Consider the following 143,108-nt stretch of genomic DNA (forward strand, 5'->3'; position numbering starts at 1 on the left):
AACGAGCGGCAGCATGGGGGAGAAATGCACCTTTATGATGTGAAGCAACCGAGATTGTGATGTTATTATAGCTGTTACTCCACACAGACACAGTGCTGTAATTTGAATCAAGGCCAGTTTGACTCCAAGCCTGTGGTCCCAAAGGGCACAGAAGCATGACTGATAACAGATCCTACCTCCTACTCCAGATTGCCCAAATTACACCTGGCTGGATAGGAAGCTGTCCCTAAAACCCCATCACACACGATGCCGTCAGTAGTACTAGACTCCAGGAAAAATAGCTGTGGAGCTTTTGCTACAAAACAAACCACTTCAAAACCAAGTGGCTTACAACAACAATGAAAAGAAAAAAGCAAAGAAAAACATTATTTTAGCTCACGGTTTGGAGAGCCTGCAGTTTGGGCCTCCCACAACTGAGTGGTTCTTCCAGCCTGGACCAGACTCTGCTAATATCAGCTGGGCATTCATACAGCTGTGCTCAGCTGTAGAGCCGCCTGGGAGCCGGCTAATCCATGATGGCTTGGCTGCAATGGCTTACCTCTGCTCCGCACGATGTCTCTTCCTCCAGCAGGCTAACCTGAGCTTGATGGTTTGGTGGCAGCAGCAGAGGTTAAAAGAGCAGCGAGAGGAGAAACTTCAGTGCGCAGGCACTTTTCAAAGTGCTCCCTTTAGCCAAATTAAGACACGTGGCTATGCCAACAGTGGGGTGGGAGGGTACTACCAAATGCCTGGATACAGGAAGTGGGAGCAAATGTGGTCATCACCACAATCAATCTACCCCAATATCCAAAGATCACTGTTTGGAGACCTGAGCACACAAAAAAAGGTGTGCTGTTGACTTTCCAGCTCTGACCTCCAAACCCCCAGCAATCCAATAGCAATACAATCTGTGGGGCAACAGCATCGGTTGGCTTTTTTTGGAGTTTATTGGAAACCAAGCTTGGGAGGAAATGACCGATTCATTGTTCCTGTGGCTGGTTTGGCAGAACTCTGGAGGCAGAGAGTCGTCTCCATCTGACAGAAGGATGGTTCCGCTGGGTGTGAGAAATCTTCTTCCTGTAAAAAGTGAGTCATGATAAGAATAGAGTGCCAGACCTCCCTCGTACTCGTCAGTGGCAAGGAGAATGTGACCAAATCCCTGATGAGTGCACTCCCTTTCCTGAGAAGGAACGGCTGAAAGAGTCTAGAAGGAGAAAGAAGAGTGCTCCTGGAGCAGCCGCCCAGTCTGCTCTCTGCAAACGTTTCCTTTTGTCTTGATTTCTATGTTCAAAATCTCCTTGTGGCTTGCTGTTGTTTCTATAAAAATGTCTTTTACTTGGCAACATCCTAGCCAAGAGAGGCAAAATATCTAACAAGAAAAAACACAGCTTGTCTGTCTTCTCAGTGACTTAACGCCGGAACAATAACTTGTTATTGAGTTATGGGTTGCATTGTGTCCCCTCAAAATTCATATGTTAAAATTCTAACTCTCCAGGACCACAGAATGTGACCTATTTGCAAATCGCGTCATTGCAGATGTAATTAGTTGAGATGGGGTCTGCACAGAGAAAGAACGGACTTGTGATGACAAAGCAGAGGTCGTGGTGAATCAGCGGAATCCTAAAGATTGCCATCCAGCCACTGGAAACTAGGAGCAAGGCATGGAACAGCCTTCAGAGAGAACCAACTCCACCAACACCTTGATCTCAGACTTCTGGTCTCCAGAGCTAAGATGATACATCTGTGTTGTTTAAGACCCTCAGGCTGTGGTACTTTGTGTTACTGTAGCCCTAGCAAAACAATACTGGAGTGAGCAATGTTAGAAATAAGCCCACCGACACAATCAAAGGAGGGAACAGTGAAGCGAGGCTTTAATCAATCTTGCAAGAGCTGGTGTCTGATAAACAGGCACACTCGGGGCAGTTACAGCAGACAGTTTATCTCCTAGCGTGCAAGTCCCTCCCCTGGTTCCTCATTGGTTGAGTAGTACAGAGGCAAGTCCCTCCCCTGGTTCCTCATTGGCTGAGCACTACAGAGGTTGCAGCCTGACGTGGAAGTCCCCTATGCCCACATAAGGCAAAAAGTAGTCTGATTGGAATAAATGTACATTCCCTGAGGTGACCCAGAGACTTTCAGTCCCTCCTCCCTTTGTTCTTTGGTGCATGCTCATTGCAAAGCCTGGGGAAACAAGCCCGGAAAACGGAGGGGGGGGGGGGGGTGTGGAGAAGAACCAGGAAGTGAAGTGTCTAAGGGTTTGGGATACCTCTGTGGGGGTGAAGGGTTGTACATATTTCCAATAGGTTGTAAACTTACTGTTAACCAGACAGCACAGCTTTTATTTGGTATTTCTGAAAATGAGTCATCTCCCTTACTTCTCACAGCAACTCCCTATATCATGGGCCATTTCCAGTCATTTTCTCTTCCACTCCTTGACCCCAAGAGTGTTGGCCCCGGTTGCAAATGAGAACACTGAGGCTGAGTTAGCATGGTCAGAAGCCAGGCTCAAGCCCAGGTGGCCTGAACCCATCTGTGCATTTCCTTTACACAATGTTGCTGCCTCCTGGTTGCTGACAAAGGCTGACGGCAAGGCAAAGGTTGGGGCAGCAATTCTAAAGGCAGCTACACCCACCCCCATTGTGCAACAGAATGGTTTAGGAAAGAATTTGTTCTTAATTGATTCTTTATAAACTCAATGATGTTTTAAGTGTTTCCAGGAGTTCCCTATTAAAAGGAGCCCTGTGGGAGACCCTTTTGTGTAACAAAGGGTCTTTCTGGGTTGTGAATGATAACCTTACCTCCCTCTAAATTCATTTGCTTTGCAAGTGTAATTTGTTCTCATAGGAGAGGTTTTTGAGAAAGTGGGCCTGCCTTCAGCCCTACACCTCTGCCTTGGCTGGCGGGGGCTCGGTAAATGCTCGCACTTGCCATTGTGGTTGATGGCACTGAAGGACGCCCACAAATTGCACTGCCTTTTAAATACACGTGGTGTCTGGAATGATTTCCTCCCATTTCAAGCCATTTTCAGCATCCTCAACTTAAAATCACTGCTTGGGTAGAAAAAGGGAAAAACATCATTTTGCTAAATGCCAACATTTAGCTATTAATTACTGCCTAACTATTAGTGAGCTTTGTGTTAATTACTATTCCGAATACCTAGGTACTTGTAAATTAGCAGGTGCTTCACTTACTTTCCTCGGTCTGTCTTTAGGCTGCCTGTGCAGAAGGATTCCCCTTGGGAGATGCATATAGCCCTCTGGAGAGGCAATGGTGGTGGCCGGAGTCACTAGACTCTTATGACTTGAATAACAACCTCTATTTGAGAATACAGGTTGCCAATGTTTTAGATAATTTTCAATGTTCTTTCCTGCAATAGCTTTATTTTAGTTAGTTAGTTAGTCAGTTCACAAGCTCAACTGAGTAGCTACTAAGTGCCAGGCACTGTCCTTGGCCTGAAGAGGCAGAGATGAACAGAGGACTCCAGCCCTACCCGTCACTCCTCACCATTTAGTGGGAGGATACACATGTAAGTCAATAACCACAGCAATGTGGTAAGCGCTGTATCAGGAGGCTGGAGAAGGCAATTGGGGAGCACAAAAAAAGAAGCGCTACACTTTGCTGGAAATGGCAAAAACCATTTCCCAAAGTTGGTGGCATTCTCACTAAATCTTGAAGGATGAGTAGGAGTATGACAAATGCATAATGTGACAAAGGACATTTCAAGAAGAGAGAGTAGTGCATGGGAGATGCAGTTATGAGCACCTGGTGTTTGGAGACTGGTGGGTGGCTAGACATAGGAGGTGACGAGAGAGTAGCAGAAAGTGAGTTTAAAAGCAGTTTTCTGGGGGCAAGATCACAGGAGAGCTTGGGCATTAGTCGACCAGTCATAGGGAGCCATTGAGGGGTTTTACCCTAGAGAGGAGGATTGACTTGATTAAATGTGGTCTGAAAGGTGAAGGGGCTGGAGGCAGGGAACTGAACGGGGAGACAATAATAGTGGATGAAGATCCAAGCTGGGAAAGCAGCGGTGGAGACGGAGAGAGGCACAGCGATTTAAGCAATAACAGCAAGGTCAGATTCTAAAAGTTTGTCACTGGGAGATGAGACAGAGGAAGGGTCTGGGACAACCACACATCTCCAGCTTGTACATCCAGCTATACTAACCCAAAGTGGGTGATGCGGGCAGAAGGGCTTCGTTCCCAGTATTGTTTTTTGGTTTTTGTTTTTTGGGTTTTTTTAACGTTTATTTATTTTTGAGACAGAGAGAGACAGAGCATGAAGGGGGGAGGGGCAGAGAGAGAAGGAGACACAGAATCAGAAGCAGGCTCCAGGCTCTGAGCCATCAGCCCAGAGCCCGACGCGGGGCTCGAACTCACGGACCGCAAGATCGTGACCTGAGCTGAAGTCGGACGCTTAACCGACTGCGCCACCCAGGCGCCCCTGTTTGTTTGTTTTTTTTTTTAAAAAAAAGAGGGGCGCCTGGGTGGCTCAGTCGGCTGAGCATCCGACTTCAGCTCAGGTCATGATCTCACGGTTCATGGGTTCCAGCCCCGTGTTGGACTCTGTGGTGACGCCTTGGAGGCTGGAGCCTGCTTTGGATTCTGTGTCTCCCTCTCTCTACCCCTCCCCTGCTTGCACTCTGTGTCTCTCTCTCTCAATATTTTAATGTTCATTAAAAAATATTCAAAATAAATTAATTAATTAAATAATTTTTAAAAAGAGAAAGAAAGAAAGAAAGAAACCAGCCCAGAATAGCGTCATTTGCCCCAACAGAAGCAAACCAAGACTTAATTACAGTTTTGACCTCCCCAGGGATGTGACCTTTTAAAAGTTAATCAGAAAATTTCTGATTAGCCCTAGTGAGGTAACCTGCATGAAAAAATAAAATAAAAAATCTTGCTGCTGTATGTCAACCAAACTTCAATTTAAAAAAATATTTTTAATTGTATTTTTATCCATAGCCAAAAAAAAAAGAAAAAAAGAAAAGAAGAAGAAGAAAGAAAAAAGAAATTCTGATGTTTCCTTACCTCCAAAAAGAAGATGTCAGGGCCTGAAACAATCCTTCTCCCCTCTCTCTCTCTCTCTCTCTCTCTCCCTCTCTCTCTCTCTTTAGCTGATAACTTCCTGCCCCACCCTCCTGCCTGTAAAGACCTTCTATTTTGTACACCTGCTCAGAGCATCTTTCTACTTGCTGGATGGGACGCTGCCCACTTCATGAATTGCTTAATAAAGCCAATTAGATCTTCTAATTTACTCAGCTGAATTTCGTTTTTAACAGTATCTTTGGGGTGCAGACATTGCAAGGAAGCTTCCAGAGGTGAGATTTGTGCTCACTCCTTCAAGGGTAGTTTAGGACCCGCTCGCTCACTCTGCCCCAGCTACTGTTAGGACCGTAGTCCCTGAGCCACAGAACAGGTGAGTCCTGTTTGCATTCTCGTGAGCAGGAAATGCTGGCTCCAGGTTTTTCAGCCAGGGTTCCAGGGACACACAAGAGAAACCCCCCTTCGGCTGCCGTAAGTAGGAAAAGAACTTATTAAAAGATACTGAGCAGCTCAGAAAAATCTCCAGGAGGGCTGGAAGGGCAGGTCTGGTGGCCCCACGACTGAAGTCAACACGAGGACCACACTGTGGGTGGCTTTCTGAGGAGATCTCACGGGGCGGGGGGTGGGGTGGGGCCGTGACAGCACACAGTTCACACCCTTGACCTTGGGCGCTGGAAGCCCCGAGCTCTGCTGCCCCCAGGAGCCAAGTGCCCCATAGCCTCCCTCAACAGAAAGCAGTTTCCAGCGCCTGCTTCCTCAGTCCCCTGTTTTCCTAACTGAAGTCTCCGGGCAGGGTATCTGATCGTCAGAACTTGCATCTATGAACGAAGCCCGGCCGCAAGGCAGTCTGGGAAAGCCAGGGCCAGGCTCTTCCCTTGGGGAGGGGCGGCTTGTGTTGCAGAAAATACCCCAAACGTAAGAGGGATTTTAAAACATGTGAGTAGGAAGCAGACAAACATTAGCTCCAGAGGGCTACCGTTGGAAGAAGAAGCTGGAATTAAGTGATCTCTTCCTCCTGGGGCTTGTGAATCACTGCTTTGGTAGACTTCTACTTTGTACTATAGTTTTTCTTCTCCCCCACCCCCACCTCCCCAGACTGGAAAACTCCCTGTGGCACGTGAAGTGTCATTTTCTGTTTTGTGTGCCGCGTTGTTGGTGCCGCGAACCCAGGACGGGCTCACAAATGTGTCTGTGTCCAAGCCCATAACAACGACAGAACTCTCTGTGCTTCCTCATTCGGTGAGTACGTCTAGGCACCTACTGTGTGTCCTGACCGTGTTGTGCACCCCAGCTGCTTTAGCAGACGTACTGGACACACGTATGCTCACGCCCTGTAGTCACAGGGCCTTCTATGCAAAGTGCACAGAGATGACATCTGACGTTTGTCATCACTGTGGTAACCTGTCATCCTTATGGGAACAATCGCAGTTTGTCCTGGGAAAGAGGCCTTCGTTCGTCATTCCAGGAGGTAAGAGCCTTCTTGGGCAGGGCCACCCTGGCTGTACCTACTTGACATTGGTTTCTATGGACACTGCCTCAAAAAAAAAAAAAAAAAAAAATGAAACCAGAAGGAAAAAGTACTGAGTTCCAAGGAGACGTAAGAAAAGGACCTTCTAGGCCATTTAGTCTTTGAAATGAGGATTCTAAGCCTGTGGGAGAGGCTTAACCTACTGATAACTCTGTTTCAATCTGTCTTTTCCAAGAGGAACGCTCAGGGACACTCAACCATCCAAGCTGCCAGTTCCCCTGCAGCCCAGGGGGCTGCCCGACTCATTCCTTACCCCAGCAGGGCCGCTCCACCCAGAGAGCTGAATTACGGGAAGGAGAGAAAGTCATTTATCACAACTCTGCCACAGAGTTAGTCAGGATCCCAAGGGGCAGAAGTGAGGCCCTGGGCGGATGGCTTCACTTCTCAGTCTTGAGTTTCAGTGTTGTGGTGTTAGGAGGCCCTATGGGGTTATGGCCTGTTTCCCTGGAAACACAGGCAGGAATGGTCTTCAAGAAAGCCAGGCAAATCCACTGTGACCAGGGGCCCAGGCCCGACACTGCCTGCTGCCTTCAGCAACTTCCAGCTGATTAGGGCAAGTGAGTTCACTAGAATTAAGGGTAAGGTCAATGCGCCAGCCCCCAGAGATAATGGGGGCTTCTGTATCTTGCTCCAGTAGAGCTTTAAGAAGGGTAGAGAGGGGCGCCTGCGTGGCTCAGTCAGCTAAGCGTCCAACTTCGGCTCAGGTCACGATCTCACGGTCCGTGAGTTTGAGCCCTGCATCGGGCTCTGGGCTGATGGCTCAGAGCCCGGAGCTTGCTATCGATTCTGTGTCTCCCTCTCTCTCTGCCCTTCCCCTGTTCATACCCTGTCTCTGTTTCAAAAATAAATAAATGTCAAAAAAAATTTTTAAAAAAGGGTAGAGAGTGGACTTCTGATCTGAGGCAGAGAGGAACCAATCATGCAGACTTTCGGCATATTGAGATTGGTCCCTTGCTCCTTATCACACTGCAGGTGTCCACGCACCAGGTTTTCATGACCATGTGCCAATCTTTGGGATCTGAGTCTTCTTCAAAGCCAAGTCTTTAAGCAATCTCATTTTAAGTTATTTTATATCTACTTTCCCTTCCAAATAAGATGAAATAAACAGCTAAAAAAAACCTGGATTAAGTGTATGGAATGACAGGTTTCGGGCATTGGACAACAGGCAGTAAAGGACAGGGTTCCCTGGGAAAGAAGGAATAAACAAAAGAAGCCCTATGGTGTCCCAGATTCATGTCTGAGTTTCCAGAACACAGAACAGAGAGAGGAGACCCAGGCAAAGAGTGTTCCTGAGTTGGGAGGTGGAGTTGGGAGTCTGGGGAACCCAAGGCACCTAGAGTTCATGTGCACCCTAGCAAAGCATTAGTGAAAACAGACCTGCACAGACAGAAAACTGCAGAGATCTGCAGAAGGTTCCTTTGGAATATTCGGGTGAATACTGATTAGTGCTTACATGTGAGGAAACTAGCTGAGGCAGAAGAAAGACCCACCAGAAAAGACCAGGAGAAACGATTCCCAAAGCTCACACAGAGCTGGGAGTCATTTGCAACAATTAGAGTGGAGAAACCTGAAATATTTGAGGTATCAGAAAGCGTATTCAAAAGAGAATTGCCAGGTTACCTTCAAACAAAAGATTTGCTGGTATCGCTCAGCAAAGTTCAAAGCAAGCCTCAAAAGGACCACATTGTTTTGTTTGGTTTTTCTTAACTGCATCCCAAACAACGCACAAAAGCCTGTAAGGGAGTACCAAAAATTCAGCACCCAAAAGCATAAAATGCAAAGTGCTTAACATCCAATGAAAAGTTATTAGACATGCAAATAAGAAAATACGTATGATCTTTCATGAGGAAAAAAAAATCAACCAATAGAAACAGGTCCACAAATGGTACAGATGAAAGAATCATTAAGGAAAGACACTGTAAATATACTGTATATACTCAAGAAGATAGTGGAAAATGGGGCGCCTGGGTGGCTCAGTTGGTTAAGCAACTGACTTCGGCTCAGGTAATGATCTCACGGTTTGTGGGTTCGAGCCCCGCATCAGGCTCTGTGCAGACAGCTTGGAGCCTGGAGCCTGCTTCGGATTCTGTGTCTCCCTCTCTCTGCCCCTCCCCCACTTGTGTTCTCTCTCTCTCTCTCTCTCTCTCTCTCTCTCTCTCTCTCAAATAAATAAAATGTAAGAAACAAAAAGAAGATAGTGGAAATCATAAGCATGATAAAGAGAGATGTGAAAGATATTTTTAAAAGATCCAAATCGAACTTTTACAGATGGGAAAAACATCTAAGATGGAAAAATACAATGGAAGGTATTAGCATTAAGAGCAGATTAGACACAGTAGAAGATAAGATTAGTGAGTAGCAATAGCAATAATCCTAGAAATATTCAAAACAAGCTGTATGGTGAAAAAACATTAGAAAAAGTGCACAAAATATGAATAACTTCAAGCAGCCTAACATATATGTTATTGGTGGCCCTAAAAGAGAGGAAAAGGAAAGAGGAAAAGGATGTAGAGAAAAATATTTGAGGAGGTAGCAAAGAGATCTTTTTTCCATATTTGGTGAAAACTATAGACACAGACCCAAGAAATTCAAAAGAGCAAACATTATCAAAAAAGTATACCAAGGTATATCATAATCAGATTGCTTAAAACCCATGATAAAAGTCTTAAAAACAGACAGATTTTTGGGGCGCCTGGGTGGCTCAGTTCCTCTCAGAGGAACAAAGACAATAACAAGAAATATGTCTTTGGAAACAACACGAACCAGAAGAAAGTAGAGCAACATCTTTAAAGTACTGAAAGAAAAACCCATCAACCTAGAACTCCCTATTTGTAAATTAAACAACACACCTGTAAGTAAACCATGGGTCAAAGAAGAAATCACGAGGGACAATATAAAGTATTTTGAATGGAAATAAGACAAATCCCAACATATCAAAGTTTATGAGATACAGTGAAAACAGTACTAAGAGAAAAATGGATAGCATTAAACACATGTTAGAAAAGAAGAAAGGCCTCAAATCAATAACCTTAAGAAGTTAGAAACAATTAAATTAAACCTCATGTAAGAAGAAAGGAAATCATTATAACAGTCTAAATCAGTAAAATTTTAAAAAGAATAACAGTAGACAAAATCAAGGAAACCAAAAGCCAATTCTTTGTGAATGTCAATAAAATTTATAAACCTCTACACACATTGATCATGAATTAAAAAAAAAGAGAAGGCCCAAATGACCAATATCAGAATGAAAGAGTAGATATCACAACAGATCCTATAGAATTAAAAAAAAATAGAGGCAAACCAGGAAACAGACTATTAACTACAGAGACCAAAGTGGGGGTTGCTGGAGGGGAGGGGGGCAGGGTGATGGGTTAAGGAGGGCACTTGTGATGAGCACTGGGTGTTGTGTGGAAGTGATGAATTACTAAATTGTACACCTGAAACTAATATTACAGTGTATGTTCACTAACAGGAATTTAAATAAAATCTTGAGAAAAAAAGATAACAAGGAGTATTATAAACGACTTTGTGCCAACAAATTCAGCAACTTAGATGACATGTTGCAAATTTCTTAAAGTGCATAATCTACCAAAGCTCTACCAAAGAGAAGTAGATAACCTGAACTGTCTTAAAGCTACGAAAGATGGATTTTGTAACCAAAAATCTTTCCACGAAGAAACTCCAGGCCCCGAAAACTTCTCTGGAAAATTCTACCAAACATTTAAGGAAGAAATAATACCAATTCTACACAAACTGTTCCAAAAAATTAAAGAAGAGTATGGTAAGCAGAATAATGGTTTCCACAGATGCCCATGTCCTAATCCCTGAAACCAATAGATGTGTCACCTCACATGGCAAAAGGAACTTTGTAGATGTGACGAAACTGCGAATCTTGAGATGGAGAGATTACCCTGCATTATCCTAGTGGGCCCAATGTAATCACAAGAGTCTTTGCAAGTGAAAGAGAGAGGCAGGAGAGTTGAAATAAGGGATTGAAAGATGCTATACTGATGGCTTTGGAGAAGGAAGGGGGGGGGGGTGCTGTGAGCCAAAGAATGCAGCATAAAAGGCAAGGAAACTGACTCTCCCTAGAGCCCCCAGAAGGAAGTCAGCCCTGCCAACATGTTGATTTTAGCCCAGTAAGATTCACTGTAGACTTCTGACCTCCAGAATTGAAAGATTCACAAATTTTCCTTGTTTTAAGCCAATAAAACTGTGCTTATTAGTTCAGCAGCAATAGAAAAGTCGTACAAACAGAGAATGCTTCCGATGCATCCTATGAAGCCCGTGTTATCTTGATATCAAAACTAGACAATGCCATTACAGTAAACCACAGAGTATCAGCACTAGACGTCCTTAGCAAAGTTAAGCAAATCTACTCTAACAACATATAAAGAAGATAAGTCCTCATGACCAGATACGGCTTAACCCAGGAAAGCTATTACGGTTCCATGTTCCATTGCTTTTCCAACCTGCTCCCAATCCCTTTGATAGACTTGGTCTCCAGCATCCCATCCTATGCCATCTTCCACCCCATTTCACTCTTCACTCAGAATTTGTCTGCATCGGACTTCTCTCCATTTCCTAAATATATAAAGTACCTCCATGTGCTCATGCCTTTGCTCATGCCATTCCTCTGTGAACACTGTCTTCTCTAGCCTTCTTCCTGGGGACACTTATTCACCCTTCACATCCTAGAGCAGATCTCTGCTTGTGCTCTGAGAAACCTTTCCCTCCAGCCTCAGGCTCTTCTTCCCCATCTCCCTATCTCTCTCTGCAGCACTCCAATGGGACCTGTCTTACAGGATTTCACCTTCTCTTATAATTCTTACTTTCCTCCCAGACTATGAGTTCCATCAGGGCAAGAAATGGTGTCCAATTCTTCTTTGAATCTTCAATGCCTAGCACAGCGCCTGCCATGTGGGAGACCCTTCATAAATTACTGATCAATTGGCACTTTAATAGAGAGTAGTTGATAGTCACTTGAGATACAGTCTAGTGTTCTGCGGGACAGAGGGAACTAATCTACAAGGAAGAAATGAGCCTCAGAGATTGGAAGCGGTCCAAAAAGAAACACATCATCTTTCCACTCAAAATTACATCATCTAATTGGCATGCTGAAGCATTTACACATACGATATTCTTTTTGAGGGCAATAAGGAAGATGGGATTAATCCTACTTTTCCATGAGGAAACTGACGCTGAGGAGAAATAAATAGTTACCCAACATTATGGTGTGAGACAGTGGCAGAGCAGTGAGATCCATTCCCAGGTGGCTCACGATACCCCATATGCCACAGTTGCCCACCCCTGCCTGAAGGAAGTGAAAATCAACTGGGTCTTTGTGCTGGACTGCAGGCATCCCATCTGGAGTTCTGAACTGCCTGCCCTCCGGATAACTTCCACTGCAGGCTAAGGTTTCCCCAGCCTAGTAGCAACCCTGGCTGCCCCTTGACCTCTAGACCTTCTAGGCATTGCCCTCACCTCTACCAAAGCACTCAGTCAGAACACTAACAAAAATGGGAAAGAGAATATGTTTGTTGAAAATAGGGATGCCTACGTAGCTCGGTCAGTTAAGTGTCCACTCTTGATTTTGACTCAGGTCATGATCTCACAGTTCATGGGATCGAGCCCTGCATTGGGCTTGGTCTGCTTAGGACTCTAGCTCTCTCCCTCTCTCTCTGCTCTGCCCCCCGGTAACCCCGTCCCCTCTCTCCCTCTTTCTCTCTCTCAAAATAAATGAATAAACTAAAAAAAAAAAAAAAAAAAAAAAAAGAATTGAACGTAAGTAGGTACAGCCAATAGCCCAGTGAGCTTCCCCATTTTACATCTTAGGAATCACCTAATAACCAGACACAGTCCACTGGCTCCACGGCCGTGGCATCTTCCATCTTGGAAGTGTTGGGGGTGGGGGGTCTCTGGCCAGTCTAATGTGCCCGAGAGTGACCCCTCTATTTACGTGGGACACATACCTCCTCACGCTGATCCCCCAGTCTGTTTTTTGGTTTCTACCACGTCTGCTCATATACCTTCAACCTTACGTATTCTGCTCAGTTGTGTACACATCCCCGTGCAACTTGGGTAATGTACATAAAATCTCTTGTGCTTTTACCTCTACTCCTTACCTTGAGAATTTCCTTCATATCCCCCCTTTCCAGGTCCCATTACTCTCTGTCTAAAAGAGGAGCTGAATTCCTTCCGACCGATCATTTTTTCATCTGTTTCATGTGGTATTTTAATTTCTTCCTCTTTGAGGAAACAACTGTGTAATCTCCTTATACTTCTGCAGAATTATTCAGTTTTACATTCGTCTTTGTTACCACCATAGCATGCTTACAAAGGTGCTCTCCTGAGGGATGGCTCTCGATCTTCAACGACCAAGAAGAACAAACAATAATCTTTGTGTCGTGCTTTGCAGATCGGAAATTGAGTCACAAAGTCTAGGGACACACGCAGAGAGGGCTGAAAGCCTCTAAGATAGTATTAGTGATAATGATATCAGGCACTGGCAAAGCTTTTCACACTCTCTGACTGATGAGACTCTTCAACCCTTAACAACCACCTAAGATTAGTAGGGCAGCGGTTTCCAGCAAGAATAGGAGCACTGGCTTATTCCAATGGTAAGTGCTCTCAAAGATTTCTGCCCTTGTGTCGCATTTATTGGCACCATTTTGCATTTGACCTGGCATACTCAGGTTTCCCTTCTCCTTGAGAAGGAAGGACTGCATTGGCTCAAATGCGTAACCCATGCCCTCAGAGAATCCATTCACTTTTCCAAGATTTCTGCCGTTCTAGGAGGCTTGTGCCCTCGAAGCCTCCTCTGTCGCTGCCTTCACGACACTTCTCAACTCTTGCTCTCCACAATAACTCATACAGTTGTCTGCCCTGTAATCACCCCAGACGTGGAACTCAGCCTTACTCTTTAATTTACGTGCGCGCACACACAGACACACACACACAGAGTCTTCGTAAATAAAGAAGACTTTGTTAAAGATTTGGGGACACAGAAGAGAGGGTCTTTTACATGAAAAATTAATACAAAGCTTTTGAAAACTGGATATTAGATTTCCCTGTTCTCCCTTCCCCGCTTGGTAGGCCATCCACCCTCTCCTCCCTGTCTTCTCTTCCCATCCCCCCAATTCACTTTCATTTCTGTGGGAGAACCACCTAACATCTTTTTACCAGGTCTCAAGCTCCTTGTCGTGGAATTCTCATCTTCCGCCGCAAGCAGTTTATCAAGGTATTTCCCAGAACAAAACCAGGACAAAATCTGGAGAGAGCCATGAAGATTGTCTCTTTGAATTACAAATACAAACAAGGAAACTGAGGCTCAAAGGCTTTCTGTGACCTGCCCAAGGTTAGCGAGTTGATATCACTTCCAATCTTCCATTACCTGAAAGACACAAAGCCTCAGAGACATAACTTTCCAATAAAGCTCCCCGTGCCAGGCCATGGGCCTATTTTAAGACACAATCAATTGTACTTCGAACATTTTAGGGAAACAGTGTGGTCCTCTCCACCCAGCTCCGTGGCGGGGGATGGGGGTGGGGGTGGGGGTGGGGGGTTGTGAAATGAAATTGTGATGTGTGGCCTGCTGGATGCCTGTGTCTGTTGCTACAGGATTGTGGGTGTTGCCAACTGCCTCAGGAAGTGTAAACACTAATGTTATTTTGCTTCCACTGTGTGTGGTACTTACTGGGTGATACAGATAGAATTAGTTTCTATTCCTGTAAACATAATACCCAATTTAAAGGGATTCTCAGGCTTTCTCTTTCCTTTTGGTATTGTTTTCTTCCTAAACTGCTCATTCCCTTTATTATAATGTGATTTGGACTTGCTTTCCATTCATAAATCAATAGTTTCCAGCAGTAATAAATATAAGTACTCATTCCGATGGTAAATGCTCACAAAGATTTGTGCCCTCGTGTTGCATTTATTTAGCCTGGACTGAGGCCCAGGTTGAATTTTCTGAGTAAATACAGCACACACTAGAGCTCCTTTTGTAATCAGTCCCCGGGGATCCACACATAAGCTCCTCACAACCTCCTGCTGTATCTCCAGACACATGTCCACACCACAAACTGGTCGGTGCAATCCAGGAGGGGTGGGACTTGGAGCTTAACATGAAAATCCCAAAGCAGGTGCTCAGAGAAATGTGTCTGGTCCCACAGGTACAGCTCGGTGTCAGGAAAGCCTGGCCTCCGCACCAGAGTGATGGATGCATCCCAGCAGGGGGTGGAGCCAGGCCAGTTCCAGGAGCAGTGACAAGGCAGGCCGCTTGATGGAAGTCTGCGAGCAAGGGACAGGATTCGGAAACCAAGGCAGAGTTCGGGGATCTCTCTCCCACCCCAAACAGCAAAAAGTTCCCACACTAATGGAGCTTATAATCTAGCAAGGAACAGCGATCATAATTAAATGATCACAGAAATGATTAATTAATGGCTATCGTGATAAGGGCTGTGAGGAAGAGGTCCAGGGGCCTGACGGATGCATGATATCGAGACTTCCCTGGGCCTGGGAGGCCAAAAGCACTGCTGAAGGGGTTGAGCATTTAGGTTGAGCGCTGAGGGATGAGTTGGCTGTGTGAGCGGCACCTGCACAAGAGAAAAGGCAAGTGCGTTTGATAAATATTTATTAGGTGCCTACCGTAGTCCAGGTACCATGCTAAGCATTTGGGATCCATCAGTGAACAAAAAGGCAAAGAGCCCTGCCTCATGGAGCTGGCCTGTTTGTGGGACGTGACAGTGAAAAGAACATGGGATGGAAACCGTGTGGGCCTCAATGTGGCTCTGTGTGAGGGGGGAGCTGGAAGGTTATGCGGTGGGGTGGGAAGGGGCCAGACTTCAAAGTCTTCTTCGTCTCGCAGAGAAGCATAACATCATGGCACCTTTATAGCTCCCGCATACGATGCCTGTCAGATGGCATTTGCTCAGCACATGAGTGAATGCATAAATGAATGAATGAAACAATAAATGAATGAATGAATGGCTTCAGACAGGCCAGTAAACAGTGACCAGAGTGTTTCAGAAAGATAATTCTCAGTGTAATGTAAAAGAAGGGATTGAGACCAGGAAGCCAGCTAGAATAAGTTGCAATGGTCTCGATCAATCGTTGCCAAGTAGGCTTGCTTGTTTACTTGTTTATAAATAACTTACGTGAGCACCAAATACTGATACATTCTTTAATACAACATACACAAAAATAGAGGTTTTAACAGGAAAAGCAGAAAACAGAAATGCTATTATTTTCTTTCTCTGCTCCAGTGGAGATGAGTTTGGAGACCAGTGCTCTAGACGATGCAGATTGGATGGTGGTGGTGGAGACAGACAAAGGGCAGCAGTGAACTTGCAGACAAGCGGTGGCTCTGTCCTCCACACCGCGCGAGAGCCAGAGAGCAGCCAGCCCTGGTGCGAAAGAGCACCTGTGCATACACACTGGCGTTGAAACGTCGCCCCTGCTCCCTAGATCGCAACCCCACTCTCTCACCCACGCAGAGGAATCGCAATGAAACACACCTCATTCAAGATGAGCGGGTGCCTTGGCAGGATAACCCGGTGGTGAGGTAAGAAGGGAGAAGAAGGAAAGGCGTCTAGAAGAAAGGTGACTGAGGCCAAAGCAAATCCAGAGGTGACTGCCTTTTGCTGAGAGTGTTCACTGACCTGGGTCTACCTGCAAGTGGCAATCCCGCCTGAGGCCTCAAGCTGTGTAACCAGTTTACAGCCCATCGCCTCCAGTTGTAAAACCAAAACAGAACATGGAGAGGCTATAGCCAGGAGACCCATCCACACTGATGATCGTCTTGCCTGGAAGTTCCTACAGGCAGGGACTGTGTTTTATCTGTCTGCCCCGGTTGACTCTGGCATCCTCTATAACGGTGGTGATGCTCACTGCCATTTGCTGAACACCTACCATGCCCTGGGCATGGCATTAAGGAGATTTACATTTTTTAATTTTTAAAAATGTTTATTTATTTATATTCAGAGAGAGAGAGGGGGGCAGACAGAGAGGGATACCAAGAATCCCAAGCAGGGTCCAGACCGTCTGTGCAGATCCCGATGCAGGGTTCGAACTCACGAACTGTGAGATCGTGAGCTGAGCCGAAACCAAGAGTCAGATGCTTCACCAACTGAGCCACCCAAGCACCCCAGGAGATTTACATTTAATTAATGTTCACAGCAGCCCTATGAAGTAGACATTGTCTTCTGCTTATTCTCATTTGAAAGACACAGAAAATGAAGCTAAGGGACATTGAAACTACACACCTAGTTCTCGTCCAAACTGAGGTTAGAACCCAGGTATGTCTGACTCGACTGCATTAGCTTTTCACTGCACCTCTCCTGGCCTCATGTAGACCCTGGGAGCTGCACACCCTGGTCCCAGCTTCCCTTTCTGACTTCCTCAACGCCCATACCCACATCCCCATGTGCTACGTCCTGCCACGCTAAACTTTGCTCTGCCCCCTACACACCATCCTCTCTATCATGCTCATGCTTTGTGAACTTGGATGCCAGTGCAGCTAGTCCTCAGACCACAGTTCAAGTAACGAGAACTTAGAAACTCACCACGGGTGCGGTGTCTCAGGCCCACCCAGATCTACTGAATCAGAATCTGCATTTCATCAAGATCCTCAGGTGGTCTGTATGTATAATTTGAGAGGCACTGGTCTCAACCTGAAACGTCTTTTCTCTTCCTCCTCACCAGACTACCTGTTACCCAGCATCACTTGAGCATTTACAATGTACCAAGCACTGTGCTTACAACTGAGGACACCAAGTCGAATTAAATGTGAGACACAAACTCAAGATGATGAAAATGTATTCATGGAATAGGATGGAGTATCTCATATGCCTCACTGTCTCCAAGCAGCATCGTAATACCAAGAAAAGGCTCGATGATATTTCTGGAAGAAAGTAAAGGCAGAAAGGGAAGGGAGAAAAAGGGAAGGAGGGTGAAATGAGAGAAAGAAGGAATTTCACTAAAGCTATACTTTCTAAAATGGCAACTCAAACAAGATGGTTCAAGTGACTTCCCTACTTGAATACATGGATATCCTGTCGAGAGCCCCCAACCCACCAAACTCTCTTCCTCTTTTCATGTGATTCACTTAGAAAATGGTATTATCATTCTAAGTGATTAGCCTAAAAATCTTACATTTATCCTCAACTCTTCCTTCTCCTTTGCTCTTTCTATGAAGCCATTATAAAATGCTGTTATTCCACTCATTCATGTGTCACTTACTCAGTGTCCAGTGTATGTTGTGAGTAGGAGTTCAGGAGTGAAAAGGATCATTTCTGACTGAAGTGCTCACAGTTGTTATGAGTCAGAGGGGTCACAGTGCATGGGCAGACGGAGATCTGAGTGTTGGCCCAGCCACTTACCAACGTGACCTTGAGCTAGTCCCTCATTCTCTTTGTACCACCATTGGCAAAGGAGGTAAGAGTATCACCTCACAGACTCATGTAAGGAACCATTACACATACATGGTTGCCATCATCATCATTGTCATGGGGGGGGCGGATTTGGACTGAGCTTAAACAAAAACAGAGAAGTGGAGAGGGTGGAGGCCTGTGGAGGGAATGGTGAGTTGTCCGCTCAGGCCAAGGCCTAGGGTCTGTTGGAAGCAGAGGGAAAGACAGCTAGAAAGGCTGCCTGAGGTGCCCTCCTGGAGCACTTCAACACCAACTGGTGAGATTTGTGGTGAATCTGATGGTAACAAGAAGACGCTGAAAGTTTCTACGATAGGGAGAGTCATGAGGGTTGTTTTTCAAGTTTATTTTTTTTAAGATTATTTATTTATTTTGAGAGAGCGAGAAAGCACCAGTGAGGGAGGGCCGGAGAGAGAGGAGGGAGCGAGAAGCCCAGTGTGGAGTCCAATGCGGGTTCAAACCCATGAACCACCAGATCATGACCTGAGCCAAAGCGGGGCACTCAACTGACTGAGCCACCCAGGCTCCCCAGAATTTGTTCCCCCTTGGTGTGTGAATAAGGAGTGGCAAAGACAGAGGAACCTTCAGGCAGAAATGGGGTAGTCAGGAAGAGACACTGGCTTGCAGGGAGAAAGGTGTCAATTCGCTGAGATGAAGAAGATGGCAGTACTTCTGAATGGAAACATCTAGTGGTCAGATGGATGTGCTGGCCTTGAATTGAGGAAATGCTGAGGCTGGAGGCACCAACTTGGGAGACACCCATGGAAAATAATACAACCAATAGCATGGGTAAATGACCTGAGGGAGTTCAGGTAGGGTGAGGAGAGACACTTGGGGTGGTGGGGTGGTGGGGAACCGAGAGGAGTCAGAGAAGCTGGGAGGGCAATCATGATTGCAGAATTGTGGGATTAAAAGAAGGGGAGAGAGTTAAACCCTACAGGCAAGAATTGGGAAAAGGACCCTGCACGTGACAGAGACAGGCATGAGTGCCCTTCAACAGGACAGCTGGGGAACTAGAGCATCCTTCTTCACAGTCTTTGTAGCCCAAGGTAATGTGAGGCTGGTAGGAAAGGCTTGACAGCTACCGGCCACGTGAAGCAGTTGCCATATCTTGGGGCCGAATGCCTTCTGCAAAGAGTCTATGGCCACGGTCCACTTCATGCTGAGCCTAGCGTGGCCTGGAAGAGAAATCGATTACTCTGACTTGAACTGGTGGTAGGAGGTTGCTCACAGCCAAAGAGCAGAGTCGTCTCTTTAACCCTGGACTCTTAGGGCTTGAGGATTCATTTGCCCTCTTGCCTGTCTTCAGGGCATCGAAGCTAGGTAGAAATCCACGTCCGTTTTTACCGGCTCCAGAGGCAACTCCTCAACAATATGTGGTAGTCTGTTCTACAGTTTCTGAAAACCCTTGCCAAGGTCAAATAGAAGATAGGCCCTTGTAACCCAGAGTTTCTAAAAAGCACACTTGACCACCAATAGGAAAAAAGAAAGTCAGAGATCGCCCTGCCTCTGGAAAGCCTGAGCGTGGGGTCAGCAGAGGCTGAGGGAATGGACTGCAAAGGAGGTGCAGAGGCCAGCATCCTGGGGAGTGTGCTCTGGGACTTGAACTTGGCGAACTGAGGGTCTCTGTCATGCACGAGACCATCAAAAGCAGGACGTACAAAGGAGCATTTGTGCTGTGCCCTGAGAATAAACTTGAATGAGGTTATTCACAAGGAATGATTGTCATCAAGGTCTCGTCATTGAGGTTTTTCCCTTTCTTGGTGCCTAGGATGGAATGGATACCCCTGGAGATGGTGTACTTCTCAGAGACAAGGGCATCACTGAACACCAAGGAGGCACGTTGGGAGGAATGAGCGGGATGGCAAAGAAGGACCGTGCAGAAAGAATTAGGGTCAAAATTTATGCTTGCTGGAGGTAGGGAGACAAAGCTCATAGGTTATGGGAAACAATGTTTTATCATCCTAAAAAGATAATTTTAAACATTCTAACATTTACTGAGCAGCTCCTGGGCGGCAGGCACAAGGCTGGGCCACTGGGCATGATGGTACATTCTCTAGAGGGGTGAAGAGCTTATTGAAGGAGATGGGTGCGAGTGATCCACCTTCCGGAACAGCGCGGAAGGTGCTAAGAGAGGCAGGGAGCTGATGCTAAAGGGGCGGGGACACTCACTGTGCCAAGGGAGAAAGAGGAACTCGGAAGAACAGCACAGAGACATTTGAAGACTGAATATTTGTGGATGAAAATATTCTCCGCTGAGTGATCCGAAAGGTCCCTGTCATGAGGCAGTTGTTGGGCCACAAACTTGAATGGCCTGGTACAAGGCCAGAGAGGACTTGCCAGCCACTTAGCTTGTGAATGGACCACGCCCAACACCTGGCACTCATGTCCTGGCACAACTTAGCCCTTCTCTTCTCCTTGACATCTGTGTAGTAATTCTATTGTGACTTTTTTTTTTTTCCTTTGCAGAGCCAGGGAAATATGGAGTTAATATATGGAGTTAATAAGGTACAGAGCTAATGAAGTAAGGAGTTTATTTTAATGGCAAAATTTATTTAAGTCGCTTTAGAAATTACCTTGGTCCCATATTTATAGAACCATTAAGAGTCTAAAAGGATCCCTTACATTTTTCACACGTTGCTGCTTTTTGTAGTGGAAATGATAAGTCATGGTGACATTCATGATTTTGGAGACTCGTGAAGGTCATGGATGAACTCTTTGAGAATGTCAGGGGTCCAGGTCTGTGAATAATGAGTTGTATTTTACTGGCACTCTGCTGGATATCACGAGGCCTCATTTGTAGTTTGGAAAGAAGGTATACTCTCCTTTACATGCCTTCCCTAGACTTTGGAGAAGGGTACCACTGCTCTTCCCTGTTTATGAAGGTTTAGCTTGTGCTACCAGAAGATGGTATTATCCACAAAACTGCAGCCTGACAAGTAACTCAAGCCAACAAAGATTAACTAAATTCCCCCCAATTGAGTGCTTTTCTCTTGGTCTATTTCCTGGAACCTAATAACCATGGAAACTCAAACTCTGGCCCCTTCCCCAAAATACCCTCCAAGTACCTCAAACTTAGCATGACGATATACAACCTCAGTCTGCTTTCAATTCTGTCTTCTTGGTCTGACTATTAGGATCTAATGTATTTATTGCTGAAGCCAGGAAATTCGGAGTTGGCCAGACTCTCTCTCCAACATCTAATCAGTTACCAAGTAAATCGATTTTACCTCTTAAATGACTCTCAAATGCAGCCAGGCCTCTTCTGGCCCCATGGCACGGCCCTAGCTCAGGGCCAAATCATCTGTCATCACAATACCCTGACACCCTGCCTCTAAACTGTCCTTGCCCTATCCTCCAAAAGGATAGAGTAATTTTTCTCAAAATGCAAATTTTGCACTCAATGGCTTCCACTTAAGATCAAGATAGGGTCCTGTCAATAAGCAGTTCCTGGCCAGTGACTCAGATGCCCATGGTCTGCACATAACCCTGAAAAACGCTTTGCCTGGGAGCTGTTTATCTCCCTGAACATGCTGGGTTCTTTCATACCTCAACGCATTTTGGATTTGCCCAAGTCTTGCCCTACGCTGCCTGAAAACTCCCCCTCTCGGAGAGCTCTATCACTATCTTCAGGATCCGATTCAAATGCCACTACTCCAAGAGAGCCTCCTGTACATCTCTCAGTGGCCATCCTATCTGGGCTCCCCCCGGCACAGGACACACGCCACTATTAAAAGCACGTGTCACAGTTCGCACTAACAACTTGCTAGCAGGTTTATCTTCGGTGATCCATGGGCTCCCGCTCATCTTTGAATCCTAGCACTTAGCACAATGCTTGGCTCCTGCCAGGAAGTCCGTCAGTGTTTCCTGAATGAAAGGACCAGTGGTTGAGATCCGTAGCTATGTGGGAAAATGACAGAAGCACGTCACCAAAGGGCGAAAACCGCTCTTTTGGTAACCATCAAGTGAATCAAGGCGCCAGAAAAGTTAAAACAAGGATGAAGAATGCTTTTGGATCTCAACTGACTTTTACTCATCACATCTGTCCTAGCTAATAAAGACCATCATCCCAGGTGAGTGTTTCACACTTGGGCACCGGATCCTGCCAATGTTCAATGGTCACAGAAGAACTAGGTAAAGGGAAGCTATTGGCTTTTAAATGTAAAAAAAAGATGCCCCGTAAGAGCAACAGCATTTTCTAACTATTGTTTTCCGTTTGGCACACGAGACCACAATGTCAGATGCACGACTTGGGTCCGACTGCACACGGTGTCCAATATCCGTGGCGGGGGTTTCCACAGGACAATTAGGGTGAGGCTGTTCTTTGTTTACGCCTTCATTCATTCACAGACAACAGTCAGGTCAGCCCGTTCGTGCTGGGCTCTGGAGAAGCAAAGACAAGAACGGGCCCCTGAGATTCCAGGCTTTCCATCAGGTGGATGGCTTAGTACACACCGGTGTCCCGGACTTGTATCATTAAGCAGTTACTATTTAAATCCAGCCTGGTTCCAAAACCGTTCCCAAGTTCCCCTCCTACTTAGCAGGTCACAGGTTACCTTGGGTAACCTCGGGAAGGCCGCTAAGCACTCTAATCCAGCTAGATGGTCGTGCTAGGCACAACCTGTCTCTAGGATGCAGCTACATTCAAAACGCGGTGTTTAGTTAGGGTAAGCCCACCACTGCTCTAATTCCCCAGTGTGTGGGATTTTGTTGAAAGAGCATTTTCTAGGAAGGAAAAGATTTGGACGAAGGCAGGCGATGAGTAAAAAGCTCAGCTCGCGCTACAACCGAAAACTCCTGGCATTTTGGTGACGTGCTGTTGGGGCACGGAAGGTTTCTCTGGGCGCCCTCCCTACACAGGGTGGTGGAAAGAAAAGCTTCCAGAGCAAACCCAGTCGGGCAAAGCCGTAGTAAATCCACCGCCTTTCGAGCCACTCCGGGAGGCCTCCTCAAGGTAGGGTCCTCGGGGAGCTCCAGCCCAACTCCGATCTAACAGACCGCGTTACAAATACCCCACCAGCCCGGGATACAGCTGCTCCCCTGCCCCTCGGCTGCCCGAGACCGTCACCGCCGGCTTCCCAGCAGGCTCGGGAGCGCGGCGCCCTCCTCGGCCCCACCCGGGCCCGGCCCGACCCCCAGCCCCCACGCCCACCCGCGCGCCACCTCCCGCAGCCCCGCCCCGCGCCGGCCCCACGTGCAGGGCCCCACCCCGGCGCCCGCGGCCCTTTAAACACCCCCCACCCTACACATCACCGCCGCCCCCCCCCCCCCCCCGCCACCCGGACGGCAGCCGGAGAGGGACAAAACTCATGGCGTACAGCCAGTCTCCTCCGCGGATCACGTCCCGGGCCGCCCCGCGCGAGGCGCCCTCCACCCGCGGTCGCAGCCCCCTGGCGCCCCCCAGCCCCCAGCGGCCGGGCAGGGGAGTGCGGGGCGGGGCCGGCGGCCGCGCGGGTCTCCGCTGCCGCTGCCGCCGCCGCCGCCGCCGCCGCCGCCTCCGCCTGCCGCTCGGGCCGCCCGCTCGCCCGCCGCTGGGTGCGCTGCACGCGGGGGGCAGCCGCGGTGCAGAGGTTCATGCAGCGGCGGCGGCGGCGGCGGCTGCTGCTGCTGCTGCTGCTGCTGCCGCCGCCGCGGAGGCAGACAGACCGGGCGCTGCCGCCGCCGCCGCCGCCGCCGCCGCCGCCGCCGCCCTCCCCCGGCTCCATGCCGCCGCCGCCGCCGCCGCCTCCTCCTCCTCTCCGGCGAGGGGCGGGGGGCTCCGGCCCCGGGTGGGCACCGCTCCGCGCAGCGCCGCTCCCCCCCCTGCCCTCGGCGGGGGCGCCCGCCGCCTCCTAGGAGCGCACGCTCCGCGCGCCCTGCCGGAGAGAGGGGGCGGGCGTGGGCGGGGGCCGGCGGGCGGGCGTCGGGGCGGCGGGGACCCCGCGCGGCGGCCGGAGGAGGGGGCTTCCCCGGAGGATGCCCGGCGGCGGCTCCCCGCTCCCAGGCGCGAGCTGAGCCGGACCGGGAGCGGGCGGCGCGTCGCCATGCCGGCGTGACGGGCGCCCCCGGCTGCCCGCGCGGGCCCCCGCGCTGCCCCACGCCGCGCCGCGCCGGCGCCGGGCGGCAGGATGGGCTGTATCCAAAGCATCACCTGCAAGGCGCGGATCCGGCGCGAGAACATCGTGGTGTACGATGTGTGCGCCACCATCGACCAGTGCCCCACGCGCATCGAGGAGACCTCGCCCATCGTCCTGCGCTACAAGACCCCCTACTTCAAAGCCTCGGCCCGCGTGGTCATGCCCCCCATCCCCCGCCACGAGACCTGGGTGGTGGGCTGGATCCAGGCGTGCAACCAGATGGAGTTCTTCAACACCTACAGCGACCTGGGCATGTAAGCGACCGGCGGCGCGGTGCCGGAGCCGGGTCCCTGGCCCCGTCTCTCCTCCCCACCCCGACCCTCCCGCTCAGCTTCTTCTTAGCGCTCTCCCCATCCTCTTTCTAAACCTTCCTCCCGCCTCCTCTTCCACCTCCCTCCTCCCTGCGCTTTTGTTTCAGTGACAGGGCGGGTGTAGGGAGGCTCCTCGCGAAGGCATTTTCTGGTGGTTTGCTTCTGACTCTCCGTGAACGCGAGGAGGACGGTGCGGGGCGGCGAGAACACGACGAGGAGGGTTCGAGAGACGGGCGTCGGGGTGGCTGGCGAGTGCCCTGGGAGTTTCGGGGCGCCGTCTGGGCTTGGTGGGCGCTTCCCGGGAAGAGTTTGGGGGGACCTGTGGAGAGAGGAGCGGAGTGGAGTGCCGGGGGCGCACGGGCTGTGCCGCGCGTCCTTTGGAAAAGCCCGAGCGGGCTTGGAGGAGAAGGTCCCGGGCGTCCGAGCGGGACTCGCTGGTTCTGCCCTTGGTTCCCTCGACCGTTGGCTTTGAAACCTTGTGCCCCAGGCCGGGGAGCCTGCCGGCGTTAACATTCGGAGCCTCAGACCCGGCCGAGCCGCCTCTCCGGCTCGGCGCCCTCTGGACGAGGTGTGCGGCGGTGAGGAGCACCTTGTGCGAGCAGCCTGGGGCTGGCGTGGCGCGGTGTTTTCCCTGTGCTCCTGCGAAGCGCAGGTCCCTTGGCTGTCCAGGGTCCTTACTTACTCCACTCACTAACTGCGGCGCTGGAAGGGATTCCCCGGCGCCCACCGGCGAATCCTGCCGGCGAGCTGGGAGCTCTCCAACTTCCTTCAGCAGCGCCGCTCGGTGCGCGCGGGGCTGGGCGGCTGCGGGGAGACCCAGCGCCGCGGCGACGCCGCGGCCGCGGCCAGGAGCCCACAGCCTGCCCCAGCAGCGCAGGCTGCGGGCCCTCGCGTCCAAGACTTTTTAGTTACTCGGTTTTCTCAACCTCCCTGCCAGCTCCCTTGCAGGAGCAGAGTCTGAGCAGTGGGCGGCTGCAGCGGCTAACGGTTTGGGGGCCTGCCTTCTACCTGTGTTGCGGTGTTGGTCCAGAGCACCCTACCTGCAGGCTGTGGAGAAACCCTTTCCTGGAAATTCGGCCTCGTGCCATTTATCACCCGAAGACTCTAGAACTTCCAGGGTCCATCTCCTGAATGTTGATATGGGGCGAGCGTGTTTCTATTTCGAAAGGTCAAACTATCCTTTCAGTGGCAGTTGGCAGGCTTTTTCTTGCATTCCGAGAGCATGTAAATTAACACTAGTCGTGGGTGCTAAAAGAAATTTTGACAGGTCGTTTTGTTCCCCTCACCTTCGCCTCAAAGAGTTTGAACTTTTTCCTTTAAGCACGGGATCTCATTGCTGGAGAGAGCTCATTCCTAGTGATGATGGGTGAGAGCCTAGTTTCTTCCTGTAATGCCTCTGCTCAGTGTGTGTTCTTATCTTTCTGGAAGACAGCTGGATGTAAGAAATGGGGGTGGGGGCCATATTATTTTAGGTGGATCGTGCCGTTTAAAACCAGACACAGCCTCAAAAGGATGATTATATCTGAACACACGGGTCTCTTAAAGTGGCTTTTGTAGAAACTGTTGCCAGCAAAGTCAGACAGAGCAAGCCCCAGACCAAGCAGAGGCTTTCCCTTTTGTCTCCCTGGCCCAGCTCTGATGGCAGTGTGCTCCTTGGCGGGGGTCGGGGCAGGGGGCAGTCATTGCAGTCTGGGGCCTCTGTAGAGGAGGCTGGGAGGGACTGAACAGAAACAGCCTCACTTTTCCCCAGACCACACAGCCAAACCTCTCTGTTGCTCATATCTCTCGTGAATCAGTATATCAAAAGCCAACAAACAAATAATTTCTTTCCATAAAAGAAAATATAGTCTGCCTCAGGAAGAGCCAAGTTGAGCTATAAACAGATATAGTAGTTGAACTTCCTTGGATCAGTGGGAGGGTGTGCCCACCACGGAACCAACTGTGATGGAGATGAGCTGGGGTTGGGTCTGAGGGACACATATTCCCCGACCTTACCTGACCGAATTCTTGCCTTTGGGGCTTGGGGAAAAGTTTTGCTTTTAAACTGCCACTATCAGTATTTTAAGATTCTTGTGGTCATCTTGCTGCAGGGGAGCAGGAGTGTCCCCAAGAAATCATGAAGCCTGTTATTGTAGATCTGTGCCCAGAGTCTACCTGTCTTTGTGGTCGCAGCAATTGCTGTGTATTTAAGGATACTTTGGAGCCCAGATTTGATTGAATTGATCTCCACAAAATGTTTATGACCTGAAAACTTAGCCAGTGCAGACTTTTTAATGGGACCTCATGTTGCATGAATGTCATCACAGCCTATTAGTTATCTGCTTTAGCCAGTGTCTTGAGTTGGGGGCGGGGGGGAGTGGAGAACACCGCAGGCTGAATTTTCACCCTGTGCAATGCTGTTGTTCCATGAAGCATGATATGATCAGAGGGTTTAGCTTAGAAAGCTGCCTTTTCGACATTATAAAAGGGACTGCCAGAGGAAATCCACAATTGAAAATGGCAAGAAACTTCTAGTGACAGGCTTAAAAAGCAAACATGGGCTTTTGTGGTTTAGGGTTTCAACATTTCCAGGAAGGAGTCGGTTTCTGAAGGAGCATTTGAAATCGTTGATGATACTGATGGCCAGAGCATCGTTTGAACTTGAACTCATGTAACTTGGAACGTCCTCCCACGACCACATAGAACCCAGGCTGGGGAATACTTATGTCCCCTATTTATGTCTCCTGGGCCCTGGTGAATGCTGCCGATGCAGCCCTGGGGAGACAGCTGCAAGCCTTCCTCTTTTGGGGATGAAAGGCCTCTGGCTTTTCTCAATCGTCCCATCAGTAAACAAATATTTACCAAGCGCCTCCCAGGTAAGGGCGCCAGCAAAGAAAGCAGAGGACCAGCAGGCAACCTCACTGTTCCTCAGTAGGAGGGAGTGTTCCCCAGGGTGTCGGAGAAATGCTGGAGACGGGGTTGGGAAAGCAGGCAGCGTGTTCTGGAGGCAGCGTGTACTGGAGCTGGATGTGAGGAATGGATCAGGTTCACCTGGGGGGGTGGGGGGGCTAATTCTTAAGGGGGACGAACAGCAAATACATGGAGTCAGGAAAAAAGAAGTTGTTCTAAGGGGACATAAGTAGGCTGGGGGAAGGGGAGCTGTCAGGTAGGAGAGCAGTGGGAGACGAGGTCCGAAAGCAGGCTGGGGTCTGTCCGGGAAGGCCTAGAACAGCGTGACCCGGAAGAGAAGGTTGAGGTCAGGTCATAGGAGCCAAGACAGAGTGTCGGGAGGCTCTTCCCACCTCCTTCAGACCATGTGGGAGCTTTTCGAGAGGGACACAAAAATCTTTGTGATGGAACAGCTTTGAATGCTAGAGCGCGACACCCAAGAGGTTTCCTGAGTGAGGTTTGAACAAAGAATGGGGTTCATGTGTCAAGGACGGACGAGGTGAAGCTGGAGCGCAGGGCGAGAGCCAGCAGCAGCCCTCCCCACTCTCTCGGAGCCCCATGGGAGGCATCTTCCGAGCTGTAAGGGAGCTCTGGTCAGCCCGGCTGAAACTTTTTTAGGAGATCGTAGCTCACTCCTGCCTGTCTCTCTACTCTACTCTTTCTTCAGAGCCAACGTTAATGAGAATCTGACTCCACTAACCCACCTTGGTCGTCTGTTCATTTCAACCCAAGCTGGTTTCTATCCATCGCAGAATCGTTCTTGCTCAGTTTGTGACATCCGTGTGACCAATCCAGGAGACATCGTTGAGAAACACTTGCTTTTTCAGCAATGACAGCTTCCTCCATCTTGAATCACCCCCATCTTTTAGCTTTATGCCGTTTTTCTAGCTGTTTCTCTGTCTTACCTCGAAGTACCGTTCATCAGGACGTTACTCATCTGATCCTCTCCCTGGTAATTTTATCCATCCCAACGGCAGCCTCTGTGTGATATGCAGTCACCTGTGGTACAGGTGTGTGTGTCTATGTAGTTTCCACTCGGCCGTCTCAAAGACATCTCAAATTGAATGGCTCCAAACTGGAACTCTTTTTTTTTTTTTTAATGTTTATTTCTTTTGAGAGAGGGAGACAGAGAATCTCAAGCAGGCTCCACACTCAGCACAGAGCCCAACGTGGGTCTCGGTCCCACAATGGCGAGATCACGACCTGAGCCAGTGTCTAGAGTTGGGCGCTCAACCAGCTAAGCCACCCAGGCACCCCCAAACCAGGCCTCTTGATTGCCACTATAGCTCCCTCCTCCCCAAATCTGCACCTCCACAGTCTTTCCCCCATCATGGTAAAGACCAGCCCCTGAGCTGCTCAGGCTGAAACATCTGTGTGTCACCCTAGATATCCTCCCACATGTCCAGTCCATCATCAAACCCTGCTGGCCCCATCTCCGAGATAGCTCTGTAATCCGGCCACCTATCTGCATCCACGCATACCCTCATAGGACAGGTCACTGTCAACGATCATCTGCCCCAACAGAGGATTTCTAGACAAACTTGCCACCTCCATTCTTGCCCCCACCCCCCACCTCCAGTCTCTTCCCCACCCAGGAGCCAAGTGATACTTTTGAAACGTAAGTGTTACCGCTTTCCTGCTTAAACTTTTTTACTGATAAATTCATTGCAGTCAGAATACAGTTTGAATTTGTATCCAAATTCAAGGGACAGCCTCTTCCCTGGTCTCTGAATGTCTGTCCTCAAGCCGCGTTGGCCTGTTTCCATTTCTTCAAAAAACCCAGCTTCACCCCAATTCAGAACTTTGCCTGTGCCGCTCTGTGTCTGACGTCCTCTGCTTGCTCACCCTTCTCTAGAAGATTCCTACTTCTCAGTCACGTCTAAGCTGGTACCTCCTCAGAAGCCACTCTGATTTCACAGTTTAAATTCAGGTTCTTCTGGTCTCTTTGAGACACTATTCTTTTACTTGTTACAGTTAGCGAGAATGTAATTGTATACTTATCTAACACCTGACCCTTCTGCCCCATGAAAGCAGATACTGTATCCATTCTCTTCCGGTGAAGAGTGCACAGCTCCTAGCAGATACTCCATAAACATTTGAAAAAAATAAATGAGCCATTTTTTTCTGACCTCAGTGAGGCTATGTCACCTTCAACAAATCCTGTCTCTCTTCAAAGTCAGCTGTTCATAGTAAACCCAAGGCTAACCCTATCAAGCTCTTGAACTCTAGACATACGCGCCGTCACTTAGCACGGACACGGTTTAATGCCACTTTGCTTTTGTGTCATTTCGTCCTGCCTTTGCCCCAGCAGATCCACTGCGTCTCAGAGCAGGGCTTCTGTCTGTCGCTTCCTCTGTCTCTGTGCAGTAATCTGTGCACCACGAGTCACGCTCAGCAAACGCGGAAGCCTCGCTTTCCTGTCACCTGTGATAAAGTGGCATCCAGGGCCTGCCCGAGGAGAGGTAACATAGAGACCTTGTCATAGCACGTCACCTGCATCGCTGACTCGTGGCCTGACTCTCAGGACCTGGGTGCTTTAGCATTTAGCGTCATTTCCCCCAAAGCTAGCACGCCCCTTCTTGTTCATAGCTACGTGCTGCCTGCGTGTGCAGTATGGCTTTGTGGGTGGCTCTCACTGGTCGTAGAGGTGCCTCCTTTGGGCATCTGATAAGTCCCCAGGCCATTGCACCAACAACCATCCCCCATTCCTGTTTCATCACTGGATGGGGGTGGGGGGGGCATGATCTGGAAGTAGCTGGAGCTTCTCCCCACCGGAAATGTTGGGGACTCCCAGTCTAGAGCATCAGATGGGAAACAGGATGCACTTCCCTTCTTAGAGTCCTGAGTGCCCTTGGAGGGGGCGGTGGCCTAACCCTTTGCCTCTAATCTTCCCCATCTGGGAGAAAGGGAGCTGCAGCAGATTAGCAGGCCTTATCAGGAAGCACTAAGCTCACTGGAGATAAAGCACAACCCCGGGGCTGGAGGGAGTGGGAGGAACCAGAGGAGATTTCAGGAAGAGGGTTCGAAAGGGAGTTAAAAACGTGGCTGGTGGAACCCAGGATGCTAAAATACAACCGGGCACTGGGTGGACGGGACGGCAGGGTGTCAGTGACCTTGCACAGGGCAGCAGAGGCAGATGCTGTCTTTGGGGCCCGGTCTGCAGGCACTTCATGTTCCAGGTTAAGAGAGAAGGGGCGTCTGGGTGGCTCAGTCGGTGAAGCACCCGTCTCTTGGTTTCAGCTCAGGTCATGATCTCACAGTTCGTGAGTTCGAGCCCCACATTGGGGTCCTCTCTACCCCTCCCGCACTCACTTTCTCTCTCTCTCTCTCAAAATAAATAAGTAAACTTTAAAAAAGAGAGAGAGAGAAAGAGAGAAGGCTGGCCGCTGCTGCGGCCTAGGGCCTCGCTTCTCCCCCAGCGCTCCTTGAGGAGAGGCACAGTGTTGCCAAAGGCCCCAAGTAGGTGATTCTGTAGCTCCCTTCTTGTTCAGCCACTTGGGTCACAGATAACAGAGGGCTGCCCTTTCTGATGTGTTCACGCTGAACAGGTCGCAGGAAGTGGCCGCGATTCATAAATGGCTATCATGAGAAAAGAAATGATGTCAAGTTCGCCGTAACAGAGCATTCTGGTGAGCACTCCCAGAGAGGCAGGGCCCGTGGAGGGCCGGGGTCCCTGGCAGGGGTCAGGGCCTGCACGGCAACCACAGAGAAGTGCCCACACTGACAGTCCTGCACAAGCTGCCCGTCTTTCTCGCCGGCCCTCCCCTGTCACTGAGGCACCCTGGAGGTTTTGCCGAGGGTTGTAGACGGAGGGGCCGGTGTGTTGAGGTGGGAGAACCATTCCCATCAGGGAAAGCCTCCTGAGTCTGGGAGATGCTGCTACCGAAGGGCCACGGGGGGGAGGGCCACGAAGGCAGGGGACAAGATGACACGGAAGGTCTCTGAGCCGAGTGCTTTCCACACACGGCCTCCGGGAATCTCAGCAGCCAGGGGGGTGCTTCTGTGGCCGGGAGGGTCAGTAGCGGGCCCAGGGCCTCAGGGGCAAGCGGCCCTGCCAGGAGGCCTGGCTGGGGCTGCCATCAGCCCATCACTGTGTCTGGTCCACGGCCTTAACTCCTAGGAAGGAGGCGCTCTGAACTCGCTCTGTGGAATATTGCTGTCCCCCGACGGTTCGCTGGTCCTTTCCGAAGCGGACCTAGTTGTAGTGTCTGCTCAGATCTGTCTTATTTCCTCACTCCTCGGAAACGGAGAAAGTTGCCCTGAGGTCACGGATGTGGGCGTCTCAGAGCTCCCGCTGAGGGCAGACGTTAGCAGGATCTTTGGGGCGAGGGGTGCAGAAGGCAGGGAACCAGCTCTGTCCTCGCCCAGTATCTCGTTCCCTGGGAACAAGGGGACGCCTCCTTGCCTCACAGGGACCCCACGCCGGCCAGTCTGGGCTGCAGGTTTTAGGCCCGTGGCTCCTCCAGGAGCTTCCTTGAGGGTCCCGTGTCAGCCCTCATGGGCAGCATGACAGTCACCCAGACCCCTCAGTTAGCTGGACTTCAGAGTCTGTTTGTCCCTCAGCCCTCAGACTCTCCAGACAGTTGCCGTCTGGATGGACGATCAAGAACAGAAGGCAGATCACTTGTGGTGGTGGAAGGACCCTGGGCTTGTGCGTCGGCTCAGCGGACATACTCCTTGAACTGTCACTCCTTTCCCAGCCCATGCTGTTCCAGCTCAGGAAGGAGCTGCGGACTTTCCAGCCCCGGGTGGGCAGATGAGGACCGATACCTGAAGTGATTTGCACCCAGATGACGGCTGATGTGTCCGCTGTCGTTCATGTACTTGGTTCTTTCCATACAGACAGATCCTGTCTCTATACAGAGGAGACTTCACACAGGCACCCTGACAATGATCACAAACACGTTGAGGACAACCGTTATTCCCATTCTAGATGAGTAAGCAGAGGCCCGAAGAAAGAGACTACGAAGTGTGCTCAAGGTCACCCTGGCAGGCACTGGTTGGGTCAGGCCTGGTGCCCAGGCCTCCCAACTCCTGCCCTAGAGCCTTTGTGTGCCAAGTGCACAGTCAGCCAGCCCTGGACAGGAGCCGGGGACAAGAGAGGTCATCCTGAGAGCCGCGCACACTGAGCACCCCTGGGTCAGTCAGCATTTGTGGCCTGTGAAGACCAGAGAGGGGCAGAGAGGAACATCGAAATGCATTCAGCAAAAGCAAAGAGAAATTTTCGGGCTGTCAGATTAAACTGGAATAAATAAGACCTTGGCGTCTGATGGCACCCCAGCGGGGTCTCTGTGACAGGCCTGCCTCAGAAAGCCTCTGGCTGGCCTCCTCTCTTGGGGCCTGACCTTTCCAAGCTGGCTTTGGGCCCGCATCAGGCCCGGGCGCTCCGAGGCTGTCAGAGGTCTGGCTAATGGGAAGCGATAAACCGGTCAGCATCCTCGCTCAGCAGGCCCTGCGGCATCTTGAAGAGGCAGGCAGGCTGAGGAGATCGGGGCTTCTGGGCATGAGGGGTGGCCTCGACAGGCTTTGGCAAATTGGAAACGGCCAGAAACGGGCCAATGAGATGTTGCTTTGCTCTAGAAATGAGAGTAGGGGGCCAGCGTCAGGGGCTGGGGTATGTGGGGACTGAAAGGCATGAAGGGGACTTAGATGGGCTGGTTGTGGGCGAGCAGGGTGCCACCCTCTTGTCCTCCTACTGAGAGCCCCCCGCTGAGCCTCCAACCCCAGGGGGTGGCCTCCACCTACGGCTGACTCAATCCAAGACCAAATTTTTCTTTTTTTCCAGTGACTCAAATAATGGAGAATCTGTTTCAAACCTTCCTGAATAAGCTTCCCAATTTTTAAGAAAGATAAGAAATTTGTGGGGCGCCTAGGTGGCTCAGTCGGTTAAGCGTCCAACCTCGGCTCAGGTCACGACCTCACGGTTCGTGGGTTCGAGCCCTGTGTCGGGCTCTGTGCTGACAGCTCGGAGCTGGGAGCCTGCTTCAGATTCTGTGTCTCCTCCTCTCTCTGCCCCTCCCCTGCTCACGCTCTGCCTCTAAATAAATAAACGGACAAACATTAAAAATAAATTTGTGCCATAAAACTAAACCCACACTCCCAAGATTTCTTTGTGGCCTTTGATGCTGGGGAGGCTGTCTTATGCTGGGCCACACGTGCACTTCAAGGAAGGGGTGGGTATTGGCCTATTCTGTTGTCTGTCTGCCCTTGAGGCCATAAGCAGCTTACTCAATGATAGTGAGCCATTTGTTGAACATGCGTCTAGTGCTAAATGCCTCATGTGCCCGTCTGCGAAGCAGGGCCGTTCCTTTCCCCATAGTAGAGGTGAAGAAACTGAGGCCCGAAGGGGTTGAGTAACTTGCCTGGCATTGCCCAGCTAATCAGAGACAGAGCCAGGATTGGAAGCCAGATTTCCAGAGACTCTGTGATGTTACAAGCCTCATTAAGGGTTGAGTGAATGAATGAACAAACGAGGAAATACAGGGTGTTCAGGAGATGGCCTGAGTGCTTGCTTTTGTCCTTACTGAGCAGACCCGGGGAACAAAGGGTTTAATCAAATTGGAAATCACCGGCCTCGTCGCCTCCCAGCTGGTTTGCTCAGCTGGTCGTGACATGACGTTAATGAGACCGGGGTCTTGGGGTCGGACCCAGGGGACCCTCTTGGCACCCGAGTCAGTGTTCTTTACCCTTCCGGCTACCAGTCACAGCAGAATCTAAAGAGAAACACCCAGAAAAAGGCAGGTAGTGGGTCAGCAGAATCATCTGTGAGTCACGGAGTGTTAGGGCAGCATGGGAGCTCATCTTGCAGACAGGGACACCAAAGCCCAGAGAGGGGCTGTGACACAGCCAGTGAGTGGCACCACCAGGCCTCAGACCCACGTCCTTCCGACTCCCCGCAGCCCTAGTCTGTAAAGTAGTAATTGGGTCACCACGTCTGACGTTTTCATCCCTGCCCCCACCACCCTGCACGCCGTTTGCTGAAGGTCCAGGTTTCTGGACAGAGATGGCCACCCGCCCAAGAGAGGAAGCCATACAGAGGACAGGAAGAACCCGGCCCTCGGCAGCACAGAGGGGAGCTCGGATCAGCCCAAGGGATGTCTACACAGCTGCCAGGAACAGAGAGACCAGCCTATTCCCAGTGTCCACAGACAGTGATTAGCAAGCAAGAAAGGAGAGGGTCTCCCCAGAGAGGCGCATCACAGATGGCAGGAAATGGGAGGGTTTGGCAGCCCACGGGGGGGGGGGGGGGTGGCGGGGGGAGAGATGTATGGAGAAATTGGGATTCTGCCTGGGTGCCCAGCAGCCCAGAATCCCTCTCCCCCACCTCGTGCTCCCCTCCCACCCAGGTGCTGATGCTGTACGTGGGCCCCCTGGCTCGCTGCCCACACACAGGCAGGGTGGCTTCAGGGCCCCTGGCAGCTCCAGAAGAGACAAGATCCAAGTGGTGTCAAAGATGACAGATTGTGAGGGGCCGGGGGCCCTCCCCTGATAGCAGGGCTCAGCTGGGAGGCCCCCGTGGAGCAGAACAGATGGGGAGAGTCTGAGAGGGATATCCTAGCAGCCTGGAGACTCTGTTTCTGTTGTGGCTTTTAGTTGGGTTTCTCTCCATTTTTTGGGGGGGGAGGGGGGTCTTATTTTTTGTTAACTTGAGGCACTTTAGCAGGGGGCATGATCGAAGTGGGCTGTCTGCTCAGTGTAAAGAAGGGGGGGGGGGGACGGGAACAGAAACGAGCCGGTCAGGGCCAACGCACCGTTTGCCCATTGTGGGATTTAAGGAGGGTCTAGAGGAAGGACTGCAGAGGGGGCCATGTGTGCCTCTCAGCAGCCTGTCACTTCTGCCCGTCTGGTGACTCCAAAACTGTGTCTTTGTACCACTCCAGGCTGCCCGTCAGTCGTGATGACTAGAAAGAGCAATGTCACGTGGTCTGTCCCCCTCTTACACGGTCCTGTTCCAGCCTGGGCCTCCCTCTCAAAACTTGGCACTAGAACCTACCTCTGGACCTCCCTGGAGGAGGACACCCCTTCAGATCTCCTGGCCTAGTTGGGCCCCTCGGCAGTGTCCCCTTGGCCCGCGGGGCCTTTTCTTTTTTATAAATTTTTTTTCAACGTTTTTATTTTATTTTTGGGACAGAGAGAGACAGAGCATGAACGGGGGAGGGGCAGAGAGAGAGGGAGACACAGAATCGGAAACAGGCTCCGGGCTCTGAGCCATCAGCCCAGAGCCCGACGCGGGGCTCGAACTCACGGACCGCGAGATCGTGACCTGGCTGAAGTCGGACGCTTTCACCGACTGTGCCACCCAGGCGCCTCTGCGCAGGGCCTTTTCAAGTCCCTGTCCATCACGTGCAGCATCTCTTGAGTCCGTGTCGACATTTCCCTGCCTGGTTTCTGGCCCTCTGCTTTATCTCGGGTCAGTCTCTCTTACTCTGCCAAGCTGCTGGGCCTTAGCCAGATGCCTGCCCCAGCCCCGTGTCCTCCTGGGTCCTCCCTGTCGGGCTCCCTCTTTCCATCTGAGGTGGGAGGGAGAAATGCAGAGGGGGTCCTGGCCGGAGGAGCAATGCTGTCCTTTGCCCCAAAAGCCCGTGAGCCACCCTACACTCCTCATACCCTCTAAACCTGCCCTGGGCTACCGTCGTCTCGTGGTGGGGGCGGGGAGGGTTTCAAAAGCCATGGAAAGAGCCTTATTTTTTTTAAGTTTATTTATTTAGTTAGAGAGAGAGCGCGAGCACAGGAGGGGCAGAGACAGAGAAGAATCCCATGCAGATCCTGCTCTGTCAGTGCAGAGCCTGATGTGAGGATTGAACTCGTGAACTGTGAGATCATGACCCGAGCCATAATCAAGAATTGGACGCTTAACCGACTGAGCCACCCAGGTGCCCCCATGGAACGTTCTTTATAAGGAAAATCGTTTGGGACTGAAAGGGGCAACCAAACTAGAGTTCTGGAAGACTGGCAAGGCAGCTGAAACTCAGACAAGACCAGAGGACTGGGGACATCCCCAGAGTGGGTGGGGCTGGGAGGGGGCCGGTCCACTCACAGAAGTCTGTACCAGAGGGATGGGGTATGAAAGAAGTTTGAGAACATGGTTCACTGCCCTTGTCCTCTTGGTGGCCATCAGAAAGGCCTGGGTGTCAAGAGCAGACCCTAAGATGTGGGAAAGAGGACAGTTGATGAGGTGTAGATGGGGCCCAGGGAAGCCACAGTCAGCCTGGTTCCTGCCCAGCAAGGCCAGACAAACTCTTGACCTTCTGTGCTGCCCTGCCTGCTGGGTGTGAACTTGGGAGACCCGGGCAGGGCTGGTGCTGATCTCACTCCCGCCCCAAAGCCAAGAACAGCTACCCGTGGTCTTCTTTGCTGAAAAGCCCCTAGGGTAACAGTCTCTGGTCAGGTAGCTGAGCTGAGTGGCCCCAACTAAGGGATGCCAGAGACAGAAGGGAGGGTTGGGGCCGGGAACCCCGAGGTGGCCCCTCTGCGGCCAAGATGGCGTCCTCCTGCTCCGGCCACTGTCTCATCTCGTCTCAGGTGTCTCTGAGAGAGGTCACCTTTTCCGAGCCCAAGTCCCACAGGGAATCTCACCACCTGGGTGTACCTGTGGGGTCCCTTAATCACTATTGAAAAGACTTTTCAGAAGTGGAATTATTGCATAATTAGACAAAAGGTTGGACCTGAAGGTTGCCTGAAAGGGGTCACTGTGCAGATTTGGAGCCAAAAGGGCCCCTTTCTCCTGCAGGAACTCCCAGGCCCTTGGCGTAGCATGGAAGGGGGGAGAGGTGGCTCTGTCTACCTGGTAAGGTTTTCACGGAAACTTTATCTGTCAGCCTTTAACCTCCAGATCTGTGCATACTTTTCCATGAAGCAGCCAATTCTCTTTTAGCCACATGGCTGAAGGGTGGCGTGCATCCAGGACTTGAAGTCGGGGCACCTGGGCGCAGCAGCCCCCGCTGGGGGTTGTTTGTGAACACTTGGAGCTTCAGATGGTTTTTTCTCTACTCACATGGCGCCACAGTCTCTGCGGCTTGTGTCGGTGGCGACAGACTCAGGATGGAGGAGTCCTAGGCCAGGTACCCCCACAACTGGACGAACAGCCACCACTGAGCCAAGAAGAGTAGAGATGCTTCTGGGTCAGCAGATAGGTGTGTTTAGCTTTGCTCCAGGGGAGAAATCCATCCTTACTTGAATGCCGAGAGTGGTTTTTCTAAGATTTACCCTCAGCATCTGGTGCTTCTTGAAATGTCTGGGCAATCAGAATTAGGATCTAGAGTTTCACTGTCGTATTTATGACTTGCCACAAAAAAGGAAAAACATTTCGGAATGGGTTTTCATGCTATTCCAAAAGAGCAAAGACGTTGAAAAAAATGTTCCATTAGAAACCTCTCTGGTTAAATGGAAGTGGAGTAGCTAGAGAGACAGAAGCGGGTAGATGGTGAGGCTGCCTTCACGGGGACGGGTCAAGGGCTAAGTATATCCAGAGTCCAAGAACACAGACTATTTACAGGCTAGCATCAAACTCTTGAGCTGTTATGGCTCTCCCTCCAATCATTTCCAGTCTCCAGGATTCAATTTCTTCTGTGATGCCTCCCCTGTCAGTCAACATTTTGATCCGTGCATGCATGACCCAGGACGGAACTGGGATGGAGCTCCCTGGCCTGTAGCTCCTTGGTGACAATCAACTTCCGTACAAACTCAGAACGTTGGTTCTGGGTCCCTCCATCCAACTTCTGGTTAGTCACTATTTATGTCCATACGGCCCAACTTGTTACTTGTGTTGTGCAAACGTTCTGTGTTCTTGCCAAGCTTTATCTGCTTGATCTATTAGTTAGTGAGAAGGTCTGTTGAAATTTCTCTCCATGCCGGGGTGTTCATCACTCTTCCTGCAGGGTTCTCGAGTTTGCCTTATACATTTTGGGGCTGAGCCTGCTTGCTTCTTTGGTTTCGCTTCCTCTTCATTTTTGACCTCTGGGGAACGTGTTTTTGCAAGCTCAACTGTGGATCCCATAAGAGATTTGTAACAGAGGGTCTTCCAAGATATTTATTTCACTACATTATGATTTCCTTACTAGGTTCTTCTGTTCCTTAACTGTAAAGCAAAAGTAAGGCAAGAAGTAAGCTTTTTGTGGCTACCTTTTCTGGTTGGAAGGAACACATTTCAGAGCAAGCTGCTTGTCCAGGCGAGGCCCTTTGGTAAAAAGAACTGAGGTTTCTCAGCAGCCCACCATTGGGGGTGGAGAGAGGATCCAAGGCACTGGGAGGGTCTTGGATTGGGGGGGGGGGGGTCTGGGAAGACCCCTGCCATGCACTGGACACAGCCGACTGAGGCGTGCTGTTGTCTCGGTGACTCCATTTCTCTGCATTGTTGTAAGTGCTCTCTGGTCAACCACTATGGCATTTGTCCCCATCCGTGCACACTTCAGGGCCCCAGCTCTTCCTGGACAAGCCAGGATGTTCTGGAGAGGAGAGCTGCATTCCTAGGAAGCCTCGAGGCCCTGCCTGAGCACAGCCACCCTCCATGTCTCTCTGTAGCATCAGAGACTCAGAAGGAGTTGGCTCCAGATTTCCCCGCTCTTCTTCCCTGGGCTGACCCCTGAGGCTCATTTTGCGCTGGCATTTGGCTTTTGGCAGGTGGTGAGCTGGTTTGCCTCCTTCTCTTCCAGATGGCTCTGAGAAGGACCGACAGGAGGAGGAAGGGGGCGGGGAGGCAAAGCTGTCTGCTGTTTGTCAGGCAGAACCAGGGACCCCAGAGAGGGCACACACACACACACACACACACACACACACACACGCCCAGCATTGCCCTGGCACTCCTCGGGCTGACTCTCTCCACATGTGGGGATGGGGGTGGGGACGCCCTGCGTCGAGCTACCCTGGGGTGTGCAGATCTCAAGGTAGTCGGAGTCACGTAAAACTTGAATCTGGTGACAAAAGGCGAGGCTGGAGCTTCCGCATTTACAAAAGCGCCTTTCTGTAGTTACTTCTGCTGAAGCTCTGATTCATTCTTTGAGGTGGTGGTGTTGTCCACATGACGCTGGAGAAAACCAAAGCTCAGGAAGCTTAAGCGATTTGGCAGGTTTACACGGTTAGGAAGTGGCCACGCTTGCCATCTGATTCCAGATTGATTGCTCCCTTTAGGTAGCTGATGCCAGAAAAGAGGGACGCAATGGAACTTTAGACGCCGAAAAAACCATGGAGCCCCCCAACCCGACGGCTTTGCTTTGCAGGTTAAGCAACGACACAGATGTGAAAGGAGGTGAAGGGAACTGTCCAAGGTCATACCAACAGCTAAGTGGCAGACCAGCTGAGATCCCCCCAGGATTGAGTTTATTTTAAAATATGTCTGGGTTTTTTATAACAATTCAGTGAGTTTAATTTTTTTATACAAGCTTATCACTTCTCTGAGAAACACACTCTGTAACGCAGTAACGGTCTACAGGAATGACCTTGCCTGGACAGACGCTTTATTGGGGGCACAGTGTCTCTGCTGTCAGCTGGCCTTCCTGGCTCTGAGGGGCAGAATGACTTATCTCCTCCCTCACATCCATGTAGTGCCCGTCAGAGATCTGGGTTCTACTTCACTCAGGTGATTGTCAGGTAAGTCCCTTCCTAACCCACGTAGTCAACAGTGATTCACTGATTCATCACCTGATAGGCACAGGACGATCATGAGATACAAGATGTTTTACAAAAATGTACCTCATTAATATTGGTTTAAATTCCTATTGTCTACAGCCGCCTGGGTGGTTCATTAGGTTGAGCATCCGACTCCTGATTTTGGCTTGGGTCACAGTCCCACGGTTCATGAGATCAAGCCTGGCATCGGGCTCTGTGCTGACAGCACAACACAGAGCCTGCTTGTGATTCTCTCTCTCTCTCTCTCTCTCTTTCTCTCTCTCTCTGTCTCTCTGCGCCTTCCCCACTTGTGTGTGCTCTCTCTCTCTCTCAAATAAATAAACTTTAGAAAAAGTCTTTTTAAATAAATAAATGGGGGCCCCTGGGTGGCTCAGTCAGTTAAGCGTCTCACTTCAGCTCAGGTCATGGTCTCACTGGTTGGTGGGTTCAAGCCCCACGCCGGGCTCTGTGCTGACAGCTCAGAGCCTGGAGCCTGCTTCCGGTTCTGTATCTCCCTCTCTCTCTGCCCCTCCCCCACTTGCACTCTGTCTCTCTCTGTCTCTTGAAAATAAATAAATATTTTTAAAAATTTTTAAATAAATAAGTAAATAAATAAATTCATATTCTCTCTATTGCACACATAAGGAAACTGAGGCCCTTCAGAGATCATGTGATTTGCCCAACCTTGCAGTGCTAGAACCAGAATCGAAGAGCAGGTTCAAAGGACTCCTGGGCTCTGCTCCTGATCACCGAGATCAGTGCAGCATTTCTCATACTGTTGATTCACCTACAAGAGAAAAGTTAACCTTACGATTCCAAGCAGGGCTGGAGAAGGCTGGGAACAGCAAGTAATGTGAACACCCATTGACAGGACTATTGCACACACTCTTACAAGCTGTAAGTACAGGAGAGGTATTTCAGGATTCTTCTGAGGGCCAACACAACACTCTTTAAGAAAAAAAAAAAAAAAGATACAAAGGTTTGTGCTCTTTGTGTTACCAGCTCTTTAGACCCCTCATGGCTTTACTTGCATTCAGGTGAGGTCTCCACGCGGCGGAATTGGGTGGAGCTAGAGATTCCTTGTCATTGGTGTCCTTGTTGGAGACGGAGTATTAGACTCCCAGGAGATTAGATTAGTGCACCACGGTGGAGAAGGGCATGGGGTTCAGAGCCGCCCACCTCCTGGAACTCACTGTCCTTGACTCCTCTTTGGCTGAAGCCCACATAGCATGAAAGAGCATGGACTTGGAGCCTCCAGACGGAGGCTGTGTACATAGGTCCATACGCAGCTGTTACTAGCTGTGTGACTTCAGACATCTCGGGTACCTCTCTGTGCCTCTGCTTCCCCACCCATAAAAGGCGGTGCCTCCTGCAGAACGTTGTTCGGAAGATTTCATGAGTTGACGTTTGTGAAGTGCCTACGGCAGTGCCTGATGTATCACAGGTGCTCTGTGGTTCTGTTAATTTTTTTTTTTTAATGAGCGAACAAATAACTGAATGGACAAGGCTTTATGGAATACCTGGGACATGCCAGGAACTAGGATCGGAAATCTTTCATACCGTGAAGAAACACTGGGTAAAAGCCCTTCCTCCAGCTAAATCAGCCAGCCCGGTATTAAGCACTTGGGTGCTCGGTACTGTGCGGGGTCCACCGTGAACTTTCTAGGGAGGCCCACCCAGAGGCGGCAGAACCTGATAGGCCAGTAGAGACCGCCTAAAGACCACCGTCAGTTGCGTTTTCCCAGGCAGAATTATACCTGTTCCCTAAAGTGTCCTTACGGGTTCAGACCTGCTCATCCTTGGGGCCCTATTCCCAGAGAAGGTCTAGCACGAGCGGGCAGCAGCCATGAAGGACTTCCATCTGGGCGTTGTCATCCCGGCATCGTGCCTGCTTTGAGCCTCCAGAACCACAGCGTTCCAGCAAAAGAGGGCGGCTGTTACCTTCAGCAGCCTCGAGGACTTTTCTGGCCATCCTCACCTCCTGCACGTCCCTGTTCTAGATGTTAGCACACTCCCCTGCCCCGTGTCCCTTGCTGCACTTACTTGGCTTTCCTTGTTTTCCTTCCTGACCACCACTCCCAGGACAGATTTCTCTCTGCTCCTCTCCTCCTGGATTTGGTGTCTCCTGAACCGCAGACCCAGAGCTCAAAGCTCTTGGATTAGATTATAAGCTCAGGATTTCTAGGAATCCTGATGGCTTTGTGTGTGTGTGTGCTTGGCTGGGGGTGGGACCTGCAAAGAAAGATTACAAGGTCATTATCACAAAGTCATCAACCTAGCCTGAGCACTGATACTGAGGAAGGCAGAGGACCCAGAGCATCCAAGACAAAGCTCAGGATAACGGCAGGTAGTAGAAGCCAAAGTGAAACGCACGCTAATGCTCAGGGGGCTGTTTACCTGCACCGAGAGGTTGACAGAGATGTCCCCTGAGACCCATTCCCCACGATTTGTCCACTTTACCATCCTATTGGTTTTCTGGGTTCTGAATTTGAACACCAGCTTAATGTGCCACCCTCTGACCCTGTAATCAATAAGTTTAATTCAGAGGGATTCAGACAGGATCCTAAATAAACATAATGCTTTGTGGTCCCAGATGTCATAAAACCCTGCATGGAGAAGGTAGAAATTGGCCCTTGAGGCCGAAAGCCTTTTCAACAAAATGGCCATGGCAGTAACTCTGAAAGATCAGTCCATTGAACTAAAGGCCCAGCGCATTCCCATGAATTGTCCTCAGGGAAGTTTCTGGACCTCCAGGCCATGTTAATAATAACCATTCTTCATCTTGGTAATAGAAACTTACAAAGTGCTTCTGTTCATAACGTTTCCTTTGCTCCTGGCAATGGTCATAAAAGGAAGGTAGAGAAGGTATCATCTCTTTTTTGCAAATGAAGAAGGCAAGACTCAGCGAAGTTATGTGACGTGTCCAAGGCCAGAAGGCACAGGCATAGGACTAAACAAGCTTCTAACTCGTGATCCACGATTTGTCCACTTTGCCATCCTGCTGGCCCCGGGTTCTGAGCATCAGCTTGATGGGCAGCTAACCATGAAGAGCCAGTCACCTTTCATTTGGGAAACTTGCATAGATGGGCTCCACTTGGTGCCAAAAATGTGTCCGAGTTGAGCTTATCTTTGAGAATATACGGATCCAAGATGGGCATTTTGCTGACTTTTGCTGAAATTATGCTTTTGGGCTCTCTTAAAGTCACAAAACAGCGGAAAAGGAATTGGGGAAAACATCTGACCCATCCCTCACTCTCCCCAGGAAACCCAGAAGCAGGTGGGTGTCCTGTATGATGCGGCCCCTTCTGCAACCACCCCCCTCCCCCGCCACCTTTACCCATTGGAAAGCCTCCTTGCCCTTTGAAACCCCAAGCAAAGTGCTGATGCCATGATGGCATCTGGACCCAACCTCCAGGATGCCCCGGAAGGCAGGACACCAGATGCGCTCTGGGACAATTTTTTGCCATTCAGACAGGTTGGGCAGGGGCAGCGAGACAGGTGCAAACACTTCCAAAATGTAAAGTCTTGCCTTGGTTGTATTCTGAGAAGGCAGCTTTGATTTGGAAAAACAAACATGCTGGAACCAGTCTTGATGGAAAAGATGAGAGTCTGAGGCAGGAATGGTGATTCCTACAGTCCTTGGGCCTTCTGAGTCTGTGGATATCAGACAGAGATCACCTTCTTTGTCCCAGGGCCTCCCAGGGAGCACAGCCTTTACCTTGACTAAAGCAGATTCAACCCCTTCAGGTGCCCTACCACCTGTCTTTTTTGGCATAGTTTGAGAATCAAAGCACTAGAAGTCTGATGTGGGTCTAACATTTCAATGTTAGTTAAGCCTAGAAGGTGGTGTTGGGTCCCCCCTCCCACCCACCCCCATCTGAGGCTTTAAAAAAAAAAAATGCAAAATGTCTCCTTTCCATAGGCAGGAGAAAGTTTGGAAGACTTTCTTTGGAAGAGAGGGTTGCGTTTTTAGTGGGAAGATGAGTGGTGTCTTAGAGAAATCTCTAGGTGAGGTCCCAGGGGGAGAAGAGAGTGGGGTTTCTCCCACAAAGAAATGGCAAGTCTCCCCTTCCCCTGTGGGCTACCTTTGATGTACTCTTTCCCCCTTGAAACTGAAGAGTCTGCCCTGAGGAAAGTTAGTTTACACCTTGTTACTGAAGAAAAAAGCTGAGGTTGGAGAGAGAAACAGCCACCCACTCCCTGTCTGTCAAGAGCCAGTACAGCTTGAGATGAATGGGAGACCTCTCTCTGCTCCCCTCTCCGCCCGCCCCATTACACTCTGATGCTTCCTGCTTCATCGTGAGGACAGCCAGCTGCCTCCTCCCCATCCCTGCCTCCCACCTTTTGGAATTGAGCTAATGCTTTAGGAAATATTTAATGTTCCTATGCCTCCCTTGCATAGAACCAGTTTCAGGGTTCTTGTGATCCTGGATTTACATCCGTCTCTTTCATTTCCTACAAATTTATTACCATCTGTTGGTTTCATTCCTATGACACCCACATCGAGATCATTCATAAGGAGGGTCAGAACCATTCCTAGACCCTTCACTTACGCAGCCCTTTCCGCCATCCAAATGTCTGAGCCTGTGTGGGTCTGTGAAGGCGTAATCTCCCTCCTTTCCCCTTCCTCTCCCCACTCTCGCTTCTCTCTGTCTCTCTGTCTCTGTCTCTCCAAACACACACGCAGGTGCGCGTATTTGACAGGCCGTCAGGCAATTTAGAGTTTTGGCATTTGTTTCCTGAATGATGAGAAGTAGGCACTCACCGATCCCTTTATCCCTTGGGAACCCTGGTTGCTGGACCCACTAATTTGGGTTCAGGATTTCTTTGCTGCCTTTCCTCGGCTCTTTGGCCTCGTCGTTACTTGCTCCCACATAAAATCCCCTTCCTTCTTTATTCTCATCAAAGGTAAGTTAGCAGATTGTGCCTCATCTGTCCCTCAGCCCCTGAGGGCACCCAGTCCCTCTCATCCTGCCACCCCACCTGCTCAGGGATTGGAGGGCTTGAGGAAGGACTGAAAGAGATGGCCCATCAGCCATCAGCACAGAGCTTGAGTCGCAGTGAAGGGCTCCATACGCATTGCTGGTGGTGGTGTTGAAGCAGTCCTGTGTCTTATCCTAACCTTCTCAGATCTGCCCACCCTTTTCTCTCCATCCCCACCCCCTAGTGCAAGCCTCAGCTCCTCTCAGCTCTGCCACTGCCTCCGTGGCCTCCCAGCCGGCCCCCCTGCCTCCCGTCTTCATGCCCTTCCCTCTGCCACGCAGCCTCTGCATCTCTGCGTATACATCTGATCATCTCACCCGTTCTACTTAAAAACCTCCTAAGATTCTCCGTGCCCTCCGAGATAAAATTGAAACTCCTTACCAAATAATGCCAACGTCCGGAGACCTGGTCCTCCCTGCCAGGGAAGCCCAGGCCATCTAACCTGCCTCAGCCAGAGCCATAGTACCCTGCATGCCGCCCACAGCCAGGGTTCCCCTCCCTTCTGTAATACACCTGCGAGTCTCCCCAGAGAGCCCCCCTGGCATCCACCCCACCCCAAGTCTGGATTAGGTCTCCCTCCCTCCCACTGCCCAGCCTCCACCATACATTAATAGCCAGCACTTACACATTCCGAAGTATTTCATAACATCTTAACTCAATTCTCACACCAGTCCTGTGAGCTGGGCACTGTTATTATGGACACCTATACATGCGGAAATTGAGACATAGATGAATTAAACGATTTGCTCAGGACCACACAGCTCTTCAAAGCTAGGATTGGGACCCAATGATCTGGCTCCAGAGTCTGCGTTCAGAGCCACCAGGCTCTGTGGTCTCCTGTACTGTTGATCAAACTATGTCCTTTACTGGACTCCTTGCCTGAGAGGCCATGTGCTCTGCGTGCTTGAATCCTGGAGCCGGCCACACTGCCTCCAGGTAGGGGCACATCTCCTTCCAATTAACCCTTCAGCCAATCCAGCCTTCTAGGCCCATGGGGCTCAGTAGATTGAAGACTAACCCACCTTATGCAGCCAGTTGCCCACCCATCATTCCATAATAGGCCTAGAATGCCTTCTATGTGTTAGAAGCGTGGGGTCAGAGACTTAGAACACAACCCTTCCCCCTTGGGGAACTTGTGATTTGGTTGAGGAAATAAACAAGATTATACACAAATCTAGAGCCATGGTAATAATGCCTCAAAGCACAAACAAAGCCAATTTCTTTGATTTATGGTCTATCCTGATACAGAGTCTCCATGTTGTCCCAGCTGGAGTCCAGGTCCCTTGAAGGACCATGTGCCCAGTGCTCACCAAGTGCCTCTTTGTGGGCTCAAGGCTCCTGCTGCTGTGCTGTGCCTTGGCCTGAGTGACACAGTCTTCCCAGGCCTGGATGGTAGAGGTCGCTCAAAGGAATCGGGCATCTGGGAGATCCTAGGTTGGAAGCGGACTTCTGAGGGCAGAGCCCAACGGCAATAGACCTGAGTTGTTGAGGACACCAGAACCTCCTTTAAGGTGTAGTCTGACTGCCCGCCCCCCATCCCCAACAATCACATTCCATTGCACAGTGTCCCCTAGTGACCTACCTCAGTATAGATCTCTACAAGGCAGCGATCCCCTTCCATGTCAACATGCCCCAGGACAGGGCTGGCTGCTACCGTGCCACTCACCCTCACAACCAGTCTGATCACAGGGGATCTGTGCCCAGGGCAAGGAAACCAGGATCTCTGACAGCATGCCATGCCAGGGTGCAGGGAGACCACAGCTCTGCAGGACCCACCCAGGCCCTAGAGCCCGCCTCCTCCCAGGTCTCCACACAATCCAGCCCAGGGCGGTCTCCTTCCTATAGAGTCCAGATCAGTTGCAGACTGTGCTTGGTATGCACAGCTTTGCATCCACCAGGGCATGCAAAAGGCAGTGCCAGCTGTCATGGGTGGTGCATCTAGCACCTGGTCACCACCCTTTGCCAGGCCCCACGTAGATCTATACTTCTCATCACCTCCAATAAACTAGATCACCACCACCTCTTCTATAAGATGGGAATAAGCATGCTTACCTTGTAGAGTTTTTGTGAAGATCCTGCATGTACTTGGCTAACAAATAGTTGTTGAGTACCTGTTGTGGGCCCAGCTCCCAACACGTAGTAATCACTCACAACAGCTTTAAGAAAATCTGTCTTCGATGGGGGTTCAAAATAATGCGGAAGATGTACAGGTAGAAATACTCCACTGTCTCCCTTCAGTTGTTCAACGCTCTTAGGATGTTCAAAGAGAGGAATGTCTTGCCCAATCACCAGAGTAAAACCCGGAGAGATTTGCATGTCCCCAAACCACTGGTGTGCTCATGATGGGACACCTGCCCCATCAGCCATTTGACTCGCTATGATGTAACTGCGCGTTGACTTATCTGCCCCGCTAGAGACCCTGAGGGCAGAGACCATCTTCATGCGTCTTACATGTCCTTCCTCCAGAAGGCACTTGTTGGACCACCACAGGTTAGCCCTGTGTGAGTGTTCCACCTGTTCAATGGCCTGACCTTCACTTTCAGGGGAGCACGGCCCCCACATGAAGAGGGCGTGAATGCTGTAAACCCTTCATGCCCCTCTAGCACAGCTACTTTTTGCTTGCGAGGCAGCGAGGCAGCCTGGGCTTTGGTGTCTGAAGACCAGAGAGCGGTCTGTAAAATGAGAGCATGGGCTAGCTCGGGAAATTTCAGGTGTCCTTCTTGCTTTGTGATTCTGGAACACATTCAGAGAACATCCTGAGGGTGGTAAAGGGTCTGGATATTCTTCCCGTAATGTTCATGGGACTGTAAGTGCTTAGGTAAGGAGAAGATATGACAGCTGTCTTGAATTATTTGAGGCACTGTCATATAGAAGGCAAAGAAGTTGCAACTCTTTTGAAAGACCCCAAAGGCTAGAAACAAAACCAATTATTAATTAATTCAACAAATATTTATTGAGCACCGGCCGTATGCCAAGCGCTATTCTAGGCAACAGGGATGCAGTAATGAATAAAAACAGACAAAAAAGCCTCACCCTGATGTCATTTACATTCTAGTGAGTGCAGACAATAAAAAAATAAACGTAATGGGTAGGAGCTTCTTGGAACCCCAAAATGGGCTGCCTGGGAGCTCTGCAGGACCTTGTGTTCAAGGATACTTGTAGGACTTCTATGACTGGTTAGACAAGATGACCTTGTTACAAGTTCCTTTCAGCCCTACAATCCTGTGAGTCTCAGGCTAGTTTAGATGAGTGATCTCTCTTTATTTGGACACCTCTGGGTGAAATCATGACCTCCACTCTATGGCAACTCCCACTCCCCGAGAAGAGATGAGGTGGATACGGCAGCTATTTAATGGATGGCACCAAAAACTGGTATTGGAACGTGTGCAGGGCAAGAGGAAGAGAGGCCTTTCCTTGAGGTCGCTGTGATGTAGAGGCTGAAGAGAGGACTACAGAGGATGGACAATGTGGTTGGACCAATGAGGGTGTCAGGAGGATGGAGAGAAAGAGCAGTGGAAGTGTGGATGGAGCCTTTGACGAGGAGGGAGCAGAAGTAGGAAACAAAGGGGACCCCCCTAATTGAGACCCAGCGCCCCCAGCCTCACCCCCTCCTAGGCCCTACTGCCATCATCATCTTTTCTGAGCTGCAGTGTCCCAGGTTCTAGTCACATCACTCACGTGCAGTGATGAGGTCTGGGACAGCCACTCTGGAGAGCAGGATGCGGGGGATGAGGGCTACGAGAGAACACAGCTTCTACCTCTGGCCACATGCTCCCTTCTACGACATACTTGGAACCAGCTGCCCCCAGGGGTCTGGAGACTGCCGCTGTTAGCCTTGGCTTTTTCCCATTCCCATTCTTCCTGAGCTCCTGCACCTGGGGCTATAGAGAGAGAGCATCTGGATACGGCTGTCCCTGTTACCCTCATGACTGATCCGCTCTCAGGGGCCACCACACCGCGAGAAGTCTGCTTCCCTAACCCCCCACTCTGCAGGTGTGGAGCGTATTCAACGGAAGCTGAATCTAGGGCTCCAGACTCCTCCCTTCCCATCTTGCTACTCTGCCTCTGCCTTCCAGTGTTTTCACGTCTATTGATGGCATCATGGCGCAGCAGTAAGAGCACGGGCCTGGGAGCTCGGAGTGCTAGGATTCTGGCCTTTCATTTGAGTCAGTAATTCTGTGAAATAGATAAAACAGGAATTATCTCTTGCAGTCTACAAGTGAAGAAAAGGAGTGGGGAGGGGGGCGGGGTGGAGAACTCATTCATCCATATTTATGGAGCTGGACCTGGTCTTAGGCCCAGGATGGCCTGACGTAGTGAAAAAAGGACTGGACTTATAGGTGAGAGTCCTGGGTTCAGATTCCATCTCTGCTGCTGTCCAGCCGTGTCATGTAGAACACGTGAGTTTTCTGGTACACTTTATTAGCTACAAAATAAATAGGTGTGCTAGAAAGAGGCAATAGGGGCATCTGGGTGGCTCAGTTGGTTCAGGGTCCGACTCTTGATCTCAGCTCGGGCCTTGATCTCTGGGTTGTGACTTCAAGCCCCACATTGGGCTCTGCACTTTAAAAAAAAGAAAAGAAAAAGAAAATACGGCCATTAGGTGACATTGGGGTCCCGTTAGCCCTTTCCATGCTTGAGGCAGACATGGCTAATCGATCACAGCACACTGTCCGTCCCCCCCCCCTCCCCCCCGCCACCTCTGGGCAGCCCCAGGATCCTCCTGGCCCAGGAGCCAGCAGCTGATGCCGAAAATCGGAGTCACCCATAAAATGAAATTGCTTGCCTTCCCTCCACTAGATCTCCAGGTTCTTTTCTAGTCGTGCTGGGCATAGAAACCCATTTTCCTCCCTGCCAGCCCATGCACTTTCCACCAGGTCAGCCTGGAACCTTCCTTTTCTATAGACCATTAGAAAGAGTAACAGAATGAGAAAATCTGGGTTCTGGTCCGTTCCCTCCCTTAGTTTCCTGATGTTTAACTAGAGTGTAATGGCAGACCGTGCAGTAGTTATGAGGCGTGAGGGGTGGGGAGGAAGCACCTTTCGAAACTGTAGGAAGCCATACAAGAGCATTCACGTAGCACGCGCTCAGAGCACCTGCTTTGTGGCAGGCACTGAACTAACATGTGGGGTAGCGCCTTATTCGTATTTGGTCATGGCAGCAACTTGAACACATCACCAGGCATCTAAACCCTTTTCCCCATGAAGAGGCTGAGCAGGGACCAGGCCTCTTGATCCGGAGCAGACACACCGCCCCAATTATGGGCAAGGTGGCCCCGGGCCTGGGACAGAAGGTGGGAAGCTCATACTCCGTGAGCTCATTGCTTTTTTTTTCTTTTGGCAAATCTTCCTGTTGCCCCTTTACTCTCTTAGCTGCACTCTTGAGTCTTTTATTTTGGATTATTGCTTATCGGTGAAGCTATACTGCTGTACAGAGGGAAGGAAGGGTCACGGTCCGCAGTGACACTGGCAGAGAGGAAGGCAGCAGTCTGGGCAGAAGGACGAGGCATCCAGATCTGGCCGTCCTGTTCCCCACATCACTGATCCGCTCCCGGGGGACCAGCACACAGCGAGAAGTCTGCTTCCCCAGCCCCACACCCTGCCCCTCAAGCCTCAGGCTTTCCATTACCCGGGGCTCTGGGAAGATTAACGTGTCATCTGTAAAGCACTTCGCGCTTCTTGGAAAAAGCCATGCTGTGAATTCTGACATTGGTAGAAGATTGAACTCTTATCACATCTCTGACTCGCTCCATGCACTAGGATTCTTACAGCCTTGTTCTGTTACCATCCTCTGTGTCCTTTCCTAGTTCTCAGCTGTCCCCACAGACAAGACATTACTGGCAGAGTTTGGTTAAGACACTGTACTTAGCCTACCTAAAAATACTGGTGAGTGGCAAATCTCCCTCAAAGGGGCTCATTGAAAAAAGATTTAGTGCTGAGGCTTGCCATGTTTCTTCGCTTTTTCTGCTCCATCTTGCAAATGCAGGAACCCCTGGGGATATCTGTGGTCTTGGGAGACTAGATCTCTTCTTAATATATCAAAACCAACTTTTAGAAAATGGGTTTGGTCTGTACTGATTCTAAAATACCTTAGATTATTAACCTTTGCACTATCTTGGCAGAATACACACAGAATGTGACTATTTGGAGAAGGAGAAACTCATTTAGGCCCCAACCTCCCCTCCCCACTTGACAGATGCCGTTATATTGAGTTAAGCGCTATGTCTGGGCCTGCATGGGAGCTGGTGACCCAGAACCCTGGGACCACGATGGAAATTGTTCCACTTGGAATTCTCTCTGGCTTGGGTACCTCTCCGTCTCTTTCCTCACCTGGCCACAGAAGGAGACGCAGACGGTGCCATCCGGCTGCCCTTTCTTTGAATCTTCAAGGAGAATATCCTCACCCAGCGTGTCTCATACTATTGGATTGAAAAGAAAAGCAATGAAAGCTTATCCCTTGTTGATAGTGAACCAGACACGGGGTGATGCTTTCATTCTAAATGGTAATCAAGAAGATTCAGGTAATGCAACCCGAATCCTCATCAACATGGTGTTCCCTGCTATCCCATCTCCCAGCCTTGGATATTGGAGTCATTCCCAATATACCCTTTGTTCAGAAAGGAATTGCTCTCAGAATTTTGGGCTTTGAAAACAAAAGAATATGTTTTGAAGATTCCATTGCCATTATAGATTATTTCACTGTGGTTATAGATTATATGTTCCTGCCCCTCAGCTCCCTTTTACCACTTTTCTTCTGGGGCAGACATAAATCATGTCCTCACAGGTGTCTAAAGAAAATTCCTCCTGGGGTGTCTGGATGGCTCAGTCAGTTACATGTTCGACTTTGGCTCAGGTCATGATCTCATGGTTGGTGGTTCATGGGTTCGAGCCCCAGGTCAGGCTCTGTGCCAACAGCTCAGAGCCTGGAACCTGCTTCGGATTCTGTGTCTCCCTCTCTCTGTCCCTCCCCTGCTAACTCTCTCTCTCTCTCTCTCTCTCTCTCAAAAAATAAACATTAAAAAAAAATTCCTACTAAAGTGGGTTCCACCTGGAAGTCATCTGGAGAAGGTAAACTGTTGGTGAACTGAACTCTTTTCAGGGCACTTGTAGGAACTTCAAAATTGGCCTAATTAATGTTTTTGCATAGTAATATACCTGTTTGCATTGTAGACTTAATTAGCTTCTTTAAAAATAATTCTTCAGGTGAAAGATGTTAATGGCTTCTCGTCCTGCCCTGCTGAGCAGAGCCAGAGAGCTTGATAGTTTTAGGCCAAATAAAAGAAAGTAGTACTTTACGCTGTAGGTAGTAAATGTGCAAAAATCATTACTCTGAGAAACAGTATGGACTGAAATTATAAATAGATTCCAGGAATGAACTTTTAGAGAGTCGTGGATGACAGATATAAATGGGGTTATTAAATGGAAGTTAGGGGACATTTCCTAAATGCTGAAAGTCAACATTATAGATGTGTCTCCCGTATTCTCCCATGACCCTCTGGGACACCAAGGTCAGGGGTTCCTTGTAAGATGGGGTGAATGCTGCTCTGACCTACCGAGGGGTTTTAAATTCTCATGCTCCACTCTTTATAAGCCAGTGTAACCAGCTGAACCTCTGTTATTCTTATTTTTTGGATGTTCTGATCTCTTTCAGTCGACCACTTCTTCATAACTCTCTGAAGTGATTTGGAAAATGTAGAGGGTCCTACAGCCCAACCATAAAATGAGAAACCCCTGAGCTCCAATCCTGCCCCTGCCAACTCCTTGCCTGGCCCTGGGGTGTCCCTATACCTCTCCTACCTTGTTTTTTTGTGTGGCAAAGAGAGGGAATTGGGTGAAATCTCCCCTGGTGGGTAAGTTCTAGGAACCTATAAATAAATAGAGTCTGCAAGCTCATTCAGGGAGTGCCTGAAATGAAAACGTGGAGGGGCGGGGGGGGGGGGGGCTGCTTTGCCTTATTTTTCAGAAAGGGTAGAGTAGAGGGCTTCCCCCTTCTAACAGGAAATGAACATTGTAGGGACAGTGTCGGGAAAGCCGGTCAGCATTGGGGAAACCCTGGTATCTTTCTTTTCTTCCACCCCCGGTAGAGGAAGTGAGCGAAACACAGGGGAGAGCTCTGTGTGTGGGGATTGGGCAAATCTGAGTTTGGATGCGGCTCTGTCACCAGCTGAGTCCATCTGTCATCAGTGGCATGGAGATAATGACGTGGAGCTGGTGGGATTGTGGCAAGGAGAAAATGAGAGGCATGAAGTGTCTTGCCTGGTTCCTGGTGTAACGTAAGTGCCCAGTACATCATAATGTTTACGGGAAGGAGGCAGGGGTTCCGAACCAGGGTGATTATGAGGGCGAGCCCCTCGCCAGCAGCCGGCAGGGAAGGAGCAGACTGCAGTTGTGTGAAACCCAGTCCAATTAAATGGGCATGAGATTTGCATCAGAAAATGTTTCTAACCAACAGAAATCAGACTCCGTGTTCTGCCTTCTGGCCACAGTTCTTTTTGTCTTTAAGATTTCTCAGCATGGCGGATTAATATTGCTTTAAAGTTGTATACGTTCTAATAAATCCGCAAAACCCAGTCCAATTAAGTGGGCATGAGATTTGCATCAGAAAGTGTTTCTAACCAATAAAAATCCGACTCCGTGTTCTGCCTTCTGGCCACAGTTCTTTTTGTCTTTAAGATTTCTCAGTGTGGCGGATTAATATTGCTTTAAAGTTGTATACATTCTAATAAATCCATGGGAGTCACATTTGCACACCTGGGGAGTTTGGGGAAAGATCCCTGCATAAAGCAGACATCTTTGAGTCTGGGTCACATGGCTGTCCCCTGCTGGCAGAATATACAAATTGCAGGTTCTTTTGTTTCTTTTAAGATATTCTGCTAAGTGAGATAAGTCAGAGAAAGACAGAGGTCATAGGATTTCACTCATACGTGGAATTTGAGAAACTTAACAGAAGACCATAGGGGAAGGGAAGGAAAAATAAGATACAAACAGAGAGGGAAGCAAACCATAAGAGACTCTTAAATACAGAGAACACACCGAGGGTTGACGGGGGTGGGGAAGATGGGTGATGAGCAGCGAGGAGGGCACTTGTGGGGATGAGCACTGGGTGTTGTACGTAAGTGATGAATCACAGGAATCTACTCCTGAAGCCAAGACTACGCTGTATGTTAGGCAACTTGACAAAAAAAGAGAAAAGAAAAAGGTATCGCACCTCTAACGTGCATCTTTGGGAAAGTGTAAGTCTATATACAATAACAAGCACCTTCTCCTAGAGTTCTCATAACCCGCCTTTGAGGAAGATGAAAGGGGTCTTATGAGGAGTTGCCAGCCCGGCGTGCAGCTGCTGGGTCAGGACGGGCAGCTCTACAAAGCTCAGCCCTCGTTCCCCACGCGGTGCCAAGAGAAGAGCAGAGGTGCAGACTCCAGCAGGCACCCTGTTGTCAAAGAGGAGACGGCCGCTTCACCATCCCCAGAGCCAGCGAAGCCTCTCGTCCTGCCAAGATCCACCCCTTCCAAATAATCCATACCTCCCCTCGATGTCGGGAGTGCAAGTTCTCCAGCAAATTCCCAGCACTGCTGGTGACCTTAGGTTGGCCCCAGAGGTTGTTTCCATATCCCAGAAGGCCTGAGTAGCACTGTGGACACCCCTACAAACTGCCCTTACGGCTTTCATCACGGTTCACATTGGAAAGCCAGCAGACGCCATGGTGCCTTGTTTGATCACGTGGCTGAGCTGGCATTGTCACTCAAGCCTCTACTTACCTCATAATACTTCCAGGCAGTTAGCAACAAAGCTGACCTTACAGGTGCACATAGTTGATGCCATGTATATACACGTATGTGTATATGTATATATGATACATATGAAACAGATTATATATGTGTGTGTGTATATATATATATATATATGTATATGTATGTAGTGTAGTGGCTCCTTTATAGAAACTGTAGTATAGCATAGTATAGTGGTTCTTGTATAGAAAACAAGTCGAAGCAAGAACTTGGTGCCCTCATCCTAACATGAGAGTCTTTGTCTAATTAGGTAGAACAATTTGGCAAGTGTGAGCAACCATTAGGTGGGGGAATCTCCTACTGCTGCACCTTATGGTGGTAAAAGGGGAGAGAGAGGACATATGCGGAAGCCCTTTGCCTTGATGGCTGACGTGCACCAGTCACTTACTGGCGCATGCACGTTACAAATGCCTCATTTCGTGCACTTTACCAACGCCTCATTTAATCGTCAACTATTACCCTGTAAAGGTAAGTAGTAGCAGTCTCCCCGTTTGACAGATGAGGGAACTACAACGTGAAAATTGAGTGACTTGTCCAAGGTCACACTGTTCAGTTGCAGTGCCCGATTTTGAATATCTGTCAACGCCAGTGTCCTATTCCAACACCCTGAGTGTCGGGGGAGAGGAGAGGTTTGGAACTACCCCTCTAAGCAACCAAGTGAGCACCGAAAAGCCACTTTGCAGTCATTTGTGTGAACTGCTTACTGAACCCCCATGTAACCCAATAGTAATGATACCACTGAGCATGTTATATTCACTTTGTTAGAAGTTTTATTTCATGGTGACAGCTAATACGTGCCCAGTCTTCACAGCCCGTTGCTCTTACTATAGACACACCTGCTCACAAATTCTCAAAATTGGAGAAAACTGTACTTAGAGGAGGTTTTATGGCCTTCTTGACTTTCAGCCTCGGAGTGAAGGAGTCTTTCTCAGCTGAAGTCGGTAGCTTTGATCAGAGCGAAAGCAATGCCTGTCTGTCCCTGTCACTGTGAGACCCAGGCCTTCTGCATTCCGCTGAACATCTGCTATGTGGAGCTGGGCTTTTTCAAGTGACACCTCCCGTCCTGGGCAGCTGTGCCGCTGAGGTCATGAGCTCATGCCCCACTGTTAGCACATAGCCGCACACCCTTGCATTTCCCTTCATAAAACAGAACTTTGGAGCTTTCCAAGTAGGAACCTCTTCAGTATCCCTTAGAGATCATGCCACTTACCCTGGATCTCAGTGACGTGGAACTGCATGTGATTTTATACAGCTGTCCCTATCCTTCCTCACATGGAGCCCAAATCTGCCAAATGTGGTCTTCTCCAGGAATCTCACTTCTGCCCACTAGAGCCCCCAAGACCATCTTCTCGCGTAGCAGCCATGCAGACACTTGAGGAAGCGCTCATGTCCCTAAGTCTCCTCTGCCCCATCAGTCTTGCGCAGCCCTTTTCCATCTCACTGCTCTCCTGCAGATGGCAGGTTCTGGGACACGGGCCCAAATACGCAGAAAAAGTGGCATCTGTGTCTCTCAGGCCCCTCCTGCTCCGTGCCAGCCTGTCACCCTTCTGCTGTCTTGAGTCAAGGAATCCAGTAAGCGAGGCACGGTGTCGGGTTTCCCAGCATGGTCCCCTGGAGTCGCTTCAACCCCAGAGCAGTCTGGCCCTGCCTACTGGGCTGAGGGTTCACTGCCCACTGGACTTCTGGTATTGCCTCCCACTGTGTTCATTGGGAGGGCTAGCGAAAAGCATCCTGGCTCGGGAGAGTGGGTGGTGCACTGAGTTATTTTGCCTCAGCCCACGCCCTTGCGGTCACTTTGACATCTACCAGGCTTAACAACAGCAATCTCGGTCGAGTCTGGTGCCTCTGAATTCCTGCCATGTTGTCTGGCTCTGCAGATAGGCACATAACCTAGAAGAAAGGACACAGGGCTGGGAATCCGGGAACCTGAGGGTCAGCCTCGTTCTGCCACTGAAACAGCTGTGTTATGGTGGGAAAATCACCTGACTCGTTTGCACCTCAGTTTCCTCGTCTCCTTCATGGGGTTAAGAAGGCCTGTTTTACAATATATCAGGGTTTCTCAACAGGAACATTTTTGACCCTTTGGCTTGAATGATTCTTTGTTGGGAGGACTGTCTTGTGAATTGTAGGATGTTTAGAGCATCCCAGGGTCTCTCCCTACTAGACGCAGGTAGCACCTCCCCATTGTGACAACCCAAAGTGTCTCCAGACACTGCCAAGTGTCCCCTGGGGGGCGAAATCACCCCCAAGCTGAGAACCACTGCATTAACTCCTGGGATTACCAGGATACACAGTGTGTGCCCACGCGGGACCCCCCGAGGGCCACCCTCAGCACCTTTTAGCACTTTGATCCTCCCTGATCTGACCATAATCATGCAGAAGCAGAGAGAAGAAGCCGCGTAGCCCACACTAGACTCTTATGGGATCCACCGGGGAGCTTGATAGGTCTGTGCTTCAACTTCATGCAATTCAAGTAAGTTTCCTTCTTTTAAAGTGTTTAATATCTACCGTGTTGTGAAGTGAAGAGCCAGAAAAAATGAGGAGCCACTTTTCACGGATGATACATTCTAGTGGGAGGAATTTTTCTGCCCAGAAATGACTGGACTGCAGAACACGCATACCTGAGACCCGACAGAGGTGCAGAAGGCAGAGAGGAAAGGCTCTGTGCAAGAGGTGATTTGGGGGATCGGCCCTGGGGGTTGAACGGGGTGGCGGCGGGCAGACAGCACAGTCGACAGGTGGTCTGAGCAACGGGAACGGTGTGATGGAGGCCGAGGGGCACGGAGCATGACAGCACGAGGCAGCAGGAGATACGAGCCGGCGGCCAGTTTCTGAAGGTCAGCTGTGTTGTCCTTGATGTGGTTGGCAGTGGAGAGCCCCGGGGGGTGTCTGAGCCCTGGGGCGGCGTGGCCAGAGCCGGGTTTAAAGGGCTGTTTGGTGGCAGTGTCTGGAGTGGATTGGGGGGAGGGGAGGCCAAGTACAAGGTGATTGAGGGCCCGAACGAGAGTAATGTCCGTGGGAGTGGGGAGCACAGGCCGAACGGGGGAGGAGGTGCCAAGAGAGAAGGCAGCAGGACCTGTAAAGGGGGGAAGTGGAGGGGGAGGCGATGGAGGACTGAAATGTGGAATCTGGATCCCTGAGAAGGAGGTGGCCGTCCATAGACCAGGAGAGGCAGAGGAAGGACCGGGAATCAGGAGCTATGGGCGCTGGGGAGGGGCCGTGGCAAAGCATTAAACACGCGGGTTTTCCAGAAGATTCCACGTCTGCACCTGAACCCGTCCCACACACTTCCTGTTTGCTCTCACACACATGCTTGTGTGCTCAGTGCTTTGTTTCTTTCCAGTGCGGCCGGGCTTCTCAAATCTATTTAGAATTTTTTCGGGACTAAATAACATTCAGTGAAAAAAAAAAAAAAAAAGAGAGAGAGAAGCGAAGCTCAGTCTGGGGCCTTAGTCCCTGTGCAAAGCACCTTTTTATTATAAGCAGAGAGAATCGGCGTTTGGAATTAAGTTAGTTAACAGCGGGAGCAGAATTGCATGCGGAGTATATGCCATATGCTGTTGTTTCCGAATTTTCTAACGATACACCGGGACGCTCCGGGTCTGTATACGGTGCCCACAGCAGGGGCTCAGGGCCCGGACGGGCACCGCTGGGCGTCCCACCACTGCTCACGCACCCGGGCACGCAAACAGAGCTGGGACTCTCGGTGTGTGAGCGGGTATCCCCACCGAAGGCTTCTGCCCTCCCAGGGCCACCTCAGTCACAGTTTCTTTTGTCCTCTCAGCAGGTGTCCCGACTGGCTTCTTCTTTTCTCCCCTAGACCTTGCTTTACCTCCCCCTACGCTTTTTACTATTCATTCCAGCTCCCTACAATTATCACGTTGAGATCCTTAAATGCATCTAAGAAGGGACAATCAAAGCGATGGCTCCCAGGACACCCATCCATCTTCCGTCCTACGTACATATTTAGTCATTAATATTTATCTGCTAACCAGCCAGAGGGCTGCTCCATGCGTCTGTGGGTCCACCACAGGAAAGAAGGAGGTCCTGCCTTGGCCACCCTGGCTGACAGTCCCGTGCCAGCTTTGCCCCCCGTGGGGAAGCTGGAGGAAAAGCCTCAGATCCCGCAGGCTCTGGCTTGTGGACGTGGGCAGTGGGATCCAGCTTGAAATCTCCTCCCCTCTGTTCTCCAGCCGATACCTGAAAACACTGGCTTCCATGTGGATAGCTTTTCACAAGTGATCTGGCATTGAGCCCTGGCAGTTGCCGTGATGGAAAGTAGCGTGGGTGTTAACCCCAAACTTCGGGGGGCAGTGGGGTGCAGAGGGGTGTGTGTGACTTGTCCCAGACATTCCTGGTGGCAGCAGATCCCATGGTACTTTTAGTGATAACAGTGGCAACCACTTCCGGAGCACCTCGTGTATGTGTGTGTGTAGTACTCTGAGCAGAGCTCTGAGCACATCCCGTAGGGCCCCAGCTGATGAAAGGGGAACAGTAGAGACTCAAGGTTGGGGACACCGGGGGCACCAGATCCCGGCCGTCTGGGAAGAAAGGGCCGTGTGTGGGGACAGATGAGAGGGCGGTCCCAGGAGAATCCCAAGCTCCCCACTGGATTGGTGGTGATCGACTGGAGGCTACTGGTACCTGTCCTGTGTCCGACTGGGGCAGGATTGAGCTCGGGGATGGACGGGCACTGACTGCAGCTCCAAGAAGCTGGGGAAGGAGGTAGGAAAGGAAAGAGGAACTGTTGGCACTTGTCAGAGCCCTTGTACACGCATCATTTCATTTAATCCCCACGACTCGATGAGGAGGGATGGCATCCACCGTATGGGTGAGGAATCCTGTCCTGTGTCGGAGGTCCCATCACCCAGCAGGGGACAAGACCCAGGCCTCTGTCGTTCCACCCATGGCACCAGAATTGGATGAGATCTCGGGGATTCCTTCCAGCTCGGAAATTTCTGAGTCTCGGGTCCCACCAGGCCTAACTTGGTTGACATGGGAGGACGTCCAGAAGCTTTGCTCTGCCGTGTGTGGGGAGAAGGTATCTAGCATTGGGATATAGGCCTGGACTCTGATGTAGACGACCTGGGGGTTGGGGGGATGGGTCAGTCCCAGCTCTGACACTCAATACTTACAGGTCACATTACCTTGGACATAACCTTTCTCTGCCTCAGTTTCCTCACGTGTAAAGTGGCTCATACCGTGACTTACAAGGGGCTGCATTGATATGGCCTCTCCTCCCACCTTCCCAGCCTCTCTCGCCCCCTCACTGTTCCCTGAGCACCCTGAGAACAGTCCCGCCTTGAGGTCTTCCCATTGGCCATCCCCTTTGCTCAGAATGAGCTTCGCCCAGATATCCACAAGGCCAACTGGCTCACTCCCAATAAATTTTCGCTCAAATATCTTCTCAGTGCGGCCCACCGAGGCCATTTCCCCAGCACTCCCAGCCGCTCACCTGCCCTACTATTCGGTCCATATTCTTTCTAACCTACCACATGGCTTGCCTTGTAGTTTACTTGGGTGTGATGTCCATTGCTTGCTGTCTGTATACAAGTGGCAGGTCTCTGTCTGCTTTGTTCACTGCTGTGACCCAGGTACCCGGTACTGACTCTGGCATAAATGGGTACTCATCATACCATTGAAAGGGTTGACTTTCAGGTTTGTGAGGATTAAATTAGATAGTATTTGGCAATAGCTTAGCTCAAAGCCTGGCCCATAGGAAGGACTTAATAAAACGCTGCTGTCGTTGTGCCTATCTTTAATATTGATTGATTTGCCGCTGGGTTATAGTTTGGGTTCAGGTCCTACTGAACACGGGCCATATGTAATGACCCGCCCATTATGGCTACAGTCCCTCCTTGCCACCCTTCCTAGTAGAAACAGGCCCTTTCATTGAGCTCCATGGCCTACCGAGGCAGGGTATTAGAGCCAGCTTCAATACGAAACTGGAGAAATCAAGTCAGGGAACGTTTGATAGCATATTTAGCAAAGGCCACGAGTCAGAGACCTGCTTGCCTCCCGGGCCGGCAACCGAAGGAAAGTGAAGCGAAATGGAGGAATGCCACAGCTCCAGGCCTCCTGGCCCCGACACTGGCCTTATCACGTTGTGTTGGAAAGAACTACAACTGGGAGAGCTCCTTTTGCGCCACTGGGCAAGTCTCAGTCAACCGCAGAGAAAACCAAATCCGCTTCAAGAATATGGACATAAGTTGGAGAGAAAAAGCGTGGCTGAGTCAGCCAGAGGCATTTCACAGAAATGGCCCGGTGGGCAGGAGGGCTCTGGCCAGCTTGTGTGGTCTGCCAGGACACGGGCAGCTTGGGGCGGGACTCCTCGGACCCCATTCCTTCCCTAGGTCTGCAAAAGGAGGTTCCAAGGGCCCCAAGTGGTCTTTTCTCCTTCCCTCTTCATCCTTCCGCCACCCAACAGAGGAAGTCCTGATCAGTTCTCAGATGGTATTGCGTGAGTACTGACTCCCTCGTCACCAGGAGTGTGAGGCTGACTGCCGCGACTAGCCCTGCCCTTAAGGGCTCACAGCCCAGCAGGGCAGACCGCGGCCCTGCAAGCCACTTCTAGATGAAGTAGTTAGGAGCACAGACTCAGAGCCATGGGGCCTGGGTTTGAGCTCAGCTCTGCAGGTTGCCAGCTTTGTGATCTTGGGGAAGTTACATAAACCTTTGAGGCCTCAGTTTCTTTGCTTCATAAAATCAGGACTGATAGGGGCACGTGGGTGGCTCAGTCGGTTAAGCGGCTGACTTCGGCTCAGGTCATGACCTCGAAGTTCGTGAGTTTAAGCCCTGCATCGGGCTCTGTGCTGACAGCTCAGAGCCTGGAGCCTGCTTCGGATTCTGTGTCTCCCTCTCTCTGTTCCTCCCCTGCTCACGTGCTCTCTCTGTCTCTCTCTCTCTCTCAAAAATAAAGATAAAAGAAAAACTTTTTTGAATGGGGACTGATAATATGCCTACTTCATAGGGTCGTTGTGAGGAACAAATTAACGAAATGCATCATGTACCTGGACCCGTGCACGGCACATGGTAAACATTATGTATGTTTGTCTTTATTACTATCATTATTATGGTTTAGCATCATTCTGGGGTAAGCCCTGTGAAGATGTGCAGGGGTGCTGGGAGCTCAGGAGATGTCTGATCTAACCTAAAGCCCTAGGAAGGGTTCCTGGAAGAGGTGACAAAGAACTGAATCTAGAAGGAGGAGGAGGCATGATCCAGGCAAAGAAGGTACAGAGAGTCCAGGAAGGGGGCATTGAAAACCATGAGCAAGACATAATGGCATGTGCTAGAAAGTGCAAGGAGCCTGGTGTTGCTATAGCATAAGGTTCCAGGCTGGATACTGAGCAGCAAACAAGGTGCTGGGCTGGCCATGCGGTCAGATCATAGGGGGGTTTGTCATGACCTTTCTGGCTTCTTTTAGCCCAGATCCCACTCTTCTAACTGCTTTGTTAGGCCCAGGAGTGGAACCCAAGTACCAGTCACTTCCCCCCCAACTTCCACTGGCCGCAGCGGGACCTCCCCCCACTTCCACCCGCTGCAGAGTGAGCGAGGGATGGGCATGTGACCCAAAGTGGCCAATCGTAATGCACCCCTGGGATTTCTGCTGGAGCCATGTCCCCCCTCTTCCCCGCCCCATGGAGAAGTCCCCAGCTTGGGCCCCTGAGATCCCTGGAAATGCCCAGACTCCTGCAAGTTCTTCCTTTTTGAAAACCTCCCTGCTTTCTCAAGTTGGTTTGTGACATTTGCAAATGAAACAGGCCTGACTAATAGGCCACACTAAGAGGCTGGGATTTCATTGTCTGAGCAGTGAGGGAGCTATTGAAGGTGTTAAATTGGGGTCTGCATTTGAGAGCCATCATGCTGACAGCGCTGTTAGAACCCGACTTAGGAAGAGTGGAGCAGGGTGCCCCTTAGGCGCTGCCTCAGTCCAGGAGTGGTGTGCCAGGCCTTCCCTGACGTACCCGAAGTAGCAACAGAGAAGGCGGACTGAACCCCGAAACACTGAGGCAGTACCCTGAGCTGCTGGTGCCGGACCCTGACTGTCAGCTGTGTCTCTGCCGGTGAGGCCGGGATGAGGTCCTTGGACCTGTCACAGGTGGGGGAGAGGCCCGGCCTGGCCTTGAGAGTGAAGGCCTAGGAGTGGGCTGCTGGCAGAGGCCGTAAGAAGCGCTGTCCCCCCTCCCCATGCAGCAGACCCTTTGGGCCACACTGTACTGTCACCTTGGTCCTGGGTATGGCCCCCAGTGCTCCGCTGTTACCGGGGAGGGATTTCTTGTAAATGTATTTGTCTGGGGGCACCTCAGTGGCCTAGTTAGTTAAGCATCCCCTTCGGCTCAGGTCATGATCTCAGGGTTTGTGAGTTGGAGCCCCGCATCGGGCTCTCTGCTGTCAGTGCAGTCTGCCTCAGATCCCTTGTCTCCCTTTCTCTGCCTGTCCCCCCTCTCAAAAATAAATAGACATTATAGATACATAGATAGATAGATAGGTACATAGATAGATAGATAGATAGATACATAGACAGATAAATGTATTTATCTGGTTTCCCACCTTCCTTTAGAGTGGCTCCAGATCAAAAACAAACCCTGCCCTCTGCTGCTTTTGTACCCCCCTCCCAGCTCTTGGCTGGACCTTGGTTCCTCCACACAAGAGGGCCTCCCATAGCTGTGACCAACCTGTGCCCAGGATCCTGCACACGGCTCCCGGGATGGCCTGCAGGGTAAAATACCGTTTTGTCCAAGTACAGTCTGTGTCCCAGAGACTTTAAAAATGTCACCTCACTGAATTCTCTCGGTAATCCTGGTGGATACATTCTGTCACCATTTTACAGGCGAGAATGCCAAGGTTCAGGAAGAGAAAATGAAATATACAACAACACACAGCCACTGAGGGAGAGAAGGAGAATTTGAACCCAGATCTGAGGTGATTCTCGCCTTCAGACCGATTTCTCAAACATTTGTGAGTGGGTTCCAGATACCTCTGTTCTGAGGTCGGTTGCTACCTAAGATAGATGTCTACTGACGTAATGTTGGATGCCACACTTTACAAGCTTGTAAATACCACGTTCGTGGGGTTTTCCCTTCACGCTTACTCATTCAGGTAGAGGTGAGGGTTTGGGCTTCTAAGAGAACCAAGATGAGGTGCAGTGGCTTCCTTTTCTCTGGCTTGGACCTTCCCCCCAGTTCAAGGTCAGCCACCATGACTGGCTGCTGGAAACTTCACTCATCCAGGCTGTCGTCCATCGCTCATGCTTCAGGCAGATCTGTGCCCTGGGCGGAGCCACCTTCTCCTGGCATCAGCCGTGGCATCAACCCATAAATGCCCTCTGACCGAGCTTCTCCTTTCCCTTAGGGAAGATTCCGTTCCTCATCCTGGCCGAGGCGCACACACACATCCACGCCCTCACTGACTTCCAACTCTTTCACAATGATGCTTCAGCAAATCTACCTCACAGATCTGGGAGTTAATCTGTGATTCAGCAAAGCAGTCAGAGATACGGGGATGTGGAGGAGAGTTGTCACAAACATTCCAGCCACGAGAATACAACAGTGCTCCATAGCACCTGTCTGGGAGTTGTCTGGAGGGCTCTGTGTCTCTCTGGGAGGCTGCGGTGTGAGCCTACGTGCCTTGCAGGTGAGCTCTGCCACGTGAGGAGGGGACACGGGGTAGTCGATGGAGCAGCCCGACAACTGGGCTCCATCGCTTGTCGCCTTGGGTGCGTTGGCTCACCTGCTGTGTGTCTGAGGCTCCCGAGCTGTGAAAATGCCATAAGAATGGTACCTACCTCCTGGAGTCATGAGAATTAAGTGAATTAGCCCAGGTAAAATGCTTCAGACACCTGTCAGTACGGGGCACTTGGTGGGTGTCAGCAAACGTCTCTACCACTCTTACACCGTTGTCCTGGGCCCTGTGCCTTTGAGGGCCCTGCACTCCACAGGGCATGGAGTTCTAAATGGCCAAGAAGACCATTCTTCTAGGCCTCCTCCTTCTAGGCCATTCTTCAGGTACCCCAAACCCCAGAATTCCCCACTGAGATGGCCTCCCACCTGCTTCCAGGACCCATGGGGAGCTTTTCCCCAGGGGAGCCTCCTGTGGGTGGCCTCCACTGCCTTGGGAATCCTCAGAGGCTCCAGGTGCCTGAAGGCAAGGCTGTGGGTGGAGCCTGGGCTGTGAAGTTCAGTGTCCCACCATGTGGGTGCGGCCCCTCACCGCCCCTGATGCCCTCATCCAGGGGTGTCCCATCCCTCGCCACCTTGGTCCAACACAGAACTCTGTGGAGTCTGAAAATTCTGAATGGAGATCTGATCTTCCAGATGGAAGACCTATAGTAGCTAAGGTAGGAAAATAGCACGTATTTTATCTAGCAGTTTGTAGGCTTGGTTTCTAACTTTTAAATATTTACTCGTACGGCGTGATGAGTCTATTTTTGCCCCAGGCCCTGAAGATGTTGGCGGTGGGCCTGGTGGTGATAATCGTGGTGAGGAGTGAGATCAAGGACGGATCATCGGAGCTGAAGCTCTGAGGCTCGTCTGCACTATTGTACTGATTTGCATCCTTACTTCCTCCCTCTGCTAACTGTTGCCAAACAGATGGAAGGCAGGGGTGCTGGCAACTTAGCTGTAAAGAACGATAGATGGTGTTCGCAGACGTGGCCTGGGGTTCCGGAGCCAGGCCCACCCCTCTGTCTAGAGCCTGCATCCGCTTACCTGTGAGCTCACAATGGTGATCTCTGCTCACCACCCACCCTTTCTCTTAGAAGCAGCTTAGCGCCTCCTGTTTTTATGCGCCCACCGCCCCCCAGGATCAACCAGAATCTTGCATTTTTGCTGTCTTGGGCAGCCCTTGCAATGGCCCTGGGGGACGCCTCTTCAGGAGCCCCTGGGGTCTGAATGAGCACCCTTGTCTGTAGCTCCAGCAACCCCACCAGCCCAGATCGATCCCAATAATTCACAGTAGCATGCACAATTGTATTTCCACACAAATCGCGTCTGTTCTTCCCTCATTTCACTCCTCTCCAAATGACCTTCAGCGTTCCAACTTGCTCTCATTTCAACACGACGTGCGGTACCTCCAATGCATCTGTGTCTCGACCCACGTTCCTGCAGCCTCTGGGCACCCTACGAAGCGGCTGAGGCACAGCTGGACGGCAACCGCGGTGAAAGACAGTCCCCAGGCTTCGGAGGTGGCACTTGATGGAAAGCACATGGACACACATGAGTTCAAGCCCCGCTCCATCACTTACTTCCTGTGTGTCTTTGGACCAGTTGCTTACCTTCTCAGAGCTGGGAATGCTGCATGTATAAAATGCAGATAATAAAGCTGACCTTCTTGTTGTATGATGATTAAAACAGATGACACAGGTAAAGTCCCTAGCAAAGTACCTGGCCCAGATTCTCAAAAAATGTAAAGACAAGGACTCTCTCCGTCTTTGACTGCCGGCACCCTACCCGGTGCCTGACACGATGCATGTTGGTTGTCATCGTCTTTAAGCCGTGAGGAGCTGACTCCACTGAGAGGGGCAGGCTGAGTTTAGAGGGACAAGTAAGAGAGGAACCACTGGCTGAGCCCATGCAAAGCCACCTCTGTTGTCTGGTCTTCTCTCTCATCCTCGGCTTTCCTCCATTAGCAGGGAAATGTCACCCTTGAAATTCAAACTTGTATTGAGCTGGTCGGGAGCTCTATGGGCACAGGGAACAATGCACCTGTCAAATATCTCACCTTGGCAAGGCTTTGGGGGTCTCTCGTGGCTGCTTACGGCACGCACCCTTTATTCTCTTGACCACTTCTGTTGGGAAAGCCGATGTTCTTTAATCTCTCACATGAGTATTCATTACTGTCTGTCCAAGAGAGATGTGTAATAGACGTGGAAATGCAGACAATGTAAAGGCTTGTAAATGGCAAGAAGGAGGGAAACAGTCCTCTGAGGGGCTATAGCTGGGCAAAGGGAGAAAGCGAGGGTCAGCTTTCAATGTGTACTCTCCTGGACAGATGTAGATCATTCTAATGGCCAATTGATCTCGTAGCTCTGAAAAATCTCCCACACAGAAAACAGAGGCCCAATCTGGACCTCAGATTGGCTGTTTGTTCTTTTAAATATGATTGTGGGTAGACAGGGTAGTTTTCCCCTTTGCATTGTCTCCTTTGGAATCTCTTATTTCAAAAGAAGATAAATATCAAGTACTCCTATGTTTTGCTGTTTGTAGCAGATGCCGCGGAAGGAACGGAAGGCAACAGGGTATGTTAAAATCATTTTAACCCATCAGGGCTGCTTGGAGTAATTTCCCTGGAAACCTGTGAAAAGGGTTTTCAAGTTGAACTCAAGACAGTTGTAAATGTGTCCTTTGTTGGATAACAGAAGGTGAATGCTAATGCTGAGAGGGAACTGGGGAGCCAGATAAGTTCTAGTCTTAGAAGTTCTTAGAAGCTCTCTCTGCCCTCCAAGCCTCAGCCTTTTTGGAGCAGCAGACGAGAGCCAGCACTGGGGGCTGAGACCTGTCCTGCAGCCATGTGGTGGGAGGAGTGACCCAGGACCCATCAGTTCATCTCTGCCCACGGCCCTCGTGTCTGTAAAATGAGAACACGACATGACGTGACGAGGTACCCCTCAACGGAAGAGCCAGCAATGGGAAGCTGGGAGCTGCAGCACAGAAATACGGGCCTGGGCAGCCAACGTCACGGTCTTGTTCCCTCTCAGCCACCAACTCACTCAACCTAAAGGAAGTCACCAAACTCTGCCAGCCTCAGTTTTCTTACGTATACAATGGGGGATTGGATAAATGGAAGAGTGGCCAACTTTTTCTCTGTAGAGTCAGATAGTAAATATATTGGGCTTCATGGGCCATATGGTCACCACTGTAACTACCCAACTCTGTCACCGTGGCAAGAAAACAGCGAAAGACAACATGTAAGTGAATGGGTGTGGCTGTTCCAGTAAAACTTTATTCGTAAAAACAGGCAGCAGGCCGTAGGTCTTGGATTAGAAGATCAGGGAGTTTCTTTTTGTGTGTTTTTTTAATTCACAACATTTCTTTTTTTAAATTAACGTCTTTGTTGAGATGTAACTGATATATCTCAACAGACATAGATAGATGTAGATATAGATGTAAACTGCACATATTTAATATTTCAATAGAGTTTTTCCTAACTTAATAAAGTTATGTTGTATCTAATGAAGGCATAAACCCCATTAGCATATGAAATTGTTGGTTCTTTTACTTGCTGCGTGATTAACTGAAATTATACATTAGATGACTCTCTTGGGATATACTTGATAAAAATTTCATGGAATGTCAGACTCTCAGTGCAACAAGGGATCTTCGGGATCACAGAGCGCCACAGCCCCACATGCTGGAAGCCCCCCCTCCTGCCTCGTGAGCCCCAGTTATCCGCTTATCCGCAGCCTGCGAAGGACTTATCATCCCAGGCGGCAGCCCAGTCTACCCAAGCCCCTCGGTGGCAAAGGCAGATGCTGCACCCTCGCCGCTTCCCCCGTTGGTCCTACCCATGCAGGCTCCTTCGCTCTGCCTTCTCTTTCTCCCCTCCTCCCCACAGACGGACTGCAGTTCCCCTGCAGAGCCCAGGACGCTTGCCTCAGAGGACCAGTTCAGCTCTGCCTCCTTCCCTCCAATCCATTCCTGGCCTGGCGTCCCTGGGCCCCAGGCCCCTCCCCGGCTGCCTCAGTCTGGTCTGCTCGCCTTCGTGAGTCAGTGCTCCCGTGGGTCTGCCTGCTCCGCTCTCCACCTCAGCTGCGCTCCTGACTCTCTCGGACCCCACTTGGCTCAATCCCTGTGCCCTTCCCAGACATCCAGGAAGCCCTGCCCAAGTCCAGCCCCTGGGCCCCCATTCATCTAGGAAGAAGGTTGAGAACGTCCGAGAATCCTTTAGGGATTTTAAATCTCTTTCCCAGACCAATCAGACCCCAGGGCCTTCGACCTACATATATACCTATAGTTCAGACGTTCCTGCCATGAGTAAAACAGCTAACGGCCATCTCGACCGAAATCTATGCTCATGAAAGCATTTATCAATAGAAAAATAAGTGCTATTAAGTCTGGAATGAAACAGAAGCCCTGGGAGCTGCACTTCTCAGGTGGGAGTAAATGGATACTTACGTTCTTAGCACATTGGAGACACGGCCACTTGCGCTGACCAGGAAACATGGTATTGGGGGGGGGGGTGCGGTGCCAGGACGACAAGGGCTGATCGGCTAAAAAAAGACAAACTTGCGATCTGGGAGTCTCTTATTCTGCTCCTGTAATTATGGAGCTCCAACAGCAAGCCTCGGGCTTCACAAAGTGTGAAATAATGCAAAATTAGGCAAGAATCCTACCCAGGGGCACAAGTCTTTCCCTAAACTGGGGAGGGAAGCAGAAGGAGACCATGGACAGGCAGAAGTCCGGGTAAAATCCAAGGGACGTGGTAGATCCTTAAGCAGTAGATATGGCAGGTGCTGCCGTTAGGGAGGAAGCGTCGTGGGACCTTGGAGTCGACTGCTGTCACCCCCTCCCCTTTTCCAGATAGTCTTGAGGCTGGAGGGGTGCTCATGCTCAGGGCGATAGAACAAAAGCCGTACTGGAACCCTGCCGGTGCTCCCCTGTGAGTGGGGTGTCGGCATCCCAGCTGAGGGAGGGAGCTTCCCGTAGGACAGTTCTGCAGAAGACACACACCGCAGCTGACATAAAGCCTTGGGCTTAGTGGAAGGACACTCTCCTTTTCCTACAGGGACCTAAAGATGAAGGGCTCTTTAACTTGGGAGGGTACGTGGAATGCACTTCAGTCTTGTCGGGGCCTGTTCGGTGTTCAGCTATGACCGTGCCAGCCTGCTGATGGAAATGTACTCCCAAATCCACCTTCTTTACAGAGAATGCAGGCTCCTCACTTTCCCAGGCTGCGTGCCTCTTGCTACAGAGAAACGCCGCTCTGGACAGAGTCACGCGTGGCTTACGGGGAACAGCGTCCCCCTCCTGGATACGGACAAATGGCAGATGCGGGGTGGCCACGCTCGTCTGGAGCCTGGGGACCAGGGGTCTGCACACACGTTTGAGCAATCCCAGCTACCACTGGAGCAGATACCACAAGCTCGGGGTCTACAGCAGCCCCGCTGACGGCCGCAGGATGTGCGGGGGGCACAGGATGCAGCCGGGCCTCTGGCCGAGATGCCCAGCTCTGGATCGTCACAGCTGAGCCACCAGCTCTCGTGGCTTCCAGGAGGATGGGGAGAGGCAGGAGCCTGCGCCCTCACACAGAGCCACACAACGCACAGGAGGAGAAGACAGTGTGGTGAGATCATAGCAGCGTTTTATACCTGGCTAGGGCTTTGCAGTTCTCAAAGCGCTGTTACGCCCGTGACCTTGTTTTCTCTGGAGAGAACGGGTACTGTTGTTCCCATCTTACGCACAAGGAAGCAGAAGCTCAGGGAGATCAAGGGACCTGATGGGGACAGCAAGTGGGCAGAACTGGGGCCAGGACACAAGCTGACTTCTGGCTGGTCCCATAGCCGCTCCTGGTGTCCTCTCCTCTGGAAGACCTTTCCTGAGCCCTCGGCCCCTGCACGTGCCCCACCCGTCCCCGGCCCTGACCACGGGGTCCCGGACTCAGCCCTCTGTCATCATCACTCGCTAGATTCTAAGCTGTGTGGAACCGAGGGCTGTGACTTGACCATCTTAGTATCCCCAAGTCCTAGGACCTGCTCGGCATGCAGAAGATACACAATAAGTTCCCAGAGTTCATTCGCCGTGGCTTCCAGGGCCCATCGGAGCTGGGCCGATGCCATATCGACAACCTCTTTGGCCCCACCTCCACCCACCGTCCCCAAATGCAGGAAGTGCTTTCCCACCCCAGGGCCTTTGCCCTTGCTGGCCCTCTGCCTGGAACCCTCCGCCTCCACATATCCGTGCAGTTCTTTCCCTCACTTCGTTTGGCCGTTGGCTTAAAATGACGAGACGACATTCTCAAAGAGGCCTTCCCTGCACCTGTCTGATGAAGCAACCGCCACCCCTCCTTACCTTTTTCCTGTTTGTTGTCTATTTCCCCCCACCATGCAAGCTTCCTGAGGGCAGGAGCTTTGTTTTGTCCCTTGCTGTGACCCCAGAGCTTAGAACAGCCTCTAAGGAAACATGAAACCACGCTTCAAGTTAAGGCACCAAAAGCTGCTTTCTGTTACCTCCTGATCGGATGGTATCGCCACGTGCCCCTCCTAAACCTCCCACGCCTCATTCTTCCTCCCCAAAGATTACCATCTCTGTGCTATAGAATGAGGAAGGCTGAGGGGAACCATCAGTACAAGACCAGATTATCTCCAAGGGAGTCCGGAGCCCCTGGTGTAGACGTGGGTCAGACACGATCTAACCGCTAATGACACAGTCATGGTTTCTGAGTTTGGCGGGGAAAAAGCAAGGAACCTACGCTATATATTTCTTAGGAAATAAGGAACCCACGTGGTCATATTCTCCTGGGCAGGGCCCGTGCCTTCCTCTTCAGTGTCCTCCGAGGTGACCAGCATAGAGCTGGAGGAAGGAGGAGTAAAGGTCGCCTCCCCACCCCCACTCTGTTATAATGCAGGACGGACGAAGTTTTTTCAAGTCCTGCTGGAAATCTCCTGGCTGGAAACCTTCCCAGATACCCAATTTTCTTGCTTGAAGTGCATTTCTTTTCTCCTTGAAAATTAGTGCAGGAGAATTTGTCTCTGTTATAAACCCCGTCCTGGTGGGAGGTGCAAAGTGTTCACACAGAACTTTGCAAATGCTTGGTATGTGCACTGCACAGGGGCTGGGGGCTCTTGGGGTTGGAAAGTGAAGGATGAGGAACGGGGCAGTTCATGCAAAGCGGTTGGAATGGACTCCTCTCCCAGAGGACGTGTAAACTGGCTCTGGACTCCTCTGTGTCAAGAGGCAGGAAGAACTGGCCGTTCGTATCTTAGCGTTCTCCGCAGGAACCGGAGGGGCGGAACTGCATCCCATGCCTGTGACACCCCCTTCTCCCCTCACTGACCAGACTGACAGGGGCCTTGAGCCCTCCCTACCATGAGACCCAAGGGAAAGCAGAATTGGTCTTCTCTCTGGAGATGATAACTCAGACCTCAGGAATGTAGTCATTCTTCTAATAAATTCCTCAGGCAGCCTTGTTCTGGGCCCTGGACTTGGAGAACTGAATTGGACACAGGCCCTGCCTTCGGGGTGCTTCCGTTACAGAGGACACAGAGAGATAGAGATGATAGAGATAGAGATAGAGATGACAGAGATAGGTAGAGATAGAGATGGAAATAGAGATAGAGAGAGAGAGATTAGAGAGAGAGCAAGCGCGATAGAGAAATGATAGAGACATATATATATATATAGAGAGAGAGAGAGAGAGAGATAGCGAGATAGATATAGAGATGATAGAGATAGAGAGAGATAGAGATAGAGATAGAGATGGAAATAGAGAGAGAGAGATTATAGAGAGCAAGCTAGATAGATGATAGAGAGAGAGACATAGAGAGAGAGAGATAGAGAGCAAGATAGATATAGAGATGATAGAGATAGAGATAGATGGAGATATACATAGAGAGATGATGGAGATAGAGCGAGATAGAGATAGAGATAGATGGAGAGAGAGAGAGTGAGATAGAGATAGAGAGATGATGATGATGGAGACAGAGAGATAGAGATACAGATACAGATACAGATACAGATGGAAATAGAGAGAGATTATAGAGATAGAGCAAACGAGATAGATGATAGAGATAGAGATGGAGATAGCGACATAGATATAGAGATGATAGAGATAGAAATAGATGGAGCTAGAGAGGGAGAGAGAGAGAGATGATGGAGATAGAGAGCGAGATAGAGATAGAGATAGAGATAGAGCGAGATAAAGATAGATGGAGAGAGAGAGAGATGATGGAGATAGAGATAGAGATAGTTGGAGACAGAGAGATGATGGAGACAGAGAGAGAGATAGAATGCATAGTGGGAGAGGGGGTCAGAACATAGAGGATTCATGGGCCTGCTAAGGAGCCCGTCCATCATTCTGGCGGCAATAGGGAGCTTCTGAAAGATTTCGGGAAGGGGAGTGGTTTGGTTGGATTTTCATTTTCAGAAGGGGGTCATTAGGACGTTGGTTGGCCGGGACCCGTCACGGAGGTCCCAAGCCTCCCTTGCCCCACGAGCACCACGTCCCCTACATCCGCCAGCCGGACCGGGCGCGTCTCCCGCGCGCTCACGCTGCAGCTGGACTTGTCCCTGCTACGACAGCGCTCACCCTGCGTGCTAGGGTTGCCCCTTCCGTCCTGCTCCTCGCCAGAATGCCAGGCACTGTGGCGGGCTCGCCTCTACCCCCCGTGTCCAGCACAGGGCCTGGAATGCTGCTGGAGCTCACTCGTACATTTACGCGTACATGTATATTTTTCACAAACGTCAAATGGAACTATTGAATATCGCAAGAGAGAGAAAACTGGGGCCCGGGTGAGCTGGGGCGCTGACAGCAGGAGCTGAACGGGGGTCGAGGGGAGACACGGGGGGTGGGCAGACCTCATGGCTGGTCGGTGCTCGTGGTGAAACTCCGCTCCCTGCTCCTCTGTGCTGTTCTCTTCCGTGAAGCGGAGCTTTTAACACCTGCTCACGGCGGTGTCGCAGAGAAATGAGAGTAGAAAGTGGCCCCTCACCGCCGGTGTCCTTGACAGCTGCTCGGCTGCCTCGGTTTCCCCAGTGCCCAGTGTGATCAGTCCCGGACTAGTAGTGGCTGAGCAAAAGGGAGAGGCACAGTCTGAAGGAGGTAAAGTTTCCTTTTCGACCTTCTGCCACTTTCCTGGGGAGGCCACACCCACGAAACAATATCCTCGCTTCTCTCAGGGCCTTGGACCCTCTGGCCTCAATGGCAGATCTTTACCAAAATCAATTCCGGAAACTTCCAACCACTCCATGACTGACTGACTGACTGACTGAAGGGACAAATGGCTTTTTAACCCTAGCTCTGCCATTTACCATGACCTAGGACACCTTTCCACCCCGAACGTTAGTTTACCGACCACGAAATGGGCATTAGACTATGCTTTGCACAGGTTTGTTTCAAGAATTCAGTCCAGTCGTGCCTGTGTGAGCACTTCCCAAATTGTAACGTGCAACAGAAATGTCCTGTTATCAACATACCTGCCCCTCACCCCCGTCCCCCCCAAAGGTGCTCAGCATGGAGCATGCACAGAGGAGGCTGTGGCTGGAGGTTGAAAGGGTAAATGGGGTCTATATGATTTAGGGATCGCCCCACATCTTGTCATATGAAGTATTTGCACGCCAGTAGGTACCCGCGGGGTGGTGGGTCCCACTGTGGAGACCACATCACCGGGGCTAATGCGCTGCCCCCTTTTGGCCACTCTTTGGCTTTCATGGTTTCACCCCGGTTTGGATCCTGACACCTGCTCCTGGGGGAGGTGGCCAGTTCCCTGGCTTCCCCGGCCACGTGGCAGAGCTGACGAAGTCCTGGCCTATGGTTTCACAGCTGTGCCCACCTGTCCCCCATCCCGCAGTCCTCTGCGCCAGGAGATGCCCACTCATTCCTGTGCAGGGCCGTCGGGGGGAGAGCAACTGAGTGACCTTGCAGGGGAGGCGGGCTAGAGCAGCACAGCAGAGCTAGAGCCTCCAGGGGTGATGGGAAGGGGGGGATGATTCCAGCCTCCAGCAGGCTGGGAGGATTTTCTGATGCCACGTCCACAACCCACTAACCTGAGCAAATTCCTCTTTTGAAATGTAGGAGATGGGGCACCCCGGTGGTTCAGTCTGTTAAGCATCTGACTTCAGCTCGGGTCACGAGCTCACAGTACTTGAGTTCAAGCCCCGCATCGGGCTCTACGCCGACAATGCCAAGCCTGCTTGGAATTCTCTCCCTCTTTCTCTGTCCCCCTCTGCTCATGGAGAGCATGGAGATAGAGATAGAGATAGTGATAGTGATAGAGAAAGCTCTCTCTCTCTCTCTCTCTCTCTCTCAAAATAAATACACTGTAAAAAATAAAAATAAATAAATAAAATGTAGGAGGGTAAACCCTAATGGTCCTTCATACCCTGATGAAATAAACTTAGTTACATATTTAACTGCCGGTGTGTATAAAGCTTTGGCGTGTCTGTTGTCATCACACTGTTAATTTCATCGTCCTGTGATGCAGCTTCGAGCCCTCTTTCACAGTTGAGGAAATCGAGGCTGGAGCAGTGAAGTCATCTGGAAACACAGCGACAAGTAAGGGAGGTGGGATTCCAGAGCCAGGAGTGTGTTCCTCCTGCCGAGCGGGTTCCCCTTCTCTGTGCCACACCGTCTCCCCAGAAGCCCGTGGGGGCAGGACGCTGATGGGGGAGGGCTGTGACCTCAGGGCCCACTGCAGGGGCCTCCCGGCTGTGGACAGTGAAACAGAGGGTCACTGTGACAGCCAACCTGCTCCCCTGGCCCACACCCACCTCCCGGCCCTGGCCTGGACAAGGCCTGCAGGTCTGGACCCACTGACCAGCTAAGGACCGAAAGTCTCTGGACAGGGCACGGCCGAGCCTGGTCCACTACAGTTACTTTCCACAGTGTTAGTTTTTAATTACAAAACAGATTTAAAAAAAAAAAAAAGCTCTCATCTCCATAACTTAGCCTGTTTAACAATGCACTTACAATGGATTTTCCAGGCCGTCTGGGTGGCTCAGTTGGTTGAGCATCCAACTCTTGATTTAGCCTTAGGTCATGATCCAAGGGTCGTGGGATCGAGCCCCGCATTGGGCTCTGCACTGAGCATGAAGACTGCTTAAGACCCTCTCTCTCCCTCTGTCCCTCTCCCCCACTTGTGCACGCTCTCTCTCTAAAATAAATTTTTTTTAGAAAATGGATTTCCCAAGGATAGAGTCTAGTGAGTTGTGTTCATATCCTAGCTCTGGCACCTATGAGTGGTACGACTTTGGATAAATGACATAACCTCTGTGGGCCTCAGTTTCCACATCTGTGCGGAAGGTCGTAGCCCTAGTTATATACTTCATGGGGTCGTTGGGAAGAGAAATGAGGGGACTGTCCAGGGTGTTGAGTGTGGGGCCTGGAGCGTAGAAAGCATAGGTGGACCACAGCCTTGGAGCCGCATCCCTGTCCTGCTTGGTTTGAGGGCAGGAGCATGGGAACACCTGTTTCTTGGGTGACAGAGCAGCAGGTGTATTCTAACCATCGCTTGAAGAACGAGGCGTCCACAGAGGGCGGTGCAGACTGAGAGGTTAGTGTGGGCTCTACTCTGCATGGGCGAGATCCGGGACTTAGTGTCCCCCCTCCCAGTCTTGCCTCAGCCCAACAGATGAGGCCTTCAAGCTGTGGCTAGAATGGTCTTGCAGCCCTTGGAGGGCTTCTAAGGGAAGAGAGCCCTTTCGGGCTCCACAGTTCCTCTCCTCAGCTAACGCAGACCGTCGGCCCCAAACACCGGATTAGTGCTTTTATATAAATGAGGCGAAGTGAGGTGAGAATGAGAAGCAGACACACAGGCTGGGCCTCGCAGAACACTGCCCTGGGCTCACACTCGTATTTCCCTCCATCTGTCTCATTCTTGTGTCTGTCTGGGGACCAGGGTCGCGAGTGCAATTATAATAGAAACATGATAAGTCACTAGGAAAGCTGATCTGTCGTACATACGTTCTGAAGGTGGGAACGACTAAGCCGGAAGAGAATTGCAGCGGCCGGGGGGGCAGGGGGGTATACGCCCCAAGAATTGACACAGAAGCAGAAATGCCAGAGCGGCCTGGCTGCCTCAGGAGATGAGTTGCAGAATTATCTAGCCAGGGACATCCAGGCTGCTGAGTAATGTCTCCTGATGTTAATCAAGTCTGTGACAACCTGGATCATGCAACTTACTGAACTCAATTTATATTCTCTTAGGCAAAATCACTATGACCTGGATGGAAATTTAGCCAGAGAGCAATAAAGAATGGAAAGCCCCAGGTAATGAACTAGCCTCTGGGAAGCCAGGAGCCCTGCTCTCTGGCTGGTTATATTTTAAATATTACAGGAAATTAGAAGATCCTGAACATTTACTGAGCGCTTATTATGTACCAGGAGCTGTGCTGTAAACTTTAAGGACCTGCATTCATTGGGTCCCCTCAAAAGCTCTGTGCAGAAGGTATCCCAGACCAGCAGCCACGTGGTAGTTTTCTGACATATAAAGACATTTTCTTGAGTTGGACTTTCCCCCCACTTCAGGTGGCCAAAAAGAAGCGATATCCCCAGTTACCTGTAATGAACGCGAGAGACTTAGTGCATCCCCAGAACAGCAGGGACACCGTACATGAGCCACAGTCAATGTGTCCTTGCTGGATGCTGGCTGTTCTCGCCTCTCTAACATATCTGAGATTTTTAGCCTGCTTTCTACATTGGTGAGATCGTTCACATCAACTATCTTGACCCATCACTTGAAAGCAGAGACCCACTTATTGGGGTGCAGAGAGCAAATATGAGCCCATTATAACCCTATCCTTCCTCTCCCTGCCCATCAGTCCTGGAGAGAGTCCTACCTCTAACAAACCCCATAAATGCGGGGTCTCCTTGATGCATGGAGCAGCAGGTGCACTGAGCAGGGCCCCCCTTGGACAGAGCCTAGCCACCTGGATCCTGTGCTTGCTTGATCCAGGGGACCAATGAAAGAGAAGGGTCGAGTTCGGGCCAGTCAGGAGAAGGAGAAGTCAGAGAATGGCCCCATACCTTGCCTTCCCACCCTCCAGGCTTGGTCATCAAAGAGTTCATACTGGTCACTTTGTTTCTCTCCACTCCTGGGTCCTTCCTGTTTGCTCCACAGGGACCTTGCGGATTTTTCTGCCATCCTTCGTGTTTATGGGGCACAGAACCTTCCAGAGCATGACTGTGTAGGGCTAGTATGCTTATCTTACAACTAATTCCTGCTATTATGTGCAGAGGCCCGTGGACCTTGCGCTTTGCCCTAGGACCGTGTCATCCCAGTGTATCTTCTGGCTCGTTCCTCACGGTGTCCCGGAGCCCTGCTACCTGAGGTGTCAGAAGCTGTGTCTCTCCGAGTTGGGGGCCACAACTCTACTCTCCCAACCTGGGGACTCCCTGGGTTTTCTGTGTAACTCAGCTCCCGATTTCATGGAGTCCAAAGCGGCCAATGCCCACCCTGCCCCTAACCGACATGCGTGTGACATAGGCTGGCTGTGTCGGGGACTGGCCAAGCAAGAAAGGAGCAGGGACGTTAATGATTAGCCAGGCTTGGGACAGCAGCACAGGAGAGGAAAAGCCTGTGATTGCTCACTTGCACTGGCCTCGGCCGCAGGAAGGAAACATAATGAACAATGTCCAGAGCAGCAGGAGGAGGAGAGCAGTTACAGTCTCTTGCCGCCCGACTCTTCAAAGATGCCCAGCGGCGCTGGGAGGATGTGAAGTCAGGATTTCATGACACCCAGGGCCAGGGCCGGTGATAAATCCCCGCCCGTTTTCTTTTGAAGATGGTTCCTCCCCTTCTCTTGATCCTAGGACTCCAGCCTGGTTTCCCCGGGCAACTAGGCTGACTTCCTGTGGCAAAGGTCAGCGTGCGGTGGGGTGCGAGCAGACCTGCCCCGGTCGTGTTTGGGGAGGAAGGACCCCCGGGCAAGGAGAGGAGCAGCAGAACATGAAAGCAGGCCAGTCAGATGTTCTTGTCCTTAGCCCCCATCTTAGATGAGGAAACTGAGGCATAAAGCGGCTAAGTGACTTGAGATAGTACATCGTGGAACCAGGAGTTGGATCTCTTGCAGAGTGAGTCTGCCTTCCTTCCTGAGAAACTGCAGCCACTGACCAACCTTGCGGACGTGGTGCGCTTAAAGCTCCTGCTCTTGGATGGGCGCCTGGGGGGCTCAGCCCGTTAAGCGTCCGACTCCTGGTTTCAGCTCAGGCCATGATCTCACGGTTTGTGAGTTTGAGCCCCGTGTCGGGCCCTGTGCTGATAATGCAGAGCCTGCTTGGGATTCTCACTCTGTCTCTCTCTTTCTCCCCCTCCCCGACCTCTCAAAATAAATAAATAAACTTTAAAAAATAAATAAATAAAAAGCTCTTTCTTTTGGAGAGGAGACAGGTGCACAGTGACATGCGTGGGGGCCGGTGGGCTTCCTGTCCACGGTGGGGGGGGGGGGAGCAGGCTGAGCTCACTGCCCCTGCCAGAGCCGTCAGCCCGTGTGCGACGATGGCCGCCTGTCATCCCAACAGTGGCTCCTGGGTCACCACAGAGACTCAGAGGCCCAAAGCAGGGGCGGGGGGGGGGGGGGGGGGGAGGGGCTGGAAATCCAAACGCGTTCTTCCCACCAGTCAGAGCGACTCGGGATGAAAACTTGCTGAGGGCAGCAGGGGCTCCCAGGACGACTGGCAATTTGAGCTTCTCAGAGACAGACAATATGTTGGTACCAGATGTCATTTTAAGCTAAAAACCTATGGTTATGTTACTTAGATGATCTTCTTTATTTACTCTAACCCATAATCCAGAGCCGTTCTCGATTGAACGTGGGCCGTTGAGCATTCCTGTGGGAACCACAGCTCCGTATTTTTAGGTGTCGCCTGTTCCCAGCTGGGGAATTCGTTTCTGTGTGCGGCTTGCTGCGTTTAGGGTCTGATCCTCTCTGCGTTTATTCTAACTGTCACTGGTCCTCGGGAATTAGCGCCTCACTCCTCTCTGTTGGGAGAGTATCACCCACCCCCCACCAAGATCGTTCCTAATGTCTCCCCTCCTCCAGCCCCAGAGACCGTCTGCTGGGAGGCTGTGGGCATAACTCACCGTATCTATCACTGGGGCAGTTCTCTGCTCATCCCTCCTGCCCTCTTGTCAACAGGGGTGAGGAGAGGCATGACTGAGGGGGCCTGGGGGTCCCTGGGGGCTCAGGAGTTCTGGGCCAGAGGCAGGGCAGTGGAGGTAAAGGCTGTATAGCTGTCTTGGAAAACAGTGGTGGTGGCCTTCCCACTGGTGCCGTCCCTCCCCTCCCCTGGTGGCTTCGGACAGCCCACACCGCAGAATGGGGAAGCCGTGAAGAGTACCCACACCCCCAGAAGGGCCCAAGCCTCGAGATGCCTGGGCGTGTCTCTACCCAAGTCCTTCCGGCCTGGCCACCCCAGCCGCCCTGGCCGCCACCTCTTGTGGGACTAGGAAGGTAGGAGGGCCTGTCTTTGAGTTGTTCATGCTCAAAGGAAAGGCAGTGCCCCTCCCCCCAGGGCAGCCGCCCTGCCCACAGGGCCTGGGCAAGCCCTTTGGGGGTGGGGCTGGAATGCCGCCCGTCTTTGGCCATGTGCGCCTGCCAGCTTGCCCCTGCAGGACCCCTGCGATCGAAGGGACAGGTGGAGGGAGTACGCTGACCCGAGTGAGGATGGGAAGGGGTATCTGGAGTGTCAGAGCGGGCTGGCAGTCTGGCCACCTCTGACTCATCACCTTGGGCAGGCGGTTTTGGCTCTCATGTTTTACGCAGTAAAAGGGTCTAATAATACCCACCGCGCAGAAGAGTGGTTACGGGGAGTCCAGTATAAAATGCTGTCCAACCCCTGGCAGGCAATAGTGCATAAACCACAGTAGTACCGTTGTCCCTGCTGTCACGACAGCTGAAGGCCTCCCGTCCCTCTCTCTGTGGGCCCTGACCGGCCTCTGCAACTCTCAGGGTTCCTTCTAGACTATGTAGCCATTTCGACTCACGGCAGCATCCATACAGGGCTGGCATGTTCACTGCAGAAAAATCAAGGCACATGCTGTCCCCACACCTACAGGACACGCCTGGGCTGTCAGCCTTCTAAGGGAAGCACAGACTGGAGCAGAGGAATGTCTGCCCCGATGGAACAGGACGACATGGGGCCAGACTTCTCTCAGCCCCAGCGCAGGGCGGCCGAGGGCTCTGCGGGGTCCACCCCGATTACAAAATGCCCACGGCCACGCAGACCCTCCAGATGCAGAGTTCCCAGCCCGGCAGGGGACGGGTTCCTACGGGGAGCGCAGGGCGCATCTCCCCTCCCTAGCAGGGGCGGGGGGCCCTTCTGCTTCTGTCCCCCACCTCCCGGTTACAGCTTCTCGCTCCCTCCAGAGCCACTCGACCTTGATTCCCACCACCCTGTTCCTCCTTTTCACTTGCCAACATTTTTCTCTTGGCTGCGACTGCGGGTGCTTTCCTAGGCTCTGTCCCCTCCAGAAAGCTGCCTCTCTGGGGCTGCATTCGGAGCTTCCTGTGTGAGGTCAGCCCTGATCCCAACCTCCTGCTTCCTCTCCAACCTCTGGCTCTATAAAATGTGGCCTCAAGACACACACACACACACACACACACACACACACGAACACACTCATTCACACTCCCCGAGGACCTCTTCCCTCTTCCCATGTCCCCTCCTCTCCCCAGGGCATCATCATTATTCCCAGGACTAGGCAGTTTCCCTTCCCAGCAGCCCTGTCCTTGTATCATCCCAGCCAATCAGGAGGCGTCAAATCTTCCCTAAAACCCAATGCCTGCTTTACCTCCATTGCCTCATCTGTGTCTGCTAATTTTGTTGCTTTCTTTAAAAAAAAAAAATAATAATAAAGAGCACTTTCCTTATGACCCTCTTGCCTGGCTATCGCACGATCCCACGTGGGAAGGTCCGGAAAGATGTTACATAAAAGAAAGCAAGCCCTTTGCTTTAACGGGGGGGGGGGGGGGGGGGGGCGGTCCTACAGGGGCTAGCATGGCAGGAGAGTGACGCTTTGGTTCTTTTTTCCTTCTGCGTTTGGCCCAGGAGAAAAGGGAACCCAAGGAGACAGACGTCCCATCAGACCCCTTTTCTCTTGGTAGAAGTCATGGGAAGGGCAGGTATGAGGAGTAGCCGCATAAAAAATTAGAATTTATGACCCTCTGCATGTTTCTCCTGCTGTTCACAACCGCCATGCAAAGCTAGACTTGATGGACCACTTGGCCGTGTCTCCTTACCCCTTTCCACCCAGTACCTCTCCTGGGGCTTTTCTGACGTGCCCCGCTTTAAGACACTGGGTATCTATTTTCAAAGAAACTTGTAAAATAGGGAAAATGAATGGGTGCTTGTTTATCTGTCACATCAAGATTTTTCTCCAGAACACTTCCCTGCAAGATTTCTTTAATGAATGGCTGCCTCTGTATATTTGTTTCTTTGCTTATCCTGAACCACGACTGAAGTTTACAAGTGGACTTAATGGCACACAGGTTTGGGGCTCAGAGAGGTCCAGCTTTAATCCTAGAGTGGCTGCTTAGTGGCAGGTTGGGAGATCCTGAGACCCAGTGGGCTCACCTATAAAATGGGCATTGTTGGAGGATTAAAGTTACTTATTCCCTTATTCGGCAAAAGTGTGGATTAGGGGGCACCCAGGTGGCTCAGTAGGTTAAGTGTCTGACTCTTGATCTCAGCTCAGGTCATGATCTCTCGGTTCATGAGATCAAGTCCCATATCTGGCTCTGTGCTTACACAGCACAGCCTGCTTGGGAGTTTCTCTCCTGTCTCTCTACCCCTACTCTGCTCATCCTCTCTCTCTCTCTCTCTCAAAATAAATAAATAAACTTTAAAAAACTTGTAGGGGCGCCTGAGTGGCTCAATCGGTTGGGCGTCCGACTTCCGCTCAGGTCATGATCTCGTGGTTCATGGGTTCAAGCCCCACGTCAGGCTCTGTGCCGACAGCTCAGAACCTGGAGCCTGCTTCAGTTTCTCTGTCTCCTTCTCTCTCTCTCTGCCCCTCCCCTGCTTGTGCTTGCTTGCTCTTTCTGTCTCTCTCTCTCTCTCTCTCTCTGTCTCAAAAATAAATAAACTTAAAAAAAAACGTGAATTAGAATGACATTTCTTAGGACCTCTTTGCTCTCACCTTTCATGCAAAAATAATCAGACAGGCTGCACCAAATTTAAGTATGTTTGGGATGCTTGGATCTACAACAAAAGCTGTGCCGCGTACATGGAAGTCCCTTTGGGGAGCTCACTGGGGCGTCAAAGGATTTGAAGACTAGCTTTCTGGGTGGGCCAGGCTGGCTGGCAGCTGAGGAACATGTTGTAAAGGAAAGTCAAGGTCTAGGTCCTGGATGACAGGCTTAAGGAAGCCGGACGCTGGAAGACTAACAAGCAGCGAATAGGCAGAGAACCAGAAGGGAATCCAGGATGGAAGGAGAGGCAGGAGAGGCAGAGCAGGACAACCGGGCGCAGGAAAAGGGGGAGGGGCCGTGGGGAGCACCAACCACCTGCAGGGGGTCCCTGCTGGAGAGGATTGACAACACCAGGCAGGTTTGGGAGTGCAGGCTGCACAGAGGGCAGCCAGCCCGGGATCCCCTGCGGGGCGGGGAGCAGGGCCATGCCCCGCCATCAGAGGACACTTTTCCACCGCTCTTTATTCTCCGCACCAGTGCTGCCTCCATTAGCACAGATAATTAGCATTGATGGCAGCTTATTACCTCATTATTTCTGGCTCATGTTTGCTCAGTGTATTACAGGCGGTTTGGACAGATATTCTCCCTGAGAGCCAGGTTCCGGAAAATTCTTCAGAAAAATAGAATCTTGGTCCATAAGGCTCCCCCCGTTTTTGTGTTTCGGAAAAGATAATAGCTCAGCCATGTTAACCCCCGTCTCTGGGTTTTCCAGCTGTCCCACCTCAGCGAGAGCAGGGCGAGTGTGGTAGACAAGACACAGAATGCAGATGCGAGTTCGAGATCGGTCTCCATCCCCTACTAACTGTCGGACCTTAAGAAAAATCATTTAACCTTCCTGAGCTTCGGTTTCCTTGGCTTTAAAATGGAGGACAGGGGCGCCTGGGTGGCTCAGTCGGTTAAGCTTCTGACTCTTGATTTCAGCTCAGGTCGTGATCTTGTGGTTCATGAGTTCCAGCCCACGTCGGGCTGTGCACTGTCAGTGCAGAGCCTGCTTGGGATTCTCTCTCTCCCTCTTTCTCTGCTTCTCTCTCTCTCTCTCAAAAATACATGAGTAAACATTTTTTAAAAATGGGGGACGTACAATCAACTTCACTGGATTATTGCAAGGATTGGATCAGGTCGTTGACAGGAGGAGATAAAGCCGGGATTTGGCTATGGCTGTGTTCCCAGTCACCAAACATTTGTGGGGTGTCTCCATGGCAGTGGTGAGTGGCAGGGCAGGACCCATGAAGAATTATGCTTGAGAACCCACCTGCTTGCACCAACCTGCCGTGGGGGTGTGGTCAAAGCCCCTCCGCCCCCCACCAGGTCCCCGGCCTCATCTTCCCTCATTTTTTAAAAAAATTCATTCAGGGATTTTATTGTATTTTATCTTATTTATCAATTTCTTATTTAAATTCTAGTTAACATACACAATATCGGTTTCAGGAATAGAATTCGGTGATTCATCACTGACAACACCCAGTGCTCGTCCCAACAAGTGCCGTCCTTCGCACCCATCACCTATCTTGCCCATCCCCCACCCACCTCCCTCTGTAAACCCTCAGTTTGTTCTCTATCAGCTCGTCCCAACAAGTGCCGTCCTTCGCACCCATCACCTATCTCGCCCATCCCCCACCCACCTCCCTCTGTAAACCCTCAGTTTGTTCTCTATCATTAAGTTTCCTCTGGTTTGTTTCCCCCTCTCTCTTTTTTCCCCTCCTCCCATATGCCCATCTGTTTCCTAAATTCCCCATATGAGTGAAATCATGGTCTTTGTCTTTCTCTGACTGACTTATTTTGCTTCGCATAATATACTTTAGCTCCATCCACATCGTTGCACACGGCAAGATTTTGTTCTCTTTGATGGTTGAGTAAGAGTCCATATATATATATATATATATATATATATTTATGCATTCATCAGTCGATGGACATTCGGGGTCCCTCCATAGTTTAGCCATTGTTGCTAATGCCTCTGTAAGCATCGGGGGGCATATACCCCTTTGAATCTGTACTTTTGTTTCCCTTGGGTAAATACCTAGTAGTGCAGTTGTGAGATTGTGGGGTAGTCGCATTTCCAAGTTCTTGAGGAACCTGCACACTGTTCTCCAGAGCGGCTGCACCAGTTTGCATTCCCACCAACAGCGCAAGAGGGTTCCTGTCTCCCCTCGTTCTTGGCCCCGCTTGATGTTCGAGTCGTCCGAAGTCATTCAGCAGTGCCTCGGGTATCCTCTCTGCCCGGGCCCCGCCTTGAGCCCATCACTCATGCCGCTTCCTCTTCTGCCACCCATTCTTCACCCGGGATTCCACGCGGGGTGTGTTCAAATCCCTCATTACCCCGGGCTGGTTCGTTCACCCCCCCAAACCCCAGTCCCGTGGGACAGTGCTACTTCCAACCTCGTTGGGCGGTTGTGACCATTGATAAGTAGCGTGCGAAGTGCGGGGAACGATGCCCGCACAGAGCAAGCCCTCAATCCGCATTGGCCGTCACCATTGTCACCACCTGCTCCTATCCTCAGCTGGCGTCCATGCTTCTTCTATGTCCCCTAGGGTGACATGGCTTTGTCCCCAAATATCCCACACCATATTGAAGTGATCTGCCTCTAAGGCTGTCATTCCCTGGCGGGGGGGGGGGGGGGGGGGCGTGTCTTCATTCTTGGTGTCCCCTGCACTAAGGACAGTACCAGGCACATGGCAAGTGCTCGAGAAATCATGGAACCAATTTAAAATGAGCCATAACTCTGAGGTGGCTTTCCTTTATTATTGATTCTGATTGTGGAGACATTCCCTTCAGTGGGGCTGGGATGTAGCCTTTGAAGGAAGGACTAAGCTGTGATGCTGGAAAGCTCTTACCCCATTGTCTTCATCGACATAGCCTCCTCCTTTGGCCCATGGCACATACTTCCCCTGTGACTTACTTTTCAGCCCAGTGTTCCTGTTGAATAAGGGGTCGGTTTCAGAGGCTGGGCATCGCTGTGCCCGTCCAGGGGCTGGGCCATTTCCGGCATCGCTGAATGGGCAGATGGCTGGATGCTCCTGGCTTGGAAAAGAGAGCATGCTCTCCAAGGCTGTATGCTCAGGAGCCCCAAGAAGTGGTGCATGAGGGATAGGACTTGCTGCCCCCCGGTCTTCATGTTGACATCTTTCAACCCTCATGAGTGCATGGGGTCAGAACGTGGGTGTTGGGGACAGTAGGGCCTGGGAGGGCCAGGAGGAGCCTTGTATAACTGACCTTGGTATGAACCTTTATATGTTGAAAGAGCTACTTCTGCAAGTGGCCATTACCAGCTTCCTGTCTGGCTTTCCATCCCTGCCTCTGCCGTTGGGATTTACACGGGCTGCCAGGGGGGGCCAAGTGCCCCGTGCGGCTCAGGAACTGTGTGAACCAAGTATCCCTGAATCCCTGCAGCACGGTTGACCATGGGGCTCCGGCCCACGGGGAAAAGCTGCTGTTCGACCCCCACCAAAGTGATGTTAACGGAGCCCCCCTGCCTCCCAGAGAGCCCCCTCTTGCAGAGTCCAGGGGCACCTGTGTATCCCTTGGACACCTGGAGGGCAGGTGTGGCCCCACCGCAGGGACACGGGCAACACGGGCCCCTCCGTGGAGCCCTCTCCTACTTCCTGGTCCATTTCCTAGCCGGCTGGGCACTCGGGACACTCCAACTGCACCCCATCAGGAGGCAGCATCCACCCCTCCTGGGAGCCTCAGGACAGACCATCCCTCACGCTGCTCCTCCAAAACCTTAAATTCAATCAGTCCCTCTCAGGGGGTTCCTACCGGGTTTCTTTCATCTCCTAGAGCCCTTGGCCCTCTTCCTGCCCACCCCGCCCTGCTCCTCCTCCTTCCCTCTCAGGCAATCGACATCGCCACTCCGTCTCCAACACCTTCCATCCTTCTGCCTCTTCTGCAGACCTTCACCCCTCACATGTCCCTGAAACACCACTGTGTGCCACAGTGTGGCAGGTACTTGGTCTGTCGTAGTAACCAGAGTCTGCATGTTCGAACCCACCTGAAGACACGGACGTTAAACCATAAAAACGCTCATACATGTGTAATTGCAAATGGTGATGTGTTGTATGAAATCAGAAAAAGAACAGAGTTCTGTGGCAGAAACCTAGTTTAATTCAGCGTTGGGGGAGGGAGGATGAGTGCAGATCAGGAAAGGTCCCAGAGGAGGTACTACTTGCACTTAGAGCTAAGGTTATTCAGAGTTACCCACGTAAATAATGGGGAAAAGTGCTTTCCAGGCAGCATGTGCCAAGGTCCTGGGGCAGGGAAGAGTCAGCATGTTTCAGGACTATAAGGGAAGCTGGTGGGGGTGGAGCGCTGGGGGGAGGGTCAGAGACAAGATTAGGCAGGGTGAGTGGGCACAGTGAGGGGTTTGGGATTCATTCTCCTTGTCATGGGAAGAGTTGTAAACCGGGGAAGGCGCCAAGCCAGCATCTGCCTCGTCTGCCTCTACATTTGGGTGGCTAAGTCACCAGCAGTCAGGTGAGCTGAAATGGTCACGAAGCACTTCCCGGAGGACCGCGGGGTGGAAAGGGCTTGGCCAGAGCTGGATGTCCCTCGATGAAGCCCGGAAATTGCAATGGGCATAAAAAAAACCTAGCATTCCACACACTTGCCATGGAACCTGCACCGTGGCTCCGTCAGGGGGCATCATTTTACAGCTCAGGCCACCCAGGCCGAGGACAGCCAGGGTGTAGCTCACGAGGGCCGTGCAGCTGAGTGACAGGCCAGGATGCAGGCCTGGGTCTTCTGACAAGTACAGTGCTTTTTCTGACCCGCCAGCAGGGTCTGCAGAGGAGGGAGAGTCCCTTGGCAAGAGAGTTAGGACCAAGGGGAACACGGCATGTGGATGGATGTCGGTGCTCCTTCTGGTTCACACAGCTTTGATGGGCTCCCAAAGACAGGAAGAGTCCTAAAGCTCCCGATTTCAACTTCACATCTAAAGAGTGTGAGGTTCCAGAGGTTTCTGTTGTGAGTCAGCTCTCCTGCTGGCTCTCAGGCTGATGCCAGAATCTTCAGAGAGGACATGATCCATCCAGGGGCAAGAGCCAGTCCCCCGGGTGTTTGATGGAGGTGACCAACAGCTTAAGCGGCATCGGCTCAAAGCGCCCGCAGCCTGGACCCCACCATGGGGGAGACTCCCTTCGGTGCCACCTTCCCCAGAGCACAGGACACAATGGCCAACACGCACTCTTCATGAATCAACTTTGTTTCTAAGCACGAGCATCGAGTGTTCTGAAAAGGGAATTAGGAGGACAATGCCTTTCACAATAGCATCAAAAAGAATACGATACCAAGAAACAGGTGCCCTCTGGCGTCTCCAACACCCCAGAAACTTTCTCCGGCCTGAGCGCACTCCTCACCTCCCTCTTTGCATTGAAGCTATTTGTGTAGCCCTTACACCTGCCAGGAGCCAAGCCAAGGCCATCTTCGTGTCCCCTCCCCCCATATGTGCTTGGAGGTGGAAGGACTTCAAAAAGAAGGTGTTAAAGGATTTCATCCCTGAGCAGGGAGAGCAGATCGGGAGGCACAGATCAATAATGTAACTTTTTAAAATTGAAAACACAACATGGTCACGTGGGAGGCAGGCACCCAGTTTAAGGGGAAGACTGTGGGGTCTCTCCTGGGTCTAAATCCCATCTCAGCCACTTCCCAGCTGGGGGAATACAGACAAGCTCCTTAACTTCTCCGTCCGGGAGGCTGCCTGGGGCCGGCAGGGTTAGTTAGCAACGCCTCCTTCACAAGGAGGTTATGAAGACCGAATGAGCTGAATCACAGCACCGAGCATGGTGTCTGGAGCATGGAAGGAGCTTGAGAACTCTCCATCTCTGGAGAGCTGAGTGCTGAAATTTGGGCCAAGAGGTGACCGCTCAGATGTGAATCCTGGCTCCATGGTTGCCCAGCTGCCTGATCCCGGTGTGACTTCATCTCTCTGTCTCAGTTTCCTCCTTTGCAAAGCGGGGTGGTACCACCGGCCATCTGGTAGTGTTGTTGCAGATTAGAGGAGGGCGGGTGTGCGGAGGATGTCCCCGGTGATAGCCGAGGGGGTCAGTCCACCTGGACCGAGCGCACATGGCCGCGCGGGGGGAGCACTTAGATGTCCCTGGACGTTTTAGGACCTCTCTGTCCCTCTCGCTTGGCAATACCCGTGCGAACTCCTCTGTGCTCACAAACGTGTCCACATCCACTTACCTGCAGACAGGCGTCCCTTCTGTGTGTGAAGCGGGGCACCTGCCTAATAAACCATTTTCATGGCCGTGTCACCAGGCTGAGATGTCGGCAGCCTCATGTTGCCTGCCCCCCCCCCCCCCCCCGCTTAGCTGGTGCGGGTAACTCCCCACATCTGCTGCCCGGCTCAGCGTGCAGTGAAATGTGGCGTGTGAAGAACACACAGCAGAAAGTTAATGAAAACAATAAACTCTGATTTTAAGAGTCTGTACCGCTCGCCCACACCATTTCGGTCCTCAACCTCGTCCCTTCCGTGAACCTGTGTCTGCATCCCTCCTCCGTTTAGCTTCATGAGCCTAACCCTTCCACCCACCCACCCCCCTGACCCCTGCTTGGATATTATTTGGCAGGAGCTCGGATGTCCTTGAAGAAGAAGCCGATGTCTTTGGCAACTGGGAGAAGGGGCACAGGCACGTCCCCGTTCCCCACCTTCCCGCCTGCATCCTGCCCAGTGCTGGTGAGAGGTGACCACTCCCAGCAGCTGGACGGAGAACCAGTGCTTTGGGAGGGTGGGGGAGAGGGAATCAGGCTGGGCACTCAGCTCAGTACTGCCTGCCAACAGCCTTGGGTTCTGAGCCACAAGTGGGCCCAGGTGCTGGGAAGTCAGGTTCAGACCAGGTCGGCCACCTACTTGCTTTGTGACTTTGCCAAATGCTTTAACCTGAGCCTCAGTTCCCTATTTGGGTGGGGGGGAAGTCAAGGGGAGTAACTCGTGCCTCCTTTGAGGTGCTGTGTCAAGTGTTTAGTAGAATGCTGGACACACAGTGAGTCCCCAGGAAATATCAGCCATTAATAGCGGTATTAATAACATCTGACTTTCCGGAGTCCCCTCTGTCTGCCGTGACTTCCACCTCATCACCACAGCTGTTTTGCTCAGTCTGGTTCCTCTGGTCTTATTCTTGATCCAATAAACAGACCTTTGACTTCACTTTCTGGTTTCCAGACTGTAGGCCCCATAAGACCACTCGGGCCAAGCAGCCTTCACCCTAGACCCTGCACTGATACTCCTCCCTCCCCCGCCCACCCCGAACCCACTCCTGAGTCTCGCTCTTGGCTTGGTGACCCAGACCAAGGTCTCTCAGACTCTTCCTTGATCTTTTGGTCTTTCTACTTAACTCCCCAGGTCTGGTCCCCCAAAGCAGCCTGAGCCCTGTGGGCCATTCTGTTCGGCTAGCTATAGCGGGGGGTGGGGAGGACAGGAGTGGGAAGGGGCGATCTCTCTTCCCCAGGCTGGGATCAGTGAGGCTCAGACAGCTCTGGACTTGGTGGTGCCCCCGTATTCCTGCTCAGACGCTTGTGCCCAGAAGCCCTGCCGTGGTTCATTCATTCAGTTGGTAAATATCTAGTTACTTCCTATCCGTAGTGCAGAAGATTTAGCAATCATGTCATTACTAGTATCTCCTTGACCTCGAGAAATTGTCCCCCTTGATGATTCCCAAACCAGATAGGAAAGCATCATAACCACTGTCTAGGCCACAGACAGATAGGAAGAGCTCTGAATTGTGGCCCCGGCCTCCATCAGCATTAGGTCCAGATGTCAGGGTGGGGTGGCAGAGAGGCTGTCTCCTTTTCGGGGCTGCCTGGGGCCCCCTGCCAGCCGTCCTCAGCGTTCATCGTCTCCATCAGATGCATGCGTCATCATTGGATCCGGCCCCCAGAAAACTGGTTGCGTCTTTACAAACAACAGCAAAGGCTGCAGATGTTCTGTGTAAAAGTCAGCGAGACCACACAGCATGCCAGGCTGTCAGTTCACCGGGACTGGCAGGGTGGGAAGACCCCAACGCGTCCTCCCCCAGGGATCCACTGGGAGACTCCAAACTAGGAATCTCACTTGAATAACACAAAAAGAAACAAGCGAGCCACACTTCCTCCCGGTCCGTGACACAACAGCAGGAGGGACAAAAGCAAAGGGGGGGGGGGGCTGCTCACAGGGTCAGAGGCCTTTCGCTGTCACAACAGCCGCAGGGTTCTAGATTGTAGGAGCCCCCGGGAAGGCCTGGCTTGGGGCTGGGACCAGGCGGGGTGAAGAGGCCATGGCTCCTCGCACCCCGAATGCATAGGTTGGCAGTGTGGTAACCTGCAGATCAGAATCCCCCCGTCAGGAGCTGCAGGTGGTGCGGGAGACTCAATCAGGAGGACTCAGGGACCCTAGAGAGGAGAAGTGAATGAGGACCAAAGTCCGGCTTACATCCAGGGCAGCCGTCCGAGTGCCCAGGGTCTGTGGAGCCCAAAGAAAGCCAGCTGTGTGGGGTCCTGTGTTCTGGGAGGAGCAGCTCATTTCTGGGGAGAACACCCACTGTATTTCTGTCTTCAGAAATCAGACTTCCTCCCTCTGAGGCCCCCGAAAACCCCACCGGCCAGCAGAGCGAGTGCCTCCATGTGACAGCACCGTCCAGGAGCTCTGCTCCGAGGCCCTGGAAGAGTTCAGAGGGACCAGGTGGTGGTGTCGGGGAGGGGGAGGCATGGGCTGCACACCCTAGCCATGGAAGCCAACTGAATCCTCTGAGTCCCCTAGAGGCCAGACAAATGATGGACAAGAGGAGGAGGAGAGTGGATACGTGTTGTTTCCCTCTCATTTTGGGATTTTGCTACTACAGATAGATTTTAGTTAAAATTAAGAAAGGCGTTATTGAATGGACACCCCAAAATGGTAAAAGTCGTTATCTATGATGGGGCCCCTGGGTGGCTCAGCTGGCTAGGCATCTGACTCTTGATTTCAGCTCAGGTCATGATCTCAGGGTCATGGGATTGAGCCCCATGTCACACTCTGTGCTGGGCACGGAGCCTATTTAAGATTCTCTGTCTCTGCCCCTCCGCAGCTCAGGAACACATGCACCCTCTCTCACTCTCTCTAAAAGAAGAAGGAAAGAAAAAGAGTAGTAATCGATGATCATGGGACTATGGGCATTTCCCTTTATTTTTGTTTTGCCTACGTTCTCACTTAAAAAACCATTCGTTTGTATTTGTTCTGTAATCGAAAGTGAGGAGTTACTTCACAGGGTTGCACATCGTGAATGTGAAGCACACAGCACCCCCTCCAGGCTGTGTCCTTGGAGCAGCCTCTGGGAGATGGAGGAAGGACCCTCATTTGGAGGACAGGAGGGTGTGGGGAGCCTCTGAGTGCAAGTAGGCTGTGAGCCCCTGGAGGCTGGGCATGGACCCCTGCCGTGCCTAGCTCAGAGGGCGTGATGCTCCCTAGGGACACAGTCTGGCCCTGCATGCCTGGCCCACGGGTGTGAGTGAGGACATTCGGTGTTTAAGGCGGCCCTGGCCTGCACCTGTCTGTGGGGAAGGCCGCTTCGCTCCAAGAAGCCCAGAATTGGTGTCGGAGGCGAGCCATCCTCAGACGTGACCCGGAAAACTGGCCACTGACCCAAGACTTCAGGCTTGTCAAATATGAACAAGCCAGCAGAGGCCTCTGGGAACCCAGCTGGAACAGGGGGTCTGCTGGAGAAACTGACCTCCAAGTGGTGAAGGGTAGATACGTAACGAGAAGGCGTCTCCAATGCTACAGAAACCCAATCAAAACAGAGCATGAATGCGGCGGCAACAGAAGCCTTTCGCTTAAACATGGAGCCTCTCCCAACACGGATGGCTCTTTAAAAACACTGGAAATGGTCTTTTCTGCTGTGGGAAAAAAATGCTTCGTTGTGTGCCAAGAAAAAAGGATGTGGTCAGAAAGGAAGGGGCGGAAGAGGAGGTGGGCGGCTTCTCAGAGTCTGACATAAACAGTGCAGAATGAGGAAAGACCTAATTTTAAAACTTACTCTGTAATCATGGTGCAAACCATCTGAGAATCGGGACCCGTGCCAGGGCCGGGGCTGGGACTGGTGTCTCAACAGGCTGAGAGGCTGCCTAGAGGCAGTGGGCGTCTGGACCCACCAGGTGACGTAGGGCGTTGGCTCTAAACCCCTGCCTCCCCCACCTCTCACCGCAGCTTTCTTCGCAGACCTGAGCCCTGCCCCCACCCACTCCTGGAAAGGGGCTTCTCTCCATTCTCTCCTCTCCCTTAACTCACTCGCCATGGGCTGTGACTTCAAGCTCCTCACGTGGAAGGGCTCCGGGGAAGCAGAGGTGCTGGGCGCTGCCTTTGCCAAGTCAGAAGTGACACTGAGCAGGAGGCTCTCTGGGATGTGGGTGCACTGCTCTTCCCAGCACTAGACGGGAAAAGTCTGAATCCTCAGGAAACACGGCATTCTCTTTAACTTTCCACCTTCCCAAGTGGTGACGCCATAGGTTCGAGCCATGAAGGTAAAGAGAGAAGGCAGGAGCCCCTTCCCACCATCAAAGGGCAGTAAAGTTAACAGCAGCCAGTCTCCTGTAAGAGCAGGTTCAACCAGGTGGAGAGATCACAGACTCAGAGCAGTGCCTGTGATAAGGTCAGGGCTGAAACGCAGCCCTGGAGCTGGAGTAGGGTCTCGGAGGTCCCCAGTCCAACCCTGTGTTTGGTTGGTGAATTTCGGAGAGATCCGGGGCCCTGGGAAGGAACCTGGATGGCTAGGGAGGAGGCACCTGGGGAGGGCGGAGGGTGTCTGTTTAGCAGTTGTGTAAAAAATGTTTCACTATTGGTGACAGCGGCATCTGTCAGCTGATATCACCCATGACTATTATCGTTATTTTTCAGAACGCTTGGACCACTAATTTGGTACCAGGGCATCATTGCGAGGAAAGCATGTGATTTTGAATCAGATGCCGGAATCGCAACTCAGCTCTGCCCATCGCTAGCTGTGTGACCCCTGAGCAAGTTCCCTATTGTGTAACGGAAGGTAGAATGGTACCCACTTCATGAGACCGATATAAGAAGTGGGTACAGAGCTATTTCTGGGAGCACTTTGTAAATGTTAAGGCTGAACAGATGTGAGTAAAAGAAAATTTTGAATTAGAGCTGTCCAGAGTTCCAAAGCCACGGGGCTCCAGATCTCCCACCTCCACCTGTCCCCAGTATTCGTGGGATCCAAGGTAGGAGCACAAACGAAGGCCTATATACCATATTTCTAAATAGTAGTTTTAATTCTAAGTCAACATACGGAAAGCTGAGGGTGTAAGTCAGACTGGCAGTGCTAAATCACATCGCTTCTGTCCTCTTACCTTGACAGATACACCTTTCTAACAACGTAGAAAGCGAGGTTCAGATTTAGAATTCTCAGACTCCTCCAAGTTCTGTGCTAGGGTATAGAGGCATAAGAAGATAAGAGCCGGCCCCTAGCTGGCCCCACTCTCCTTCCCACCCTGGCTCTGTACCATATAGAGAGATACGGGCCATCATGGATATGCATGTAGACACCTAACCACCTAACACACCTGTCCAAACTCCATACATGCCCCCTACAAACAACCATGCTTTGGCTCACACAGGTGGAGTAGACTACCCTTAAGAAGACAGACCAGGAAAAAGGCCTTGCACCAACCCTGGAGGCGAGTGTGGAGCCATATGGGCTGGGAATACTGAGATCTCAGATACCCAGAGCATGGTCTAGAAGAAGGGGCACTGGCTCCAGATGGACACGTCCGCTTAGCCCCACAATGTGAAATGGCATAGCCAGAAGATAGCAGAGTGGGTCTCTTAAAGTGGAGGGCCAGGCAGGAGCTCCTGTCGCCTGGGCTGAGGGACAGCATCATCCTGGATCTCACAGCCTCCCTGGGAGCTTGAAACACCCTTGAAACCACCCATCAATCAGGGGACATCAGTGTCAGCTGTACCCCCCGAATACCTGCCCACTCCCTGCCCTCAAGAATGCTGCTGCTGGCTCCCGATCTCCTTGGTGACCATGGGGCTTCGGGGGGGTGGGGGGAGCAAAGAGGGGCTCCTTCGGGGAGGTTGCTCTGCTCCTCGTGGGCCCTGGGAGAACTGGCTGGGTCCAGGTAGAAACAGGACCTCAACCCAGGGGCCACTTATTTGAATGAAATGCTTCGCACGAGCTTGTTTAAAGAAGATTTGCCTTTTTCTTCTAAAACTGGGCTGCAGAAAGCATGAAGGTTGCAATAATCGATGCTTTCATTATTAGCTCCATTGGCGAGTCCATTAGCTGTGCGCTTTGGGTCAATGACTGATTGTCCAAAATGAAAACACTGTGTTTATCCCGTGAGGAGAGGGTTGTAAGAGAAGGAGGGGAATTGAGATAATAACTAATGTGGGTCTCGTGTGTTACAGTTTCCAAAGCGTCTGCTCACCTGCATTGCTCTGTGTGATCCTTGTAACGGCTCCGAGATGTAACTTGCCTGGAGTCACTTTCCTTCGCTAATTTGCCTTCCCATTTTACACATGAGGAGCCTGAGGCCGACAGGAGTGTCTTGTCTGAGGCCAGCCAGCTGTTACTTTGGCACTGACACCCAAATCAGTGCTTTCTCCACTCACCACCAAGAAGACCTCAAAGAGAAAAAAATGAGATTGGGGACTCATTGAAGGTTAAGGTTAAGGAGCTTTCCCAGAAGCATGGTGAAGGAGAGAAAGCAGGGTTTGGGGCCAGAAAGACCTGACTTCAAAGCCTGGCACTGCCCTCCCCGGGAGGAGGAGTTTGCACAGTTCACTCTGAGCTTCTGTTCCTTGTGTGTGACCAGGGTACAATAATCCCTGCCTCACATGCTTACTGTCAAGTGTTTGCAGCTGGAAGGGTTGACGGCTGTTGAGTTTCCTTCTTTCCCAACCCTCTCTCTTCCCGCGTCTCGCTTCCTTACTCATATCTGAACTTAAATCTCACTTACTCGCGCCCCATGCCTGACCACACGCCTCACATTCATTATCTCATTTAAGGCTCACACCAAGTGCATCAAGGGAGTCCTATTACTATGCCTAGCTTGGAGATGGAAACTGGCATAAAGAAGGCAAGTGACTTATCTAACTGACACAGCCAGTAGGTGGTAGCACTCAGTTTGCAAGCCGAGGCAACCTGGCTCCAGAAATCCTGCTTTCGGTTCCTCTGCTCGGACAACTCTCCAACTTTGGTACCCAACTTCTTGAAGGAATTACCTGAATTCTCTTTTTTTCCCCTTGTGCTTGTTCATGGCCCCCATAACTCCTTACCGAAAGGCCTCCACCAGCATATCTTCACCGCTGTCTTGATAATAAATCTAATGGTCTTTTTCTTAACCCCACTCTCTCCAGTTCATGTGGCTTTTAACACCGGTGACTTCCTGAAATTCTCTTGACTTTGCAAGTTCATCGTCCCCTTTTGCTGGTCCTTCTGCTTCTTAGTTTCCTCTTTGTCTTCTGGCCATCTGAACGAGCCTCCTAAGGCATCTCCTTCAGCTCCAGTGATCCCAATATCACCGTCAGGTCAGCTGACCCTCTCCATGCAGACAGTTGCCAGATTTACACCTCTAGCCCTGACTTTCTCCTAAGCTCTAGACCCAACTTTGCAACCCCACAAAAGCATCGCGTCCCAATTGAAACTCAGTCTCCTCCTACCTTTCACTTCAGACTGTTTCAATACCTAGCTATTCAACAAATAATTTTGAACTCCTTTTTAAAAATTTTTTTTGATGTTTATTTCTTTTTGAGAGGCAGAGTGTGAGAAGGAGAGGGGCAGAGAGAGAGAGACACAGAATCTGAGGCAGCCTCCATGCTCTGAGCTGTTGCACAGAGCCCAACACGGGGCTCGAACCCACAAACTGTGAGATCGTGACCTGAGCTGAAGTTGGATGCTTAACTGACTGAGCCACCCAGGGGCCCCAATTCTGAACTCCTTCCATGTGCCAGGCATTGTTCTAGGTACTGGAGATATGGCAGTGAACACAACATAAGACATACTTTGGGCTTCCATTTGGGGAGTTGGGAGACCATAAGCGAAATAAGTTATATATTATATTAGACAGTGGAGAAAAATAAACCAGAGACATAGGATGAAGAACACTGGGTTGGGAAGTTGCAATTTTAAATATGGTTGACGGGAAAGGTGGCACTGAGAACACGATGCTTGGGCCGGGAATGATGGAGGCAAGGGAGCAAACCTTACAGATCCTGAAGGAAGAATGCTTCAGATGAAATGAAGAGTACAAAGGCCATGATGTGGGAGTTTGCTTGGCATGCTCAGTGAGCAGCACAGAGGCCAGAATGGGCAAGAAGGAGAGAAAAGTTAATGATATACAAGAGGAAATGGAGACCCAGATCATGCAGGGCCACCTAGGTCCTTTTAAGAACATTGACGTTTCCTAAATAGTTTAGGAGCCGTGGAATCGTTTTGGGCAGAGGAGTGACATAATTTCACGTTTGTTTAACAAGACCACTGTGACAACCATGTTGAAAATAGACCAGAGCAGCAGAGCAGAAGTATTAGCAAGCAGACTAGTTTAGGATGCTAGTGCAGCAATCCAGGAGAGCCAGCTGTAGCTTGGATCAGGGTAGTGGCGATGGAGGTGATGGATGGGCAGGAGTTGAATTCTAGATAGATATTGACGACATCAACAGGATTTGCCAATAGTTAGTAAGTGGAAGGTGAGAGAGTGGTCAAGAGTGACTCCAGGGTTGTTGGCAGGTGGGTCAGGGATTATATGGAGCCCAGGAGAGCAATCCAGGCTGGAGATAGAAATTTGGAAGTGGTCAGCATGTAGATGGTACTTACAGCCATGAGACTGGATTCACCAAGATGGAAAAGAGAGGAGTGCAAAAGACTGAGACCTGGGGCCCTCCGAAGGTAGAAGGTTGAGACATGAAGCAGAACCAGCAAAGGATGGTGAGGAAGAGCTAGTGAGACACAAGGAGAAACGAGAGTTGTGTGTGTGCTCCATGTTCTAACCACCATGTCCTGGGCAAAGACACAAAGACAAACATGACTCTGTCTTCCCTGCCTAATGGAAGAGTGAGAGCTTTGCACCCTGAAATTCCACTGTGGGCAGGTCTGGAGATGGGTGTGGCATGTCAGCCACAGTGAGGCCACACCTTGTTACTTCTGAGAATTATTTTACACACACACACACACACACCAGTCAACTGTGCTTGGCTCTTCTGAATAATTGTTTGAGTGAATGTTTTACTTTATTCCCTCTTTTGTCTCTGAGAGGCAATCAGTTGCCAAGCCACAGTAGATCTACCTTTGCAGTGTCTCTTATATGTGGCCCTTCCTCTCCATTCTCAGCCACCAGCCTAGATGAAAGCTTCACTAAAGATCACCTAGAATGTTGCAAAAGCTCCGGAGTTCCCTCCCTTTGGTTCTCTAATTCTTCATACATCACCTTTCTTCCTGGCTCATCATCTCTCGCTGAAAATTCCCACCACCCCTGGGATGAAGCCCAGTGCTCAAGCCCATTATTAAAGGCACTTCCTCCCAGACTGACATTGCCTTGCCCAACCAGCCTTGCCTCCACTCTTCCCAGGTGGTCCCTCTGGTTCCTGGACACTCCATGTTCATGCTTAATGCCACACATTTGTCCATGACAGAAACTCCCGCCAAGGTGTGCCCTTCTTTGTTCCTCACAGCTCAAATTCCATTTCCTCCCCAAACCCTCCCCCTATAGCCTGCATGGATGTCCATGTTTCTGACTTCCTGTATCACTCCAAGTCTGTGTCATTAATTTTTGTATGTAGGTATATTATGGCATCAACAGTCACTAAATACATTTGTAGTCACCAGTTCATTCATTTTATTTGTGTGTGGCTTATCTGCCTCCCCTTCAAGGATAAACATGGTGTTAAACATGGTGCAATTGTAATAATGGAATACGTAAATGGTACATAATAGTTTTTTTAACGGTGAGGGAAAATATAAAGTATAAAACTGTGATAAAACACTTTGTTATATACAAGCTGTATATAAGACAAGCATGAAAATGATTTAAATAAAATATTCCTTTGACAAAAATGTATTAAGATCTACTATCTGCCAACAATGTGCTAAATACTAATGATCCAAAAATAAGTCACAATCCCAAGCCTCAAGGAAAGCATAATCTAATGGAGAAAGCAGACACATAAACAAACAATTATAATATAAACTGGGACCTGTAAAGAGCTGGATATATCCAGGAGAGCTTGGAAGAGAAGGCTTCCTGGAGGAGGTGATGCATGTAATGATTCTCAAAAAAGAGTACTTAGGTCCAGTGGGACTTTAGCAGGGGAGAGAGAGCTTCAGGCAGCGGGCACGGCATGAGCAAAAGGAAGAGGGGAAGAACAGCATGGCATGTTAGGGTGGGAAGGCCAGACCATGGAGAGCCATATATTAAGAAACGTGAATCTTACCATGTAGATGATGCCATTGATGCCCATTCAGAGGAAACTTCGAAGGGTGTAGAAAGGACAGAATCATGTCTGCATGTGGGAACACCAATGCAGCTAAAAGATGAATTTGAAAGGGATTGGGGTTGAATGCAGAGAGGCCCAGCTGTGGCCCCTTATCAGTAGACCAGGTGGGAGATGCTAAGGGTGTGAATTAAATGACGGCAGTGAGAACTGGAGAAAAGGAGATAAATTCAAACATCACGTATGGAGCAAAATTCACAGGATGCAGTGATGCAGTAGCTGAGACAGTCTAGGAAAGAGCATAGGAAGATGGCCCTTATTTCTGGCCTCGAAGACTGGGTGAGTAGTGGGTCACCCGCTGCAGCAGAGATGGGAGAAGGGGCCAAGTGTATGCTAGAGGTGGTGAGTTCACTTTGACCATGTAGAATTTGAAGCGCCTCAAGCATTCATTTAAAGTAGTTCTCTAAAAGAGAGAGTGACTCCACGGTACTATCACTCCTGAAATTCATCAGGGACTTCTTTGAAAACCATTATCAAACTGGTTTATCAGCTACATAAACCAATCATGCATTGTATAGGCATAACTCTTTGGAGGAAAAAAAAGCCACTACCTTAGAATGTGCATTAGTACCTATTTTTCATAAAAGAAATAAAACTATGATATTTTTGGAAAAGAAACCTACTCCCTATTCACTAGATTTAAGTCATAGTGAATTTTGGCTATTTCCAAAATCAAACCCTCCCTGGGGCTGTGGGAGACAACATGCCTCAGACCCAAAGGATTTCCAATAGAACAGTGGCCAAAGTCACAGCAATGTGGATGGATGGGGTATGTAGCCTCCCAAGGTCACTGCACCCATTGGCTAAACTCAGCCATGTCCCTTTGTTTCCATGTGATGAATAAGAAGCTTGTTTCTCTATTCCACAGAATCTTCCAAGAAAAGGGTGTCTTCCTTCTCTCCCAAGACAGACACAAGAGTAGAGCCTTATTATGTTATCTCTGTTTGCGGAACATCTGGGACCAAATTAAGCTTTGTAAATTTCTCACTTGACTGACCTCTAGACCCTGGCCTTAAGTCTGTTCATGTAGCTCTGGACAGGAAGTTGGGGGCAAAAATAGGAACTGTGAAGACACTATAGACAAAGTCTCTTAATCAACCAGCAAGATAGCCAGTCTTTAAAAGGACAGTGTTATAACAGAATCAAAAACCAAATTCCCCAGCCAATGTGCCACAGTTGGCACAGTGTCTAAGTACAGTTTTACACTGCTGAGAATACTTGTCCTCTAGTCCCACAAAACAACCCCAAACAGGTCTCGTCACTGTAACCTAAACGGAGATCAGAGTTGAGGCAACACAGGAAGTAAATGCCTGGTGACTTAACTGTCTCCACACTTTGGCTGGAGGCAAGAAGCTGACTCCAGTCTGGCCATTTCATAAACCCAATAAGCAGATTGGGCTTCACCTGACCTCTGGCCTATATATGAATATGTCCTGCTCAAATAACACTCCCTTTTGTACAGTAAGAAATGGCCACAGCATTTTCGGTGAGCTACTCCTTGGCTCAGCTACAACCAGCATGTGCAGCAAAACGGTATCTCTCTGACTTTCTATTTGAGGTCATTTCTTCTTCTTCATTTCTGCCAATCATGATACACTGCAGTTACTCCCGGCAGCTACCAAGGGCACGCAGACAAGAGAAAAGGTTCTTGCAGCTGTGCGCTCACTTCCTCTCCAGGAAGCCACACTGGAAGTGCTGTGGAGGCCAGCCAGAGGCAGTAGTTAGTGTCTCAATGTCCCTGCGTGACAGTAAAAGATGCTGAGACATTTCAGCATCAACTTGACAGTGGAGCTCTCTCTTAAGCCATTTGTATAAAGCCCTGTAGGATCTTCTGTCACTTCATAAGAGGAAGAACTTAGCTTATGAATGGAGCATCTCTTTTATTTCTTTAATTATTACATTCTTCTGGGGCTCCTGGGTGGCTCAGTGGTTTGAGCATCTAACTCTTGGTTTTGGCTCAGGTCATGATCCCAGGGTTGTGGGATCAAGCCCTGTGTCAGACTCCTCACTGAGCATTGAGCCTGCTTAAGATTCTGTTTCTAGGGGTGCCTGGGTGGTTGGTTGGTTAAGTTGGTTAAGCATCCAACTTCGGCTCAGGTCTTAATCTTGCGGTTTGTGAGTTCGAGCCCCACGTCTGGCTCTGTGCTGATAGCTCAAAGCCTGGAGTCTGCTTCGGGTTCTGTATCCCCCTCTTTCTCTGCCCCTCCCCGACTTGCATTCTGTCTCTCTCTCTCAAAAATAAACATTAAAAAAATTTTTTTAAATTCTCTCTCCCTCTACCTTTCACTAAAAAAAAAAAAATCTTCTCATATTACTAAGAATCATTCCTAGTCCCAGCAGTGGATATATGGAGAATGCACACTCAGGCTCTGCCGACTTAATTTCTGCTTCTGTTTGGATTCAATCCAGCTCCCGGTGGCTGCTCTGGGAGCTGCAAGCAGATGGACAGCCAGAGTCCCCTCCACTCTGACTTTCTCCAGAACCATGTAAGGGTACTTGGGGAAGTGATATGGTATAGTGGTCAAAAGCACAAAGTCTGGAGTCAAATAACGCCTAACTCCACCTCTTACAATCTGTAGAACCCACATTATGGGCCTTAACATCTTTAAACCTCTATCTTCTCATGTGTAAAATGGAAATAAAAGTTCATTCATCTTGTGGGATATTTTGAGCATTAACTGAGATAACATAGTTAAAGTACTTAGCACAGTGGTTGAAATAGAGCAGCAATCAATAAGTATCAGCTGTGACAATGACGGCAGTGGTGATGATGATGATGATGAGCTGGGGGAAGAGACATGGGCTAAAGTCAGGGGTACCCAAGAGAAGTAGCAACGTGCCCAGAATGGCAGGTTCGCTAAACTAAGCAATTAATGGGGTGCCTGGGTGGCCCAACCAGTTGAGCATCTGACTCTTGGTTTCAGCTCAGGTCATGATCTCATGACCCGTGGGTCTGGGCCCCACATTGGGCTCTGCATGGCAACGTGAAGGCTGCTTGGGATTCTCTGCCTCCCTTTCTCTCTACGCCTCCCGTTCTTGCACTCTCTCTCCCTGGCTCGCTCTCTCTTTCTCTCTCTCTCTCAAACATAAATGAACATTAAAATAATCTTTAAAAAAATAAAATAAAATTAGCAATTAGACTTCCAGTCTGGACCTGAAGTCAATGGGACAATAGCACTTTAGAGACTATGTATGCCAGCCTACAGCACATTTGCTTTGAGGTGGTTTCCAGAAGGTGACCATTATCTCCTTGTGTGTCAGTTTCTATGTCTGTTTTCCAAGTGCTGGATTGGCCAATGATTGGAATTTAAGCAACGCTCTTTGTTGAGTAGAAATTCTAAGACTGTGATTTTCTGGGAAATTTGTGTAACCCTTAACTCTGCCTCCTTTTGCCCTCCTTTCCACCTGATGCTTCCTTTCAAGTACCGTAACCACTTCTTCCCAACCAACAAACCTTGCACACACTCATACTTCCCAAGAAAGTTGTTCTTGCAATGGAATGACTCTAAATAGCTGATTACAATTCCACCATCCCAAGTGGTTGATACCTCTTTGTGGGGCTCACAAATGCCTCTTTGAGCTTCCCGTTGCCAGTTAAACCAGCTATGATTTTATTTAACTTTTTGGTATTTTTTTTTAATCTTTGTGTTATTTCGATTTGTCCCTATCTCATCCCAAAGCAGCACAGCATAGAACTTTCTGACCTGAATTCCCCTCTGAGCTTCCCATTTTGACCAAGTTGACTGTGTTAGTAAGTGTTGGGCACCTCTCCATCTTTTGAAAAATTCATACAGCCTCTTCTTTTCTTGTGCATCTCTTCTGCTTTGCCAGGTCAAGCTGGGAACTACCTGACTTGAGGGAAGGGAGAGTAAAAGCCATCAGTGACTCAGATGGGGTGAGCTACCCTTGGTACGGGAACACCACAGAAACTGTGACCCTGGTTGGTCCCACCAACAAGATCTCCAGGTTCTCCGTCAGCATGAATGACAACTTCTACCCAAGTGTGACGTGGGCAGTGCCAGTGAGTGACAGCAATGTGCCACTGCTCACAAGGATCAAGAGGGACCAAAGTTTCACTACCTGGCTGGTGGCCATGAACACCACCACGAAGGAGAAGATCATTCTGCAGACCATCAAGTGGAGGATGAGGGTGGACATTGAGGTGGACCCTCTTCAGCTCTTGGGGCAACGGGCCCGGCTAGTGGGCAGGACTCAGCAGGAGCAGCCCCGGATCCTGAGCCGGATGGAGCCCATCCCCCCTAATGCACTAGTGAAACCCAATGCCAACGATGCCCAGGTCCTCATGTGGAGACCCAAACGAGGGCCACCTCTGGTTGTGATCCCTCCTAAGTAGAAGCAGACTGGCCTGACTGTGTGTGGAGCACATGACGCTGAGACACGCAGTGAGGCTGCCAGGGTGGCAGGAGCCAAACTGAGTTTTCTGAGCCAAAGCAGACCTCTCGGTTTGCCAGCCTTTGCAGCCACTTGTGAAGAGTAGGGCTGCTTCTTGGGTGGTAGAACCATAATCCTTAGGAAAATTCCCTTCCTTTTAGGAATAAAGAAATCGCTGATTTGACAGACTTGCTGTGATTACCATGCAAGTAGCCATATTTTGGAGCTGACCAGGATGATTCTTTTACCTGAACTATTGACCATTGCTTTCCTGCGAGATGCAGGGGATGGAAACAAAATTAAACAGTGCCTGTGGCAAATGCTGCTTCCCAACCAATTAGAAGTGGGAGTGAAAACATCCACACCAGGTGTTTGTAAGACAGACAGTCCCACTGTCTGACTGGAGGGTGCTGGGGATGGGGGTGGAATGAAAGTCAGGTGGCGAAGAGAATGGGGAGAGAAAGAAATAAGTTGTTATTACAAATTAATACCTGTGAATTTATTGGTAGGCCATCAGCTCTTCAACATACTCAGTGGAATGAAAGGCACACTTAAAAAAAAAAAAAAAAAACGAGAGCTAGAGTGATATGGGCTCCCTTCTGGAGAGCCTCCTTGGAACTGTCCAAGGTCCTGATGTGCACAGACAGATGGAGACTCTCAATGGTTCCATCTACCCACTTCTTTCCAAAATCTGATCGTTCAGAGTATTCCTTAATCACAATATTTGGATAGATAGTTCCTGTATTCTACAGTAGCTATGATATTTGGGGCCTTTGCCATGTTTTTAGTGAAACCTTAATTGCAATTTTGTTTACAGCTGCCTATTCTGTTCCCCGTTTCCAGCCCTAAATTTACAAAAAGATCATTGTTTCTAAACCATGGAATCCATGTAGAATTTCAAGAACATTTTAACAAATAAGAATACTATTTTCATTCCTTTTGTTTTTTTTTTCTTTTTAGTTTCTGAATGATGTGAACATACAGAATGCACATATGTATACACATGCACGCATTCAAACATACACGTCAGGATGGAGACAGCATAACTAACACATTTGCCAGCAGTGCCTACCTATATACTTGTAGCCCAGTACATACGCTTTTTATCTATATATGTTTATTTTAGCTCAATTTCACAGAAGCTCAACTTTAACTGCATGAGCATTTGTGAGAAAGTGCTTCATAATGCTTAACTTCAGAGCTCTTTAATGAAAATATGAGCTGCTCACATTAAGCAAGACTCTATGGCTGAGATCCAACCATCAAGGATGAGAGACCATATTTCCTTTAGCTAGGCCAATCTCAAACATTTTAAAGAGTTTCTAGTCTTTACAGTAAGAATTTTTCCAGCTCTTCTAGCTTCCATCACCCAAATCCCCCAAGCAAAATAATTATAAAACTGCCACAGTGTCATTGTGGATTTTATGGATGGATACAGGCAGCCTAATTTCAGAGGTGAAAGAGTTGAGGGTCAGAGTAATTATTACAGTCCTATGGTTGGCTCCAATGAGATCTTCTCCCAGGGTCTAGGAATGGAGAAGGAAAAGCAAGAGGACTTTTTAAATTATTTTTATTAAAAATGCAATTAAGTCTAATTTCTTTCAGGTTCTAGTCTCAGGGGATGGTGCTTATTTACAAGAGAGGGTTAACAGATCCACTTGAAATCATGTAGTGTTAACCTCACACCCCAACCACCAGCTACTGTCTTATAGATTAGTTATTGATGGCAAGCTGAGCTATTTATAACAGCACATTAATGACACATCAGTGACTCACAGGAGACCTGGAGACATTCCATTTAAAAATAATTCAGCTGTTATGTCTGTCCTTCCCATGCTTCCTTGTTTTTTAAGGGAGCTCCAAAGAACACCATGGCTGAAATAAAGCTGCTTATTTTTCACTCTGATGTTCAAAACAACTTTTCCCTCTAAATGAATTAGATGTCAACCTTATGGGATGCTAAGACACTGATCCTAGAATCTAACCCACATGGCCCTATCCTAAGAAAACCTAATATTTAAAAAAACCAACATTGTACCAAACAGCTGGTAAAAATGATCACTTAATTACAAGATCCTATACAAAGTTTCTGTTTTTAAATTCCCCTTGCCCATCCATTAAAACAAGATGACTTCCACAATCAGGTTTACATATAATGTAACTTTTTCAAGGGCATAGCTGTATAAAGCCAAGGGTAGCATACTTAACTAGACTTGCTCTTGCTGAAAATTCACACTTTTCAGAGTTTGAAAAGAAATGACCTGGCCAGTTTTCTGGAAAATTATGTAATACCAAAATGAGAAAAATAGAGGGGAAAGTGCTTATAAAATTTAAAAGCCCTTGGGCAAATGTACATTATGATTATTGTTGGTGATACCATTGCAAGCTCTGCAGTTGGGTCTCTTGGTTCTGGAATGAGCCTGGCAGAATGCTCCATTGCCCTGCAGCCAATTATTTTAAAGTTATAGTGGTTTTACAAGGAAACAATCCCTTCTCTTTCTCTGATCCTTAGATCATTACCTTTCAGCTTAGTCAGGATATTGTCAAATGAAAGGCTCTCCAACAAGAGAGAATTCACCTTGAAATCTCTACTGGGGTCACATCTTCCCACCCGGCTTTTCTTCCCCTGAGACTCCCTGGGTCTGATACCAGATGCTGTCAGTTTAGAGAAGTTCACTCAGTGCTTTGATCAGGTTTTAGTCGGGAGGTGTCAGGACTATACTTGGATTCCGAACACACACATACGCAATGGTTTCTGGTGACACCAGAGTTTTTGATTCCCATGTGGAAAAGACTGTTTTGTCAGGTCATAGATCTTAAATGTAGTCACCTTTGAGATCCTTTCTTCCACAATCTCACGGAAACTGAGAGTTAAATTAGCTCATCTATTCAGGGTCAGAGACCTAATTAGCAGCAGAGCCAAGAGAAGAGCCTGGGTCCCCTAAATCTCATAGCACAGCATGGTCACACTTACCTGACACCCACAGTCCTCTCCTCGTTTCCATCCCTGAACCATTTACCTTTGTAGCACTAGAGACCATTAAATTCATCCTTTAAAAAATAGGGTGAAATCTTCATTACAGTTATGTCAAAAACTGAATGTTCCAGATTCCCTTTTATCCATGACAGCTGTTTCAAGATTGAGCTCTTAATCTGGGCCCTTTGCAGCATGGATTTTATATTCCCAGGTCAGTGCTTTAGTGCACAGCACATGAGAAGGCTGGAGGCTGGTCCTCACTCCACCTACCATTCCATGGGCCTTTAATAACTCTCTGTCTCTGGTACTAGGAATGATATCTCAGAGGTCAAAATCATGTTCTAAGCAACAATTCTGAGCAGTAAAATAAAAGAATTATGATTTGTAGAGTATTTTACCAAAGGCTTCCACATGCGTTTTCTCATCCCCAGATAGTCTTAGGAGGAGTGCAATATTGTTGTTGGTATTATTATCCCTATTTTACAGAAAATCCATTGAGATCCAGAGGGGTTAAGTGACTCATCCATAGGCAAACAAACAGAAAATGTCAGGATCTGGGGTTTGAACTGGGCCATTGGGCTCCAAATCCCATGCTAGGACACTCCTGCGCGGCCTCCCCAGATGTTCCCTGCCTGGAGGGCACAAAAGACAAGGAAGCAAAGGAGAAAGCAAGTCACTTTCACCCACAGTCATGTAGTCTCTACCACCTACTAAGTGGATGTATTAAAAATCAGAGAACTAACACTGTTTTCTAATGCAGAGAACCTTGTAATCTCCAGGGAGATTGGCCCAGAAAAATGCCTGTCAGGGGCTGCAGTGTGGGTGAGCTGGCTGTCAGTCGGTAGCTCTCGGCACGGCACTGGTAATTAGTAGAGGAGGAAATCTGCTCTCCTGGTCCCAGAACCCCTTAAACACCATAAGCACAAAAGGAGGAGGAAAGCAGGCATCCTGCAGTAAGGGTCCCAGCTGAGCAAGGGCCTGCCACCCACCATCCCTCAACACGGCAGGAACAGCCCGTGGGGTGGAGGCAGCGGAGACAATGGCTTTCCGAGCTCCGGTTGGCACATTGGACGATCTTGTTAGAATGGAGGGCACAATTAAACATTACCAGAGCCAGCTCCCGACTGAGTTGCAAAGAAAGATGTAAACACACACACACACACAGACCCACTACACTCACACGCTCCTCGAGCTGAAAAGAAAATTAATCAAAAACCCAGTGAACGCCTGAACTCTATAATTAAGCCTAAATGATCCTCAGATAGAAAGGGAGCTGAGTGAGCAAGCTCGGTGCACAAAGATATTTTTACCCCAGAGTCTTATTGCCATTAATTTCTTTTGAGATCTTGAGTACATCTGGTTCCAGTTTCCCTGGTAGGACATCTGCCTATGGAAGACCTTCAGGAGAGTTGCCAGCTCAGTGGCAAGGTTATTGGGCTGTTCCTCCAACACTTTTATGGGAACGCATCTGGGGAGGTGAGTGCCATTGCCCTCCTCGGTCAGCTGTGCTCCCTCCCATAATGGATCGTACCACTGACCTCAGTCCCGCTAACAATTCCTCTGAGGTGTACATGGCTTCACAGTTTACAAAGGGCTTTTACGGTCCTTTACATAGAGTAAAAAACATCTCTGTTGAAGATAGGAAATCTGAGGACTGGCCTTATCTTTCTGTCTTTATGATTATTAACAACAATGACTCCCGTTTGATTAGTATGCTACAGTTTACACAGCACGGACCCAAAGATTGTGTCGTTTAGTCTCAACAACCCTATAAGATCTGCTTTATAACCCCATTTTGCAGATGAGGGAGTTGAGGAGAAAGGTCATGTGAGCTGTCCAAGGTCCTTAATATGAGTCATGCTCTGAGGACTTTGAGCTTCAGTCTTCTGACTCCACACCTTCACTCCATTTCCACGGAAACTTCTCTCCCTCATTAAACACAAGCAGTGTTCTCTGCTTCTCTGGCCACTGCTATTCCTCGGGCAGGACTGACTAACAAGGGGAGGGAGTCTTTGCAGAGTTGCCCTGATTGATGCCTGGATCCAGTTTGACAAGACAGATCAGCTCTCCTGAGGAGTCTGGGTTCAACTCTCCCAGGCTCTGTGCCTTCAGGTGATTAGGGAGGTTCGTCTGGGTGCTCTGAGGTTGGAGGCCAGAGCCCAGGACCTCAGCATGACTTGAGATTCAGCTGGTGAAATAGCCCTTGAGCAAATCATTTCATTCACCCAGGCTTCAGTTTCCTCCTCTGTTAACTGAGCCACGAATACAATCAGCCGACATCACAAGTCAGGAAGGACAGTGGGATGATGTCTGGAAACACTCCAAAATGTCTCACGTGCTTCCTGATGTAAGCTTATTGTCACATCAGTAGAATCACGGGGCCCAGTGCTTGTTGCAGGATCTTCATTAAGTTCTATCTACTTGGAAGCCCATTTTCCCATTTCAGGGAAACCCAGGCTCCCTGCCAAGTAAGCCTGGCTCAGTGGAGGGTGGTGGGCTTTGAGCTCCCCCTGTCCTCAGACGCTTTGCTGCAGAGACCTGGACCCTGGCAGTCAAGAAAGGAAAGGACACCACTGTGTAGCCGTGTAGAAAGCAGCTCTGGGCAGAGTTTGTAGCTGCAACTCTAAGTAGCTGCAACTCCAAGAAGCCTTTGGTAAGAAAAGGAGGCTGAATATCAGATCTGGGCCAGACTTGAAATCCCAGCACACTTTGCCACCTAAGCCGCCTAGAGAAGCCAGCCAGGGACAGCTGCGTTGTTTTTGTCATGAACTCAGGCAAGAGATACAGAGGCAGAAAATAATAATAATAATTTTACACACACACACACGCACACACACGCACACACACCTTTTTGTGGGTTTCCACTAATACAGAGGGGGAAAATAATGATATATGTTATATATAATTATATATCTATAGTGTGTGTGTTGGGGCGGGGGAATCTCCCACTGGCCTGTCTCTACACAGTTTCTGATGCCACAGATCTTGGCCGGGACTCCACAGTTTGCAGGTCGAATTACAGATTTGACCCTCAAAGTACTCATAGAAGGAGAAAATACTTCTTCAAATGCTGCACCATCCCCGCCCCCCCCCCCAGGCTGTCCCACCACACTGCAGGCATATTTGGTCATGGCCCCTCTCTCTGCCCCCCCTGCCTGCTGTGGCCCCATCGCACACGGCCCCACCTGGACCAGCCACACAGCTTGCCTCAGGACTGCTGCCCAAGGTGCCCTGTCCCCACAAATCACTGTGCCCCCCTCCCAGCTGGGCCCACCGCCACAGGCTGAAGAGAGGTCATTTTGTCCAGCTGGGGAGTGGTCCAGAAGAGAGCCCGCTAGCTCCTCTCACCAAGATAAATATGAAACCAGACCGCTGGGCGGCGGGCCACACGGCCACACACAGGAGCCTCTCCTCTGCCTCCGGGCTCCCATTGGTTCTTGGCTAACCCAGAAAACGTGGCTCAGTCCTTAAAACCGCTGTGTCCTGGGTCAGAAAGCCCGAGAGAAGGGAAAACAGATGCCAGAATTACAGCAACAAGGGCCCCAGCTGCCCCTGGACCTCCCTGGGGACCGGGAGGGGCTCTGACAGTGCGCGTGACACATTCAAACGACAAGACGGCTGCACGGGGGGCTGGTCTCAGGCCAGCTGAGGCCCAGTGTCTCTGGGAACAGGCAGGAGACAGGAAGGAAGACAGAATGCTTTGCCTCAGGCCAGGCCAGGGATGCAGGGGAACCAACCAAAGTGCCCAGGGTGCAAAATCTCAGAAGGCCCTTAATGCCAGTTTGTGCAAAGACCAGCACTGCGCTTGGTGCGAGTGAACCCCCTCCCCCCCCCTCCCGCCAGTGTCCACTCTGGACACCTGGCTTGTCTCGCCTGGGTCCCAGCCCTGCTCTCTGCCACCTTCTACGCGTGGTTTTCTTCCCAGGAAGGGTGGGTGAGGGCGGCTACCGTGAGATCCCTCTGGATACCCATTCTTCCAGCAAGTATTTATACAGAGCGTGTACTGTGCGTCAGGAGGAACAGAGCCCAGAGGGAGACGATGCTCGCAGAAGGCTCTGGGCGCACTCATTGTCCCCCTTTGGGAACCCCACAAGTAACCCCAGAAGTTTAACAAGGGGCCCCCTAGTCTGCCCGCGAGGGGAAGCTGCCTTTCCGGCCCCAGGACTTGGTGAGGGTGGGTGAGGTGACAAGGCAGCATTCTGTCAAGTCGTCTCATCTCTTCCAAGGAAAGGCACTGGGGGAAGCCCTCCAGCCGCATCCATACACACGCAGGCACTGGTGGGGGAAGAAACCGCTGGTTCTGTCTCCATCTGCTCTTGTCCCTTCACCCTCACCCTTCAAACCAATTCGAATATTCCTCGCAGACATGATGCAATGAGATGTTAATTGGAAAAATAACAGGAAGGATAATACATGCGCTTCAGGCTGAGAACTATTTCATTAAACTGGGCTTTGAAAGCAAGACAGCCAATTAAATTATTTCCCACTTCACTCCCTCACGTACCAGAAACCATAGAAAGCTATTACTTCTAATTAATTAGACAAGAAAGAAGGACTCCGCATATGCATATCAGATGAACAGGGACCCGGGCGCTACACCACGTTCTCTCTTCGCGTACAGTGCGCATGCGTCTACGCACGCACACACAAGTGTGCGCGTGCACACTCACACACACGCATCAGGGACTAAGACTCGTCCACCGTCTCACCTGAAGAGTTTCATGGGTCTTCTGAAAACACCAAAAATAAAAACACCTGCTCCCAAGAGTCACTCACAAAATCAAACAAAGGAAAACGCCTTCTTTGGGCACCTTCATCAGAAAGGAAATAGGGAGAGAATAAGCAGCTCTAAACTCAGATTCCAAACCTCCCGCACCACAGAGCGACTTGTCTGTTGTCCTCTTCAGGAAAGGAGGAGGCATTTCCCAAGCCAGCTCCCTCTTTCAAAGGCTCAGCAGGGGCTCACGGACTAGGGGACCTCAGACCTCCGAGGCATACTTTTGAATTGACTTTGTTATTATGCAGGTCACATGCAGGGCACCCTCACTTTTCCATCTGTGAAAAGGGAAGAAGGCCTGTTCTCAGTGCCATAGTCACCCCCCTCAACGTTTTTCAGCTTGTGAGAACACATTGGCAGAGAGCCCTGAGCTTCCTGTGCCTTGCCTTGGGGAAACAGAGAGACAAAGCTCAACCATGCAGCTAAAATATTTCCTGTACAAAAACTATGTTAAGCCAAAGTCACCCTTACTGTATCGCAAATTCAATACAATTAACATAATATGAATATTATAATAATGACTATAATGGTCATAAAAGCAGTCGTCCCAATGATGTGACTTTTGCACACAGGAATCTCTCCAGTATGGTCCATGAGCAGCGGACAGACTCAGAGGTTGTGGCAAGGCTTCTGCATGAGCCCACATGGTGCCCCATCCTCCTCCATCACCCACCATACCTGACATTCTGTCCCATGCAAGACATCAAGGGCTGGCACATCAAGTGCCTCTGACCATTCGCTTATTGCAGGAAGGGGAACTGGCATTCGCCGACACTAGAGCATGGCAGTTCTTTCAGAGTATAGGGTTTATGGAGGAACCATTTCTAGAATGGCTTTGTAGGCTATTAAGTCCCCCCATTTGTATGCATGATGAGGTCGTTTGCAAACTTCAAACAATTGGAACAAGTTTATTTGACAATAGTCTATGTAAGAATTTCAGGTTTGTTTTCTTCCTGAAATTGAAACCATGCATACACTCTGAAAATGCAACAGTGTTTGTTCATCTGTTATCATAAAAACTTGTTCTGCCATTCAGGGAAGAAAGGGGAGGATGCCTGGTGCTTGGGTTTACCTTGGAGCAACTCCTTCCATGCATTTAAAACTATTCTCTTTATTCGAAAGACTTAGTTCACCCACTTCTGCTTTGGGACCTCAACTATTATATAAAGCAATAGATAGAAATACCCACCCCCACACAAAAATAGTGGCAGCCAGTTGTTTTTTTCTTTAAAGAAAAACTGATTGCCAACTTCGAGTAGGGTAGACCTACACTCAAGAAGTTTTAGTGCAGCTGAAGTGTGCGCCCGTGCACGGGAGGAATACGGGGTAAGCCACGGGGTCCTGATGAATCCTCCTGTGCGTTCAGAGGCTGAAAAACAAGGCCATGGGGTGGGGCCCTGGAATTCCCAACCATTTCTTTAGATCCCTTTATGCCTTGACAGTGGTTACGCCGATGGCTGATCTGGAATCCTTTAATATTGTTTTCGTTTTTAATCATTTTTCAAGACCCGCATAAATGCCATAGACCATCTCTGCAGAGAAATACATAAGTAAATAAGTCCCAATAATTTTGCATCGAATTTCAGGGTCATTGTCCCCTTAAAATCTATTTATAAGGCCTCGATTATAAACATCGACTTATAAGGAATGACATTCTTTAGTCACTGTCTTAATGCCCATTTTATTTACATGTTTTTGTGTCCACATACAGGTTACCTAGTAGGACAAGGCACGTCCATCAAGCAGAACCACATGGCAGAGACTAAAGAGGAGGAAAGGAGCCATGGCTGGTGGCTCTAAAAGCTGAAGACCTGGACAGCTGATTTCCCATTAAAACGAATGCCATCCCATGTGTCTCCTTGCCACCCTCCCATCCCGTGACCTGTACCCCCTTCTGCCCCACCATATGCCATGCAGTGCTCCCCATGGACTGGCTGAGCTGGCTGCTTGGCTCTCAGCAGGCTGTGCTCAAGTGGGAGCTTCACGGGCTGTATCGTTTTGTGTGGCAGGATTGGGTCCATCCAGATCTCAAGTCCATCCCCAACCCTGAAGTTGAAGCTGCCCAGGGAGAAGAGCTGGTCAGCCTGGACCTAGACACCTAAAATGGCTCAGCCTTGGTTCTCAAACTCCACCTTCCCTCCCTACACTTTTGGGTGGGAAACAGCAGGAATGTGTATCTCCCTTTTTCCTCCCGTCTCCACATGGGTGGCCAAAGTTGATACTCTCTCGAGATTTCTCTGACCCTTGGAGCCAGGGCCAAAGCAGTCCTGCTTCCCCTGCACCACCAGGCTGGGTGTTTTCAGGTGACCAAGGGCAAAGTGTATGTCAGCAGGATCAGTGGGGTGAGGGGAGAACCACCCTCGGAGGGCAAAAATGGTGTGCATTGTTTTATTTGTTGGTTTATTGATCGGCTTGCTTACTGGTTGATTGAATTATGAAATATGTTATTTGTTATACAGCAGAAAAACCACTCCCACCTTTGAAGCATCCAGCCCCAGAATTTGTCTTCTTGGCCTCATAGAGCACAGTGAGTTACTCCTCTCTGAAGCCACAGAAAGCAGGGCGGGGGGAGGGGAACTCTCTCTGTGCCCAAACACTTTCCCCCCAACTAGATTTTCAGCCAGAAATGGGACCTGAAACCACCAGCTAGTGAGGTCACAAAGCCACACAAATCAGCAGAGGCTCAACCGTCCACATACAAGCTCCTAGCATCCCACCATCTCCTCCCCTTTGTAACAGCCCTGCTTTCCCGCTCTGTGTGCGCAGGTGGGGGTGGCCAGTCATCTGCAGCCTGGCCACCTCAGAACTAGACTTACTTTTCTGCTCTGGTGCCACTTTCTGAATGCCACATGCACACTAGAGATGCCTGAGGAGCATCCATACCTGGTCCCCTCCCCAACTCATTACAGCAGCATCTGGGGATAGAGCCTGGGAGCAGGTGGTTTTAAAAGCCCGGATGATCCCAACGCAAGACTAGGGTTGAAAAGCACTTCTAGTGTTTGTGTTTTTCCTTCCTTCGTCCCTCCCACCCACCCACATCCTTTATCCTCTGCTTCCAAGCTTCCTGCCGCAGCAAGAAAGGGAGCAGCCACTGGAGAATGAGAACTCTCTTCCCATTTCTCCAGCCCCTCCTCCTCAGTGAACCTTACCCATCAGGTCAACCAACCTGAGCAGTTCCCTGCAGAGTTAACAGATCTCACCATTTGTACCTCGAGGCTGGTGCCTGCACCCAGCCCGGGGGCGCTCAAACGATTTCCAGCTTTTCTAGGAACAGAAGCAGAAATCTACTCCGCTCTGAATTCTCTCTCCACCTCCCCCAGACTCCCCAATTCCAAAGGCTTAAAGGGCACTTGGGTGACATTTATGTCTCCAAATTCCAACCCTGATGGGAAGGTCCATGCTCGGTCTTTATAACCCAAGTCTTGGCCATGTCTGCAGAGCCACCTGAATTGAATGAGGGTCTACTGGTAACAGAGGAAAGAGTCTCATTGCCCCGAGCCAGTTCTTTCCCCAACAGTCGGTAGGCATCCAAATCCCAAAGGGCTGAGAAGAGCCATCTCACCCTTTACACTTATAAGACCTCCACTGCTGAGTGTGAGTAAATGCATGTGTGAATGCGTATACGTATGCTGCGTAGAAACCATCGAGGTCCATAGAGATGTACTACGTTCATAACGGGCCCAGGTGAATTCCATATTAGATACAAACACAAGAATGTTGTAACATATACAAATTGTTACACACACACACACACACACAGCCTCAGGAAACCTGTGATGTGGGAGGAGTTTTTTTTAGTGCTCCATCTCCCCCATCTGGGCGATTTCCTGGGGGAAGTACTATTTCACACTTACCCTCCCCACTGCCCAGCCTGTCCCCTCCTGTGCTCTCTCCCTCCATGCCTTCTTTTCCCATTAATCAGAATGTCCCTGCCCCATGTCCCATCTCTCAGGGTCCTACTCTCTGATAGGTGACAGTTCAGTCAGTGGGTGCTAAAGAGTTGAGTGTTACCCCTCCCAGGTGACATTCATGTTTTAATTGGGGCTACAGATAAATGCCTTAATCTGAAGGAGTGGCTCTAATGGTGGGACTTTCGGGCACAGCAGTGGGCCAGTAAGGGAGAGTATTTTTTAACCGGGGGAGCTTTTTAGCGCCCCCCAAACCATACCTATCTCTAAGATCAACCCTTCATAAGTACATGAGCACAAGCAAACACACTTACCTACATACACTTTCCAGGATTTTGAGACCCCTCTCTTTATTGGTCCAAACTTTACAAATGGGAAAAAAAAAAAAAAAAAAACAACGAAGGAGGAGGGGGAGGAGGAAGAGAAACTAAATTAATTTAAACCTCACTGGGAAATGTAGCCTGTTTTTCCACTGGCCACCAGCCGTCAGGCTCACACCCCCCCCCCCCCCCCCCCCCCCCCCGCCCGTGTGCATCTCCCTTCTGTTCCTTCTCTTTTCTGGGGCGGCCTATCAAGTTCATTTACTCAGAAGTGTCCTCCCTGTGCCCCGCCCCCAACAAGTGTATTCCCTTCCTTCATTGTTCCCCGCTTGGAATTGTGCTGTTTTTCGGTGTTGTCTGGACAAAGAGCAGGTTAAAAGCATGAGCATGTGTGTATTGCTTGGGTATTCTGCTACAGTTTGGAGAAAAAAGCCACCCGAGGAAGAGACGGACGTTGGCTCTGCAGAGTGCCTTAAAAATGACTTTAATTAGGAAATTCTGAGTCGTCAGTCTTCGGATGTTACATAAACTCAAACAGATGTTGCATTTCACTTCTCTGGGATTAAAAAAAAAGTTAAATACAGTACGTATTCAACAACAACAAAGTATCTTTTCTCTTTAATTCGGTCATTAAAGATGCAACGGCTGGTTTTCTGAAAAGCCTGTTGGAAAGGCCCCAGAACCAGCAGCTCAGGGACATACAGACAGCAGATGCAGGAATCCAACCCACTAGGACAACTGGTGGGCTGAGGCCAACTTAGTGCTTCGAACTGGGGACCAGAGAACATTCTAGAAACCCAGAGGGCAGGCCTTGTCCTTCCATATCCTGGCCACCACCACTCCTCTCTAGTGCACCCTTTGGCCAGTTTCTGCTTTGCTTTTGCTAAGTGATTTTTCTTTAGCTTAACACTCGCTATCTAGGATTCTACTAAAAGAAGATGATGGGAAAAGTCGATGCTCCCGGGAGTAGTCGAGCCTTCTAGGACATTGCCTTCTCTCCTTCGGGGTGTTTCTTAATGGTCAGACCTTATCTGGGCAACAGTGGGAAGTGCAGGTGGGAGGGGGATCTTGATGTGTACGTGGATTCTGAAAACTCTGTGGGGTGGGAAGGAAGTGAGGACCACCGCTCTTCCAGCTCCAGCCTGCCAGAGCCCCCTCCTGCCTCTCCCGCCTCAACCTCACCCTGCATTTCTGCAGGAAGCCAGCACCTGACTGTTAAATGCTCGGGGTCATCCAGCTAATAGCTGTTCTCTCCATCGGACCTTTTGCTCAAATCTATCATGGCTGTTTTCTACAAGAGCTGTGACCCTTTTGAGGGAACAGCAGTTTTAAGGGGGCTAGGAGTCAAAAATTTACATTCTCTCTCTCTCTCTCTCTCTCTCTCTCACACACACACACACACACACACACCATTCAAAAGAGGAAGAGCAAGAAGGAGATCCAGATACTCAAATAAAAAGTGGTAAATAGTACTTTCCACTACCAGCAAAAAAAAACAGTCTATCATGCATCTCACGGGGTGAGGGGAGCACATTTTTTTTTAATTTTTTTTTCAACGTTTATTTATTTTGGGGACAGAGAGAGACAGAGCATGAACGGGGGAGGGGCAGAAGGAGAGGGAGACACAGAATCGGAATCAGGCTCCAGGCTCTGAGCCATCAGCCCAGAGCCCGACACGGGGCTCGAACCCCCGGACCGCGAGATCGTGACCTGGCTGAAGTCGGACGCTTAACCGACTGCGCCACCCAGGCGCCCCATATTTTTAAACATATCTATTTATAACTAGGACACCCCACCATCACCATGTGAACCAAGCAGCACATGTCCAATTCTATGGGAAGCATATTTCAGAAAAAGGGACATTTCAGAAAACGCGATTCCTGCCTCTTCTCCATTAAAAAGCGTGATCTGAGGTACACCATCTGTCAAAGAGCAATTGGCACTTTTTTCCTAAATTCACTTATTTTAGGGAATAAACAATGCCCTGGCGATGGCTGAACACCGTGCGGGCGTGTGTGTGTGTGCATGCTCACACGCGCATGTAGTAAGCTCAAATGTATGAATGAGGGTTTGGAGCCTAGTGACAGTTGAGGCAAACTGAAAAATAAGTGGCATTTCTTTCTCACTAAAAGAAAGTGTAAAATTCTACAACGGTTTGGAAAAGGAAACAAGGATGTATTTGGTTCTTTAAACACACACACACATGCAGAGAAACTTGGGGGAGCAAAGACAGAACATTCAAATAAAAGCTATATTGTTACTTTTGTGAGAAATGGTGCAACCTGCGTAACCAACCTAGAGTACTAATATGGTCACATTTCTTCTATATTCCAGATTAATTTCTTGAACTTTCTTAGGGCCTGTCAGAGTTCAGTAACCCCTTCTTGGGCCTCCTCAGCGCACCCACCCCCGATTTCTCAAGAACCCTGTGTCCTGAACTCATCCCATAGAGAGCTGAAGCACCAAGCAGAAAGAACAGGGTCGTATTAATCCATTCCCAACTTCCCTTCCCACTAGCTGAGGGAAGAAGGCAGCTCACAGCTGCCAGGATACCCAAGACACAACTTGTCAGCTTGGCATAGCTTTGGGCACATACTCGGCTCAGTCACCGTTCTCAAAGAAAAACGATGCCAAGGGGCTGGGACAGAAGGCCCTTCCAAAACCAGTCCCATGTTGTGCTGAAACCATGCTCCTCACAAATTTCTAAGCCTCTATGTTAAACCCAGCTCAACAGCCTAAAGCCCTGTCCCTCCCCTGCCCCAGGTCGGTGACCTCGTCACTCTTCCTGCTCTGAGCCCAGCTCTGGGTCCCTTGCAGATCCCAACAGGTGTCCCAACTTCAAACCTGGGGAATGGGGATTGGCTCCCATTTCCCGTCCTACGGAAAGGCCCAGGTGCCCTGTGCAAGTTGACCCGCTTCTGCTATGCCCCATCTCTGAAGCCTCCATTTTGCACAAGGAGACCACTGGAGTGGTCTGCAGAACAAGAGAGTGCTTATTTCAACAAATACTTACTAAGTGACCAGCATATACCAGACACTATTCTAGATGGTGAGCATTCCTCAGAACAACACAGACAAAATCCCATCCCTCCTGGAACTGCCATTTCAGTGGAGGGAGAGAGAGAGAGAATGGGCATCATGAATAAGGAAAGTATACATTATGTGGTGAGAGGTATGATGGGAGGGGAAAAGAACAGATAGGGGGATCAAGAATTCTGGAAGGGGCCCCTGGGTGGCTCAGTCGGTTAAGCGTCCGACTTTGGCTCAGGTCATGATCTCGAGGTCCGTGAGTTCGAGCCCCGTGTCGGGCTCTGTGCTGACAGCTCGGAGCCTGGAGCCTGTTTCGGATTCTGTGTCTCCCTCTCTCTGACCCTCCCCCGTTCATGCTCTGCCTCTCTCTGTCTCAAAAATAAATAAACGTTAAAAAAAAAATTTAAAAGAATTCTGGAAGACCAGCTTCCAGGTGCTTTTCTGTCTGGGCCATATACCAAGAAACAGCTGTCAGTTGCACTTACTAAGAAAACAGTAATTAGGGCCTCTCCCATTTAATCTCTGCATCAACAGGCATCCTGGGACATGTAAGCCTTGAGGACCACACTTCACACATTCTGAAGCAGTCTCAGGTTGACGGTCTCCTATCTGGAGCGACGCACAAAGCCATCATTCACCACTGCTGAGAAAGGTTAAGTGACTCCCAAGGGCCCCATGGCCACTAAGTGTCAGGGTGTGAACTCCAAGGAGGCTCTCTTGACTCCACGGTATGATTTTCCCGATGCCCTGGCAATGAGCACAGGATGTGAAGGCAGAAGACCCCAAATGGAGACCCAGCATTCCTAGGCGCACAGCACCTCACCAAGTGCCCTGCAAATAGGAGACAAGACTGGGTGCGAAATTACATTCTCAGTCATAAGGCGTGGTGTCAGTGACGCTTTCGGGCAACTCCACAGGCTGCCTCAACACTCCACTTACCTACTATCTGTGTGATTCATTAAGTAAATAAATATAATTAAAAGGAGTTCTTTTTCCAGCATGCTGCACGCAGCTCCCAAAGCAATCCTTACTCAACGTTGGAAAAATTAAAACAGTATATATTTTCTGTCTGTAAACCGATTATCTGATTCAAATCGGATTCGAAGCAAGCCCGCTTCTCAGGTATTCTACGAAAGCATGTGCACAGCCACACTGAACGTGCTGGGGAAACTCTGGAGCATGGTCCTTGTTAGGAACTTCCGAGCACTGTGTGTGGAGAAAAGGACAGTCCTGTGACAGATCCCCGGGGTGTGGGTGTGGCTGTGAACAACCAATGGATTTACTGTTCCATTCCCGGCCTGTGGTTTCCCTTTTTATCTCAGCCATTGGAGAACACCCACTGCGGAACAGAAAGAAAGTGTCACAGTGGCCTGAAAGGCAGCTGGTACTGAGCCCGTCAGTCTAAGCTAGTAAATAGGACTGAATTCAGCTTCTGGGAAAGCTGAGAAGATGCAAACTACAGGCAGGAAGGTGCTATGCACTGTGTCCCCCGCACCCCCTTCCCCTGGCCAAAATACATATGTCGAAGGACTATACCCCAAGTGGTGGTATTTGGAGACTTTGGGGTGTAACTAGGTTTGGGGGGTATTTGGTCTTGCAGAGGTGATCAGGCTTGGGTGACGTCATGGGGAAGGAGCCTTTATGAAGGGATGAAAAGACCCTAGCTCTCTCACTTGTGTGTTTTCTCTCTTCTCTCTCTCAATCTCTCTCTCTCTTTCTCTCTCTTTCTGTCTCTCTCCCCATCATGTAAGGAAACCAGGAAGAAGTCCCTCATTAGAACCCCACCATGCGGGCACCCGGCCTTGTACTTCCAGCCTCCAGAGCCATGAGAAATAAATGTGTGTTGTTTAAGCCATTCAGTTTGTGGTGTTCCTAAGACAAGAGGGATTCTCTCTTTTCTGAAGCGGTTCACAGAGCCGCCAGGTGCTGCCCGCGCTCCTCTCCCCAGGGTCAGGATGAGAGACTTTAGAACAACAAGGGGAGACAGTAAGTAACCTTGTCGCCCACCCTCCCAGCCTGGAGGGTGCACACAAGAGTCCTTTCCCGGCTTCTACGGCTCCTCACCATCAAGATTCCACGGCAAGTTGGACAAAACCACCCAAAAGACAAAGATGCGTGATACGTCCAGGGTCAACATGGAGGAAGCCGGGCAAGTCTCGTGTTGATGGGGCAGGACAGAGAAGGAACCGCGACACAGGGTGAAACAAATCTCGGAATAAATAAGAGGCATTGGGGGGGAGATGCTAGAATCATGACGATCAGGGTTTCCAAACTGAAAATTCACGTCCAGAGCCCGACAGAGACGCAAAATAGTCTATCCACAAGGTTCTGGAACTTGGGTGTGTCCCCACCCAGCAGGGCGATCTGAAGTGTAGTGATGGTTCGCTCTAGCGAGATGATCTACCTTGAGGTGACGGGAGACAATTATTTTCCTGCCACGGAGGAAAGACAGAGAGAAATGGGCTCCAACCAGAGCTATAGGGATCCTTTGTTAAGATTCTGAGAGAGTGGAAAATGGTATTTGGTGGGGAATCTTTCTTCTCTTCCTAACACGCCTCTCCCACCCCAGATAGAGGGGTCCGTAAGGCAGCTGCAAACACAGCAGGCTGGAGAGTTTGTCCCTGGGCGATTCTTTCTTTCTTTCTTTTTTTTTTTTTTTAGCTTATTTATTTATTTTAAGAGGTGGGGGGTGGGGGGGCACAGAGGATCCAAAGCGGGCTCCATGTTGTCAGCACAGAGCCCGACACAGGGCTCAAACTCAAAAACCATGAGATCATGACCTGAGCCAAAGTCGGACGCTCAACCGACTGGGCCACCCAGGTGCCCCTGTCCCTGGACGATTCTGAGTTGACTTTGGCTATTTCTTCTGAATCTCACAGTATTAAGCTGATGGCTAAGAGGACCCCCAAAATCCCATGTCTTTAAGAGGTCCCCCCACCCCAGGAGAAGCAGTGCCTTTTAGGAGAAAATAGAACTCGGATGGCAAGTCTGGGGCGCTGAGTTGCTCGGGAACCAGACAGCCTGGGATCTCAGGGACATGGGGGTCCACTGCCAAAGCAGCAGATGAAACACCAACAAAGCTGACCAGGGACCCCAGCTTCCCTCTAGTGAAAGATCTCCCTGCTGGTGAGTTCAGACAGGCAGAAGCCAGAGACTGTGAACAAGGACGTGCTTCTATCTCCATTGAACACCTCTGTTGCCAAATCACGCTAGGATAATACTGCCTGTGGGGAGGCAGCCCCTGTGAGGACGGTGGGGGGGGGGGGCCCATCCAGGTGAGCAAACCTCCTGGGAGGGTCTACTTTGTGTGGACATGAAGAGGACCCTAGTGCCAAGTCCCCAGGTGAGCCTGAGAGGAAGCCTATGACCAGAGTCTGGGAGGGGGATGTGGCCTCTGTGAAAGAGGACAAGGGCCCCAGAGTTAAGGGAGCAGGGGCTTGGAAACCAAGCAAAGGAGTTTCCCAGTGATTCCTCCTGCAATCCACAGCGGCCATACAGCGCCCCTCAGCAGATGTACAAGATGAACCTCCCTTCAGTCCAACTATTCGGCCCTCAGAAACCCCCATTTCTCCATTATTTATCCAACAAACGTGCAGGGCACCCCTGCTTTGTGCCAGGCACTGCTTTAGGTGTGGGAGACCCAGCAGTGGGCAAGGCAGGCAAAACTCTGCCTTCGGTAGCTTACATTCTAGGTGGAGGCTGGGGAGGGACAGATAATAAAATCAGTAAGCAAGATACAGGCTATGTCAGTGTTAAGTGCTCTGGAGGAGAATATAGCAGGAAATGAAAATATTGATTGATGGGTTTAAAACAGGATGGTCGGGGTGGGGGGGCCTGGGTAGCTCAGTCGGTTGAGTGTGCGATTCTTTTTTTTTTTTTTTTTTTTTAATTTTTTTTTTCAACGTTTATTTATTTTTGGGACAGAGAGAGACAGAACATGAACGGGGGAGGGACAGAGAGAGAGGGAGACACAGAATCGGAAGCAGGCTCCAGGCTCCGAGCCATCAGCCCAGAGCCTGACGCGGGGCTCGAACTCACGGACCGCAAGATCGTGACCTGGCTGAAGTCGGACGCTTAACCGATTGCGCCACCCAGGCGCCCCAGAGTGTGCGATTCTTGATTTCGGCTCAGGGCATGATCTCGTGGTTCGGGAGTTCAAGCCCCACATCGGGCTCTGTGCTGACGGTGCAGGGCCTGCTTGGGTTTTATTCTCTCCCCCTCTCTCTCTCTCTCTCTCTCTCTCAGTCCCTCCCCCCAGTTTGTGCTCTCTCTCTCAAAATAAGTAAATAAACTTAAACAGTTTATTTTAGAAATAAATTAAATAGGATGGTCAGGGAAGATTCACTGAGAATGTAGCATTAAAACATAGATTTGAAAGAAGTGGATGTCATGCAGACACCTAGAGAAGGAGTTTATCGGGAAGAAGAAACCGGCAGTGCAAAGGCCCTGAGGCTGGAGTGAGCCTGAATTGGACATGATTGGGGAAATACAGAAGGCCAGTGGGGTGAGAGTGGAGGGAGTCTTGTCTTTCAGACCCAGCTTGCCAGGTCTGACTCATGTGAGTCACCAGGTCTCACTCATGGGAGTGCCCTGCCGAGTCTGAACCCACACTGCCCACTGGTCTTCATCAGAGGTGAGGATGTCCTGGCCGGGTAGCCAATTTCCTCATGACAATTCTTCAGTAGTTCCTGAGTCTCTGAGGGAGGTGAGTTCAGAACCCGTACTGGGAAAAGGAAAGAAGGAATAAGAAGGAGAAGCAAGCATGGGACATGTGGGGCCGTGGAAAGACCACGGACATCTGGCCAGGACCGTAAGCAGGTCATGCTATTCTCTTGGCAACTCTGCATGAGCTGTCCCTGTGCCAACGCCCGCCCTCTCTTGCCCCCAGGTCCTGCTGCAGGAGCTCGGTCTTCCAGCTACACTCACATCAGCTGCTCTGCAGTTTGCTCACTGTTTCCTGAGGTCAGGAGCAATGCCGTATTCCCAGGACCCCAGAATAGATGGTCGCGGGGTGCATGGACAGGAGATTCCAAGATCACCGCTTTCCCTAGAACCGAGAGCTCTGAGGGTAGTTATTGCAGCCTCGTGGAGGGAGCGTCCACCCTGGAGCAAAAGAGTTCCTTTTCGGAGTAACTTTCCCTTCCCGTCTGTGTCTGTGAGCTGGCAGACAGGCCTGCAGAAAGGGAAAAGTCAGTGTGTCCCATCCCCCAATGGCCTGGGACTTGAGATCCTTTGGGGAGGTGGGGGTGGCAGACAGAGGCTCCCCGGAGCTGGAATCAACTGAACACAGCCCAGCCCTCAGTCTTCATGGGGACCCAGCAGGAGTCACATGGCTTGGCCTTTCCCTGGTGGGGCTAGGGCATGGTGGGGGCGGGGCGGGGGGGGGGAGGTGTTGCTTTCAGACTGGTGCTAAGTGCCTGCGGATAAACCTGAGCAGGAATCCACATCAGCACCGTTTTTAGGGGCCCAGAGAGAAAGGTAATTTTCAGTGATTTTGCGCACCTGTCTTTTGCCAAAGTGAGATTTTAGCCACAGTATTTGCTGCTTCAGAAGCCCAGGGTTTACTCTCAAATGCCACCAACACAACAGGCTTCTTCTCAAGAGCCAATTACCAGTGCAGGTCGCAATTTAGTGAGAAGAGGGGGTGGCCAGGGTGCAGCCACAGCCTCCCGCCAGGCCCCTCCCGCGTGGCCTTTGTCATTCACACCTCACGCTCGGGCTCCTGCCTCCTGGCCACGTGGAAACACGCCAGCGGCCATCCAAGGTGCCAGCAAGGCAGATCTGTTTGTCTGGGGCACCAGGGTGTGAGAAAACAAATCCTTTGTAGAACAAATGTGGAGAACGCTTATTTATGTGTTAGACATTTCAAATCGTGTTTTCTGTAAAAGTGCCTCTCAGGCAAGAGAAGCGGCATAGAAAATCTTGGAGGTTGAGGTGATTGAAGCACAAGAGCGAAGTAAGGGAGGGTCCAAAGAGGAGGGGGAACCTGATCATCTCGCAGGAGAAGGAAGCTGGGAAGTAAGAACAGGGCAAGAAGAGAACCTATTTTTTATTTTTCTGCAAGATAACCTTTTGCTATATTCGATTTGTTTCTCTGTGTGTGTGACGTCTTTTCAAAAAGTTTCTAACTCACCATATTTAATATATACACACATACCCACATTTTACATTGATTTTCATACCGGTGTTGTGTATTTCCTTTTCAAGAAACACTGAAAAATACGCCTGCCGGACTTTGCAAGTGCCAGCTGCCCCTCATTCTGCCTTCAGGACAACCCTCCAAGTAACAGAATGACCGCTTTACATATTTTACAGGTCAGGAAGCTGAGGCTGGCTGGCGCGGGGTGGGGGTGGGGGACTCGCCCCAGAGCACACGGTAAGTGGCTAAGTGGCCGCGCTATGCTAACCTCCCAGCCACCTGACTGCAGGGCCGTGGGCCGGGCCCCCTTCGTGCCCGCTGTACGAGTCCTGAACGCGGCGGGAGAAGGCTCCAGAGGAAGGTGCTCTGTTAGACACTGGCTGAGAGGCTGGATGAGCAAATGGAACTGTCTCCTCCCTCCTCCGGCCTGGAAACATTTCCTCTTTTCCCACTTGCCTTTTCTGCGGGGTTTGCCTTTCCTGAGTCTCAGCAGTCGCTAGCTCTGTGTTGTCTCCCACACTGTGTGCACAAGACAGCAATGAGCTATTCTTACCTCCTGTGAGCTCCTTGGTGCTCAAGTGTCTCTTAATTCAAGGCTACAACCGCAATTTCTCTCTCTCTCTCTCACACACACACACACACACACACACGCACACACATACACACACACACTTCTGTAGTCATTTTGAAATTTGCCATACCAACACTCCCACACCAGAATATTGGCTCTACACTCAGAGACTGCCATTGACCCTTGATCCAAGGAGCAGCATAAATGAACCAGATCACCAGTGAAGACCTCTATCCCCCAGGCTGTATTCTTGTCATTACACGCATCTAATGACACCCGTGGTCTTCTTCCAGGGGCCCCAGGGAACCCCACTGCCAGCATTCACAATCACCCCCACTCCCCACTATAGACTGAATGAATGTTTGTGTCTTCCCAAAATTCGTATGTTGAAATCCTAACTCCCAATGTGATGGCATTAAGAGAAGGGGGACTTTCGGGGCGCCTGGGTGGCTCAGTCGGTTAAGCGTCCGACTTCAGCCAGGTCGCGATCTCGCGGTCCGTGAGTTCGAGCCCCGCGTCGGGCTCTGGGCTGATGGCTCAGAGCCTGGAGCCTGTTTCCGATTCTGTGTCTCCCTCTCTCTCTGCCCCTCCCCCGTTCATGCTCTGTCTCTCTCTGTCCCAAAAATAAATAAACGTTGAAAAAAAAATTAAAAAAAAAAAGAGAAGGGGTACTTTGGGAGGTAATTAGGACATGAGGGCAGAGCCTCATGAATGGGGCAGGTCTCTTATGCCAGAGGCCCCATAGAGCTCCTTGGTCCCTTTGACTATGGGAGGACACAGCAAGACGGCTGTCTGTAAAGCAGGAATCAGCCCTCATCAGACCCTGAGTCTGCCAGCACCTTGATCTTGGACTCTCGAGCCTCCTATGAGAAATAAATACTGTTGTTTGTAAGTCACCCAGTCTGTAGTAATTTGCTAGAGCAACCCAAACAGACTAAGACACCCCCCTAAAAAAAATACCTATTTCCTACCTACAGTGGGCAATGCCATGATGTCCTTTTGCGCAAGGCCTTGATCCTCTTCAAATACCCTGGCCCCTGGAAGGGCAGCCTGGGGCAGTGGCTGCTGCATACCGTATGCTGCATAACCTAGAGGTGCCATTCACATCACAATCCGCAGGGGATTTGTATATTTTGGTGACCGTTTTCCGGCAGATAGCTGCCAAAGGTCTGGTCTTAGTGCCGCCTGCCCCCACCAGGACAGAGCCCATTGTCTCCCAAGGGCCTTGCTGCCTTGACTCCCTGGGGGGGTTGCAGGGATTATGAAACTTGTCTGCCCAGGTCTCTTCTTTCCAGCAGGGCTTGTGCTCCTGCATGGCCTCAGTCTGCTTCCGTGACCTCTTTCTGCATCTTGATGGGAACCAGTGTTCTCCACTCGACAGGAGACCTCGCCCTGGGGGCTCCAGTGCAGGACTCCATAGCCAGTCACTGAATGGGGGAGAAGGGGCCAGAGAAGGTGGCCGGATCCAAGGGAGCTCACACCATCTCCTCATTGACCACCGCAGTCTCTGACTGTCGGGGTGCTCCCCCCACCCCCGTCTGAATGCCTTCAGCTGTTTCTGCCATATCCCCAGTGTCCCTGGGCTCTTCTGGTCACCATCAGACTGGAATCCACAGTTGAATGACTGCGGTTGTCCATTCTGACGGGGCTGAGGTTCTGAAGGGCTCTGTCCCCACCTGTTACAGTCCTCTCAGTTCTTACAGCGATCTCTCTTAGCGAACTTGGGACATGGCCCGAGACCTAAATCAAAGACATGGGTAGGGTCCCCAAATTCCCACCGCAAAACTGTCCCACCCTCTACCATCACTCTGTCCACAGACAGACCCAAAGCATCTGACTCCGCGTTGTCCCCGGGTGAATTCCCAGCCCACCCAGGTCATCCTCTGGGAAGCTGGGGTCAGGACATCTGGTGTCTTGGCACTTTACCACAAGTGTCCATTTCATGCATGGAATTTTTTCTTCTTATAAGGTTGGTTTGTTTGTTTTTATTTTTAAAAGCCATGAAGTTGCCCTCCTCTGCCCTCCCCCACTTTTTCCTATGCCTGTGTAGACAGCTATAGATCCCAGGCAGTCCTTCGGACTTGCCTGAAAATAGGCACCTGGCAGGTGTCTGGACTCAATGATAGATGCAAAGACAAGCCCCTCACTCCAGCTCCTTTGCTGGGGCTTCCGCCTTTGTTTCACACACACAGCATCCACCCACCCCCCCCCACCCCCGGCCTCCCCCAGGCCCTGGGGACGGCAGACCCTCTGTTGAGATGGGACACATGCCTCCCAGGGCACCGCTTTGTGCAGGTTTGGGGAGATTATTATTTACAGCTCCTTAATGTCTGCTTTCCCTTCCGGCTTCCTGGGAAGCAATAAAATGGGAGACACAGCTGCACCTGCTCTAAATACTCACCTTGCTACAAACAATGGCTTCTGGTGATTTAGGTCTTACCCTCTCAGTAGGCCTCGGGCAGGGGATCCCCCAGTCCTGTAATTACGCTTCTCGTTCCAAAGGGATCTGAGGCAGCCCTTTCCAACCGTCTAAAACAGGGTGGTGTATTTATGTGTAAGCCAGCCAGCAAGCAAGGGCAAAGCCACCAACCTGGGAGGGTCGAGGGCCCAAGTGCATGAATTAATCCCAGAGTCTGGCAGCACTCAGGGCAGGCGAGCCATCAATAAAACATCAAAGGCCGGTGCCATTAGAGGAGGCAAAGCGGGATATTTTATTCATGACTGTATTTTGAAGGGGCTTGCTCATGACTCACAAATTATTCATGAGCTTTTTTCTATTTTTAAATGCAAATTACAAGGGTGTTTAAAGGGGCAGAAGTGCTACACCCTCCCCCTAGTACCTCTCTAGGCTATTTTGGGGAAAGATTGTCCCACTTCGGGCACAGAACTGCTTTCCTTTCCCGGTCCTGTCCCGCACGGCGGTCAGCACTGTGTCCCCTTGAGGGTCTCTCCCAGCCTCGCACCTGCACCCCCAGGACCACCCTCTGCCACTCATTCCACCAACAGCTCCTCACCAGACAGAATCAGAGGCCAGCTTCTGTGACAGGGACCCGAGCGATCACCTCTTGCCGTGTGCATGAACTGCACATATGATCTGCCGATGGTTCCTGAATCTCCCAGGGTGCACATTCCTGGGCTTCTCCGACTTTCGCAATCACAGCTTCTGCGATGGGGTCCAGGGACCTTCATTCTCAATAAGTTTCCCCAAGTGAATTTTAAACAGAGTGCCATTTAAGGAGCACTGAGCTAGACCAGAGGCTTTCGGACTTCAGCACGTCTCAATCACCTAGACAACTTGTTATATTACAGATGGCTGGACCCCACCCCCAGAGTTTCTGATCCAGTAGGTTTAGGGAAGGTCTGAGAATCTGCATTTCCAACCAGTTCCCAGGTGATACTGATGGAGTCTGGGGACTCCACTTTGAGAACATTTGACCTCCTGAAGACTATCGAGGCCTAGGTTTGACAGAGGCCATACATCTAAGAGAAGAGTGTCAACCCAGAAGGTCTCCCAGCTCCCAGGTCTATAGGCCACTGTAGATCACCACCTCCCATCACATCCTGTAGGCTTTCTCACTTTGGAGCCCATTTTCAGGTCTTCCTGGCTTGCCAGAAAATGGCCACTGCAGTGACATAATGTAAATATCATGACAGCTTTAAGAAAAATGCGTGGGCACCTGGGTGGCTCAGCTGTTAAGTATCTGACTTTGGTTCAGGTCATGATCTCACGGTTCATGAGTTCAAGTCCTACATTGGGTGAGCACAAGTCCCACTTCAGGTGAGCCCCACTTCTCTCTCTCTCTCCCTCTGTCCCTCTTGGGATTCTCTATCTCTCTCTCTCTGCCCCTCACTCGGTTGCACCTTCTCTCTCTCAAAAAAAAAAAAAAAAAAAGAAAAAATGTGCAAAGTCCTTCTCTCCAACCCACATACATTGCAGAGGCATCTGCTTTATAGAGCACCCTGCCTGCATTTCTTGAGCCAACAAACACCAATTAAGTACTTACTATGTATGCACCAGTGATGGAAAAACACAGAGTTCTTGCCCTCAAAGAACCAACAGCACATAGGTTCAAATACAAACCATTCTGTGCAACGGTGGCATTTATGGGAACTCTGAGAGGGCCATAAATCACAGCCTGGATTGTGGGGAGGGATCCCAAGGGAGAGGCAGTATGGGGGCCGAGTCTGGAAGGACATAAAGAGTCAGCCCTGGGAGGAGCGAGCAGGAGGGAAGATAAGCTTAAGCAAAAACAAAAGTAAGAAAGCATAGGCGAGGGGCAGGTCCAGAAGCATGGTGGGTGGGCTTCTCAGGTCTTCAGTCTGAAGTAGCTTTTTTGACATTTAGAGCAATTCATCCAGTCCCTGGAGAGGGCAGGGTGGGAAGCAAGGAGGTGGGAAAGTTCTTCAGCTTCTGTGAGATGAGCCAGAAAGAAGGCGGTGGAGCCATAAGCCCATGACACTTCATGAATGTGACCTTGAGCGTCAGGGTCCAGAGGATCACTGCTCTGGTTGGGAGGGAGTGAGGACTGGGGCTAGCAAGGTTTCTGTAGAGGCTTTGCTACTGGTCTCTAGGAAGCTGGGGTCCCCTGACTGGCCTTCAGGAGAAAGTGCTGCAGACTCACCCACACAGTGGGATTCTTCCACCTTCTGCCTCCCAATATCCAAAGCAAACCCATCTTCCAAGTCCAGCTTAACCATATCCTTTTCCCTCTTTAAAAGTGTATTTCCCCTTCTGTGGTACAAACTCTTGTAGCATTTGATCTGTGCCTCCCTTTTGGCATATAAGACTTTCTTATGTGCTTATCATTTCCTTGACTAGACCAAGATTTCTTTTTTTTTTTTTAATTCTCTAAGCTACTTCTATTTATTTTCTTTTTTTTTTAATGAAATTTATTGTCAAATTGGTTTCCATACAACACCCAGTGCTTATCCCAACAGGTGCCCTCCTCAATGCCCATCACCCACCCTCCCCTCCCTCCCACCCCCCATCAGCCCTCAGTTCATTCTCAGTTTTTAAAATTGACTAGACCAAGATTCTTGACAGCAGAGGCCATGTTTTATTCATTCATCAGATACGTAGTACCTGGCATAACATCTACCATGTAGTAGAGTCTCAAAAGATGTTGAATAGATGGAGGAATGCATTGAAGAAGTAATTGAATGAAACTATTTCCCATGGTGGCCTCATTCCCAGAAAGCAGGCTAGCCACCATGCGGTTGGGATGAATATCCAGGAAAAGCATACTCTTGGTTACTGGGTGTTCCCCATTGACGACCAGCCTCCGGAAGGAATGGGGCCTTTACTGAACCTCCCACGTGCCAACACCCTGAATGAGAAATTCATCCAGAGCTCCCAGTACTTAACCAACAGGCGAGGGCTCGCAGAGCCCCAGATCCATCGGAAGCTGAGAGATCACTTTGTGCACATGCTCTGCAGATAATTAGCCGAGCACACTGGGGACTGCGGGCACTTTGGGGAAATAATTACAATAGGTCAAGGGCTCAGCCAAAGCAAAATCAAAATGAAATCATATGGACTGCTGAGGTCAGGAAAGGGATGCTCTGGTCTCTGAAATCCCATCAGAGTAATTACGAAAGGAAGGTGGGAGGGAGGAGGGGTAAGGACGAGAGAAGAGGAGCAGAAGGAGGATTCCTGCCCCCCCCCATGAGAGCGGGGGATTCTGGGTAGGTGTGGACCAGCTGGCCAGATAGCACTCCAGTGCTGCCTCCTCCCACGGCCTGGGGTGGTGGGCGTGCAGGGTTCTCCCTGTGTCTTCCTTCTCACACACACACATGCCCACTCACTCCAGTCCCCTCTCCTCCTTGAGGCCGAGCAGAAGGGATGACTTCAAGGGAGACTAGAATTACAATGCACTGCCGTGGAGCTTCTGGGAACGAGGAACCACTCCAATTATTCAGGCAGTTACTTCTGAAGCCACGAGTACATGCCCAGGTCTGTGCCAGGCTCAGAAGGGCTGGCTAACGACAGTAAGACTCATCCCAGCCACTAGCAGCTTATGCCTGGGTTGGGGGAGAAAACTAAGGCTCATGCAACTATCAGAGAAACCATAGGGCAAGCTGCGAATCACCCTTAAGCAATGGCATACCAAGGTAGGTGCTCCGAGGTGTCCTTCCCACTGTGAGGGATGAGGAAGTGCTTTGTACACAGAGGATTTACAAACAATGGACGGACTAAAGGAAGGTCTCCTTTTTATTATCACCATTGCCGCAACTCTAAACAATATCTGTGAGAAGATATTCCTCCCCCCACACCCTGCCCCACCCCAGGTAAAGATAGCTCCTACCCATGATGCCACTGCTGTTAAGATGAAGCTTCCAAGGAAGAGGAAGTTGGTATAGGTTAGAGTAGTTTGGGAAGATTTCACAGAGGAGAAAGATCCAGGGTTAAGCCTTGATGGGTGGGAAGAGTTTGAAGAGTAAGGAATAAGTGTAGGGATTCCATACAAGATTCCAATTCTGTGTCTGCTGCATTGAGAAGCATCCCCTCCTTCTCTGTCAAAGACTTCCTATTGGTGATCTGCCAATCTCTGATGTCTCTGATCTCTCTGATCTCTCTGATCTGTGAGTCAGTGAAGGAGCCTCCTGGTTGAGGCTTGGTGCCCTGGGCCTCCTTGGAGGACTCTAACAGAGGAAGGAAAAGCAAGCAGGCCCTGCAGTGTGCCTGGGGTACGTGTGAGGGTACAGGTAAGACAAGGGGAGTGCACTAGAGAGTTGTGGTTGAGGTCCCAGGGCACTGAAATGAAAAGAGAAAGCATTTTTAAGAAACAGAAAATAGGGACGCCTGGGTGGCTCAGTTGGCTGAGCATCCCACTTTGGCTCAGGTCATGATCTGACAGTTCCTGAGTTTGAGCCCCACGTCGGGCTCTGGGCTGACAGCTCGGAGCCCGGAGCCTGCTTCAGAGTCTGTGTCTCCCTCTCTTTCTCTACCCCTCCCCCACTTGTGCTCTGTCTCTCTCTCTCAAAAACAAATAAACATTAAAAAAAAAAAAAAAAGGGGCGCCTGGGTGGCGCAGTCGGTTAAGCGTCCGACTTCAGCCAGGTCATGATCTTGTGGTCCGTGAGTTCGAGCCCCGCGTCGGGCTCTGGGCTGATGGCTCGGAGCCTGGAGCCTGTTTCCGATTCTGTGTCTCCCTCTGTCTCTGCCCCTCCCCCGTTCATGCTCTGTCTCTCTCTGTCCCAAAAATAAATAAACGTTGAAAAAAAAAATTTAAAAAAAAAAAAAAAGGAAAAGAAAAGAAACAGAAAATGGAATCCATAGCAAAGTGGATTTCCTGGCATCTACCAGAGCAAGCAACAAAAATTGAGCGATCAAGAGAATCTGGTCCTCCAAGCTTTGGGGAGAGGCTGCTGTTCTGGGACAGCTCTACTTCTCAAGGTTCAGAAGCAGTGTCACTGCTCAGCAGGGGGGACCTGGGAGGAAGCTCCAAGTAACTGAAAGGCTGTCATGAAGGAGGGAGATGAGTCTAACTGCACAGCTCCAGAGGCAGAATTAGACTCAGCGGGTAGAAATTATACAGAGGCAGATCTCAACCCCACATTAGCCTGATGTTTTCTTGCCCTTAGAGATGTCCCACAGTAGCTGCTTGAGAGGTGGCGAGCACCCAGTCACTGCGCATGATCAAAACGTGGCTGAGCAACCATTTACTGGAGGATTGTAAGGTGTTCTGAGAGACATTCGAGCAATGAGCACAATCCTGGGGGCATCTACAGGTGCCTCTTTAAGTCTGAAACTCTGTAATTGTGAGTATCCTCCTTGACCAAACTCTTGGATTTATTTTTTTTTTCAACGTTTATTTATTTTGGGGACAGAGAGAGACAGAGCATGAACGGGGGAGGGGCAGAGAGAGAGGGAGACACAGAATCGGAAACAGGCTCCAGGCTCTGAGCCATCAGCCCAGAGCCCGACGCGGGGCTCGAACTCACGGACCGCGAGATCGTGACCTGGCTGAAGTCGGACGCTTAACCGACTGCGCCACCCAGGCGCCCCCAAACTCTTGGATTTAAATCACGCAACCTGAGGGGCACCTGAGTGGCTCAGGTCATGATCTCATGGTTCTTGGGTTGGGGCCCCGCATCCGGCTCTGTGCTGACAGCTTGGAGCCCGGACCCTGCTTCAGATTCTGTGCCTCCCTCTCTCTCTGCCCCTCTTCTTCCCCTTCCTCTCTCTCTCTCTCTCTCTCTCTCTCTCTCTCAAAAATAAATAAACATTAAATACACGCACACACACACACACACACGTATAATCAATCAATCAATCAATCATGCAACCCAATATCCAGACTCACGAAACCCACTGTGGAAATGTCAATGTCAATCTCCAGGGACACCCCCTCCCTGTTAGCTCCCCAGAATCCAGCCAGCCATCTCTAGAGGAAACCAGAGACATGTTCTCCTGCTCAGCAACAAAGGGTAAAAACAATGCAGGGCTCAGAACCGGGAGAGCTGGGTTCTGCTCTTAAGCCTGTTATTAACTGTCGTGGAACCTTGGGCAAGTCTCTTCTCTGGGTCTTGCTTTCCTTACCTATCAAATGAAGTAGATCATTCACAGTAGTCCTCAGATTCTCCCCAGCCCAAAGCAATTCTCCTATCTTCATACTTTATCGAGAAAATAGAAGCATCCAGATCAGAATCACCTCACCTTCCTATTGCTGGCCTCTAAAGCCACACACCCTGTTTCCTCTTGTGTTCAGGTGGGAAAGTGTCTCCATGTCTCTCTAAATTTGTTTTTAATGTTTATTTATTTTTTTTAGAGAGAGAGAGAGAGCTGGGGAGGAGCAGAGAGAAAAGGAGACACAGAATCTGAAGCAGGTTCCAGGCTCCAAGCTGTCAGCACAGAGCCAGACGCGGGGCTCGAACTCACGAATTGAGAGATCATCATCTGAGCCAAAGTCAGACACTTAAATAACTGAGTCACCCAGGCACCCCCTCCACGCCTCTCTAAAGTCAACTTCTCTACTTGTGCTCTGGACCTTGCGTGCAGGAGCATTTTAGTCCTGAAATTATTCTCTCTCTTTCCTGCAGAACCAACTCTCCCCTCCCTTCTAGGGGAACACACACCTATGCCAAAATGGCAGCAAAATACATCATGGGGACCTTGTTCGGATCCTGATTTGAAGAAACGTGCTTCATAAAAACACCTGTGGGACCAGCGGAGAAAAGTGAACTCCAACTAAATGTTGGATGATATTAAGGAACATGTAATATTAAATGCTTTCCTTTAAAATAATCCCGGGGACCAGGCGAGTATGTGGGCTTATGAGTGAAACAGGATTGGATATATATGCATTGATAATTGCTGACATTGAGAACTGAGTACACAGGGTTCATTATACTATGTTCTCTGCTTTTGTATATGTTTGAGATTTTTGTGGAATAAATCTTACAAATAACAAAGAACTAAATAAGGGGCAAGGCTTTCAGCAGCTATCACACCACATCTTGGTAGCAACCCCCCCCCCACCCGGGTTCCAGATTCCTGGCAGAGAGGAGAGGCAGGTGGGGTCTTCGTGCCCTTGAAAGGCCAGTCCGGAAACAGAGGCGATGTGTCCTGAGGGGGGCAGGATCCGGGGACCACCAGGGGGAACACTGAGGTCTTGTGGAGAGAGGTCCAAACCAGGACCCCCCGATTAGTGTACCCAACTCTCAACCCACCGTGGGGGCTCAGAAAAACCCCCTTTCGGCGCTTTACTGCTTCCTGAGAAAAATCTCCCCACGCGCCTTATCTCATTTCCAAAAGCCTCACCATCCCTTTGAGACTGCTCTCCTTCTGCTTCATTTTGCTGGTGCGGAAACAGAAGCTCCCAGTGGAAAAGTGGCTTGCCAAAGCCAAGACTTGAACCTGTCTTTTCTCTAAAAAAGTCATATTTTCCCCTGTCTACTCATTGTGAATTCCCGGAAAACAGAAACCACTTTTTTTTTTTAACGTGCATTTCTTTTTGAGAGAGATAGAGACAGAGTGTGAGCAGAAGAGGGGCAGAGAGAGAGGGAGACACAGAATCCGAAGCAGGTTCCAGGCTCTGAGCCGTGAGCACAGAGGCCGATGCGGGGCTCGAACTCACGAGCCGTGAGATCATGACCTGAGCCGAAGTCGGCCGCTGAAACTACTTTTTAATCTTTGCATCTCAAGTGCAAGAAGCATTCTGGAAGCATGATAAAAGCTCAGTGTTTGCTGAACGCATGAATGGGTGGGTGCTGCGCGCCCTGCTCGCTGTAGATGCTTTTGTCTCTCGCACAAGTGTTCATCGCAGCCTGTGTTACGGGTGTAAGAAGCGGTTCTGCTGTCTCCCCTGGGGGTTGGGAGTTTCCCCAGTGGCCAGGAGAGAGGCCTTTGACGTGTCTGGGGCCCCTACTCGGCCCTGGACATGTGCCAAGAGGCAGTCTGGGTAAAATGGCTGGGGAAGAGGGGCAGGGCTTCCGTGGTCAACGTGCTGGTAAGTATCTCGTAAGAAGACAGTACATTTGTTATTCTCGCTCTCAATGAAAGATTACAGTTTCTTGTCATAGAATAAACAGAACCATATTTATTATTCACATGCTGACTGCTTAAACTGTTGACATACACGGCTTTTCTGACTTTTGTAAATTATTTCTTCTCCATCACAGAAAAGCCAAACGGAGATGTTGGTAACCACCCGCCCCATCTCCCCCCAGGCTGTACTCACTTTAGGTCGACACTGGGCAGGCAGGGGCCCTTCTCTGGAATAACATTAGGATGCCCAGAGCCCGTCAATGGGGTTGGCAGAGGCTAAATGGATATCCGAACTCACTGGAAAATCCACGGTCTCGGCACATGGCAGGAGCTGGCATCCCGGGCACAGTCTGAACAGAATCGATGGGTTGGTAGGAAGCGGGGAGGGAGGGAGGGCTGGGGAGATGCAAAGTTTAATTTCCTCCCCTGGCACCCTGCCAGCTGGATGTAACAGCAGCTGCTAATATATTTCAAACAGCCAGTTTCATGCAACACCAGTAGTGGAAAAGCTGGGGTTTTGTCCAACCCTGGGAAGCAAAACGAGTGAATTGGGCGGTGGAAGCCCAGGGCTGGCGCAGTCCGTGTGCACGTGCTCACGGCCATGACCCCCAGCTCCCGCTGTTCGTGGCTCTCCGCCAGCCCTGGCCCCCAGGTCCCCCCAGCTGGGGTGATGTGTCCGAGCATGTGCCCAGAGCAGCGTGTCACCGAAGTTGCCTGTATTTCGTGTCAGCCCTGAAAACTCCCAGGGATTTTGGAAACAGAAGGACAGCAGGAGGGCTCAGACCCAACGAGGCACTGAGCACTCAGGGCTTTAATAAACACTGACACGTCTGTGCACCTCCGACCCCGGCCCCGCCCGCCTGCCGTGTCTGTCTGGGGAGGGGAGGGGAGGGGAGGGGCGGGCACCCCAGGGCTCGGGGGGTTTGACTGAGGCCGCAGCCCACAGCCTGGGCTGACCTGGAACCACGTCGTCCACAGGCACTTCTCCGCCGGGGCCTCTGGGGAAATGGGTCCCTAAACTCCCTGATGCCACCGAGGAGGCACCTGGCGTCAGGTGTAATGGAGAACACTTCTGGCTCAGCCCCTCAAGGAAACTGGGCCAGGCTCCCTGGGAGAGAAGGGTTGTGACTCAGGAGCCACTAAGGAAGATTTGCAGCCTCTGAGGCACTGAGAGTTCTGTCGACCAGGACAGGAAGACGCTGTTCTCCCACCTCCCCTCTGGAGCGAGGAGCAGGAGAGGTCACCGAGGGAACAGATGCAAGGGGGTGGGGGCTGTTCGCCCAGCCCCGCGTGCTATTCACCACCAGCCCTAAGCAGCCAGCCAGGATCCGCTTCAAAGCCCATGAAAAGGTCTTTCTGAGTTTAGTTCTGGGCGTCTGTGCTCCAGCAAAGAAATCCAGCTGCAACGTAGTAAACACAGTGAGGAAGTTTTCCTGGGTGTTTTTTTTTTTTTTAATTTAATGTTTACTTATTTCTGAGAAAGAGAGACAGAGAGAGCAAGCAGGGAAGGAGCAGAGAGAGAGGGAGACACAGAATCTGAAGCAGGCTCCAGGCTCTGAGCTGTCCGCACAGAGCCCCACGTGGGGCCCAGACTCACAGACCGCAAGATCATGACCTGAGCTGAAGTCAGATGCTTAACCCACTGAGCCACCCAGGGGCCGTGGGAAGTTTTCCTTTTTAATGCCTGGGCCCAGTGCTGCCACACGATATGGAGGCCCTCCTAATGGGCTTCTGCTCCAGGAACCACACCAGACAGATGCCCACATGCACCCCTGCACTCCAGCCCTTTCTGAAGTCCCTCCTATGCATACAAGCTCCATCTCCAAAGGCATGAAAGGCTTTGGGGAACCACTTTTGGAATCAGGCACATGGCTCTACTCCAGAGGCCTCAACCCTGAGTCTGGGCTCCCAGGGACTCACCTCTAGACCTGAATGCAAAGCATGCTGGGCCTACATTCTCTTGGGGAGAGAGTTCATTGCTTTCAGCAGATTCTCCAAAGGGACTCTGTCCTACAAAGGTGAAAGATTACTGATCTGGAGGTGCTTGGGTGGCTCAGTCGGTTCAGGTCATGGATCAGGTCATGATCTCATGGTTCGTGAGTTCAAGCCCTGCATCAGGCTCTGCGCTGGCAACACAGAGCCTGCTTGGGATTCTCTCTCTCCCTCTCTCTACCCTTCCCCCACTGCCTCTCTCTCTCTCTCAAAATAAATAAACTTTACAAAAAAATTACTGATCTGTAGGCAGGTCTGTTGGTGTACAGACAGACCCAGCAGTCTGGCGGTCCTGCCCGAGTACAGACTGATGTCGTGACCTGAGATATGGACGACGAACAAATTAGACGCAGTTTTCACTGCCTCTGTAATTCATTAAAGCTGCTAAACCTGATCTTCTCACGAGAAGCTCCCGGGGCCTATTTCATCAGCCAGTTTATTACAGAGGCTGGTGACTTCACATCTGCATTGCAAATAGCTCCTCTGTGTTGACATTTCATTTGGTCTTGAAAGGCCTGTAATATTTTGGGTGGGGTTAACGGCTCTCATTCAGAAACCAGCAGATCTTCAGGGACTGAAAACACGGTAGATGCTCAATAACTATAGTTCGGATGAATGAATAAATGAATGAATGCATTCAAAGACAGGTCATGTCTCAGGTCACGATCTCACGGTTCGTGAGTTCAAGCCCTGCGTTGGGCTCTGTGCTGACAGCTCAGAGCCTGAAGCCTGCTTGGGATTCTCTCTCTCTCTGCCACTCCCCTGTTCATGCTCTCTCTCTCTCTCTCAAAAATAAATAAACCTTAAAAAAAGAAAAGCTTTGCTTTTTAAAAATTAGATGCTCATATTCATCATTTATTCATCCGTCCAACAAATTTTTTTAATTTTTTTAAAATTTTATTATTATTTTTTTTAAATATGAAATTTATTGTCAAAGTGGTTTCCATACAACACCCAGTGCTCATCCCAACAGGCACCCTCCTCAATGCCCATCACTCACTTTCCCCTCCCTCCCACCTCCAATCAACCCTCAGTTTATCCTCAGTTTTTAAGAGTCTCTCACAGTTTGCCTCCTTCCCTCTCTGTAATTTTTCCCCCTTCCCCTCCCCCATGGTCTTCTGTTAAGTTTCTCAGGATCCACATAAGAGTGAAACCATATGGTATCTGTCTTTCTCTGTATGGCTTATTTCACTTAGCATCACACTCTCCAGTTCCATCCACGTTGCTACAAAAGGCCAGATTTCATTCTTTCTCATTGCCAAGTAGTATTCTATTGTATATATAAACCACAACTTCTTTATCCATTCGTCAGTTGATGGACATTTAGGCTCTTTCCACAATTTGGCTATTGTTGAGAGTGCTGCTATAAACATTGGGGTACAAGTGCCCCTATGCGTCAGCACTCCTGTATCCCTTGGGTAAATTCCTAGCAGTGCTATTGCCAGGTCATAGGGTAAATCTATTTTTAATTTTTTGAGGAAACTCCACACTGTTTTCCAGAGTGGCTGCACCAGTTTGCATTCCCACCAACAGTGCAGGAGGTTTCCCGTTTCTCCACATCCTCGCCAGCATCTGTAGTCTCCTGATTTGTTCATTTTGGCCACTCCAACTGGCGTGAGGTGATATCTGAGTGTGGTTTTGATTTGTATTTCCCTGATGAGGAGCGACGTTGAGCATCTTTTCATGTGCCTGTTGGCCATCTGGATGTCTTCTTTAGAGAAGTGTCGATTCATGTCTTCTGCCCAACAAATGTTTTTTCAACACCTTATTAACTCCTGGCTGACGAATCCAGGATAATGAGAAGCTGGGACTACGTCATATTCACCTTTGGATCTCCAGCATCTCCTGGTACATATAAAATGCTCAAAAAATATTTATGGGGCCATAACAGGAATTCTGTGTTCTTTTTTTTTTTTTTTCAAAGAAGTACCAAACATATTCAAGCTAAGAATCTGATTAATGCACTTACTCCTGAAAATAAGAGTAAATGGTTAGCAAAGAGGAAGCCTTTGGTAGCCCTTAGGATACTCATAACATATAGATGATACTTGAAAATTAGAGCAACCCCTTCATATATTAACCTGACATATATTTGCTAAGCTGCCACCACTCCATAGGCAAAGAGCATATGGAGGTGAGCCTTATCTCTGCTGGGTGACAGGTATGTTCAACGAAGTTTAATCCATGGAGGGAGAGGAGGGAAGATTAGCCAGCATCACCGAGGGAGGATGTGGAGGGAGGCTGGCCAAGTCCACGTTTGCAATTTCCCAACGGAGCAATGTGTCACTGGGATTAAAAGATCAAGGGCACTGAGGGCTAGGCAACGAGGCACGACTGGAGGTGTCACAGGACACACCTGGGAACTCTCAAGCTCCAGCCTTCAGAACCTCCATCCACAGCTCTTCAAACCACTGATACCTGGGAGGCCAACACTGCCTCCCCATCCGTGGGGTCTATTGAAGTTCTAGGAGTAGTTTGAAAAGAAGAGATGAGACACCTTGATCTGCTTCACCTCTACCTGCCTCTCCCTTTCTTCTTCAACAATAAGATCCATAGTGAATGCTGAGAAGGGGCTCAACCGGGTAATGTTCCTTTGAAGAGGGAAAAACATGTGTGAGACCTGTAGATAAGAGACGGTGGGGTCCATCAGAGGGACTGAAAGCTCAGTAGGAGGAGGGGGAGATGCGGCTGGAGAGGCAGGGAGACGCAACGCCCACACAACCTTTGAGCCACGTAAGGGATTTGCCCCCAACTCCTAAGAGTAAAGGGAGTTGTGGTTAAGCAGGGACATGCTGTCACTCGCATATGTACTTTTGAAATATCTCCCTGGCGGCAGAGATCGCAGCAGGAAGCCTTTGCCCCGCTGAGCCAGGACGGGGACCCAAGCTGACAGATGACAAAAGTAAAAATGCTGATGGTTTCAGGAAACATTTAGGAGAGAGAATACAAAGAGCTTAATGATTCTTAGAGCATTTATTGAGCTCTTGCTGTATGCCAGGCGTGAACTAACTCATTTACTCCCCCCAACAATCTTCCTGGATTGTTTCTATCATTATCTCCAGTTTTAAATCCGGACGTCAGGTGGAACAAATTGAGACCACCCAGCTTGTGAACGGCAGCGTTGAGACTCAGCCCAGGCGTTCAGGCTCCCATCCTCCTACCCTTCCCTCTTAACCATCGTCCCATACCATCTGGGGGTCTGGCTTGGTCCAGAGGGAGAACGAAGGTGCCATTCACTGAGGTAGCAAACAGGAGGACCCATGAGGTTGGGTGGGAAGGAAGTTAGGAGTTCAGTTTTCGGCGCACTTGGGGAACATCCAAATGAAAATGAGCAGTAGGTGTTCCAGAGCTCAGGAGCTAGGTTTGGTAGGAGGCAGGGCAAATAGATTCGAGAACTATCAGCAGAGAAGCAGCGATCACACTTCACAGGCTTCCTCTGTGAGGATGATGCTGAGTTTGGGAGCAGATTCAATGTATTCCAAGTGCAGAGGAAGCGGGGAGATGTCAGTAGTAATGAGCCCAGCTGGTCATGCCCACTAGCCACTCAAAGGGCATGATGTCAGGGCCCAGGGTTCTGAAACCTCAGCCTTCCCAGGCAGCCTTTTGATACCTGCTTCATGCCTCTGCCACAGGAGCTGCTTTTTAAATACTGATTAACTCCTCCTTAAAAAAGTCACGTTTCCACGCTGCCTGCCAAAACGGTAACAGACAGATAATGTACTGTGTCATTAACACATCCCTGTCTATTTAAAAACCTCCAGAGAAGCAAGCAGATGAGCCTTGGAGTTGGCTCAGCGGTGGGGATTATTGCTTGGCTAATTATAAACAGCATCCTCAGAACTCCAGAAGACGCTAAGGGGGGCACAGCCCCTGTCAGCCCTGAGAAGCCAGGAGTGATTATTGGAACGTATCAACACTCAGGACACAGGAAGGTAAGAGGGCACAGAAATAGAACCTCGTCCGTGAGACAGTGTGCCAGCCAGCTCCCAGTGATCCTCACCCCCTGGTATTTGTGCCCTTGTGTGGCCCCCTCCCTCAGTGAATCAGAGCTGGCCCTGCGTAGCCAATGGAACACAACGGAAGTGTGTGATTTCCAGAGCTAGATGACAAATAGCATTTGCAGATTCCACTTTGGGCCCCTTGGTACCATGTAGTGAGGACCCTCAAGAAGCCCTGTGGAGGGGCCCACGTGGTCTGGAATTGAGACCGCCAGCCATAAGAGCGAGACACCTTCATGCTGAATATTCCGGCCTCGGTCAAGCCCTCAGATGATGCAGCCCCAGCTGACATCAGACTGGAAACTTATGAGACCTCAGAGCCACCCAGTCAAGCAGCTGCCAAATTCCTGCCCAAAAGTATTGGTTAGAGGTAATAAATAATTATTGCTGTCCCAAGCCAGCGAGAGTTGGTGTGACTTGTTACATTAACGAATATAGTAAATAAAAGACTGGGTCCAGGGTAGGGAAAGGAATATTAACCTAGCCCCTCGTTCTATACCTGAGACTAGTACACTTCGGGGACTCACATAGATGATCTCATTTAACCCTCATAATACCTCCAGGAGGTACCTATCAACTCCATTTTACAGATGACAAGACTGAGGCCCCAAGTATATAAGACTGCAAAACCTGCCTTAGTCCTACAGCTAGGGAAAGCAAGCAACCAGCCCACTTCCCAATTTCAGCTTTCTTTTTATTTTTTAATGTTTATTTATTTTGAGAGAGAGTGGGCATGAGTGGGGGGAAGGGCAGAGAGAGAGAGGGAGAGTGAGAGAATCCCAAGCAGGCTCTGTGCTGTCAGCGCAAAGCCTGACACAGGGCTTGATCTCACGAATCTTGATCTCATGTGATCTTGACCTGAGCCGAAATGAGAGTAGGACCGCTTAACCGACTGAGCCCCCCGGGCACTCCCAAACCTTCAGCTTTCAATCACAATGTCCTACCCCCCTGGAAACAAGCAGCCTCAGACTCTGGTTCTAGCTCAGCCATTAAATAGCTCAGTAATCTGGGGAAATCGTTCATTCTCCCTAGGTTCATTTTCTTTCCTGTAAAATAGGAAATTAGAGTCTTTAGCCTCTAAGGTCCCAGATAGCACTAATATTCTTTGACCCTGTGGCCCCATCTCACTGTGTCTACCTTCCTCCTAGGACAGGTTGTTCTCAAAGACTTCCCTTCGGCTGTGGTTGTGCCCCATCTCCTCATAAGGAGTTGGCTTCGGTTGTTGCGAGAGGGTCTTAGGTTAGCCTTAAGAAGTCCTTGGAAGTTCTGGGAAACTTCAGTTACCAAGAGAACATAAGAAACTTTCTTCCCTGGAGGCTTTTCACAATAACGTTAATACCTATCTGTCTAGGAGCTCTTAGGCTGGCTGAACAAATTAGAAAGAAATGAAGCTAAGTCTGACAGAAACCAGGTGGTGAGATTTTGGCAATTTCTATCTTGCACACAGTAAGTATCTCAAGGAGAAATTTGTGGAATGAATAAATGAATAACGGGCCTTTTCTTCTGTGTCAAGTGGAAATG

The 143,108-nt window shown here is 50.2% G+C and overlaps 1 protein-coding gene across 5 annotated transcripts; it reads left to right on the forward strand.

The window, feature by feature from the left end:
- The first annotated feature begins 24,006 nt into the window (after positions 1–24,006).
- FAM78B (family with sequence similarity 78 member B) lies at positions 24,007–114,179 on the forward strand. Of its 5 annotated transcripts, XR_007148061.1 has the most exons (4): positions 24,007–24,342; positions 102,826–103,754; positions 107,707–107,839; positions 112,852–114,179. XR_007148061.1 is itself a non-coding variant. In XM_047840034.1 (2 exons), exons 1-2 carry the CDS (start codon positions 24,080–24,082, stop codon positions 103,346–103,348), a joined length of 786 nt encoding a protein of 261 aa, XP_047695990.1. In that variant the 5' UTR covers positions 24,007–24,079; the 3' UTR covers positions 103,349–106,755. The 5 variants fall into 5 exon arrangements, 3 of the variants coding, with proteins under 3 accessions (XP_047695990.1, XP_047695993.1, XP_047695992.1); XR_007148060.1 differs by lacking the exon at positions 107,707–107,839 and having other exon boundaries at positions 102,826–103,756; XM_047840034.1 differs by lacking the exons at positions 107,707–107,839; positions 112,852–114,179 and having other exon boundaries at positions 102,826–106,755.
- Positions 114,180–143,108: the final 28,929 nt, after the last annotated feature.

Source organism: Prionailurus viverrinus, chromosome F1 (genome assembly GCF_022837055.1).
Source record: "Prionailurus viverrinus isolate Anna chromosome F1, UM_Priviv_1.0, whole genome shotgun sequence".
In the NCBI taxonomy this organism is placed as follows: Eukaryota; Metazoa; Chordata; class Mammalia; order Carnivora; family Felidae; genus Prionailurus; species Prionailurus viverrinus.

Excerpts from the sequence above, each read along its gene's own strand:
- FAM78B (XM_047840034.1), top strand. The coding sequence starts at position 24,080 with ATGGGCTGTATCCAAAGCATCACCTGCAAGGCGCGGATCCGGCGCGAG. Across the intron at positions 24,343-102,825 it reads ACCTACAGCGACCTGGGCAT|GTCAAGCTGGGAACTACCTG; the intron begins GTAAGCGACCGG and ends CTGCTTTGCCAG.